Source organism: Diceros bicornis, chromosome 37 (assembly GCF_020826845.1).
Source record: "Diceros bicornis minor isolate mBicDic1 chromosome 37, mDicBic1.mat.cur, whole genome shotgun sequence".
Classification (NCBI taxonomy): Eukaryota; Metazoa; Chordata; class Mammalia; order Perissodactyla; family Rhinocerotidae; genus Diceros; species Diceros bicornis.
The window spans coordinates 27,638,276-27,778,711 of NC_080776.1; the positions used below are offsets into that span (position 1 = coordinate 27,638,276).

A 140,436-nucleotide genomic window follows, 5' to 3' on the forward strand; every position below is an offset into this window, starting at 1 on the left:
TCTCGCTCATCAATGTTTTGTAGTTTTCAGCATAGAGGTTTTGCATGTATTTTGTTAGATTTATACCTATGTAGTTCATATTTTTGGTGCTATTATGAATGGTACTGTTTTCCTAAATCAAATTTCCAATTGTTTACTGCTTGTAGATAGAAGTAATATTGGTGTTTGTATATTGAGCTTGATTCTGCAACCTTGCTAAACTCATTTATTAATTCTAGTAGCTTTCTGTATATTCTTTTGAATTTTCTACTTATACAATTATGCCATCTATGAATAGAGCTTTATTTATTTCATTCTGATAGTAGGCCTTTCCTTTCTTCATTTCGCCTTATTGCACTGCTTAGGCCCTCCAGTACCATGTTGAATAGGGGTGATGATAGAGGGCATCCTTGTTTTGCTCCCAATCTTGAGGGTTAAGCACTCGTTTTTTTGCCATTAAGTATGAAGTTAGCTGTAGCTTTCTTGAGAACACCCTTTATTGGGTTAAGGAAGTTACCGTCTATGTAAAGGTTTGGTTAACAATGGATGTGGGGTTTTGTCAAATGTTTTTTGTGCGTCTATAGAGATGATAATGTGATTTCTCTCTTATTAGGTAACTCTAGTAAATTACATTGATTTATTTTGGAGCCAACCTTGCGTTCCCAGGGTAAACTCCACTCAGTCATGAGGTATTTCCTCTTTACATATTATTGGATTCAATCTGGTAAAATGTTATTGAGGATATTTGTTTCTATGTTGAAGGATATTGATCCGTAGTTTTATTTTCTTGTAATGTCTGTGTCTGGTTTTGGTAGCAGGGTAATGCTGACCACATGTCACTGGGGGCTGCCTGGGCATGAAGCTGGGAGCACAGGGTTGGCGTGCCTGAGGGCACCTGGAGCTGTTCAGACAGGTGCAGCCAGGTACTGAGGGAAGCAGGTGGGCACTCCCATGATGAACACCTGCTTGTAACCTCACCCCTCAAGGCTCTCTCCCTTCCCCGCCTCACCACTGGGGAGGTGGGTGCTGTCTCCGGAAGGTGCAGGACACCTGGTCCCTGTGACCATTTTTGGCCCCTTCTAACAGATCTAATGCACAAATAAAGCCACAGCGGAGACCCACGGTCTGGTGTTGCATGAGGAGCCACATTTATTCTTAATTGGACAGAGCCTTAAGTGCACACACACAGTACAGGAGCCTAGAGCCTAACATTCGGGTTTAGGACGTCAGGGAACTAGAGTCATTACCTCAGGATGGCGGTTACAGTGCAGGGGCCGGAGTGTGCCACACAACCACGTATGTACAAGCCACAAGGGAACTCAGGGGACCACTAGCTACAGCAAGCACAGGCCCGGGAAGAAGCCACAGCCTCTGTCGATCCTGGGGGAATGCTTGCCCCATCTCAGGAATAAAGGAGGGCGCCTCCCGGAGTCCCACGCAGGGGGGCTGACGGAGGACCAGTGCGGCAATCACGCTCGCGCCTGCACCATCAGTGACATTCAGGGACCCTCACCAAGCCCTTTGCCACACCTGCCCCAGAGGTGCTGAGGGGGGATCAGGATTGAGGGGAGACCACCTCACCGCAGTCACCCTGGGTGTGTGTGTGTGTGCATGTTTGTGTGCGTGCATGTGCGCCTGTGCGTGTCAGTGAGTCAAACCTTGATGTCTTATAAGTGATTACTCAGGGCGGGGAGGCCTGGGGACCTTACGAGAGCATCAACACTCACCCCTGTGCACCCGCCGGGTCCCGCTGGAGCTCACTGCCAGTTGGCCTGGAACCCAGCATCCCCTCCCTGGGCCTCTCTCTGGGGTCCCAGCAGAAGGAGCTCACCCTCCCTTGGAGGGGACAGAGAGCCCTCCCCAGGCGAGGATGGCCATCCCTCAAACCAAATAAGGCTGCAGCCTGAGCAGCATCAAACTTTAAAAAAAAAACCATCTGAAAGAGGCTTTCTAGATCTTTCTCTCCTTCCCCATTAAGTGGGAAACAGCAGCCACAGCCAGATCTGACTTTCCTCCCTGCACCCCACGATGTGAGGGCCCTCAGTGGCCCTCCAGATCAGCCCGTCATGTCATAGATGTGAAGACCGAGTGGCAGTTTGTTAAGTAACTTGTCCCCGGCTTGTGTGACCCGTGGGTAGTTTTGGGCATGAGCGTTTCCTGACTCACAGATGGATTTCTCTCCCCAGAAACTCCGGGTTTCTGGACTCCAACCCAGGACCTCCCACTGGAGCAGGTCTGAAAGGAGGAAGCGACAGTGGGGATAGGGCCATCAGGTAGCACACACCTGGCTCCTAGTCAAGGCCAAGACAGCACCAGGTCAAAATGAAACAGTCCCTGGGGCACCTCCACGGGCATGGAGGCTCCTGAACTTGGGGGCCATTTTGGGAAACCCTCGCGTGGGCCCCTCCCCTCAGCCCCGTCCCGCGCAGCAGGTGCTCTGCAGGTTGGCTGGCCCCAGACACCTGCGCCCTGGTGGGGGGGCCTCAGACCCTTCCGAGGCCGCAGCTTCAGGCTGGTTGACCTGAGTGGGCTGCGGCCTGGGCCCCGCACCTCCAATCTCCCTGCAGTGAGGGGGGCTCTCGGGGACCCGACTCATCTTAGAACAACTCACCCCGTCCCTGTTTCTCCTCCTTGCCCTCAAGACCGTCCTAAAAGCCAGAGTAAGTGCTGGTTCCAGACTGTGCTGTCACCTCTGCTCTCTGCATCTCAGTCCGATACCTCCAGGAACGTCTGGAGGGGAGTACGGGCCTCGTGGTTTCTGGACAATGTTTGATGTCAGCCCAGGATAGGAACCCTCATCTGAGGACCTCCACATAAGCTGCTGAGCCCTGCGTTCACAGACGCGCTTTCTCAGGACCTGACTCTTACTGAGGGAGCTGCTCCACCATTAGCACCTCCCAGGCACTGGGGATGACGGCAGCAGGGAGCGAAGGCAGCCACTGCCACGCTGCCCCTGAGCCAGGTTCGAAAAGGCACGCTCAGTCTCAACTCCCCACCGGGCCTGAGCCCATCATCCCGGGTCGCACGTCTGAGGCGAAGCTTATGGGGCCTGAACAACTTTCCCAAAGGAAAACCTCGAACTGGAACCTTCTTACTTGTATGGGAGCCAACACCATACATCCCCAGGGGAGAGACACTGCAGGCACTTCTGGTCTCAGTGCATGGAACTGGGAGAATGCCCACGTGTCATGTCAGTGCCAGGTGGGGACAGCCTGGGATAAAGGGGGGTCTCAGAACCACTGACACCTGAGTGTGTTAGGGTCGTCCAAACCAAGTGGAAAGGTGAGGGGTCAGTGAGCAACACCCAGCAAGGTCTAGCAAGGGAGGTGGAAGGCACCAGAGAATGGCGTGGACCAAGCAAACCTGGGCGTGATCCTGGTCCTGGAATGCCCAGACCCCATGTGAAACCCGCTTTTGGTGGGCCATGGTGGGGACAGGGGTTTTGTGGCTTGGTTGCTGTTTTTCCTAGAGCTAAAAAGAGGCCAAATGTGCCTTTGGGTGTGGGAACGGGTCCCTGAAGACCCCTCAGGCCCGTGGTTTCTCTGACAGGTTTATGGCCTGGGTGACACATGACCAGACTCTCAGCCTGGGGCTCACTCCTATCCTGTCCTGGCAAGCTTCAGGCATGGGGTCTGCAGGTGAATCGAAATGGATGTTGTAACAAGAGGTCGGAACAAGACAAGGGCAACAGCCTCACATGCAGAAGGGGAAAGTCCCCTGATGATGGATGACCCCAACACTGGCCGCCCTCACCTGACCCCTCGGAATCTTCTCGCTGGGACTCACAGAAACTCTCTTCTTTGGGGACGAAGAGAGGAAGCCACAGATTTTCTCCCCAGGAGTGACCCTGAGCTCACCCCATTTCTCACAGCAGCTGGAGAAGCTGCGCCACAAGCCCCTCGCTGACTGGACTATCACCCTGGACCACCTCTAAACCCAGACACCCACGTCCTGCCGGCCTGGACACATGACACAACCCGGTGGGATCCTGACCCTTCTCCCTCCCTGTCCCCGCCAGGACAGCCCCAGACAGCCCAGGCGCCCGTCTGTGTCCTCTCCACACGCTCCAGGGAGAAGCTGCCGGCATTGCCCGTAGAGTCACATCTCAGGTGGGGGCTGTCCAGGTGAGATGTGGATTCTGCCTCCTGCTAGAAGTAACACACGCCACCTTCTGTGCTGCTCAGACTTCAGGCATCAGATCCCCCCTGCCCCGGCACACACACACTCTGGGATGAGGGCCTGCCCCACGCGCAGCTGGGGAGAAGCCTGGCCTGTCCTGATCCCTCCTCACAGTGGTCTTCCGTGGCGGCTGCACCCCCTCCCTGTCTGTCCTAATAGGCTTGGAGAGGCATGTGGGAACAAACAGGGGTGGGGTCCATCTGAATCCTACAGGTCTATGTGAAGGCATTAGAAATAAATACTTATAAATAGAACACAGTCTTATAGTTAATTTCTGAGTGGGCTGTTTCAATGTCACTAACTAATGTATATTAATTATAAGTCTGTCTATGCTTAAAAAAATATTAGAACACAGCGACGCCCCTGTGACTTGTGCCCTCTGGCCTCGCTAGCGTCGCCCAGCTCTCCCCCCAGGGAATGTTCTCAAAGAAGAAACGACAAACGTGGCTCTGCGGGAGCGCAACAGGTCATGTGCTGCAGGTCCCCTGGCCCAGCCCCGCGTGCCCAGGAGGAGGGGCTCGTCGGCTGTCTGGTGGAGGCAGGGCTGGGCGGCGGGTGACATGATGGATGGAGACGAGGACTGGGGAGTGGGGCCGGGCCTGCTGGCTGTCGGGGGGGCTTCAGCTCAGACCCTCATCTGGGCAGACCTCCTTCGGGAGAGCTTGGAGCTGTGGAGAGGGTCAGGGGGAGCAGCGGTCAGCGCGGGCAGCAGGCGTGGGATGCCGGCAGAAGGGGCCCCACAGCAGACCTCCACGCTGGACAGCCCGTGCCCCTCCCGCTCCCTCATCACCCGGAGAGACTTAATCTCTGTTCTCCGTCAATCTGACTTGGGGGAAGCAGCCCACCCTCCTCCTGTAGTCCCCTGCCTGACTGCCAAAGTATTTTCCCTACACAAAGGCCCACCTCAGGTAGAATGTAAATTTTGAATATCTCAGGAATTTATACACTTTGTGAGTTGCAATAACACCAAAACGAGCCTTAACATCCTCAAGAACGTCCTCCCAGCCCAAATGAGCAAGGAAAGCCCTCCCGTTCTCCTCTGCGGGGGTGGGACACCCACCCAGGTCCCGACAGCCCGTACCGGATGGTCCCGGCCAGGAGGGGGTTGAAGGCGTACAGCCAGTCGTGCATGTCCTTGTCGCTGTTGGCCTGCAGCAGGATGCCACGGTGCTCCGTGCACACCGCGAACGTGTTGGGCGTCTGCAAAGGGAGCCCGCCGTGAGGAGACACGAGACCTCCCCCGGGTCAGCACACGGCGGTCACCGCTCCACCAGGGCCTGGCTGGGTGGGCGGGCAGGGAAGGGGCACCACCAGGGAAATCTCAAGGATGAGGAAGCAGGAAAGAAGACCCACAGGAGAGGGCAGAGCTGGAAAGGCTGTGGCTCCCTTCCGGAAGGCTCTGCAGTCCTGGCACCCTGTCCCGTCTCATGCCCCAGGGCTACCTTGCCACTGCTCTGCGTCCCCACGGGATGCGTCCACCCCTCACTGGCCCAGGGTCCTTCCCCTAGGATCCTGGTTCAGCTGCTAAACCAGATGTGTCCCCCAGGCCCCATTAATCCTGGCATCTTCTCAAGCCCCAGGTCTCAGCAGACCCTCATTCACACCCCACCCTCACCACAGGGCATCAGAAATCCTCCAGTGGGCATGGTAGCTGCTGGCAGGAAGGAGTCAGGGCTCCTGGCAGACACCTCGAGGGCCACTGCTTTTCATAGAGGAGCAGGGGCAAAGCCAGGGGGCCAGGGGGCCCGACTCCTGGGGCCATGGTACCAGGGGTGTCCCCAGGAGGAGGGGACCAGGTTGTTGGCCGTTGAGTGGGAAAGGGTTAATGCCTTCTGGCCCCTGGACCAGGGCTCACCACTGCTGGTTGTCACCAAGACTCTGAGCCCCACGGGTGGGCAGAGAGACCCCAGGACATGAGAGGCAGAGGGCCAGAGAGGCTGCCCCATGTCCCCGCCCAGGAGAGACGGGACTGGATGGCCTCGGCCTGGAGGTGAGCAGACGCAGAGCCCTGCTGGGGCTTGCTGGGCCCTGGCCAGCCCGGGGCCCGCCCATCGTGCTTCCGGGCCGCACCTTGAGCATGGCCTGCTGGTCCTCGCTGTACTCCACCTGGGCAGTGGCGAGGTTGAGCACAAACCTCTCCACGGCGTCCTTGTCGCTGTTGTACATGTAGGCGTACGGCCGCCGCACCACCACAAAGCGCTTGGCCCAGCCGGCCGTGTGCGGCTCCAGGAAGTGCAGGTACCCTTTCTTGGAGACGATCGGGCTGCGGGGCGGGGACACTGCTCGCTTGGCCCCACACGGGGTCCACCGTCCACCACCAGAGCCAGGCCCCCGGCAGTGCCGCCACAGCGCAGCTCAGAAAGTGGACCTTCAAGGGGACTAGCCAGGGCCGAGGCTCCCAGGGAAACCTGCCAGAAACCCACCCGGGGGCCGAGACCAGAGCCACCAACCCACCTCTGGGCCTCAGTTTCCTCAGCTGTAAAATGGAGAGACTTTAAAAAAGCTGAAGGTGCTCCTGCCCCATGGCCACAACCCATCAATTATGGTGTTCTCAGGGCGGCCAGGGCCAAGCAGGCACTTAGCATAGTGTCCCAACTGGTAACTGCAGAAACCATCTTTCTGCAGAGCTGCACATGAGGTCCCTGGCCCTGGGCCCTGCTCTAACCCACCCTCTTGCGCTTAACTGTCTGCTCATTCTCCTCCCCTGTCCCAGGTGAGGGGTGGCCTACCCGAGCCCCTAGTACAGAACTGTCCCCTGCCCTAGGTCAGGGGCGGCCTGCCTGTCCTTTCGAGGACAGAGCTGGCCGGGCAGTGCTTTAGAGAGGTCCCTGTTTGGGGCAGGGCTCTCACGCACCTGACCCGGATCTCCTGGATGTCGGGAACCAGCAGGCGCTGCGGCTCCTTGTCGACCTCTGATGCCGGAGCAGGGGAGGGGGGCTTCTTTGAATCCGCCTCCGGCACAGGCTCAGGCTCTGGGCTGGCTGGCCGTGAGCAGGGCTGTGGGGTCCTGGGAAAGCAGAGTGAAGCCCTTGCATTCCTGCCAGGAGGCTCCTCCCTGGGCCTGGGAACCACCTCCACCGGGGCTTCCCCCGATGGCCAGCGTCACCCCCTCAGAGCCGCTGTGGGGCACCTTTTGGGGTCTGCCCAGCCATGCCCAGGTCGGACGGAGCTCTGGGCCCGCCCACCTGATTGCAGGATTGTGCTGGGTGCAGTGGGAGGGACCCGGCTGTGCGGGATTCCACAGCCTTCTCCCGTGGTGCTTTCTGCCTCCCCTGCTCCACCCCCGTACAAGCGGCTGCAGCAGCTCTTCATCTCCAAAACTGCGCTGAAGTTGACACACCATTCTCAGCGCCCATTTGCGTATAGGGAGCCGCTGGCCCATGGGCACCTGCCAAGCCCGGAGTGACTGATGTGGTGGCCAAGGAAGCCTTCTCAGGATGAGGCCCAGAGGGCTCCAAGCCTTTTCTTTCTTTCTTTTTAAGAAAGAAAACTTGGAAACCCTGAGGCATTTTAAAATCTGATGATTAGTCATTCACAGTGTTAGCAATGTTGGGGGTCCCTTCCAACACTCTGCTCGGCAGAGTCAGAGGGTCTTTGTTGACAGCAGTGAGCCTAACTGTTCCCTAAGTTCTGTTTTGTCGCCTTTTTTCCCACTGAGTATTTTATGAGCATTACCTAGTGAAAAGGGTTTTTTGTTTCGTATCGTTTTGACCCGTTCCTGGTTTTATTCATGACTGCACTTTAAATTTATGCTTTAGCAGAAAAGGGCTTGGGACAGAGGGACAGAGAGGTGAGAGGACAGGTGCGGGTGGGGCCCCGGGGGCGGGTCAGTGGGCGGGGCCTCAGGGCAGTGGGCGAGGTCTCCAGGCCGGTTGTAGTGGGGGATCTGGGGCAGGGCCACGGGGGGCCACCCCAGCCAGGCAGGCTTGCAGATCCCCCACCCAGCCCTGCCCTGGACGTGTATAGCCCAAGGTCCTTGGCCACGCATGCCCCGCCTTCTCTGCGCTCTGTGCTCTGTGCCGGAGTCACGGCCAGTATCATCAGTCACTTCCCTGGGAGCCTGGAGCTCACTCACCTCAGGTCAGCGGCTCCGTATCGCCCTTCGACCAGAGAGGGGCAGGTGGAGGAGGGGGTGAGCGTGGCCGCCCCCAGAGGGGACATGGATGGGTCCCGCAGCAGGGTGACAGACATCTCGGAGAGCTGCGGAGGAGAAAGAGCCTTTTGGAGGGGACACAGGGAGGGGACAGTCCAGGCCCTCCGTTGGGGGGACACCCCTGCAGGGCTGATCCCTCCACCTTCACTCCAACTTTACCTCCTGTTTAGGGCACCCCCACGCCAACTGCAGGCCAGACCCTCCTCCCAGCCTCCCCTGGGCCCTCTCCCAGCCCCTCCATGCCCCTGTCCTGCCCCTCCCAGGGCTGCAGGCACTGCCCTGCCTCAGGAGGGATTCACGGCCATAGGGCTCCAAAGAGTCCCAGTGAGGCCCACTGAGTGGCGGTCAGGGAAGGAGTAGCCTGAGCCCAGACTTTAGGATGTGTGGACTGAAGGCTGTGGCAAGAGGCCCATCAGGCAGAGAGAGAAGCCAGTGCAAAGGACGAAGGCTGGACATAGGAGGCTGCAGGCCGAGTGAGGACGCACGACAGGTGGGAGCGTCATCAGGGGAGACTGGGTGTGGAAGGTCCTGAGCCAGGGTGGGGGCTCTGGACTCGGCGCCCACCTTGCTCTCGCTGGCGCTGATGCAGACGTGGCTGTGGATGTACTCTCTGTTGAACGTGTGCGTGAGGAGGCGTAAGCACTGCAGCGAGAACAAATGCCTGGTCAGGAGCCTCCCCGGACCAGCTCTGCCCTGGGCATGGCCCTCCGACACGGGCGACTGGCCGAGGGGCCCAGGCACTGCAGGTCGAGGTGGGCAGCACCTCCACCCCTCCAAGGTGATGGGCCATTCAGGGAAGCCTCCCAGGGCAGAACTGGAGCCTGGGGGAAGACAGGGTGGGGGCCGCATCGTCTGCAGGGCAAGAGACCTGCCCGGCGGCCCGTCCAGCAGCAGAAAGGGCAGCTCTGGATGGAGGCGGTGAGCTCCCCATCAGTGCAGGCATTCAAAAGAGAGCAAGTCATGCTTGGGGGAGGAAGCTGTAAAAGGCCCCCAAATTGCAGTGTGGGTAAGGTGGGGGTGGTGGGCAAGGGGACTCTATGAACCCCGCATTCTCCCAGCTCCCGGCCCTGACAGGAACCATCCATGGACAAGGCTGGGTCACGGGCGCCCTGGAGGGGCCGCGGTCATGGCCACCGGCCCGCCCTACCTTGACAGCCAGCTCCCGCTGCCTCTCGTTGGGAGCCTCCAGGGGCGATGGCCGGCCCTCAACGGAGAGTGGGGAGGAGGCGCTGGACGAGCTGTGGGCCTCCGAGTCCTCACTGGAGACCGGGGACAGCGCCTCAGGGCCAGGCCGCTGGGTGGTCTCCAGCTTCTCCCGCAGCAGCAGATAGTGCCTGGTCTTCTCGACCTGCCCACGGGAGCAGAACATGGCCTCACCTCCTGCCCCCACGCGGGGTGAAGGACGGGCCTGGGCGGCCACACTGAGCACCTGGGGCCCCTGGTCAGACCTCGGGAGAGCCCACCTCTCCCCCGGGCTGTGGCGTGTGAAGTGGAGCCCACCAAGTCATGCAGCTGCCGTCCACTGCAGCCAACACACCGCCCTCCCTCTGTCCATGGCCCCGCGCCCCAGCGTGCGCCCACAGCGAGCAGATGGATGTGCGCATCCCCACACCAGCTTCCTGGGGTGGGGACCATGGGCTCTGCAGCCTTGGGAAGGGGCCAGAGGGTGGGCACGGGCCTCCGCTGTGTGCTTCCCACATGCATCCCCCGGCCTGGGCAGTCAGCACCCGGCCGCTGGACAGTGGCTTTCCTGACTGAGTGACAGAAGGGCCTTGCCCATCCAGATTTTCTTTCCGGGTTTCTTTCTCATCCATCTACATGCCCAACAGTCTTCTGCGGTTAGGTCAAGATTAACCTTCTGCTCTAAGCCAGTCGTTGTTTTTGTTGAGGGTCACAGAGCCCCTTCATGGGCAGTTTGAGTGTCACGTGCTCCATCCTGGGGTGGCCTGGGACTCCCGACCACGGTCCCCTGGCGGGCACGGCACAGGCTTACCTCCTGCAGGAGACTCAGCTTCTCCAGCTCCCACTGGTGGTCCAGGATGAGGCTGTCACTCCGGGGCCTCCAGCCTGCCAGGTTCTCCTCGCCCCGGACATAGGCCACAGACGTATCCAGCACTCGCCGGCGCCGCCGCTGCATCCCTGGGAAGGGGGCACTCGTCCGACCACATCCCTGCCCATGAGCGCCCGGTCCCTCAGGCGCAGGGGCGGAAACTTATCCACCAGAGGCAGGCTAGCCCAGCAGGGTGAAGCTCTACTTCCCCTGACCCCACCTCTCACACTTTGTCCACCCCAGGCCTCACAGAGCCATGCTGGGCCTCGCCCACAGGAAGTTACCCAGCACGGTGTCCCATGGGGGTCACAGCTGTGACCTTCTGGCTGTCCCCCATGCTGCCTCTCCCTGTGCTGGGCCTCTCACCACGCTGTCCTCCAACCTCTGAGAACAACTCTGGAGGTCGCAAGGTGAGCACTTGTGTCTCGCAGGTGAGGGACACCCCCGCCAAAGGCAGCTTAGCTGAGGCCACCAGGCTCCCTGACTCCCAAAAAAGTGCCCCCACCGTCAGCCAGAGAGCGGGGCGCATGCCTACCTGGGCTGCCCGCATCGGCCACGTGGCACAGACTAAGCTCGTACACGCCTGTCACGCGGTTGCTGCAGAAAGCAAAAGGGAACACATTGTCACCAGACACAGTGATGCCCCGGGACTGACTCTCACCACCATCAAATGCACATTGGGCCTGAGTCTTGCCGCACGCCCACGCCAGGCGGCCTCACACGGGGTGGATGGGGTCTCGGGGTCCCCGCACTGCAGCCCCTGTATGCACAGTCCCCATCCCAGACCCCTTTTGCCCCGGGACCACGGATTCCGCCGAGGGCACTCCACCAGCCCTCTCATAGAAGTGAGCCCTGTTGGCCGGTGGCGTCCCACACTCACCATGGAACCTCCTGGAAGATCGGGTCATGGCCAGCCCAAGGCCACAGTCCTGATCCCCACACTCCTTCCCAGCTGTGCCCAGAGTGGCCTGGACACTGGAGTCCATAAGACAGAGCGTGTGGGGAGCCTAAGTGAAGGTGGCCACAGGTGGCCCACACCCTTGGTCCCTGCTGCTGGGGCAGGGCCCCTCCTCACTGCTTGGACACTCTGTCATTCCTCCCTAGTCCCCAAGGATGCAGGGCGTGGCCCTGGTGTCTGATGTCGCACCCCCTCGGGTGCTGCCAGCCTCCGTCCAGAGTCTCCCTGTCCCATCCTAGCCCCCTACATGTATCCAGCTTCTCCTGCCATGTGTGGGCAGGCAGTCCTGATGGCACAGATCCCAGTGGTTCGTGGAGAGAAAGGTCACCTGGCAGGCAGTGCGTTGTGGCCCCAGGCCCACCCAGAGGAGGTCCCAGGGCGGGTACTCAGACCTTCCCCACTACACCCTGCAGGCAGGCCCGGCTCTCTCATGGCCACTTAACATGCCATCGGTGTCCCCACATGTGCCCTGTGACTTCCAATGACCCCAACATCAGGGGTGAGTGAGAGGGACTCGAGAGCAGGGGGCTGGCAAGTCCAGCTTCTCATCAGGGCCAGACTGCGCTGGAGCGCATCACGCGAGCACCAGATTGCTGGGGTACACCTGGCGCCACTTCCTGTGCAGAGTCTGGTCTGGTCCTCACCATGACAGGGCACCAGATGAGGCACCCCCCACCAGTCCCCTCGGCAGGCGCACCTCTCTGAGGCCCGCAGGCTCCCACTGCCAAACAGGTTGCGGATGGAGCGCGAGGCCGGCAGCTTGGCGTCGCGGGAGTAGAAGACCATGCAGAAGTCCTTGGTGATGACCGCCGGCTGGGTGCAGTTCTCCATCTGCAGCGGGCAGGGCAGGGACAGGGGCTCAGCACAAGGATGCCCCAAGACTGCCCTGGCCCCAGGCCCCCTTCCAACCTCCGTGCCACACTGCCCAGCAGCCCCACGCCTTCCGGGGGCCCCCGGCATGGCCCCAGACCCAGGCGGGAGAAGGTCTCTGCTCCCGCCTTGAGCCAATTCCTGCCGGAGAGAGACAGCCAGGGCCCTGCCTCCCTGGGGCTGCCAGAGGGCTGGGTGTCTGTGCAAGGGACCCTGAGGGTCCCAGACACAGGCCTCTCCCTTTCGGGCCTCAGCTGCCTCACCATAAAATTGGGGTGACACACTCCCAGAAATGTGCATGAGAATCAAACCAGATCCTGTCTGTGCACCCACGTTTTAACTCTAAAATGCCACAGAAAATGACTTCATGGCGATCGGGGTGCTGTCTTAAACAGCTGGTTCTTTTGTTTCCTGAAGCTCTTGGTAACTGCTGACAAGGCTGATGTGTCCTGGGAGCTTGTTTGGACAGAGCTCTGCCAGCCAGCATTTTCTCAGCCCAAGCAAACCACCATCCCACTAGGCGGTCCCCACCTTATAGCTGGAGCAATCAGGCTCTGAGGGGAGGCAGATGCCTTCCCCTCCGCTGTCCAGCTGGCTGCCAACCCCAAACCTCCTAATTTGCCACTACTGTGCCCAGCTAGTAACGTCCACACTCCCAGTCCCCTCCTGTGCTTTGAAGCCCAAGAGGCCCAAGACCCTGGGGATGGGGTGGGGGAGGCTTCTGTTTTCGTCCTGCCTGAAACATAGATGCAATGTGTGGTGGTGCCACAGCCATCTTGCAACCACAAGGACAAATCGACACACTAAAGATAGCAGAGTGGGTTAACTGTGAGCACTGCCATTAAAAGTACATGGATTTAACAATGACTTGAGAAGTCCTCTGAGAAAAGACAGGGTTGTCTGGGGCTGTCCAGGGCTAACAAGCGCCCTCACTGCCCCTCGGCAAGCAACTCAGGCTTGTGGGATGGGTGATTTTGGTGGAATGCCCTGGGCATAGGTTTCTTACCTCGATGTAAGCAGAGAGGGTCATGTAGATTTTCTCTCGGTAGGGGGTGACCCGGTTCAGCAGGAGAGAGTTGTGCATGGAGCTGTCCCACGCAGCCTCAAACTGGTAAAAGGTCCTGGAAGGAAGCAGAGATGAGGTAAAAGATAACAGCGTGCAGGCCACTCTCAGCTGGGTTGGGGACATGCAGACGGACAGACAGACAGAGAGAGACGTGTGGGTGACCCGCAGGGAGAGCCGCTAGGGCTGCAGGTCTGAAAGCCCCGGCAGTGTCTGGGAAGGGCAGAACCTCCTTACTCAGGACCACGCTGGGTGGGGGCCTCCAGAGGCCACCACAGGAGCCCCAGAGCTCTCTCAGCTCCACCATGGGTGGATGGGTGAGATGGAAGGATGGGATGTTTTAGCCACAGCTCACCAGCTGCAGCGGGAATGCAAGGATGGGGAAAGACAGGCAGGCGGGGCGGAGAGGAAAGAGGAGGGAGGAGAGGACGAGAAGGGAGAGGGGAGACAGAAGCAGAGAGAGACGAGAGATGGGGGGAGAGCGGGAAGCAGAGGCCTCAGCCTCGGTCTGAGTAAGGAGGAGCCAGGGCCTCTCCCTGGACCCAGGGAACCTGCCGGGTTTGCCAAAACCACCCCCAGCCCGTCTCCTCCACCAACCGACTTGCCCTCGGGAGAGAAGGGCCCCTCAGGGGAGGATGCTTGGAGTGGAAACCAGGGTGGCCCGTGGCAGATGGCGTCGCTCTTGCCCACCGTGGCCAGGCTCCGTGGGAAGGCGGCTCTCCACTTAGCACAGAGCGGGCAGTAGTCTCTTCTCTCTGTCCCTGATCTCTGACCCGGAAAGACACTGAACAGAGCGTGGGCCAGTGGCCCAAAAATCCCTCCCAGGAGGCAGCTCAGGCTATCCTCAGGAGGCCAGGATGTTGGCTCCACTGACACATCAGTGGCCTCCACTCCAGAACAGGGTTCTCTGTTACACGATGGTTTCTGTTTTCAACCGTTGACGGCAGAGCTCCTAAACTCTTGCCTTGGGCCAGGCGCGTGTTCTGAGGCCCTTCATATCTGGGGTGGAGAATTTGCCTCAAGCCACCAGGTGGCTGCACTGTGGGCCCCAGACAGCACTGCCCAGCCCACAGCCTCGCCAAGTTTCCATCCAAGCATCCTCACAAAGAAACAGTTGAGAAACACATCAACACAAACAGCCGGGCAGCGGCACTCGCCCCCCACTGCTGGGCCCCTTCTGAAGCGCCGGCACCACCCAGGAGTGTGGAGGGCGCCCGGGGAGCAAAGCCGCGTCGGGGCACGGACAGCACCACGGCCACCTGTCTCTCCATGGCACAGTCCAGGGGCGTGGGGAGAAGCAGAGGGACGGGGCAGGCTGCTGTCGGACACACGGCACAGAGGATAAAGATCCAGAGGGAGGGACGTGGGACAGCAGGGTAACCAGAGAACGGAAGAGCGGGGGGAAGACGTCAGAGGAGAAAGGAAATTGAAAAGCAGAAGAGGACAGACCAGCGAGTGCGGAAGAGAAAAGTGAGCTGTACCTAGTGTCATTTCCGAATGAAACGCTAAAGGCGGAGGCAGCCAGGACACACATACACACACAGAAGAAATTCACATGTCAGAACAAGCACCGTCGCCCGGCCGGGTACAAGCTAAGTGACTGTGCCACGCGGCCGCGGAGGCTGCTGACCGCCATCTCACGGGTCAAGACATGGCCCATGGGGCATTCACTGTGGGGGGGCCCACTCAGAGCCCCTTCCCCCTGTGTCTGCAGTGAGAGCCTTGGGTCTGTCTCCAGCAGGACCAGGCAGGCACCCTTGGAACAGTAACCAAACCTAAAGGGACGTGCTCCATCCTGGGGGAGCCCCAAACACCCTGGGGTCTGTGGGGCCCGGCTTGCAGGCAGAGCCAGAAGCCTGCTGCCGCCCGACCCAGAACAAATGCCCTCCAGACTGCCTAGCTCCAAAGGCACCTTCACAGCCGTATGACCTTGGGCTCTCAGCGGACGTCTCTGTGTCCTGCTTCCTGGAAGGACAGGCAGTCGCTGTCCCTGCCTCATCAAGTTGTCCTGCAGGTTAAGTGAGCTAACACGCAGGCTGGCTGAGAACAGGGCCCCGGGCACATACGTTAGCGTCACTGTCGTCATTACCAGTCCTCACCTCCAGGAGGCCCTGACGACAAGGCACAAGGCACTGGGAAAGGCCTAGTCTGCGGGCCCCTACCCTGGTAGGCCAGCCTCAAATCTTCCCACTCGACCCAAGGACTCGGCTTAGTGCTGTACCCTCTGTCCACCTGCCTCAAAAGTTGCTAAAGGACGCTGCTGGCTTCTCTTCCACTGCAAGTGCTCTGGTGTGTGGACCCAGCCCACCCCCACCCCGCCCCTTGGCCCCAGGATCAGGGACCAGCATCAGCATGCACTTGCTTCTGTGCGCCCTCGGGAGAGAACTGGCCCCAGCTCCGCCTCAAGCATCAGGAGCCAGGACTCCACCCGTCCTGGGGACCCTCACCCCTGGGTGGGACATGCCAAAGAGCCAACCCAGTCAGGCTAACCGAAGCCCCTAGGGCTCACCCAGGGGCCAACTGTGCCAGAACCCAGGCCTGGGGCTGTAAGGAGAAACAAACTTGCTTCCACATGAGGCCAACCGAGGCCCCCTCTGAGAGGCTCTTGGCTGAGAGCCGGCAGTCAAGTTAGGATATAGCTTTGCCGTGATGGAACTCCAGTGACCTAGAATCTTTCCAGAAACCTGACTCTGGTGGGTCTCACGTGTGGGGCAGGGTGGGGTGGTGGGAGGGGGCAATCCTGGGCTCGTGTCTGCAGCCCCATCACCCAAGTGCCAAGGGTAGCCAATTGGACCAGGGTCCACCTGGCACGGCCATGATGCTGCCCACTGGCCATTTCCAAACCCACGGTCAGCCCCCAGCCCCGTGCAGCTTCCTGCAGACCAACGCTCAGCAGGCAGCCAGCTAGCTGTGGCTCCACAGAGCCACAGGTGCCCGACCCTGGAGCCCTGGGCAGGAAGGGTCCTCAACAACACTCTCGAGCCTCCGTGCCCCTGAAGCCTTTGCAGAGGGAGGTCTCACTCAGACCCCGAGTAAGAATCAGAGCAGCCGACAGTGGGTGTGCTCGGGGTGGGGCAGGGTGGCAGCATACCCATGTGGGACCCAGGCGGCCATGTGGGACCCCCTGAGCTCACAGGACATAGTGTGGGAACCACTGATCGGTGCCCCCTCCATCATGTGGCAGGAAACAAAGACCCAGAGTGGCTGAGAGGGAGGCACGGTGCATGCAGGATGCGACCGGAGGCTGTGGGGACCACACCAGGACCCTCTCAGCATCTGTCTGGGCATCAGGTCGCCCCAGGAAGGGAGCCCCCATTCCACACAGTGCTCCTCACTCTACCCCACGCAACATTCAGCCACCCCCTCAGATACAATTATGAGGGGTGACATGCTGCCCACTGGGGTCCCTGGACCCAAGGCATCAGCATCACGAGGGAACAGTTAGCAACGCAGATTCTCAGGCCCCACTCCAGACCCGCTGAGGTGGAAATGCTGGGGTGAGGCAGTCTCGCGAGCAGAGCATCTGAGCCAACTCTATGGAGCTTCTCCACGGGCTTGGCCACGCCATCATCCCGTGGACCCTCACATTCTGGGGAAACAAGCCCAGAGTGGAGACGGCCAGGACTGAGTGCCCACACTCTTGCCCCCTCCCTCTCTCCAGTGAGGCCGCCCCAGCCTTGCCTGCTGCTCCTCGTTCTCAGCCCTCCAATCTATGTGCCGTGCTCGGGACCTCGTTTTAGAGAGAGGGGAGCAGGCTACCCTGCTCCCCAACCTCCTCCTCAACACCTGAGCGCTCTAGGGGTCGTGTGGGCCTTCTGCCCCAGGCAGGCTGAAGCCTGGGTAAGAGGCAAGAAAGGGGTGGAAGGTTCGAACCAAGTCTCCCTGTCACGAACTCTCCTCCTCGCCGCCCCGCCCCGCCCCCGCTCTGGGTGGCTCTGTGAGTTGTGTGTGTGAGCCACCACTGAGGTATCTTAGCGCGGCCCGGTGGGCAAAATTGGAGTGGTTAGTATAAAAAAACACACTTTTTGCTCAGAGGCTATGCATTTTAAGTTAATTAGGAGTATTTTAAGTTAAATACTAACCAGGTGGTAGTGATAATCACCACACACTCATATTTATAAAGTTACCTGTGCAAAGCCTCGTGCTAAGAGTGTTTCATGTAAAATCTCATTTAATATCATAACAACCTCAGACAGGGGCTAATATTATTCCCATTCTGAGGGGGAAGGAAAATAAGGTTCCAGAACATTCTGCTACTTGTCCACACTCACACAGCCAGCCAAGGGCACAGTCAGGCTGCCCCAGCCCAGTCGGTACAGCCCCAGGTCTCTGTCCCGCTCCAGACGAGACGCTCCCTCCACCACGCCCTCACCCTCTGCTTGTCCCCGGAACCGCCCACCACAGCAGCTCCTGCCCCTAGAACCGGTCCCGTGGAGGAGCCGCAGGCCTGAGTCTTGGGGCCCTGAGCCCCCTTGCCTCTCAGTGCCCTGAGCCTCCTCTTGCAGGTCAAGCCCACCAGGGGCCAATGAACCCACCTCTGGAATCAGGGGGCTGGGCCCTCTGCTCAGGTAGAGGGGTGAGGGCTCCCTGAAGTCCAGAGGCTGGTGAAGGAGGCCTTGCTGAAAAGGAGAATCTGTCCCTCTCCTTCCCTGGTGCCAGGTCCTCCTGGCCACAGAGTCCTGCTTCCACTTCACCCAGAACCTTCCTAAAACCACGATGTGTTTGTATATGGGGATGTCTGGGACCAAAACTCAGCCGGTTGTGGAAATGCAAACTTGAACAAAATATCTACAACACCCCATGCAATCATACTGATGGGCCTGGAAGTTTCCACTCATCAAGAAAACAGCCCCTGGATTGGGTCCACTCTAGAGAATGAAGCCAAGCAGATGGACTCCCAGCCTGGAGCCTTCTGAGAATAGGGAGACTGCCTGGGCAGGCTGCAGCCGCCTCGGCCAGCCCAGCTTGCCTCCAGGATCAGCTAGCAGGCCGCCTCCTCCAGCAAGCCCGCCCGACTGCCTGGGAGAGGCAGGTCTGTCCTCCAGCCCTGCAGGGCTGTGCCTGTTCACCAGCGCAGCCACTACCACCACGGTTTTCCCTTGACAGAGGGACTCTCTCTGCTCACCCAGCTGCATGTCCCAGGGAGGGCCTGCAGCAGTCTTTGGGAAAGATGTGTTCCTGGAATAGGTGTTTACGCGTGCACTCTTGAGGACACACCAACAGGAGCCACAGCCTAGCTCATTGTCCCATGAGGCCTCAGCTACAACTGCCCGGGCACACTCACAGTGACCATCTGTCCTGACCCATCCCAGCTGTGACCTGACAAGGACCCCGCCCTGGGGCTCTGTCCAGAAAACAGGCGGGCACCATCCCTGACCCTGTTCCTTGCAGCTTAAAGGCTCAAACATTCATGCTGAAGCCTTCTAGCTGCCCGCTTCATCTTCCAAAACAGCTGACCCACAGGACCACTGCCAGGGAGCTCACAGTCCATAGGGACCCAAGAGGTGACGGCCTTGACCTTCCACTCAGAACAGACTTGAGTCTCAAGGACAAAGTCTAGATTAGGGACTGTGAGGCTGTCCACCCTGGAGCCTCACTGACCCACACCTGGCCACTGCAGACAGGGCCACACTCAGGTCGGGCGGGGGGAGCTGCGGTCCTCTGCTCAGGAACCCAGGCCTCCAGGGCTTTGGACCTGGGACCACTTGAGTGAGTCCCGAGATTTTGTGGTCCTTCACAACTTCACTCCCCACCTACTACCCAAGAGTGTGTGGTGGCCACACCAGGAATGTGGCTGGAGCCTCCGGTCTGGCCAGACAAGGGCTCACCTCATGCAGTGTGGAAGGTGCACAGTGGGGTCTCCTGGCGGGGCTGGGTCCTCTCTGCCCCGGTCCTGTGCCCACTATGGCCCATCCCTCCGTGCCTCCCCCTTTCACCTGGCGGGAAGTGGGGCTCTGCAGCCAAGGGCAGCCTGGCCGGCGAGCCTACATGCAGGGCGCCTGCTCCCGCTCTCGCAGGGGTGGGGATCTCACGGGCGGGCAAGGCTCAGGGGCGGGAGGAGCAGGAGGCCAGCCAGCAGCTACAGAAGGGCAGGAAACTACCAAAGCAGCCAAAATCAAGAGTGGGGGCAGAAGGAACTCAGCCAAGGTGGGGGGCGGGGGGGGGCGGAGAAGCAATAAAAAAAAATTCAAAAAGTATCCCAAGGAAATAAAACTAAAGAAGAAGATGGGAGAAACAGGAGGGAGAGGTGAGCAAGGGTAGAAGAATCTAAGAAGCCAAAATTAAATTCCAGGGCTGTGGGACTGGGGAAGGAGAAGGGGAAGGAGAGAGGCTGAAATAAACCAGGGGGCACAAATGGTACCTAGGCATGTCCGAATCAAGAAACTGCCTGCAAAACACAAACAATCACAGGTTAGTGAGGGCGTGGGGCCAGCGGGCAGCGGGCAGCGAGCGGGGGCGGGGCAGAGGGGGGAGAAGCTGCCCGTGGCTGGCAGGCCCACTCGGAGCCAGGGGAGGCTGCAAAGCGTGGGGCCTCTGAGCAGAGAGGAGGCTGAGGCGAAGCGCGTGGGCGGCCGCAGGACCCAAGGCCTGAGCCAGGCCTGGGGTCTCTGAGCCTCAGCATCTGTAGGGGGAGAAGGGCCCGGCCCATCACGGGGCCTGAGGATGTCAGCCACAGTCCAGGGAAGAGGAAGGTCCTCTTCCTCTGGAAGAGGAGGGGCCTGCCGGTTGGCCAGCCAAACCTCAGAATGGCACCTGCCTGGGGCCAGAAGAGGAGGGTGCCTGAGATTATTCCGGGGCAGGGCTGGGAGTCGGGGCTGTCCTGGGGCTGTACCAGCACAGGCAGGAGCCAAGCGTGGAGCCAAAGCAGCTATGGGCAAGGTCTATGGCCCTGCCCCGTGGATGGGCCTTCCTCCATGCTGGGACCAGGGCCTAGAGCTCAGGCGTGAGCTGATCAACCCCAGGGCTGCCCGGGGGTCCGCCTCACTTCCCACAGCCCCCAGGGAGCAGGACCAAGCCCATCAGAGATGGGTCCTCGGGCCTCCAGGAACAGGGTGAACCTGTTTAGCCAAAGCCCCGCTAATCTGAGATCCAGCCAGAGCCAGAGCCTCCTAAGCAACCCTGAATTTAGCGCAGGGCCAAGGCCCCCCAGGGGGCCCTCCAGCAGTCAGGCTGGCCGGAGGACGGGAGACCCAGACACATGGTCTTCAAGGCAGGGAGACAGTGCGGGGCGGGAGGCACCCACCCACCCATCCCTTCTCCTTGCCCCCACTTCTTTCTGCCCCAAGGATCTAGGAGTTGCTGGGGCAAGGGAAGGGTCAAAGGTCAGGGGGAATGCTGAGGTCATCCCCAAGGTCCAGAGCGTCACTCAGCATGGCAGACTGACCCCTCCCGGGCCCCACCCTTCTCTCTGGGTCCCACGGGCCAGGCACAGTGGCCCGCATCCCTGCAGGCAGCTCCCGTGTGGGTGGGCACCAGGCCTTCTGGGCCACGACCCCAGGGTGCATTCTCACAGCAACAGGAGAAGCCTGAGCTGCCCCCACCACACTGTCTGCCTCACCTTCCCACTCTCCCCGGTGTGACCCCCAGCCTGCCTGTCATGATGCCAACTCCACATGAGAACAGCCCCCAGCATTCTTCACCCCAACTCCTCCCTCCTCTGGACGTGAGTGGAGGGTGAGTTTCTTCTGGAAGGTTCCAGAGCAGCGCTGGAACCAGAGCCGCATCTGCCCCTGTCTGGGTCTCAACTGCCCACGCTGAGGGATAGTTCCCTTACAGCCTACTCTTCAGGGTGTCTGTGAAGAGACTGAGCTGCTTGGACCCAAGAGTTGGAAGAACAGGAGGTGACTCTCCCAGGACCCTTCATCCTTATGGATCTCAGCTCTTCTACCAAGTGTGAGGTTCCCCCACCCCCTTCCAAGCACACCCAACCCTCACAGATGTTTTTTCCTGCAAACACAGCCACAGGAACCATGGAGACATCTACAGCTCATGCTCCAAGGGTCAGCTCTCAGCTTCCGCCTCGTGGGCCAGGTTGAGCCCTCGGGAGCAGCCAGTCCAGGATATGGAGCACCCTCCTCATTTCCCAAAGCCCCTAGAAAGCAGCATCTCAGACACAGCCAAGCCCGCCGACATCACCCCCTAGAGGGTGGCTCTTGGCAGCCATGAGCTCCCCGCACCCAGCTGGCCCCCAGATGCCTCCCCCTCACATCCCGCCGACCCTGGCAAACCCCGAGAGGGCTGCAGGCTCGCACGCCCCGTCCGCTGCCCCAGATGCGGTCGAGCTGGGAGTGCCCAGGCTGCGACGAGCTTGGCCATCACCCAGGAGCTTGGGAAGAAATAGCCCAGAGACAAGGAGCATGTGCCAAGCAGTGCCCAGTGGGCACGCCTCCACCCGGCCATGCTGGACCGACAACCTAGTGTGCCCCTGAACCACCTCCAGGATCCCCGGCCCGAGGATCCCTGCCAGAGGCAATAGAACCACCCTCAGGAGTATGGTCGGGGAAATTCAGGCCTGCTTGTCTACTCACCGCCCCATGCCACCCACCCACTCACCCACAAAACTCCTGAGAACAGGACCTAGCTCATCTGCCTGCAACTCCCATGCAGCCCCTCTGCCGGGTGACTGAACAAATGGGCTGGATGAATGCAGGAGCCAGTGACGGGACAATGTGCAGACAAAAGTGCCAAGGGACTTTGAGGCCACGAGCCACCCTGCCCTGCACCTGTCCCTTGAGGAGTCAGAGAGGAGGGCCTGGAAAGCTTTGGGGCTGGACACGTCCTGTGTGGCTCGACCCTACACGGCCAGGACAGCCAAGGGAGTGTCGGGCTGAGAACGTACCCTGGGTCCTGACCCAGACCCTGTCTCCAGAGGGTCAGGAACGGACCTGCTGCCGCCCCCACAAGGGGACTCACCGGTCGTCCTGGGCCGGGTGGATGTATCCAGATGAGAGGATGTTGAGAGACAAGATGTTGGGGTCGATCAGGGACTCATCGGTTTCTGGAGTGTTTCGGATGCGACCTACAGGGAAGGCGATGGGCCGTGTGTCACTTCCCAGGAGGGCAGGTGCGGGCGCTGGATCCCTGCTCACCGCCTCTTCCTGGGCAGGAGCTTTGAAACCAGGAGGCCATCAGCTCCCCATGTGGCCACAAGAAGCACATAACAAGAGGGGGCAGCAGGCCCCTCTGCCATCTGTCAGTGGATGGGTCTCCCATCTTTCCTCCCGCAGCCTGAGGTCTGAGTTTCTTAGTTCCTCAGCCATAAATCTCTCTCTCCACCCTCCGCTGCCCACCCCCCACCCCTCGCAACTGACAGATTTCAACCACTCAGCCTGGAACACTCAGGCCCTCTTCAACTATTGGAAAAGGAAATCTTAGCAAGATGAGACGGAGGAAATGTTCCCTCCTCTTTATACTGAAAAAAAGAAAGAAAAGGAACATTGCCCACGCCATAAGTCTCTCCTCATAAGGGGCATTTCCAACAGAGCCCTCTCAGGCACCTGCATGCAGAGTGGGGGCTCTGTGAAAGGCACCAGGACCTCTGTGACTTAGGAATCCTGCCTGGTGGCTTCATTAACCATTTCTTGCCCTGAGAGTGATAGTCAAATTGACTGCTCTGCTTCTTCGAGGAATAAACAAATATGATTTTCTTTGGTAAGCCAGAAAGGAATCACTGAGCCTTCCCTCTCCTCCCCAACGAACGGAGATAAAATAAAACCCAACACTCGGCCAGGTTCCTGTGTCCCCATGCTGCCGCTGCCTGCTCCACATCCTGGAACCTTCCTGCAATGTTTGGGTTCTGGGAGGAGGCAGGTGTGGGGTCCCTGAAAAGTGCCCTCCCGGGCTGGGCAGGGCTCAAGGGGTGTGTCCCGCACGGCTGGAGGCTCAGGCAGGCGGAGTGCCACAGGGCCCATGCTGGGGAGGGCCCAGCTGCAGGAGGAAATCTCCTGGAGTGCCAGTCTCACTCCTCCTCTCCTCTGGGATGGGAGGGGTTCTCAGTAGAGGTTCTCAGCCCGCACAGTCTGACCAGGCGCTCTGCCTGCAAAACTGATGCCCGTGGGGCCCCTGGTCAGGCAGAGACATCCACTCACAGGTCTGCTTGGTTTATGAAGCCCAGAGAGGCAGAGCCCAAACCCCTTCACCTGGAGGGTGGGCCTTGGTGTTCACACCAGCATCTCCCCAAGTCCCTTCCAATAGCACCTCTTATCCCCTCCTCCCCCATAGAGGATCAGTCCTGTTTGCATTTTCAGGAAGGGAGGTGGCCTAGGGGCGAGTGGAAGGTGGGATCTGGGACCAGAGCCTGGCTCCCCAAGGCCAGCGAGGGGGTGGCCTCTCTGCAGAGACCCGGGCACTTGTCATCATTCCAGGATTGAGGGTAACAGGGACAGGAATGGAAGCTCTGTGCCTCTTTCCCAGCCCGAGCCGGGTGCAGCAGGCGGTGCAGACCCTGCTCTCTGGGCAGCAGGCTCTGGGTGAAGGCAGTGAGATGAGGATGACAGCATGTGGGGGGGCAGAACCTGCCCCATCACCCTTCCCCACCCTGTCGGGTGGCAGGGTGAGCCAGCGCGTACTCGCTTCATCTTTTTCTTTAAATTGATTCACTCTTTTCAGACTTGCCCTAAACAACATCTGAAATGAGGGTTTGCGTACTTGTTCTACGCTTTTTCTGATTCCTGAGAAAATAGATACAAAACATTTGTTCTGCAGCCCCCAGAACCTCCTTGCCCACCATCCTGCACTTTGGGACACAGGATGATGGGTCCCACGGTCACACCCCTGCTGCTGCACCCTCAGACTCCCCTCTGCAGGTCCCAAGGACACAGCCCTTGATCTACTGCCCATCGACCACAGAAACGTCTTTCCAGAGGGATCCATCAGCTCCAGGTCTGGGGATGGGGGCGGCCTCATGCTGACCACACACGAGAATGGACAGTTGTCCATGTCCTTGAATGAAAACTAGGAAGAAAAGTTCTTTACAGCACGACAAAGGAAACATTTTGGGTAGACCAAAGAGTTCACAGTGTGGAGTCGTGGAAGAAAAACCTACAAGATCTGGGAGATTGCTCTGAGCTGACCTGTGTCCCCCCAGAAAGATATGTTGAAGTCCTGACCCCCAGCCACTCAGAATGTGACCTTATTTGGGAACGGGGTCTTGGCAGATATAATAGTTGAGATGAGATCACAGTGGGGTCGGCAGGACCCTAACCTAAGTCCTCATAAGAGGCGGCCACGTAAAGACAGAGGATGGGAGTGATGTGTCTACAGGCCAAGGAGCACCAAAGACTCCCCATAAACCACCAGAAGCTAGAGGAGGGGAGGAAGGATCCTCCCCTACAGGCTTCAGAAGGAGCATGGCTACCTGCTGACACCTTTATCTCAGAATTATGTCTCCAGAACTCTGAGAGGATAAATTCTGTTGTTTTAAGCCACGTGGTTCATGGTACTTTGCTACAGCAGCCCTAGTAAGCTCATACAGTGATTAAATAGAAATTTGGAATCATCACCCAGACCAAGCTCTCCTTTTCATGTAAAGGACTGAGGCACACAGAGGTTAAGTGACTTAGTCAAAGTCTCAGCAACAGGGGCAGAGCTCTGGTTAGAACTCAGGCATCTGGCCTGGGGGCGGGACCTCTACGTTCTTCCAATCAACCCAGCCCCAGCCCCCAAGGCAGCCCCCACTGCCTCACTCACCCACGACCAGCTCACGCACTTCCTTCCAGCGGATGTGGCTGCCTGTCTCGTGCAGCAGTGTCACAGTTATCCGTCTCTGGATGCCCTGCCGGATGCCGGGAGAGAGGACACGGTCAGATGGCCTAGAGGCCACATGGGGCCAGGGAGGGGGCACGAGGCAGGCAGGGGCAGGGAGGGCTTCGCACCTGGTGGAGCAGAAAGGTCCCCATGCATGGCATTCCTCCACGGTGGTCCACCACTGCAGGGATGTAACTGGAAGAGAGAGAGAGGGGTGAGAGGTGAGGGGGTGAGGCAAGGGCCCTGCCCCTCCTCCCTGCTCTGCCCACAACACAGGCACATGGCCCCTGAGGAGTGGGAGAGGTGAGAACAGGAAAATATCAGCCCCTTCCCCTGGTGAAGATGGGGTGGCTCAGTCCATGGGGACCAGAGTCAGCCGGGCGAGGAAACCCACCACATGCCACCTCAACCAGTCCCCAGGGTCCTCTCCTCCCCAATCACAACCCTCTGGGGATCTCCAGCCCATCCCCAGGGCCATCTCCTCCCCTACCACAACCCTGTGGGGACCTCCAGGCCATCCCCAGCAGGGGCACCACGGGACACCGGACTCACTCGCCGTTGGCCTCCAGCTCGCAGATCTCGAAGTAGACCAGCAGGTCATACTTGCAATGGCAGGGCCCCGGGCAGGGCCGAGTCAGCGTGCTGAGCTTGGTGGCAGGCACTGGGGGTGACAGAAGAGAAGCACGCACCAATGGGAGACCTGACCCATCACATGCTGGGGGCACGCTCAGGGAGGAGGCCGGAGGTGGGGATGCCTCAAAGGCAGGGACAGCACCTAAGAAAAACAACTAGCAGACTCCCACTCCATGCCCCAGGATATGTCCTGTCCTGGGCACAGTCAGGTCTCAGCAACCGAGAGCTGGCTTTGGGAACAGAGGTGACTGTTCACTTCTACTGCCGAGATAGGAGGAGCACATAGCCACACATACCTGGGCATGGGCCCTTGAAGAGAGGGCAGTGGCTTGAGATCCCACAGAACCAGCAGGGCAGCAGGAGCCATGCTTGCTCAGAGGCCCCACAACCCACCCAGGACTCCTCTGCTGCACCACAGCCTACTGCACCAGTCCAAGCACCTCATTCCAGCACGGTTGGGCCCTGCTCCTCAGCTCCCACTGGCCCTCCACTTGTGTCCAGCTCCTGACAAATAGGCTCTGTGCCCCAATGCGCCCCTCACCCACCTCTGTCCACAGCCCCCTCCTCACAAAGGCCACACCTCTCTCAAGTCCCAGCTGAGCCCGATTGCTTCTCCTATAAATGTGGATCTAAGTGCCTCCCTCGAGGCAGCAAGAAAGACTGAATAGCCCAGGAACACATGTGGCCAAGCATAAGACCACACAGATGCCAGAATTAACATCAACAAATGGGTCAGCAGGCCAGGGGGTGTCCTCCTGAGGGACTCCATCTTACAGGGATGCGGAGGCAGGGGCTAAATCTGCTCCTCCGAGCAGGGCGGGAGTGCGCGGGTCATCGCGCGCACAGCCCAGGTGCGCCAGACGCAGCTCCGGCACAAGCCCCACCCTCTGGGGCACCAGCACCAGGGACCACAGCCCCCACCTCGAGGTGGGCTCCTGGGCCATGAGGGGCCTCGGCCACACCGCCCAGCCCAGCACTAACTCTCTCCAGCCTCCCACTGACCTCCTCCCTGGGCTTCAGCTTTTGTCTTGGCGGCAGGAAGAAATCCTACAACCTCTTTTTAACTAAAATCCGGCAGATCTCAAGAGCTCTTCCACAGTCCACGGAGGCAGGGTCTCCAGGCTCCAGGCAAGGACCCCAAGTGCTCTTCCTCCAGCAGACCCCACATGCTCGCTGCCACCTCCAGCCCCAGCTCCCCATCAACGAGCCTCCTGGATTCCTTTCACCCCAAAACCTGTCCATCTCTCACGGTTCAGCTCAGACGGCCCTGCGGCCTCACTGAAGCCCCCAGCCTCCTCACCTCAGCTCCCACACCTCTGTCACCTGCTCCAGGAAACCCGTGGGCACAGGGCAGGCCCCACCTGACCATCACCCTGCAGCTGTGCGTGCCGAGGGGGAAAGGACATCGAGGTGTCCCTGTGCTGTCACTCCGAGCCCAGGATGGAGACTTTTACTCCACCAGGCCCTTGTGAGGCCCAGCAGTGCAGGGTGGCCCCAGAGAGCCTGAGAGAGCACAGACCCATCCCGAGGACTGGGACCACGCTCAGCTGCGGAGGGCTGGTGCACACTGGCACCCATAGTGGGTGCCTCACTCCCTCAGGGGTGGACTTAGGACAGCCCCACTTACCTGGCTTGGACAGTGGCATGACACGTGGGAAATGGCGGCGCGAAGGCCTCAGGGGGCTGCGGAGAAAGAAGTACCAGCGTGAGGCGACCGGCAGGTGTATCTGCAGGAGCCCGAGCTGGAGTGGGGAGCCGGGGCAGAGGCTGCAGAGGGAGGTCAGCAGCACTGCTGACCCCAAAGCCGTACCTGCCTCCCTCGCTCCTTCCCACCCACAGGGCCTGGGGAAGGCCCTCCACCAGCCCAGGTCAGGGAGGAGCCCCTCAAGACCCCCAGGTCCCGCCTGGGAAGCCCAACGAAGCCACGAGAACGGAGACAAGGTCAGGCTCTGATTCTCAGTCTAGGGGCTTCCAGGACAGAAGCCCCTTCTGCACTCCCAAGGACAGAATGCTCCTGGGGCCCAGTGCCCCTAAACCCACACCTCTCATGGCCCTCCTGTGTCCCCAGCACCCTGGATGGCCCACTTAGCTCTGGGTCCCGCCTGACAGCTGAAAGAGGAGATGAGATGGCAACAGACAGTCCCATAGCCCCCTGACGTCTATCTGCTGTTCTCCACACACTCCAGCGGGAAAGGTGGCTGGGAGGGGTCGGCCTGGCCACAGAAGGGACACCCCGACCCACCTTCATTGCCCCCTGGGAGCCACATGGACTGAGGGAGCCAGACGAATTTTCCCTCATTCAGTCTGGGGGACTAAGGACTCCAGGAGATGGAACAGCTGGGCCCCTCCAGTGGAGTTCTTGGTGGGCAGCAGAAGCCGTCTCCCCCATGGGCCACCCCTGGCCATCCTCCAGCCCTGCGCCTGGCTTCCCTCGGCCCCAGGACACTACCCACGCCCAGCAGAGGTCGAGTTCTGACGGTGATGCTCTTTGAGAAACCCCCTCCTCAGTCCCGAGGGGAAGTCTCTGACTTGCTCGGGGTCCTGCCCACCTTGGGTAATCGGCTGCCCTATAGACAGGGGAGGTGGGTGTCGGGAGGCACGAGGGTCTGCAGCCGCCAGACCAGGCCTGCCTGGGGCGAGGGTCAGTTGCACTGGCTGGGAGGGGGAGCGGGTCCACGCCTCAGAGGGCAGCAGTGGGGCTAGATGAAAAGGTCCGTGAAGGGGCTTTGGGACCGGCAGATCCGGGGCTGCTGACCTGAGCACATCCTTGCAGAGGGGTGGGAATGGGTGCTGCTGGTAGTGGCCGAAGACCTCGAACACAATGGGCTGGCTCTTGATGTACTCGATGAAGGACTTGGTCACCTCCACTGCGATCTGGTGCGCCATGTGGGCAGGCAGGAGGGTGTGGCCATGCCATGGTCAAGAGAGGGAAAGAGAGTCACAGAGGTAAGCGCTCGGCCTCCACGGAGACCCAAGCACTCCAGGCCCAGATCAGAGACCCCCCCACACACACACCCCCGGGCTCGACCTCTGCCCATGTAGGGCAACACTTCTCGCCTAGGTCCTTCCAGCCCCGCCTCTCCTCCAGTCACACACCCCAAAGACACACCACCGGGCAGGCAGTCCTTGGGCCCTCTCCCAGGATGGATGGGGCTGGGGGCTACAGGTCTGACCCTTCTTGGGCCCTCGCCCACTTACCAAGACTTGCAGGTTGAATTGTGTCCCCCCCAATACATATATTGAAGCCCTACCCCCCAGTTCCTGTATTTAGAAACGGGGTCTTTACAGGGGTCTTCAAGTTAGAATGAGGGCCTGAGGGTGGGTCCTAAGGCAATAGGACCAGTGTCCTTATGAAAATGGAAATCTGAACACAGAGACAGGCACAGAGGGAAGCCCACGTGACGACACAGGGAGAGGGGCCTGGGACGGATTCTCAGAAGGAACAGCCCTGCCCACACCTTGATCTCGGCTTCCAGCCTCCAGGACTAAGAGGCGGTGACTTGCTATTGTTGAAGCCGCCCGGTGTGGGGGGCTTTGTTCTCACAGCCCAGGACACCAAGGCTCCAAGAGTGCACGCCTTCAAACTGGCCTCGTTCCCCGGCTTAGAAACCACAGCAAGCTCCCTCTCCCCTGAGAGTCAGGGCAGGCTGCAGTCTCGGGCCCTTCCAAGTGTGGGCCTCTGTGACTGCTTGGGCCACACGCCCACCAGCCCAGTTGCTCAGGGTCAAGGTCACGCTCCCTGGCCTGGCCCTTGAGGCCTTGCCACCTGGCAGTCTCCATTATCGCCAAGTGCAGCACCTCTCTCCCCCAGGGCCGGGTTAGCCCCATGCTCCCGCCTCACAGAGCTGCTGCACGCGAAAGCCCCCCACTCTCCTGACAGCTTAGCTCAAGACACTCCCTTGCCTGAAGCTTTCCTGAGCTCTCCAGATTGTGCCCGGGCCTCCCTCCATGTGCCCCGCCTCTGCCTCTCCCCCAGCACCAGGCCAGGACTGCCTCCCTGGCGCCCCAGCATCTGCACAAACCCCGGCCACCCCAGACACTCTACATCCATGTCTGCCCAAGGCTCGCTGTGGGCTCTTACCTGGCCCCACCCCCAGTCTTAAACCTACCAAGGCCCCCATGGCCCAGCAGTAGCCCAAGGCTACTGGCACCCGAGGGCCCCCTGTCTTCATGCCTGGGCAGTGCCCAGCACCAACTGGTGCTCAGAAGAGAGAGAAGGAAGGATGGACAGCATGGATGAAGCTCAGTTCAGTGTTAGGGAGACTGCACAAAGCCAGACACCCTGGGAGGGACCAACCAGTGGGAGGGGGAGACGGGGGCTCTGAGGACATACATTTTGGACATGGTAGAAGCCGAGTGGTGGGCCCCTCCCCGTGTTCTTCAGGGGCTCTGTAGAGAAGGCCTCGTCATGGCGATGGATGAAGCTGCAAAGCGGGAGGAGACACTTGGTCGGGTGCAAGGACTTGGGATGGGGACCCGCGGCCTCGCAGGGATCACCTGGACTGTGCGGCCCCCAATACAGCCTGTGCCTTGCTAAGAGCCCACCCACATGGCCCGGCTCGGGGTGCCAAGGCTCACTTGAACTGGCAGAAGATGTCAGCATATTCGGCAGAGATGCTGGAAGCCTGCAAGACGGTCACGCGGAAGGTGAAGGTGCTGCCGAGGCGGAGGTGGTCCAGAGTGGCGTCCAGGGGCCCGTCCAGGCCAGCTTTCTCGGGGCTGTCTAGGAGGAGGCCTTCTGTAGGTACAGCTGCTGCGAACAAGGGCAGAGCAACATGGTGGGACTCTTGAGGGGACTAGAGCCCGGGGTCAGCCTCCTCTCGGAAAGGTCTGGCAGCCTCCCTCTAGACCCCAGGAGCAGGGAGGGGCCTGGTCCTTTCCCACTGTGCCGGGCTAAGAGGTGGCAGGACCTCCAGACTACAGCAGGGCAGGGGGCAGTGTCCTAGGGCCCACGCCCTGGGCAGCCCCGGCGACCTACCTGAGCAGGTGTTGTTGTTGACCTCGTCGGCTGAGGGCCCTGCGTCTGCGCCCTGGCCCTGGCCTTCCACGATACGGAGCTCTTCCTGGGAGGTCCCAGAGCGGGACATTGCCACCACGGGGCAGGACTCCGACTGGAACTGTGCAGGGCGGGGGGACTAGAGTCAGAGCCGGCCCGTGATGGGGCCAGTACAGTCTGGTAGAGGACCCCAGAGCTGAGGTGGGGCCTCTATGGACCTGCATTCCAGACCTGCCCCTGCGTGGATGAGCACCCACCTCCCTCAGCCTTAGTTTCCCATGCTGTCGTGGCCTCCGTTGACTCTGTGGTGGGAAAGGTGGGAAAGGTCTCTGGTCTTCAGTTCTGCCCCTCCATGCCCCCAGCCAGAGCCCCTCCTTCAGCTCCTCCTTGTGGGCAGGACACAGGTAAACTGTCCACTTGAATCTCAGGTACCCCATCACCAGGTGCCCACATGGCCTCCCGCTGCCCCCTCTGTGCACCTCATGCTCTCTGTCTAATGCTCTTTGCCCCTCCTGTGCATTCCCAACACTGACGACCCCCTCCAAGAGACGGACAGCGTGGGGCAGACACACCACTCCCAGCTCAAGGCGTCAGGAGTGCTGAGGTTCAGGGCGGGGTAGTGGGTGGCTGGGTGGGGTGAGCTGGGCAAGACTCTAAGAAAGAGAGAGAAGGAGCCGGCCGGCCTGGGGGCCCTGAGAGGGACCCTCCTCCTCCACTCTCTCCTCCACTCCCTCCACTGAGAGCAGGAAGGGGAGCCCTGGGAAGAATGCTGTCCCTTCACGTGAGGACGGAGGTGGGCAGCACCTCGTCTTTTGGTGCTGAACAGGGCCACCCCAGCACCTGCTGTCTGGACTGTGAGGAGGGGCCTCCCTGGGGCCCTTCCGCGTCCTCACTGGGATGTTGGGGGTAGGCAAAGACGGTGGTGGAAACGCAGTGTCCTGTGTGGACCCCCAGGAGAGCGAGCCCGAGAGAGAAGGGGAACTGGGCAGGGCAGAGGCATCTTGGTGTCTGTTCCAGCAGTTCGTGGTGTGCACCTGCTCTGTGCCCCTGCCTGCAGCCAAGGGCCAGGTGAGGAAAGCAGGGACAAGACCCAGGAGAGGCCATGGTGGGTGGACGGTCAGATAATGAGGGACGGGGGACAGCCATGAGGCTCCAGGCTTGGGAAGAGAGGAAAGCACCCCAGGAGGACCCAGGGCCCAAGGGGCAGGCCCAGCGCACTAACGGGTGCACACGACCCCTCCGTGCAGCTATCCCCTTGGGTTGGGTTGGAGGCACGTCAGTTGGCGACGAAGGGCTGGGCTGCAGCTCCACTGCATGCAGACCCATCCTTGCACGGTACCTTTTCGAAATGCTGGTCGTCAAAGGAGATTTTGGCGGTTCCCGACTGGCGGACGCCGGAGCCGTAATCAGGGGCCTCTTCATCAGCTGAAACAGGAACCAAGCAGACAGTCAGGGCCAGCTAGTCCCCCAGCTGGGTGTGGCAGAGCCAGGCCGAGCTGCCAGATTAGGGGAGGGCACGGGAAGCAGGATGGGCTCTGACCCACGCAAGGGGATCCCGACGCTGCCGACTGAGACTCTAGAACAACCAGGGGCACACTGACCCCCAACCTGGGCTGCCCCAGGGCCCAGTGGTGGCCACGTCCTCAGCAAAGCCCACTCTGACAGGGGCCATAAACTCCACATTTCAAAACCAAACTTACGACCCCTGCCCCTCTCCTCAAGTCCTGATCGCCACCTCCATCCTCCCCCAGACTCAGATGCTCCAGCAGACCCCGGACCCTCCCGATCCCTCCTCTACCTCACCGAGCAGAGCCTGCCTCACCACATCCTGCTAGTGTCACCTGTGGAATCATGCCTGTCCTTCTGCACCATGCTTGCAAAGCCACCACCATCACCTGTGTGGACACTCAGCACCCCACACATCCCTTTCTTCACAGCGGTCAGTGGTTTCCCACTATGCTTGGGACAAAACCCAAACCCTTTTCCTGTTGCCTAAAAGACCCCCAGATCTGCCTTCTGCTGGCCTCCTTGACCCCCAGCTCTAACCACTCTGGAGGAGGCCTCACAGACCCCCAGGGTCTCCGACTCTGTCCCAGGGCCTGTGGGAGCACTCACACTGCCGTGCTCTCCAACCCTGCTGCCAGGGGGCCCGTAGCTCTGTCCCGCCATCGCCCAGGACCTGGGCACAGCAGGCTTGGTGCTGAGAGATCGGACAAGCTGACCTCTGCCATGGGCGGGGGCAGGGGCAGGTATGACTTCTGTGACCACTGAAGCAGGGTTCCGTGGCTTTTTAAAGTTCCTTCTCCTCCACCACAGCCTCTAGACAGGGCTTGTTGGGTGTGGCCCAAATACAGGCAGCATCCACCTATAAAGCAGCCCGTTCAACTGGGGCTGAGCTGGTCAGGAAGGGCCGAGGAAAAGCCCCACGGGGACAAAATCCCCCTGAGATTGCGGGACAGGGTTCCCCTTGAGCGATAAGGGTGGCACGAGGCATTCCCAGCCTCCCTGTTGGCTGGACCTTCCCTAGTGTCCCCCTCACTGCCCCCCTCACTGCCTCACTGCTTCTCAGTGGGGTCCCGAAGGATTTCAGCACCACGGTGACATCACTGGAAGGTGCTGCAAAGAACAGCTGGAAATGATGGGCCAGTGAGAATTTGGCAATGGGTCCTGAGGGTGGAATGAAAACCACCAAAGGGGGCCGGGCTGTCAGGGCAGAGGAGGGCTGAGACATGCAGGCTGGGTGACCTGAGACCTCTCAAATGGGGTATAGGTCACCTGGGTTGCTCACACTCTGAGCCCGCCCTTTCTAGGCCAGGAGTCACTCTGCAGCCCATGCTATCTCTCTGTCTGTCTGTCCATCTGCCCCATTCTCTCCCCAAGGTGCCCGAGTTTTCAAGGCCATGGAGAGGAAAGAGAGAGAGTCCGCGGAGGGGGGCCGTGATGGAAGGGCCAGGGGGCCCAAGGGCAGAGAATGGAGTAACGACCATTATAGCAAGAGCACCAGGCCCTCTGGTTTGCAGCTTCCCACTTGGCCAAGCTTGCTCACACCTGTGTTCCGGAATGATCTTTCAACACTCCTAGCAGTAGGAAGCTTCATACGGGATGCCATTTACAGAGGAGCAAACCCAGGCGCAAAGGCACACTGTGGCTGGGCCAGCCTGGGACCTCGGTCTGGTGGGAGGGGGCTGGACAGCGATTGGGCAATGAGAGGGTGACATCTTTGCAGCGAGGGGGCTTGAGTCTCCAGGCCCACATGTGGATAGAGGGTCCACAGCCACCGGGGAGACAGGCCAGTGCCCAAAAGGCCAAGGGGTGCGAGGGAGGTGCATGATGGAGAGTGGGGAGAGAGGCTCTGAGGGCTACTGTGGGCAGGGGTCGGGAGCCAGGGGCTAAGAGACAGCGGTGAAGGGGTGATCTCAGAGAGAGCACTGCTCTGCACCAGGCTGGGGTCAGGAGCCAGGTGGTCTCAGAGATCTGGGGCTACCTGATGGGGCGGAGAGGGCCTCCGAGCCAGAGTGGGCTCAGACAGCCCTGGGCTCGGCCTGCACAGCCCCAGAGGGCCTCAGCTGACCTGGGAGAGTCCAGAAGACCAGAGCCAAGAGCTGGGCAGCAGGGTCTTCTCCCTCAGGCCCCACCTGGGGGGTCAGCAGCCTGGACGCCAGCCGGGGGAGGGGTGGAGAAACACAGGAGGCCAGGGGCCTAGGTGAGGTTGGCCGCACGCCAACCGCTGCATGAGACCCACAGAGGCCTCCCTACCCGGGGCCTCCGTCTGTGAAGGGAAAGAGCCAGCGCTGGGGCTGCCCCGCATGCACCTGAGATGGCCTGGACAGCCACGCGGAGGAAGCCCTTCACTTCGCCCTTCTCGCTGACGATGGCCACGCGGTGCACCAGGGGCACAGGATACAGCAGGTTGCTCAGGTACACGAAGGCCCTGGGAGGAAGTAGAGGTCAAGGTCAAGGCCAGCCCAGTGTGCCCTACGAACAAACGGCGGCGGCACAGCCAGCTCTGCAAAGCAGAGTGAAGCGCGGGGTAGCCAGGGCAGCAAGCAGCTGGGGCGGCGGGCAGGCAGGGGGCTGCACTGAGGGGCGGGGAGGGGAGGGGTCCACGGGCGAGGTGCTCAGAGGAGACAGGAGGCGGCGGAGGGACAGAGAAGGAGGAGGGTGTGTGCTGCGTGAGCAGAGAGGACGTGTGAGTGGGGCTGGGCACAGGGCAAAGCCCGTGGGCCATACCCACTTTCTGAGAAGAGAACAGCTGAGGAAGGAAGGTTTCAGCCTGCTTCAAGGAGGAGGAGGACTTGGGAACCCGGCCACACTGAGCTACAACCCTCACGCTGGCACTAACGTCCCGGGCCTCCCCCAACCTCCCTCCCATTTTCCAGTGGCCTCTGACACTCTCGGGCCCCCAGAGAGGGGTTCAGATGGTAGGAATATGGCTCACCAATTCCTTCCTAGCCCCTCAGAAACACGGCGAGTGCGAGCTCCACGGCGTCAGCTGAGAGAGGGTACTACCCCCCAGCCCAGTGCCCAGGGAGGGCTGGCTGAACGGAGCCCTGAGAACACCACAGACCCCACGGCGCTGCCTGGCATGCCCGGTCAGCCACCCACAGAGCGCCCAGAGCCCTCCCTTTCCCGGGCAGCTCAGCTGTGCACCCGGTAGGAGGCAGGGCAGGCTGGGCAGAGGCCACGTCACCCAGGTGGCAGCCGCACTCCCTGAGCTGGCCAACGTGCGGGGGTCACACGCAGCCAGGAGGACAGAAGGGACCCTGGAACACTCTGTGCTGCCCAGCCAGGCGGGTGGGCTGATGTGGAGCAAAACTCCCCCACTGTTCAGTGCCACACTCGTGGGATGGGGCACCCTCCTCAGGCAGGGCACCCTGGCACAGGAAGGACCATCCTGGTGAGGCCCCCGCAGCTCCACCCGGCGTCAGTGCAGGATGTGCCCCCACCCTGCCCTCCCCTCCAGGACGCTCCTGCTCCAGCCCAGAGGCACAGACGTGAACGGCCCTGGGCTCCCAGGGATCTAGGGGGTTGGGGTCCCGCAGTAGGGGCACAGCTTGGGGTGGGCTGGGCACGATTTGAATACAGGAGGGTGGGAAGTGTGGGGGAAGAGGTGCAGAAGGGGGGGTGAGGGAGGCCCAGGGCCTTAGCCGGGAAGGTGGGATGAGGGGGGATGAGGTGGGAGCAGCAGCAGGGGGTGGGGGTGGGATGGGGAAGGGAAGGAGGAAGTTGGCTGGCCAGGTGCTTGGCCGAGGGTGGAGCCAGGTGGAGCTGGGAGGAGAGGTGCACACCCTGCCCTGTGCTCAGCTTGCTCTGAGGTCAGGTCAGAAGCCACCCAGGCTGAGCCTCTGTCCTCGCCCCCACACTGGGAGCTCCAGGGGGGCCCCCGGCTCCAGACATCCTGATTCTAGCCCCTGGCACCCCCTCTCAAGGGCCTCCTGATTTTGCCCCCACCCTCCACGCCACCGGCCCTCCCTCAGCAGAAGGTCAGAAACCTGAGCACCATCCTGGCTCTTCTCTTTCAAGTCCATCAGTTCAACCTCATAGTCTCTCTGAAGTCCTCTCAGCCGGTCAGCACCACTGGCCACCTCCCGCTTTCCCCACGGCCCCCACAGCAGCCAGAGGGGACTTGGGGTGCCAATCAGACTCCCACGCCTTTGGTGACATCCAAGACCCTGCCTCAACCCCAGCTCCACCGACCAGCCCCTGCTCCGGCCACGTGGGCTCCCGGTCGGTCCCCGGGGATGCTCCAGGCGCTCTATGCTCTTGCCATTGCCCGTGGCCTGGTTCTCACCTCCCACATCACCTCCCCGCTGGGGGGGCGAGCCCCCAAGGCCAACACAGGTCTCCGTCAGGGTGATGGGTGCGCTGTCTCAAGGGGTCAAGCTGCCTGAGTGTCTCCCTGGGCCACCCTCTTGGAGCAGAGGAAGTCCCCAACAGCTCCCGGAGCCCCTCTCTTCCCCATACAGCACCCCTCTGAGCATGCCCCAGAGGAGGGGCCATCCCCCAGCCCCTTCTTCTGGGAATTCACTGGGGAACAGCCGTGTAGATGGATGGGCATGGGCATCTCTGCCTGACTGGTGGGGGGGCTCTGCTGCCCCGACCACCTGCAGAGGGGAAATGCAGAAGCCAGCCCTGGCCCTGGTCACAAGAGGAGACTGAGGCCCAGGGAGCAGAAGACCCTTGCCCTAGTTACATAGGGCGCCCGGCAGGCAGGGACAAGCACCCACCTCGGGATAGGGGGCACAGTGATGGCCTTCCCTCTACAGGCATCTGGGCTCCTGGCCAAGGGCCTTTCCTTCAAATTGGGGATGGGTGAGGGGGCTGCCGTGGTGAGCAATGCCATGAGGTCCAGAGGGAAACAGAGGGAGCCCAGAACCTGGGCTGCAGGAAAAGGCACAGACCCTGCTCTGTCCTCCTTGGCTGGGCCCCCACCTGACTGTCCCACCATGCTGGACAGAGCTAAGGGGACCAGGGAGGACAGCCTCAAGCGGCAGCGTCCTCGAGTCAGCACCTCACCCTCCAGCCTCCGCCTCTTCCCTGCGGCAGTGCCCACTGTTGGGAGGCAGAGAGGCACCGAGGAGGTCCCAGGAGCCCTGGCCACAGATGGAGGGGGCACCAGCCTGCCCACACCCACCTACACTCTGCAAGGAAGAGGACTCTCAGGGAGGGCGGGAACACCTCCCATGTGGGCCAGATGAGGACATGGTGCCTGGCACGAGGGTCCTGAATCAGTACAGCCTCCCGGAAGGAGACGTTAAGGGCCGTCCTGGGCCACCCAGCCAGGAGGGAGAGCCAGGATCAGGGCCACCTCAAAGGCCCCCGCTGGCCCAGGGCTGCGTTCCTAGAAAGCTCGGGGGGCCATTCCACAGGAGCTGACTTCAAGCAAGCAAGGCCCTGGGCTGTGGAGCCACTCAGACCACCACTCACAGCACCCCAGAGGTGACCCACAAATGGCTGAGCTCCCCGGGAACACACCTGAAGGACCTGGAGGAGTTAGGAAAGGGAAGGGTTACCCTTCCCCCTTCCTGAGCTCATAGGGTCCACGCCCACCACTTCCTGACCTTCCTCCCCAGGCCCCACAAAGACCAGGCCAGAGGGAGACGGTGGCACTACACAGAGAGGTAAACTGAGGCAGGGGCAGGCCTAGGTCAGAAGGCGAGGCTGCTGCAGGCAGGCCCTGTCCTGGCCCTCCCCCAAGACCTCACTGCTTGACAAACTCTGCTGGAAACCGACTGTGGTCTCCCAGAGGGGACGCTTTCTGCTGCAGTGCCAAGCCATGGGCTCAGGAACCTGCAGCACTTTGCAGACTCAAGATCCCACAAATCAGATGGGGACTGGGCCCCTCGCGTCCCCAAGGCTCAATCATCCCATTGGCAGCCCATGAAGAAGTCACATAAGCCTGACCCTCTGAGCTCACCAAGGGCCAGCACTGAAACACGGGCTCTTCCACACCGTGGGCACGGGGTGCACCCACATCTCGTCAATTCTAAGATGCCCACTGTTTTCACATCTCAACACTGAAACTGGGGCTGTCCTAATCAATGGCACATCTTAGTTCAACTGGCTGCATCTTTCTTTCTTAGGGGTGCACAAAATACGGGTGTCCTTGAGATCTAAGACAGAGTGCTGGAGCTGATGGAATCTGGCTGTAGTACCCCGTTTCACAGACGAAGAAATGGAAGCACAAAGACATTAAGGAAGTTGCCAGGGGCTGACAGCTAGGGCCTGAGCTGGGATTTGAATCTACAGGGTGGTTCCTATCCAGCTCTCAACCGTGTAGACACCATGCTCCATTGCCCATCCGCTTAATTAACACAGCTAGTTAATTAAGTAGATTAATTCTTTCATGATCTTTCAGGATTTCCTCATGTAAAGGGGAAGAAAAACCCAGACGTGGGTGGCAATGAAAGCCGCAATGCCAAAGTTCAAACCCTTAGACAAGATGCAGCTTAGGTGTGCCCCCAAAGGCGGGGCCCCAGGGGTGGGGCCTCAAGGGACCCCACGGTTGGAGGTCGAGGTTATACAATGAAAAAGACCCCGGGAGTCCATGGCCAAACCCTCCCCCATCTTCTCTGAACTTCAGAACCCAGTCGTGGGTGACTGCAAATTCTCATGCTCACCCCAGGCTCCCAGGTAGGATCCACAGATCTAGCTGCAGCTCTGGTACCAGCTCTGAGAAGAATAAGGAGCACCCGACACCAGATGCTGGCTCCTCTCAAGGGCTTCTCTCTCCTCCCTGCTGCCCCTAATCCCAGTGCACTTGGCAATGGTGACTGGTGCATTCAGCCAGAAGGGGCCTCTGGGGCCCGGCAGCCACTGCCCCCAGTGGCAGCACCAGCCTCCTCCGAGCCACGAGCCATGGCTGGAAGACCCCACCCCCCATGCAGAGCCCACCCCAGCCGACAGCACCTGGGACATGGGGCAACGGGGCCCATAGTGCGGAGGCTGGGCCTCCCCCTCACTGCCCTCCAGGTGCCAGAAATGACCTGACATCAGCCCCCACCACCATGGGGGCCAGAACAGCTCCAGGCCTGCCCAGAGGGCACTCCCGGCCACAGCACACCCACCCGCGCACAGAGTGGCTCGCAGCCTCACTGGCAAAGATTCGGGCTGAGTGGTCCGGCGTATAGAAGGCACCCAGCTGGGAGCTGAGGGATGGGCCTCACCAGCCCAGATGGCACAGAGTGGATACAAATCAGGTCAGCGTTTTCCACCCAGAGTTCTGGACATTTCCCTCGGGCAATCACCTCCTCTCCCTCACCCAGTCCCCCTATTCCTGGGACCCTCCAACCCACAAAGTCAGCCCCGCGCCCTCCTCTCTCTGCAGCTCCCCTTCCCACCCACCTTCTGAAAGCGGTAGTCCAGGCAGGGAGAATTATCGGGGGAAACCAGAGCCCCAGGCCCACTTCCTCTGCCTGGGTCAGCCCACCCTCGCTCCCCGATTCACCTGGGCCCCCAGACTGCTAGATGGAGAGGCCCCTTGTGGGGGCTGACCCTGGACTTGGGTGAGGAGCCCCTGGCCTGGACATGGGAGGCCCACACTGGGGGGCCTTGTCCACAGAGGTGAGCACACCTTGAAGCAGGCTGAAACCCGCCCAGGGAGAGAGGAGGCGGCAGAGGCGGCAGAGCCAGGGCTGAGTGTGGCGGGAGGGGAGGAGGCAGCGCTAACCACGAGATTGGTGAGGTGCAGAGACGCATGCTGGGGCCAGGAAAGCCTTTCCGAAGGGAGACAAGAGTGGGTGCCCCAATTTTGCTTAAGCTTTGGAGAGAGAGCCAGCAGCTATCAGAAGGATAAAAGGAAACCAAAGACAGGGTCCTTCTCAGGGCCGGGCCTGCACAGCTGCTGCGCAGAGAAGCCAATTCTCGCCAAACCAAAAAGATCAGGATGTTTCCAAATGAAGCCCTTCACAGACCGCCCACCGTACGGGGGGCTGGCCTCTCATGGATGACTTTGGTTTGGTTTGGTTGTTGTATAACACCTCAGATCCACAGAAAGGGGAAAAGTGTTGGAAGGACCCAGCTCTTTCCGGCTGAGACTGCAAGAGCCCACACCCCATTTCTCCCCGTGTCCTCACTCCCCTGCCCTGACCCCAGGCCTACCTGACGCCAGAGCGACTCCTGGGCCCAGCAGGCCAGCGGGCCTGGCCCTAGCGGCCCAGAGCTTTCTGAGAGGCCTGCGTGGAGCTGGCCTCTGGGGCTACACCTCCCTCTCGGGCTCAGCAGAGCGGGAAGCCCAGACCCAGGGCGTCTCGGAGGGAGAGAGCCACCGTTTTTATCCAGGAGGCCAGCATATCACACCCATGGAAAACTAATCGGAATAAATCCATGACGTGTGCCCATGGGAACCTGCTTCCTTCTGAAAGGAACTGATGGGGCTTTCACTCCATCATCTGCACCCAAGGCCTCCCAGTGTAAACGAACCCCGTTATCTGGGGGCCAGCCTCAGTCTTTAGCTTTCAGTACTGGTGCTCCAAGATCGAGGCTTCCAACAACTTCCATTGGCCTAGCCCTAGGAAGTAATCTCAAATTCCAAAAAAGGTTGTTCTTAAAACTATCTTACACATTTTTATATATGTAAAATGTGCAAATTCAGCTGTTTCATGAGCTGAACATCCTACTACTACAGTTAGGTTTCTAGATCTTTCCTTTACCTGTCTTGCTTCCATTCCATGATAATAAAAAATACGAATGGCAGCTGTATTTGCCCAATACGCCTGCGGTGGGGGGGGGGGTCCCTGCTCCAGGAGTCTGGGCTTCCCCACCGCCTCCACGCTACCTCCTGACCTTGGCCTCTCTCATCCCTCCAAAAAACACAATATAACTGGCTCCTCTCTACAAAGGGCACTTCCAGTGAAGACACGGGGCCACGTGCCCCCGTGTCTCGCCACAGCAGCCTGGGAGGTCAGGAGGGACGGAACCATCCTCACCTTTAGACGGAGACAGGCTCAGAGAGAGGCAGGGTCGGCCCGGGCCCCACGGCTTCAGAGGAAGGCCCTGCCACTGCCCAAGCACCAGCCCTTCCTTCCCTGCCCTCCCTCTGGGAAGACGTCCTCCAGGTTCTGCTCCTTTTTGCACAGAGAAGAGAACAGCACTGAGAGCAGACCAGGAGCCTCCATCTCTTTTGGAAAGCAGTGGAGAGGGGGGAAGCCACCTCAGCTGGGATGACCTGATCCCCAGGACGACAGGACCTTTCCAAATGTTCCCCATAGGCCCTGCACAAGGACTCTTTCTGGGGTTCCAGCAGCCACTTTTCGGGGTTCTAGGGCCTCTCTGCAGAATAGTCCCACCTGCACGGAGCCGGTGGGACCATTGCTCCAGGGTGCACTGCCTCTTCCGTAACTTGGACCTCGAATCTCCCCTGCTGGGCCAGACACCCATCTCCAGGATGGCCAGGAGCCCTCATGATCCCTCATGCTCTCTCCTCGAGGAGGCCAGCCCCTCAGACTGCCTCGGCCTCGGGGTCCGGGGAGCTGCCCGCACGCCGGGGGTCACGCCCTGACGGCGGTCAAATCGTGCCCGCAGCAGTGCTCCTGTGCAAAAGAGCTGGTTCCTTCCCAGCATGCTGTCCTCAACCTCACCAACCTTCCTACTAAACTGAACAGGGGGGGCCGGTCGTAAAACGGGTCCCGGCCGTCGCACAGCGCGTGCTCCGGAAAGACGTCGTCCTCCAGGTCCTCCTCCTCCTCCTCCTCCTCCTCCTCCTCCTCCTCCCCCACGCTCTGCTCCTCGGCAGGCTCGGTGGCGTCGGAGTCGGGGCTCGAGAAGGTGGGGGAGGGGGTGAGAGCAGCCATGCGCTCGCTCATGCATGTGTTGAGAAGAGGGTAGCTGTTGCAGCCAGAGATGACTGAACTGAGGTTAGTACGACAAGACAGAGAGAAGTTAACACCAGCTACTGGCAGGGATGGACAGGGTCCGGGGTAGGGGGTGGGGGGCTTCTGTCTTAAACCAAAACCAAACACACAGACCATTGAGAATGCTGCTTTAAAAGACAAGAGAACCAAAAATGCACCCCGTCCCCAGGCTTGGAAAGAAACTGCATGTGTGGTCAGTGGAAGGCTCCAGAAGATTCCGGAAGGCACTGGCAGGCATGATCCTGGCCAGGTGTGGCCAAGGTCATGTGAGGGCCTCACGGGCCTGGCCATGTTGAGGCCTCAGAACACCACATCCCGTGGGGTGCAGGGGCTGGGCACAGACCCCAGAGGGGGAGACTAGGGAAAGGAGGCATGGGATGCTGAGGGTCTGGGGTGACATGGCCCTGTCTCCCCACTCACACTCCCACGGCCATCAGGTGGCCTAGAAAGCCTGCCCAAGCCTCACACTTTCACACATGTGGACACGTGTGACCTGGTGGCCACGGCCCTGTCGCAGATGTGGGTGGCAATGCCGAGAACCCCTCCCCGCTCCCCTGAAATAAGAGGGACTGGTATGTGGAGAAAAGTGGCTGGGGGGACCTCAGACCCGGGAAGGACGAGGGTGGAGAAGTCGGGATGGGAAAGGGCATCTCGCTGGCTCCTTCCTCACGTCAGGGCCGGGGCCCACTCCCTGCCCCCGCTGCCTTCTCTCTCTCTCAATCTCTCTCCCTCTCAGCCGGGGAGGGAGGGAGGCGCCCACCTGCCCACCAGCCGGAACCAGGGGAAACGGTCGTAGAAGGGGTCTCCGCCGGTCACCACGTTGTCACAGTCCTCGATGACGCTGGAGGGCACCTCCGCCGCCCGGTCGTACATCTCCCGCATCAGGTCCAGGCGCTGCCTGCAGGGGCACAGAGATCAGCGTGGGCTCAGGCTCCTCCTGGGGACCGTGGGCTCGGCCTGGCTCCGGCCACAGCGTCCTGCTCGGAGTCACACAAGGCTCAAGGTGGTTTGCTGACAGACTCTCCACGGTCTTTGCAATTGGTCAACCACGAGCAACGGACTTCTAGTTAAACATGCAAGTTTCCCACGAATTCCTCCCCACTGAGCCAAGTGACAACAACACGATTAAAGCAGGACGGGCCGGGAACCAGCCACAGGGCTCCCAGGAACCCGGAGAGGCAGGTGGAGCAGGGGAGAGGGACCCCCACCCGGAGCCGGTGTGGGGAAGCTCAGGATGGGGGAGTTGTGTCAGAACCCCGCAAGCTCAAAGAATAAAGGGCAAGTGGGTGACGGGATGTAGAAAACAGAGAAAATACTTTTAAAATTATTATCCCAAGAAAACAAACAAGTTGTGGAAGAAAGGAAACGCAGTCATTTCCCTCCAGGGCTCAGGTGCAACATGAACCACACAGACAGCGGAGAATCCTCCTCCCCAAAGTCAAATGGTAGCCTCTCCAGCCCTGGAGGATGGGGAGGGGCAGTGAGTGCATGTGTGTGTGAGTGGGGGTGTGAGTGGGGATAACATGAGCATGTGAGTGATGACTGTATTGATTATATTTTTTGTTATCTATATTTTACGATGTTTTGACATCTTTGGGGGCCTTGCTGGCTGGGGAGGGACTGCCCCGCCCAGGGAGCGCTTCCTAGAGACAGTAAACAGCTGGTAGGTGAGCCCACCTTTCACATATAGACCACTCCTCACTGGCCCCTACCTGACTCTCACACCCAGCCAGTACTTATCACTAAGGCACCCCAGGGCCGGGTACCACGCAACCAGGGGCAGTTCCTGTGCCCCAAAGCCCGCCAGAATTATTCACACTAGCCTGTCCTAGCTGTCCACCCTGCCCTGCCTCGCCCATGGAGCCTTCCCCTCGCTCCTGCCTCCTCCTGACGGCCCTGTGCCTCCCCCTGTGGCCCTGCATGCGTGCGTGCCTCTCGTTTCTAGGGAACTGTGAGCAACATTCAACTTTTCTTCAATGGCATTGGCCTGTCTGTGCTGTCACTGGGTCACCTTTGTAAATCAACAGCCAGGCACACATCAGAGCATGCATGTGGGGACCGTGGAGGTAGAGTTGTAGGAAAGAGACTACTCACAGGGATGGCTGCCACTCCCCAGCTGCCCTGTCACCCCAGCCCAGCGGCCCCCTCGCCTCCTTTCCCTGGGCTTGGCTGCGGTTCCAAGGTGGAGGAGCTCCCTCCCTGCTTTGCTGAGCTCCTCCAGCCCCAGCTCTGGCAGGCTCTGGTGGCATCCTGTCCCATGTGCTCCGCTGGCCCTGCTGGTGCTGTGGCCCTGCCCCCACCTTCCTCATCTGCCCCTTCCTCCATGAAAACACATTAACCTTGTTAAACTTGACCACTGTGGAGGAGAACACAGATTCTATGATAAGGCTGGAGCTTATTCACTTTTTCCTTCTGATTTTTAAAAGAAATGAAAACAGGAGAAATAGCTGCATCGACTTGTGTGCCCCGTGAAACCTGTACCCACCTCCGTTTCTGTGGCCTCAGCCCAGGGCCCAGGCAGTGACCGGGTCCCTGCCGCCCACCTCAGCTGCCCTCCCCTGCCACACCTGAGTTTCTCCAGCGTCCAGTAGTGGGTAGCCCCATTCTTCTGGTCCTGGACCTCCACTGCCACGATGGTGCGGGGGAAGGGGCGCATCTCTCGGTCTTTGGCGGCCTCTGGGGGCAGCAGGTCTGGCGGCAGCGGGGAGTAGAGTGTGTCCGTGAGGAGGACAAACTGGAACTGGACCTGTGACAGGCGGAAGATGACCCCTTGTCAGCCCCTTGGTGGGCAGGAGCAAGGCCTTGAAAGGGCCTCCTTCCCACCTCCCGGAGACCTTGGCTGCATGCCCCACAACGGTTCACCGGAACCTTCTGGCCAGCTGCTGGAGAGGAAGCTACACCTGCTCACCTGCCTGCTCCCTGAGCAGGGAGGGCACTCAGTCCCAGGGCCTCCCTCGCACTGCCCATACTTCTAGGGGCCCAGGTCAGGAGGGGCTGCTCCACCCCTCCCCTAATTACAACGCTGAGCCCCGGCTGTAATTAGGATGGGATGACGCCCTCCCTCCAAGGTGAGGGGCCAGTGGGTAGTCAGGTGGGAGCCCACCTTCTTCTTGAGCTCAACACTGATGGCATTGGCCTCCTTCAGGAAGATGGCGTTGCCCCACAGCAGGTCCCGCAGGGACGTGAACTGGTACCACTTCCACTTCCGGAAGGCCCAGAGCGCCAGCTCACACTCCCTCTCCGTCCACTGGACTGTGGGGAGAGGGGCATGCAGTCATCCCGGAAATGCCACGACACCCCCACTCTGGGCCTGGGGCAGGGGCTCTGTGCTTGGGTCCCCAATTTCACACTAACTGTCCTGGGCACTCAGAAACAAGGAAACATGAAAAGTCTCCACGTGCTCCAAAGAGGCTGCCAGGTCCTCGAGCATGAGCGTCCTGAGAGTCGGCTGAAGCTCAGCGTGGGCTCATGGGGGCAGCACCAATGACGGCCACACAGCCTTGACCATGTGGGGCAGCGGGGGCGGGGACCCGAGGGAGAGGAGGTAGGAGGGCAGACTGCGGCTGACCCGCACACCCTCTCCCAGCTCACACACCCTCTGTCCACTAGGCCTGTGGGAGAAAGACAAGCAAGGACACAAGGCAGGGCCTGTCCACGCTTCCAGGCTCGGCCCCTCCTCCCAATGACCCCTGCTGGCCAGCACCCTCTCCTCGTGGAAAGGAGCCTTGTTGGGTAGATGAGTCAAGACAAGGGGAGGCCCAGGTCACATCAGCACCAAGGTGCTGCCCAGCTGAGCAGAGGCTGAGCTGGAGGTGAACCCAGTGTCCAACTCCACCCGCCTGCCCTGCTTGCAGGCCACTCTCGGGCCCCAGAGCAGCATAAGGTCAGCGGTCAGCCAGTGGGCCGCCCAAGCTAATGCTCAGAAAGGGGACCCTGAGGGGAGGAGCAGAGTGAGCTCATCCAGGGGTGGGGAGCACCAGCCTCCCATTGGCAGGACGCCTGCACATGAGCCCTCGCCAGCATCATCTGCTCCATGGTCTAGGCCTCTCCTGCCAGAACTCACTTGTGTGTGCACACTCGTGTGTGTGCGTGTGTGTAGGTGCTTTCCTGCCGTAGCACAGCCTCCCCCTGGTGCCTCCATGGGTGCCTCCCAGGGACGAGGAGGCCTCTCCCTGAGGGACAGCCCAGGGACCCCAAGGCAAAGGGGCTGACCAGTTGACCTGGAGGGAGCGACCTGGGGCTGCCTCTTCTCTGAGACCCCTCCCAGCCCGAGGGCCAGGCCCTGCCCACCTCCACATCTGCGAGAGCCCCTCACCTTCGTCCTCCGGCTCCTCCTCCTCCTCGTTCACCTCCGGGAAGTACCTAGAGTCCATCTGTTTCTGTAGAGCTTCCAGCTTGCTCTCGTAGTCCTGGCACAGAAGCAAGCACTGTGGCTCCACGTGAAAACCAGGCCCCTCCACAGCCCTCCCACTGGGGCCTCTTGCGCTGTGGGCACCAGGGCCTGCCCATTGCACCTGGGTGTAGCCCCAGCGTAGTAACCACTGGGGAAGCTAAGAGTAGGCTGGGGAAGCAGGGACTCGGCCCCCAGAGCCCCCATGTGGCATCCTGGCAGGGGACGCCGCCCTCACCAGCCTCTGCTGCTCCAGCAGGTAGGTGGCCTCCTCCCGCTCCCGGCGGTACTGGTCCTCTAGCTCCTGGAGCCTGCAAGAAGGGACGCAGGTGAGCACCATGGGGACAAGTGCGCAGGGGCGGGCGTGGCAGAGGTGGCATGGCAGGGACAAGCACGGCGCGGATGGCCATGGTGGCCTCCAGCCAGGCCTCACCTCTGCTCCATCTCCTGCTTCATGTCGATGCCCTGCTTCTCCAGCAGCTCCCGCTGGGCAAAGGCCCAGTCCACGGGCTCAGCGGGTGTCTCGGCGCAGGGCGTGCGCTCGCGCTCCTGCCTCGCCTGCTCAGGGTGGTTGAAACGGAATACGTGGCTCTTTCCCATGATGATGCGGTTTCCTGGGGGACAGAGGCGAGGCCAGACTTGGGGGACCTGTGGCCTCGGGGTGGCCTCAAGGGATAAGAGAGAGGACAGGAGAAGGAAGAGGGGTGCAGGTTCTTCCTCCCCCTAGGGTCCCAGCGCTGCCCACCCCAAAGAGGCCCCCAGACGCCAGGAGCCCCCCACCTGGTCCTCAGCTCCAGGTCACTCCTCCCACCCGACTGGCCACCTGACCCCTGGCCAGAACCTGGAAGGACCTCCTCATTCTCCCTGCACATCTACCCCCACGGTCTCTCCCCATTCAGCAGCCAGCGATGTATGCAAAACACAGTCCTGGGGCCTCTCCAACGCCCGATCCTTTCCATGGCCCCGCGGTTGCCATTCCCGGGCCAGCCTGGCCTCTCCGGTCCCGGTGCCTTGGCCATAGGCCCTCCCCCACACCAGCCCACATTCCACCCCCGCACACATGGCTGGGGCACTCTTTCCCTCCCGCAGACATCTGGAGTCTGGGGGCCGCATGCACTCCAGGGCTGTGCTTGGGCCCCTCTGGCAGGGTACCTCTGCAGTGTCCTTCCCTTCCCATCCGTCTCCCCATTCGATGGAAGCAGGACAGAGGCGGGTCTGCATGTACCCAGGGCCAGGGCCTACCCCTCTACAGGACACACGCGTCCCCCCAGGGCAGCACCCGCTGCCTTGTCTGTCTTAGAACAGTCCTGCCTGCGGGGGTCTCTGGACGGCCTAGTTTCCCTCCAACCTGGAGCCCGCAGAGCCAGCTCAGACCCTCCTCCCACACGAGCCCCAGTGTTTGTGGATCGGTCCTCCCTGGCCTGCCTCAGTTGGTTAATTCCTCTGTCATTCCCTCCCTCAGGCCCTAATTGCAGCCAGCCCCAGGCACCGGGAGGGAGACCCCAAGCCAAGGCCTCCCCTCCCAGCCTGGGATCTGCCTCCAGCCTGTGGGCCCAGTCCCAAAACAACAGAGGAAGGGGAACAGTTCTGTGTGAGGGGCCCCACCCAGCATGCCCCACAGCCCTGGGAGCAGGAGGGGGTCCACCTGCTGAGGGAGTGGGACACGGGCCTCCCTCCCGCCCTCCCACTTGCCCCTGGTCCCACCCCTGGCCACACCTGACCGCAGGATGCTGGGCTCCGTGACTTTCTTGCCATTGACATAGGTGTCTGCTCCTTCACAGGGCTCCAGGGTCACCACAGCTACAGGACAGATGGGAAGGGTAAGAGAGGACCGTGAGGAGCTGTCGTCCTGGGTGGCCACCAGGGTGTGCTCCCCAGCAGGCCTCTCTCCACCCTGCAAATCCTGGCTGCCCACACCTCCTCCTTTGCCTCAGAGAAGCCGGAGGGGGGGGTCGCACCCCACTGAGTAGATGAGGAAAAACGCCTGGTGGGGAGGCCCACGTGCCCAAAGTCACAGAGCAAGGAGGCCATGCTGGGCTGACCACCAGGGCCTTGTTAGGGTCTCCAGGTGGGCAGGGATGGGAAACAGTGACCGGTGGGTCCCTGGGAGTCTGGAGCCCCTCTGGGCTTTCGGCCCTCCGGCCCAGGGGAAGGTGGGCTTTGGGGACAGAGAATTCTGGGTGAGCCAGTGTCCCCAACACTGCTTAAGGCCACCCTCCTGAGGTGTCCCAGTCACACAGTGGGCTTCGGTCACCAGTCTGCAGCCCAGAGGCTGGCCAGACACCTGCCAGGAGCATGCCCTGAGCTGGGGGCCATGACACTGTGACAGCACACCGACACAGCGGCTGCCTCCCCGAGAGGGCCACACCAAGGACAGGCGATGCGGACGGAGGCCGGGGAAATGGACAGATGGCCACTCCACAGCCAACAGGAAAGCACAATCTAAAAATAGCTCTTCACCCTAGATCTGGGCTCATTCCTCACAGCTCACGTCCTCCCGCCCATGAGCACTCCCAACCTGCCCCCAGCACGGGGAGGGAGGCCCCGTGTCCTCCAGCCCAGTCTTCAAAGCACCTTTCTAATGGGGGTGGTTCCCAGGGACTGACCAAGGAGCTGGGAGGGATGACGGGTCCAGCCCAGGGCTGACCCAGCAAACCTCACTCAGGCCTGACAACCAGCTGCACTGGGGTGGGGGCTGAAGGGCAGCAATACCTTCGCTGCCCCCTCGGGAGTCACTCCGGAAGACGCAGTGCTCATCCTTGATGAAGTGCCCGCTCAGAACGATGTCTTGCCGCTTCTCTGCGTCCTCCCGGCCCACTCTGTGGGGCGGGGCACCATCAGCACCGCCGGGCCCCGCGTACCCATGACACCACCTGCTGGCCCGCCCAGCCCCCCTGCAGCCCCAGGGTTGCCCAGCCAGGCTCATTCAGGAAACACCCAGGGTGGGGACACAGAGGACGCTCCCAAACGCAGCCAGCCTGGGAAAGCCACGAGCCCAGAGTGGCCGGCAGCACCGCCTCCAGCAACAAGCACAGGCAGTGGCGATGTCCAGCAGATGCCCACTCTGGCGGCCACTCTGTGGGTCGAGCCCCCCGCCCCGCCGGCCCCCACCTGGTGATCCCGTCCTTGATGTAGTAGAGGAGGCACTCGGACATCAGCGGGTCCTCATTCAGGTTGACGAGATGCGGCGTCTGTAGAGAGAGGTCACTGATCCTGCGGAGGAGCCCAGCACAGGCCACCGCCTGACCTCTCTCCCCAGGTGCCAGACCACCACCAGCCCTAGGCCTGGCCTCACCTAGACACAGCGTCCTCCTGGCCTTGCAGAGAGGACAGCAGATGTGAAGAAAAAGGCTCCTTGAGGAAAAGCCTTTGACGGGGAGCCCAGAGCTCCTGGGCGGCAGGCTGGGTGGGGGCTTGGCTTTGGCACTCAGGGGGAGCTGGGCTTTGGGAGGGGCTGGGAGCCCAGCTCTCAACACTTGGGGGCTTAGGGGGCCACTTGGAGGCTGTGGAGGGCCCTCGGAATGCAGGGTCCTGGGCACCCAGCTCTAGGCCCTTTCCTCCACCCTAAAATGGGGCTGCAGGACCCCATTCCAAGCAGGGCACCCAGGAGCTGAGGGGTCCAGTGGGATCTGCCAATCAAGAAGGATTAGGATGCTGGCCAGGCAGGGCTGGGGCCCTGTGGGTTGGGGAGCAGAGCGGTTGTGAAAGAAGTCCCTCTGAACCACCCAGGTTGGACCCCCCCGCACCTCTGCTGTCCACGGGTCTACCAAAAGTGACCACTTCCCACCAGCCGCACCTGTCTGAGCACTGCCCTCGGCTCCCTGCCCCACCAGGTCCCCAGGGCAACCACTGCAGGCTCCGCCTACTGGGGCTTCAGACACCCCCATCTTCACTTCCGCCACTGCTCTCACCCCAGGGTCTCTCTGGGCCCCGACACCTCCCGAGCTCAGGAATGCCACCCCACACCATGTCCCAGGCAAGAGTCTTGCAACATGGTGGAAGCTGAAACAGCTTCCTCAGTTTCCCACCTGGCACCTTGGGGCAAGCCGCCCCCACCCCAAGCTAAAATCTCACAATGCCCCACCCATGCCCCTGTGCAAGGTGTGAAGACCTGGTCACCTTCTGGGGACAAACCATCCCCACTGCCCCCTTCCCCCAAGCAGGGAGGGTGTCCAGCCAGGAAGGGCCTGTACTCGCCCTGCTGGGCTGAGTGGGGCGGACCCAGCTGGCCCACGTGCTTCCCAGAGTCCCAGAAACACCAGTGTTCTCAGGAGGAGGTGTCCCCAGTGGTCCCAGGCCTGTCCTCCCACTCCCAGGCTGTGTCCAGACCAGGGCCACCAGCAAATCCCTCTGCCACCAAGGAAGCCAAAGGACTCCAGGTGTCAAGCGTCCCAAGGGAGCCCGCACCCACAGTGCCGCCCGCCAGCCCTGGGACACGCCCCACCCCTCCAGGAAGGGGCAGGGTCTGAACCAGTCTGGGAACCCTCTATTCCAGACGAAAACCGAAAGTCTACCCAGAAGGGATGTGAAGTAAGACCCCATCAGGGCCCCGCCTGCTCCCCTCCCTGCCCAGGTCCTCCCAGGCACCCCTCCCTCCTGCCTCTGGGTCTCAGCACCAGCTGCTCCCCCAGCCGGCAGTGCGCAGGGCAGAAGATGCCCGAGGAGCCTGACCCGTCCCCAGGAGCGGCCCGTTGCACCAGCGCTCTGTGGTCTTCTTCCTTTGGGGTCCCGAATGGCACAACCGGGGACTCCATGTGCTGCTGGCTTTAGGGACTGGCAAACACTGAAATACTTTGCCCCCAACTAAGCTGGGGTCAGAAGCCAGCCCCAGGGGACTACTGCCGCTGCCTCCAGGGAGGCCTCCCAGCTTGAAGCTCAGTTCCTAAGGGCTCTAAGGGTCTAGGAATCTTTGGGGTGCGTGGGGGCTCTGTGTCCTAGAACTCTCAGAAGACTTTTTCCCAAATGCTTATGCTTCATCCCATCTGAGCTACTGAACAGGGGGGTGATGCTCTGCTCCATTTCAGGGCCCTCAGGTGACAGAGCGAGCCAGGCCTGGGTGGGAGAAAAGGGGTCCCTCTGGGACGGCAGAACCCCACTTGAGCTAAGCTCCAAGGGCAGCTGGCTCCCAGCTCCGGGTCCAGCCAAGCCCTGCCCGTGAGCGGCACAGGCTTCAGGGTGGGTTCAACCCCAAGGGTTTCAGGATCCCCAGTCTTGCCCCGACCTCAAAGGGCCCAGTCCACTCCTCAGGCAGCTAAGTGGCCCGTCTAGATGTCCCAAGGCCACAGGCACGTCCACCGTGAGGAGGTGGGGCCGACCCTCCCATACAGGGAAGATCTGGCTGGGCATGAACGTAGCCCCCGCAGCCTGGACCCGCTGCTGCTCCCCCTCCTCCCAGGAGGAGCCCTCCGGCCTCCTAGAAGGGCTGACACCCCACAAAGGGCCACAGCCCTGTCTGAGTCAGACCAGCTCCTACCTTTTTGGGGGAGAACACACCAAGGGTGCCACCGTCCTCCCTCATGGCCACACCCATCTCGGCCAGCAGTGCTTCCCTGGGGGGACAGAGTGGGGTCAGCTCGAGTCCCAAGAGGCCGCAGGACCTGCCTCACCCCCAGCTGACCAACTGGCCCCCCAGGAGCTGGTGCAGCTCTGGCTACAAGGCCTGAGGGCAATGCCCTTGCAGGGTCCCATCTGGTCAGTGAGTTAAGGCGTCCATTTGAGGGGACTGGTCATCTCATCCGGGATCAGGTCAATGGGGCCATCAGTGACACACGGCGGGGGTCACTGGGTGAGAGGGGGTGGGTCTGCCCCCACTGGGACACAGCCACCCCCAGGTGCGGGAGCCCAGGGCTGGCACGCAGGGCTTGGTGCTGGTCCTGCTTCCCCACTGCCCACCTCTCCATCCGGATGGCTTCTGTCCGCCGTAGCTTCTCCTCCCAGGTCTCGTTGAGCTCGGCTATGATCTTCTCCGTCTCCTGGGAGTGAGACAGAGCAGAGTGACAGGGTAGACAGAGGCCTGGGTGCCAGGCAAGGGGTGACGAGACCCCAATTCCCGGGTCCATCAAGGCAGTGCCATGTCTGAAAGGTCAAGGTGAAGGGCTGAGAGGTTAATGTGTTCACAGGCCACGTGTCCTTCCTATGGACACGCCCGGAGGACGGAGGACAAGGCAAAGGAACCTGGAGGGAGAGAAACAGACAAAGGCAGAGATGCCGAGACACTGCTTCTGAGACACAGAGGTCTGTCAGCCGCAGCTGAGGCCGTATACTTCCAACATTGATGCTGCTTTCCCAGCCCACACCTCAAGGGGCCCCCCACGTTCCAAGTGGGTCCCCACCCCAGGTAGACCCCACACACTAAGTGCGTTCCATACACTGGGTGGGTCCTCACACATCAAGTGTGTCCCCTACACCCCAGAGGGTCCCCCACACCCCAAGTGGACGCCACAAATTAGGTGAGTCCCCACACATCAGGTGGGTCCCCTACACCCCAGGTAGACCTCACACACTAAGTGCGTTCCACACACTGGGTGGGTCCTCACACACCGGGTGGGTCCTCACACACCAGGTATGTCTCCACACCCCACGTGGATCCCCCACATCCCAATGGGCCCCCCACACCCCAGGTAGATTCCCCACATCCCAATGGGCCCCCCAAACCCCAGGTAGATTCCCCACATCCCAATGGGCCCCCCACACCCCAGGCAGATCCCCCACATCCCAGGTGGGACCCCCACACCCTAGGTAGATCCCCCACATCCCAATGGGCCCCCCAAACCCCAAGTAGACCCCCCACATCCCAGGTGGGTCCCCCAAACCCCAGTGAGTCCCCCACCCCAGGTGGGCCCTATGCTCTGGGGTCACCCCATGCCCCACTCCCCACACCAGCCCCAGCCCGGTCTCTGTGCCTTTGTCCCCTCAGTCTCCTCAGTCTCCAGGGTCTGGGCTTATCCCCCACCCCACACAGCTCAGCACCCAATAGTCATTCACTGAAGCAAGACGGAACTGAAAACCTGAAAGCAGGCACCCATGGCTGGAGGATGGGTGAATATTCACCAGCTGGTGTAAGCACAGACCACCTGGGAGGGAGCACAGAGCCGCTAGGACACCCGCCGCCCTTCTCTGCAAGTGGGGGTCCCATGGCGCTGGGCAGGGAGACTCACTCTGTGCCATGTGCATGGCTCACTTCGCCTCCAACCCAGCCCCACCTCGTGCCGTTAACGCACCCATTCCCCAAGAAGAGGTCTCGGCCCTGGGCACCTAGGCCCCTGTACAGAGTGATGCCCCAGGAGGGTGAGGCCCTGACACCCACTTCTCTAAGCTCACCCCATCTCCCGGGGCCTGGTGCCCCTGCCTGGCCGTGCCCTCACCTTCAGCCTCTCAATGGCCTCCTCGCTGCCCGGGGCAAACAAGATGCGCTCGTGCAGGCTGGACACTGAGGCCGCGCGGCTGGACAGGGCGGAAAGCGAGGATGAGGGGCTCATGCCCACCAGGGCGTTGGTCACTGTGGAGAGATTGTCAGGGACTTGACTGAGCTCGGCCCCGGCACGGTTACGGTTATTGTTCTCAAGGTCGGACACATCTACAGGAGGAAGGGTGGAGAGGGCGGCAGACAGACGGGGGGGAGAGAAAAGAGAAACCAAGTTGGGAAAAGGCCGGAGGTGGACGAAGAAGGCAGGAAACAGAACCCAGGAGCGGGTGAGGCGCGGCCCGGGCCAGCGCCTGACAAGCGCATGCGAGGCTGCCTGCCACCCCCCCCAACGCCCTGCCCCGCACCCCCAGCCCCCCAGCAGCTCGGCACCACCAGCCCCTCGGCACGCCCTCGCTCCGCCCCGGTCCTAGGCCTGGGGCCTCTCTACTTTCCCTGCCTGGGCGCCAGGCCTAGCAGCCTCCACACCTGAGCTGCCTGGGGCGCCGCCTGGCCTCCCTGATCTCCCTGCCTCTTCAGCAGGTCTACTACCCCCTGCTGTCACCGACTGGTGGCCTCCCTGCACCCAGGGCACCTGATGCTCATCCTCACCCTCTCTGCCGTGGGCCACCCACTGCTAGACCCACCACCCGGCCTGGCCCGCCATGCACCCCCGAACTAACTATTCAGCACCCCTGAGCACCCTGGCGGAGAGGTGAACTGCGGGATCCCCCCAGGGAGCCCCCATTCCTCCACCCCCAGGAGGCTGCTCTGGGCCCGGGGTCTCCTGGCACTGGGACATCCAGAGAGCCCTCACCACCCCAGGGCTCAAGGCCCCTTAAGTCCCTGGAGCTGGGGCTGCGACACCGCCTGGGGTGGGAAGTGCCCAAGCCCCTCCTGGCAGAAGCAGACACATAGCAGAGCGGCAGCAGACACAGGACAGCACGGGCACTGGGGAAACCGAGGTCGCCCTGCAGCCCCTGGGTCGGGAGTCCCCGACCCGCGTCCCCTGGCCCCAGGGAGCCAGGCCCAAGGCTGGCAGGAAACATGGGCTGGGAGGATCTGGCAGCATTCAGACTCCTGGCATTTCAGGGGAAGGGGACTTGAGGCATGTGGGGTCAGCTGGAGGACAGCTCAGTGAGGGGAAGCCGGAGCCAGAAGCCAGTGGACGACCTGGACCTCGGAGGGCCCTCCGGCTCTCTGGGCCTCAGGCGCTGACACTCGGAGCTTCCCAGGCCTCTGGGAGCATGGGGAGGTCAGACAGCCTGACCTCAGCCACTTTGGCCTGAGAAGGCCTTGGCTGCACCCGGCCTCCCTGTTGCCTCAGTTTCTCATATAGACATGGGGATGAACTAGGAACATGGGCTCACAAGGTAGCGTGACCCCGCATCTACAAGCAGTGCAGCTGGGAGCCAGAAGGCTGCTGTCCTCCAGCCCCTGAAAGATGGGAGGCAGAGGAGGGGTCCCCGCCTGCCCCAGGCCGCGACCCCTTGCCCGTGCTGCCCTGCACCTGCTGGGCTGGGACAGAAGCGGGGATGCACAGAGAGCAGAGGGGATACACACATTTGGGTCCTCCGGGCACAGTGTTGGCTAAGGGGGAGGCGTGGAAGAGGGAGGAGACAGAAACAGAAGAACAGGTTTGTCTCTGAAGGGTCCGGGGCGTGCCCGTTGCAGGCCGGGCATCCGGAAGGACGGCCGTGGTCTTCAGCAGGGACACAGGGACCGCCGAAACCCCAGCACTCAGGGCATGCCAATATGGCTTCCAGGAAAACCGTCTTTGGCCTGCTTGGGCCAGCACCAAACCCAAACCATGCGTTCCGCTCAGGCTGAGATCAGAACCTCCGGCCTCCCACCCAGAGGCAGCTCCGCCCGGGAACACGGAGCAGGGACTGGACTCGGGCCAGAGGGGCCAAGAGGACAGCCTGACCCACCCCAGCCTGAGTGGTGGTCCCAGGAGGGAAGCCACACTGGCCTGAGAGGTCCCTGGGGACCTGCAGCCCCCTGCCCTGCCCAGGATAGGTGGGCACAGACACTCACTGTCGGTGATGTCCCCGAGACCCTGGGCGTACAGCAGGTCCCGCAGCCTGGTCACCTCATCCTTCAGCTCGCGGATCAGCTTGTTGTTGGGGTCCTCGTTGATGACGGCGTTACAGCGGATCTGCTTGGCCCGGTCAGCGTACCTGGGCGGCAGAGGGAGCTGTGGGCTGTGCCAGCACCCGGCAGGCCCAAGGGCGCCCAGAGCCATGCCCGGGGCCCAGGACACCTGCCCAGCAGCCAGAGGGACCTTTACAACACACCTGTGCCCCTTTGCTAATTAAAGACCCCCAGTGGCTCCCACGGCCAACAGGTGGGTGGGTGCAAACTGCTCAGCCCATGAGCACTGCTATCCCCGTCTGGTGCCACAGGGACCCTGGGCCACTCGAAGCCCCAAAGTGCACCCTAAAGGGTGGTGGGAATGGAACGGGGCCCATGAGGACCCAGGCACCCCCAAGAGCCACTTCCAGCCTCAAGGAGTCACAGGAGAGATGGCCCCCCAAAGAGGCAGCCCTCTCTTGCTGGTGTTCCTGACTTGGGCACGGAAGGGTCCAATCTCACCTTGAGCCAGGTGAGGGGAACAGGGCCCACCTGCCTCAAGAACACACCTCAGCGTGCTCAGGGTCTCATCGTAGTTGATGTCTGCGGGGCTCAGGGCTGCCACCATCGCTGTCCGCGAGTTCCCGCCTGTGGGAAGGAGACTAGGTTGTGCCCAGTGGAAGGTCAGCCCTGCTGCTGCATCCTCTCCCCTCCGTCCCCTCCTACACTTACAGCTGGGGAGGCTGAGGCCCAGAGAGGTAAACTGAGTCACAGGGCTGACTGGGTGAACACAGACAGCAGGGGGTTCTGGCCTTCGTCACTCACTGCGCACCTCAGTTACTTTTCTTCTACATAGTAGAGTGTTTTTCTCACATTTGGGGTCATTTTACAACAGCCAGACCTCCCCCTCTCCACAATGAAGATGGAAGTTGTGGAGGGTTTTATGGCATTTACTGCAAGATAAGGACCATTTATGTTCAATAATTTTTTCACTTTTATTGTCTCATTTAGAATATTTTTCTCTATATTTAATGGCAGATTCTTGGCCCAGGGCAGTATGGATCCTGGTATGAGGTAATGCACTGTGTGAGAAACGCAACTGCTCAACTTCTCTTCAGATGTCAATCGATCATTCTCCGGCTCCCAACAGAGTGAATCCCAGGCAGTGGGTCATGTTGGGATCAGCGGCAGCGCTTGGGACTGCTGCCTGTCTGTGCTCGGAGTTTGGACAGACAGCCACTCCTGCTTGACCTCAGGGCCCCATGCCCCCACACGGACTATGAGGTAACCATATGAAGGGCTCAGGGTGCAATGCCATGCCGGCCCCAAGAAGGGCTGTAGGGGGCTCCCCCTGCCCCCACCCTAGGGCTGGACCTGGGGTCTGGCCTGTGGGAGGGGCCTCCTTCCCAGCCCTGTGACACTCCTGTCCTCTATCCATGGGGTCCACCTGCCCTGGGAGCTCCCATCTGCCCATTCCTCCACCAGGGAGGCCTGACGTGGCACTCACGCTGGCCCAAGCTGAGGATCAGCCAGGCTGGTTCTGGGGTGCAAGGTCAGCCAGCCAGGGCTCCCACACCTCAACCACACAGCCGAGGAAGGCCGGAGACCCCCAGCTGTCTGTGTTCACGGGGTCAGCTCGAGACTCACCTCCCTGGGTGTCAGCCTCCCCAGCTGTAAATGTAGTCAGGGAGGACCCCTGAGGTCATTTTTGGGTGGGAGCAGATCAGTGCTGGGGGCATTTCCATCTCCCTCTCCCCTTCTGTCTCTCACTGGTTCAGAACTCAGGCGGATAGGAGAAGGGGTGATTTATGGCAGCCCCCAAAACCCAGCAAGCAAGCAGGGCTCCCTACAATCATCGAGTCCCAGGTCTCTGTTACAGACGGGGAAACCGAGTCCCAGAGAGGGGTGGGTACTCAGTCTGGATGTCACAGACCTGAACCAAGAGCATTGACACAGGTGGATGTGTGTTCTGTGGCCCTGAGGGCCATCCTGGTTCCCCACTTGCTTCGTTGACCTATTGCTGGCCACTGGCCCAGGCCCTCCAGGAGGACCCCCCAGGTTCACCTCTCAGCCCAGAGAGGGTGAGAGGCCTCCTGGTGGTTGGGCACCCCTTTCTAGGCAGGAAGACAGGACAGTGGCCCACGGTGGAAGTTGGATCCCCAGGGACAGGCCAACCATGAGTCCTCACCCAGGTTTTCCCGGAGGAGCCAGGTCAGCACGGAATCTCTGTATGGAATGAAATCTGTCTTCTTCTTTTTCTTGTTCTGTAGGGGAGGAACACTCAAGGTCAACCCTGAGCCTACCCAAGGAGACAGAAGGCGGAGGTGCAAGCGCAGGGTGTCCGGCGTGGGCCCCAAAGCCAAAGGCACCACAGGGGACGGTGTGTCCTCCCTCTACTCTGTCAGAAAGACCAATATGAGCCCGTCGTCCCCTCCTCACACATCATCAGCTCTGCTGACTAAAAGGAAAAGCCTCCACCACTAACTGGGGCATTCCAGGCCTCCGCCAGCGCTTGCCCAGCTTCCCTCTCCCCTTCCACACAGAATCCGCCTTCCATCTCCCCCATCAAACCTCCTACCATCCTTCAGAATCCAGCTCACATGCCTCTCCTTTAATAACCCGTTCCTCCCAGCCCTCCCCTCAGAACGAAGCAACCTCCACACTCCGGTTACTCCTGCGACTCTTCATTCCTCTGTTAAGGCAAATAGCGGTCATTCAAAATCTGGACTCCAGCCCATGTAATGGCTGCTGGGAATCGCTTCTTAGGGACACTCCGTGACAGACTTGATTCCACTAATCGTGGATATTCAGTTACTTTCCAATGTCTACTCATTCATGTATATATTTGCTTAAAAAGTACTTGTTGAGCACCTGCAGTGGCCAGCAGACGTGACCCCTGCCCCCCAGAGTCCCCACCCAGGGAGATGCACAAAGGTACCACCTCAAGGGCTGTGCCATTTCTCTGATCACAAACACATTCGTTATCGTTCTTTAGGATGCTCCCCAAGAGGAGCTCCACTAGCTCTCGGGGGACATCAATTGTGTAAGCTCTTGAGACGCCCAGCCAAAGTGCGCTTCAGAAATGCTGTGCTGGCTTCTCTGGGAGTGGAGTTTGAGGATGTCCATCTCCCAACAGCTCGTCGGCACTGAGGGCCTTCTTTTTTTCCCTTTGGAAACTTGGAAGGTGAAAAGCTCTATTTTTACTTCGTTCTTTGATTATTTAATTTCTGAGGCTGAATTCTCTGCCACATTTGTCGCATTCCTTGTTTCTACAGTAAATGACCTATGATCACTCAGTCACTTCAGCAAGGAGTCCAAGAGTCACCTTTGATTCTGCTGCTCCCTCACCGCTGCTAATTCCATCCACCAGCAGCCCCTGTTAAGTGAGGCTCCAGCATCTCCCAGAACGACCCACTGCTCTTCCTCTCCTCTGCCTTCCTAGTCTCCATCACATCACACCTGGATCTTTGCAATACTGACCTTCCGTTCTTCTGACTGTCACACCAGGCCATCCCACTCCCAATCTATTCTTTGCACAGCAGCCTGAGGGACATGTTCTAAACTAAATCAGACTTTGTGAGCCCTGCTGAAAACCCATCTACTGCTTCCCACTAAACCACAACCAACTAGTTTCTGACAATGGACTAAGGATCTCAGATCAGGCCCCTGCCCCTCTCTGGCCTCATTATTTATATGCCTCCATGTTCCCTGTTCCAGGCACTGTTCCTCAACTAGTTCCTCAAAAACTTTCTCACTCAGTTCCTAAAAAAGTTTCTATCACAGCCCCTCACACAGTCCATTAAACGTTTCCTCACAGTCCCTCACACAGCTCATCACACGGTACCTCACACAGTTTCCACACAGTTCTTCACACTTTACCTCACAGTCCCTTACTCACTCCCTCACACAGTTAAACACGTAGTTCCATACACAGTACCCTACAGCTCCTCAAAGTTCCACACAGTTACTCCCAGTTCCCTCACATAGTTCCTCTCACAATTCATCACACAATTCCTCAGTTTCTCACATAGCTTCTTGCACTTCCTCACATGTTTCTCACATTTCCCCAAACAGTCCTCACAGTTCCTTACACACAGTACTCCCAAATAGTTCCTTACACAGTTCCTCACAGTCTCTCACACAGTTCCTCACAATTTGTCACACAGTTCATCACACAGTTCCCCACAAAGTTCCACACACAATCCCCACACAGTTCCTTACACAGCTCCTCTCTCAGTTCTTTATATAGTTCTTTACATAGTTACACCAGATCTCACACAGATCTCGACATAGTTCCTCACACAGTTCCACTCAATTCCTCCCAGTCCCTGACACAGTCCCTCACAGTTCCTCATGCATGTCCCCCCAAAATTTCTCACAGTTCCTTAAACAGTTCCTAACACAGTTCCCCACACAATTTTCCTCAGTTTCTTAGAGTTCCCCACACAGTCCCTCACAGCTCCCTCACACTGTTCCTAACATAGTTCTACACACATACTTCCCATGCAATTTCAATGCAATTCCTTACAGTTCCACACAGTTCCCCACACCATTCCACACAGTTCCTCATAGTTCCCCAAAACTTCTTCAGTTCCTTCACACAGTCCATACACAGTTCTCTCACACCATTTCACATACTTTCTCTCACAGTTCCACTGTTTCTCACAATTCACACTGTTCCACACACAGTTTCTCATCTAGTTCCTCACAGTTCCTCACACAGATCTCTACACAATTCCTCACAATTCTTCACACAATTCCACACACAGTACCCACACAATTCTTCACACAGTTCCACACACAGTTTCTCAAACAGTTCCTCTCACAATTCCTTACCCAGTTCCTCACATTATTGTTCACACCATCCCTAACACGGTTCCACACATACTTCCCACACAGTTTTTCACACAATCCCTCATACGGTTCCTCAGTTTCCTCACATAGTTACTCACTTAGTTCCCCACACCATTCCACACACTTCCTTATACAGTCCACACAGAGTTCCTCACAATTCTTCATACAGTTCCACACCTATTTCCTTATAGTTCCTCACAATTCCTCACAATTCTCCAAGCAATTCCCCAAAGTCCTCTCACAGTTTTCGCCTCAGATCCTCTCACAGTCCCTGAGACAGTTCCTCACACAGCTCCCCACACAGTTCCCCACACAGTTCCTCATAGTTCACCACACAATTTCTCACACTGTTCCCCACCATTTCACATACTTCCTATCACAGTTCCACGGAGTTGCCACACAGTTCTTCACAATTCTTCACACAGTTCCCTCACAGTTCCCCCACAGTACCTCACAATTCCTCATAGTTTCTCACACAATTCCACATCCACTTCCCACACAGTTCCTTACATAGTTCCTCACACAGTTACACACAGTTTCTCATAGTCCTCCACACCATTCCTCATAGTTCTCAGTCGACACAGTGCCACACAGTTCCACACACACACTTCTCACACAGATCCTACAATTTTCCACACACATTCCCTCAAAGTTTCTTCCAATTCTCCGTACAAATCCTCACAGTGTCTGACACAGTCTGTCATACAGTTTTGCATGTATTTCCCCAAAAAGTTTCTCACAGTTCCTCAAACAGTTCCTTACATGGTTCCTCACGTAGTTTTCCACACAATTTCCTCACAGTTTCCACACTTCCTCTTACAGTTCTACATAGTTCCTCACATAGTCCATACACATTTCCTCACAATTCTTTGCATATTTCGCCACACAGTTTGTCACACAGTTTCTGTCACTTCCTCACAGTTCCCCACACAGATCCCCCCATCATTCCACACAGTTCCTCATAGTTCCCCAAAACTTTCCTCACAGTTCTCTCACAAAGTTCTCACACAGTTCTCACACAGTACCCCTAAATCATTTCACACACTTCCTCTTACAGTTACACAAAGTTCCTCACAATTCTTCAGTTACACACACAGTTCCTCTCACAATTCCTTACTTGTTTCCTCACACAGTCCTTCACATAGTTCCTCTTAGGTCCTCCCACAGTTCCTCAGTTCCCTCACACATTTCCACACATAGTTCTACACACAGTTCCACAGTTCCCTCACATAATTCTCACACATTTCCCCATACTTCCTCTCATAGTTCCACACAGTGCACACACAGTTCCTCAGAATTCTTCACATAGTTCCTCATACACTTCCGCAGATAGTTCCTCACAGTTCCCTCATACTGTTCCCACATAGTTCATCTACAGGTCCTCAGAGAATTCTTCTCATTTTCTCTCATGGTTCTTGACACATTTCTTCACACAGTTCCTCACATACTTTGTCACACAGTTCCTCACAGTTCTTCACACAGTTCCTCACACAATTCCACATGGTTCTCTCACACTTCTCCATACAATTCCTCACACAGTTCCTCCCGTAATTCACCACAATTTCTCCCACAGTCCCACACGCAGTTTCTCACAGCTGCCCACAGTTCCTCACAAAGTCCACAGTTCTTCACAAGTTCCACACATACTTTCCACACATTTCCTCACACAGTTCCTCAGAGTTCACAAACACAGCTCACTACATCATCTCACACACTTCCTCTCACACTTCCACAATACCTCACAGTTCCTAACAACTGTGTATACAGTTCCACACAGAGTTCCCACACAGTTCCCCACATAATACCTAACGCTTCCCCACACAGTTCCACATACACTTCCTACATAGTTCCTCATACAATTTCTTATACAGTTCCTCTCACAGGTCCTTACACAGTCCTTCACACAGTTACTCACATTTCTCCACACAGTTTCTCACACAGTTCCCCACACAATTCCTCAGAGTTCCCCATACCATTCCACACTGTTCCTCATACAGTCACAGACAGTTCCTCACAATTCTTCACACAGTTCCTGCCCAGATCTTCACACAGTGCACACAGTTCCTCACAGTACTCTCATAGTGTCTCACACAATACCTCACACTTGCTCATATATTTCCTCACACAGGTTCCCCACACAGTTCCTCAGAGTTTCCTCCCATAGTTCCTCTCAAAGCTCCCAACATAGTTTCTCACAGTTCTCCACACAGTTCCTCAGAGATCCCTCACACAATTCCCACTGTTCTGCACATTGTATCACACACTTCCTCTCAAACTTCCACACAGTCCACACACAGTCCCTCACAATTCTTCACACATTACCACACATAGTTCCCCACACAGTTGGTCAAACTTCCAACACAGTTCCTCACACAGTCTCTCACACAGTTCTGCACACAATTCCTCACACAGTTTCTCACAAATCCCCGTGCAGTTCTTACAGTTCCCACACCATTTCACACACTTTCTCTCACATTTCCGCATAGTTCCTCACAACTCCCATACAGTTCCTCAGTTTCCTCACAGTTATCCATTTAGTTCCCCACACTATTCTACACAGTTCTTCACACAGTCTGCACATTTATTCATAATTCTTCATGTAGTTTCTCATACATTTTCTCACAGTTACTCACAAATCCTCATACAGTTCCACACACAATTCCTCACAATTCTCTCTGTATCACAGTCCCTGATACAGTCCATTACACAGTTCCTCATGCATTTTCCCCAAAAGTTTCTTACGGTTCCTCAAATAGTTCCCCACACAGTTCCTCACAATGCTGCACAATGCTCCACCTAATCTCACAGTTTCACTCATTCTCACACTTCCTCACGTAGTTCCTTACATAATCCTAAACACAATATTTCACAGTTGCCCACACAGTTCCTTACAATTCCCTTATGGAATTCCTAAACTTTCCCTATACCATATCACACACGTCCTCTCACAGTTCCTCACACAGTTCTCACAGTTTCCTAGACAATACCTCACAATTCCTCACATAGTTCTTCACAATTCCATGTACATGTCCCATACTGTTCCTCACACAGTCATTCACACAGTTCCTCACAAATATTCACACAGTTCCTACACAGTTAGTTCCTCTCAGATCCTCATCTAGTTCCTCTCATGTTTTCTTACAGTTCCTAACGCAGTTCCTTATACAGTTCCCCACATAGTTCCACCCATTTCCTCCCACAGTTCCTCACATAAACCAACCTTTTCCCACCTCAGCATCTCACACTGGGCTTTCCAACTACATAGCACAGGTGCTCACCCTCTGCCTGGCTGGCTCCTCCCCATTCCTCAGGTCTTGGCCTTAAAGCCACCTGTCCTGTAATGCTTCCTTGGCCATGCTGACTAAAGACTATCTCACTTGTGGGTCACTCTCACGGCCCATTTTTTTCCTTTACAAGATTCATCCCAAATTGTAATTATATTTTTATTTTCCTGTTTCCGTGTCTCTTATCTACCTCCCCCACTGCACTGTGGCCCCAGAAGGCCTGAGTTGTTCTCCTAGCACAGGGCCTAGCTCAGAGTTGGGCTCAATGTGTTTGTTAAGTGCACAAACGAAGGAGTGAATTTTACTGCCGAGACCTTTACAGTGAGAGCTGGAACTGAGGGCATTCTTTGCTTCTACCCCCTCCCCTGCCAGGGTTGAAGACTCCTGCCCCTAGAATTGAAGAAAGCAGCTTACCTTGTTGGGCCCAGAGTCCTGAAAAGGAAAAGACAGAAAGAGCCTGAGGACCTGGAGTGAGGCTGAGGGCCTAGGACGTGTGGGGAGAGGAACATGGTGGGCTCCAGAGGGCAAAGGAGCAGGAGAGCCCTGAACACGGGTCAGACATCCATCACTCACCACCTGGCCATAGCTGGCCACCCCAAGCTGGTCCAGATAGTCAGGTCAAACAACAGTGTGACCTCTCGGGCTGCTGTCACCCAGCAGCTCTTCTCCAAGTCCCAACAATTTCAGAGGAGGTTAGGGTCTCCTGAGATTCGTCCTTCCCTGGCCAAAGGCCTGGGTGTCTTGGTGAGTGGGCAATACTGCCTGTCCCATGGGGCCCTTCAAGCACAGCCCCTCACCTCTGAGGGCCGTGAGCTCCCTCCTGGAGGATGGCCTGGGTTGGGCCAATCGAGGTTAGAGCTGACCACAGCCCTGCCTCCCAGGAGGAAGCCAGCCAGCACACTCACCGTAGCCCATGGTGACCCTCAGAAGGGCCCTATGAGGAAGGTGGCACATCTCCATTTTACAGGTGGGAAAACTGAGGCTCCAGGGAGTGACAGGGATCACTACTCCATCTCTAGCCTAGTGACACCCCCTCCCCCAACATCTCTGGGCTTTTCCTTGAACCCCATGCACCCCACTAGAGACAGGGCCTAGTGCAGGTATGACAGGCTCCCAGCATCCTCCACGGAGGGCAGGATGGGGAGGCACCTCCACAGTCCATCCCATCAGTCTAGTTCTAGAACCGGCAGCCAGCTCACCATTTCGGCCAGAGCAGAGATGACCTTCCCCAGCGTGGTCAAGGACTTGTTGATGTTGGCTCCCTCCTGGGTGCAGAGAAGATGGTTGGGACATCAGGAAGCCTCCAGAGCCTCTTGCTCCAGCGTGATCCCCTGGGTCCTGCCCCGTGTGGTGTGGGCCTGAGGCTGCCCAGCCCTGACTGCTGACACCTGGGGCTGCTCGGGGCACTGGAGGCTCTGGCAGGAAGCCGGTCAGAGGCCCCTCTGGCTGGGCAGGGAGTGCAGTGTGTCCAATGTCTCTCCTCAGTCCCTTGGATCCTAGTAACATCTCACATGGCCCGCCTGGTACAAATTCCAGAACTCCTTCCCATCCATCAGATAATGGTGGGGACCAAAGGCGGGTCAGGAAAATAAAAACTCTCCGTCCTCACACAAGAGACTGTCCCCTCAGGATGCTGGCCAGCCAGCTCACAGCCCCTCCCACTGCCGCCTCGCAGCCTGTGTTCTTCTGGCGGGAAAGCAGAGACACCAGTGGACGAGATGCTGTGAGGGCCCATGGAGGGCCCGGCTTTCCTACCGGGGTCTCTGTCCTTGTCAACCCCTAGCTGGTGTGTCCAGCACGGCCCTCTGGCTGCTGGCCTCCTCCCGTCTCCTCGCCTCTGCCCCCCACTGTCCCTGCCCAGCCCACCCTGGAGCAAGCCAGGCTTGGAGACAGGCCCCTGACGGTGAGTCGAGGTGCAGAGGGGCCCCTGCTCTCTAGGGGCATGGCGGTGTGGCCCCTACCTTGAGGCGCGTGCCCTTGGCTCCCGTGGAGTCGGCCCGCTCGCTCCCAGCCAGGTCCACCAGGCTAATTTTGCTCACCTGAAATGGCAAATGTGCCAAATGCAGGAGATGCCACAAGGCCGCTCTGAGGGCACCTGCCTCCCCTGGGCAAGGCCTAAAGGGTCCCCTGAGGAGCGTGGCCAAGTCCTCCCCCCGGGGGCCAGTGGCCTCTGACCCTGCAGAGCTTCCTTCTGGGCACACTCTTTCAACGCACCACGGGAGGTGCAAAGCCACCTCCCCCAAGAGGCAGCACACGACCCGCCCCTCGAGCACCTGACATGGCAGCCATGCTGTTCTCTGCGTGCTGGACGCTCTTCACGTGTTCACACAGGACACACATGACACCCCACGGTGCCCTTGAGGTCCTGTCATCATCATCCGTTTCTACAGACGGGGCTCACCGTCTAGAGCACCCCAGCCTCATGAGGGCACAGCTGTGCCTAGAGCTGGCCTGGGCACTGGGCAGGGGGCCCCCCACTGACATTGCCATCACCTGGGGTGGGCAGCTACATGCACCCCGGCCCCAGCCCCTCCTGAGCCACAGCTGCTGTGGGCAGGACTCGCCCAGATGTTAACAGGCACCAACACCAGTAGGACCTCTCAGTGCCCGGAGCCCACTGGGTAGGAACAGCAGGCAGCCTGCAGCCAGGCCGACCCAGTTCCACCTATGCCCTCCCTGCCCTCTCAGGCTCCCCTTGGCCATGGCGTGCCTCCAGGGAGGATGGTGCCAGGCTGGGATGACCAGGCACCATCAGGGACTGAGTGGTCCTAACTTCCCCCAGCCCCTCTGTGGACCCCAGGGTGCTGCCTGAGAGATCGCTGCCCCTCAGGAGGTGGCTGAGGTGCCTCCAGGAGGAGGCCTGGGTGGCAGGGCAGGGAGAGGACACAGTCAGAGGAAACCAGACACCGAGGGTCAGAGCCATGGATGGACCAGAGTAGGCTTGGCGCCTGCCTGGCTCCCCTTCAGGAGCCCACAGACTGTGCGTCTGGATAAAAGCCAGAAGATGACGCCCCTGCCCGGGTCCACTGGGAATGCCAAGGAGCGTGGGAAAGGCATCTGTGGCCGGGGGCGGCGGGCGGGGTGGTGCACGCTCAGCACAGCCGCTCCTTTGTGCTAACAGACGCCGGCGCCCACCCAGAGGCCCTGCTCCCAGCCTGGGCCCCTGCTCTCCTGCCAGCCGGCACCAGGGCCCCCAGTCACCTCTGGGATGGACACTCACTCAATCTGTGACCCCTGGCCTTCACCACCACCCTCTGAGGCCTCCTTGGCCTGTGGGGGCTGCACTGGGGACATCGCTCTGCGACCCCACAGTCTCCACCAAAATCATCTGGCAGGAGGCAGCTTGAGGCAGACCCCAGATCCACAGCCTCAATTCCGAGTCCCTTCCACACCTAGGTGGCACCAAATACCGAGATGAGGTGACCTCGCAGGCCTGGCCCACGCTGGATGGCCATTGTTTGGCTTGACCTCCTGGTCCTGCCTGACCGTGACCGGCCCTCCCCCTGCCCCTGGCAAGGCTGCGCTCACTTTCTCTGTGGTGATGTTGGTCTCCGCATCGTGGCGCTTCTGGGTGAAGATGATGTTGAAGACAGCGTGGGAGCGGCTGCTGGTCTCGTTCATGTTCGTGGCCGCCACGGTCCTGGGGGAACAGAAGCCACACGTGGTTACCCGTTGTCTTGTGGTCGGGCGTGAGGGTCGCTGGTGATGCCAGCTCCCCCAGGCTCCCAGGCTGCTCTGCCTGGCCTGGTGGTGGCCTTGCCTCTTGTCAGAGCGCAAGCAGGGCCCACACTCACTGGTCCACCACGTCCCTCATGGAACCCTCAGCCCCCAGCTCGAGCCTGGCACAACAGGCACTGTGACTGGGGTTATTTCCCGGCTCCCAAGGGCTCAGGAGAGCCCAGATATTGCTCGCTCAACCCCTGGGCAGGAGCCCACGCCAGCCGTGATGCGGCAAGGCCCCGGCCCAGAAGGGAAAAGGGGTGCCACAGTCCATGCCACACTTGGCCCACAGCAGCCACTCTGGGGAGGGCAGCAGCATGGCCTTGAGGGAGAAGGCCCAGGGCTGCCTGAGAGGAGGCCTGAGGTTGGTCCCGATGCCGCCGACGTGCAGAAACCTCAGGGCAATGTCCCCAGGCTCGGCTGCTGTCTGACGGCCCACGGGTACCTCCAGAGGGGCCTTGTCGGAAGAGCATCCCCTGGGACCATGACTGCGGTGTGGGGTGGTGGCGACTGACAAGGGACCCTCACTCTCCCAGAAGTCCTTGGGTGGCAGAGGAGGAACTGTTGCCATGACAACCAGGGCAGACTCTCCCAGGCAGGGTGGCCCAGGGAAGCTCGGCCATGGAGACGGATACCTTACAGCCGCAGTGCCTAGCGGCTGACCCTTCCCCACGTGCTCCTCGCCCCGGGCCCTGTAGAGGGCCGTCTGCCCTCAGAGCAGGCGGGGCCCGTCCTCACAGTCTCCTGACCAGTGGGCCCACACGCCTCACCCCACGCAGCCACCACAGACAGCACTGGCACCCCCACCCAGGGCACACAGCCCGACCCCCAGGGGGAGCAGCCCTGTGTAGGTGACAGCGTCCTGATGTACAGGGGGCAGCCGAGGCCCCTGGCAGGCTGGCATGTGCCCTGAATGGCCTCAGGCACAAAAAGCCCACACCTCCATGGGGCCGCTGGACAGACCCCATGGGGAGACCAACAGGTGCTCGAGAACCGGGCTTTCCTCGGAGACACTCGCAGCCGCACGCTCGGTGGGGAAAGGAGGGCAGGGAGGGTGGGTGAGCACTCCGCACACACCTGGCCTTGTTCCCTGAGTCCATGAGGTCCTGGATGTCATTGTAGGAGGTGACGGCCAGTTTGGAGAGGTCCTCCACGTAGGGCCCCAGCAGTGGGTGCTCCCTCACGCGCAGGTTGCCCTTGTTCTTGGGGTTCAAGAGGTCACGGACGCGCTCGCAGTAAATCTCCATGTAGCTGACCTGCAGGGCAGAGACGCCTTTAGGGACCCCCCGGGTGGGGGTTGTGGGGCTGTCATCACGGCCCCCTGAGGTGGGGGTGTGGGGCTGTCATCTGGGACCCCCGAGGTGGGGGTGCAGGGGCTGTCATCGGGGACCCCCGAGGTGGGGGTGCAGGGGCTGTCGTCAGGGACCCCCGAGGTGGGGGTGTGGGGCTGTCATCAGGGACCCCCGAGGTGGGGGTGTGGGGCTGTCGTCAGGGATCCCCGAGGTGGGGGTGTGGGGCTGTCATCAGGGACCTCTGAGGTGGGGGTGTGGGGAGGTGCAGGGGTCACCATCAGGGACTCTCAAGATGGGGGGGTCTGGGGGCTGTCACCAGGGACCCCTGAAGTAAGGAGTTTGGGGGCACACAAAGGGCTCTGAGCCGCCAGGCAGGCCCATGGCCCCTGTGTGAGTGTGGGAGTTGGGGATGTCAGCCCACCCCTGCCTGCCTGGCCCTCCCCCAGCCACGGCCATCCTGGGGGCTCGTCCAACGCAGTCACACTGGGGCCACCTCGGCCACAGCACAGCCCAGGCCACGCAAGCTCTGAGGCTCCTGTCCCCGCACCCAGCACAAAGTAGCTGCTCAATAAACACCAGCTGAGCGGAGCCCGGCCCCTCGCTCCTCTGCCCTGCGTGGGTTTACTGGCGTGGTTGCCAGATGCAAGAGTGACAAGCTAAGGGCACAGACCAGTGGCAGGGACTCGCTGTAAATCAGTAAAGCATTGCCATCCAGGCCTGGAACCCCCAGCAACAGACGACGGGGGAGCCCTACCTCCACGGAGTAGGACATGTTGTCATTGGTCATTTCGTTGATGCGGGAGAACAGGTCCTCGCAGAGCTGCAGGGACCAAGGACATAGACAGACGATGAGGGCTTGGCTGTTCCTGGAGCCCTGCCCCTCGAGGTGCTGTGGGCAGCCCGTGCCCAGGCCGGCTGCTGCTGTCCCAGGCCCCTCTGGCACCTCAGTCCGTCCTAAAGGCACTGAGAAGCTAAGGAACCTCTGTCTTCTGTGAACTCAGGGAGCCCCCACCGGCTCATGTCTGAGCCCTTCCTGTGGATTGTCTGCTCATACGGGCCTGCCCCTCATCCCATCCTTGTCTGCGTCGGGGAAGAGAGGTGTCCACCACACTACAGACCACCCGGCGTTCTCCTCTGCCCTGACCAGGTCAAGCACTGACCAGCTCAAATCCAGGGACCTGCCCAGGGGGGCTGGGCTGGGGTGGGGCCAGGGTCCCAGCAGTATCTGAGGGATCCATGCCTTAGCCTTCGGTTAACCACCGAAGGCCACCCCTTGTCCCTGCCTCTCCCTGCCTGGACCACTAGCCCTTACAGCCCCCCCAGGGAAGGGTCACCCTCACCAGCGGCTCTCCCAGCCTCCCTGTGTTATAGTGGTGACCATGGTGGGCACTGCCCAGGGCTGGGCACCCCCCGCAGCTCCCCATCCCCAGGCCTGGGTCTCCAGCCTTGTCACAGCAGGTCTGCCCATGCTACCCCTCTCCAGCCCTGACCCCACCCTCCTCCCAGTTTACCTTCCCCCTAGCTCCCTCCTCTCCAGGGCTGCTCTTCTGGGGCGCCCTGCCCGGCTGGGTCTCTCGGCCTCGGCTTGTGCTGCCCTGCCTGTCCTGCCCTCACTGGGTCCTGCGGCACCCCCGCCCCACCCCACATGCCTGGGGGATGATGCCCTGCTGGTCCTTCTCCTGCTTGCCCATCATGGTGTAGGACTTGCCGGCCCCGGTCTGCCCGTAAGCGAAGATGCAGACGTTGTAGCCCTCGAAGGCATGCTGCAGCATCTCCTCGCCGATGTCCCGGTACACCTGCTTCTGCGAGGCGTAGTTGATGTCTTCGGGCTGGAGGACAAGAAGGGCGGCTGCAGGAGGCCAGGCGCGCCGAGGGCTCAGCCTGCTGTGTTCACTGAGCACCCACATTGAGCTCAGGGCCTCGAGGGTACTAAGGGTAGCACAGTGGGGAGGGACACCTGCCCCGCCCGCCCACTCGCAGGCCCGGAGAGAGGGGACTTAATCTTGCCTGGGAGGACAGCTTCCTGAAAAGCAAGGAGGAACTGGCAAGGCCAGAGCAGGGCAGGGTGAAAGGGGGTTTCAGAAGAGGGAACAGCATGTGCAAAAGCTCACAACTGCTGTGGTGCTCAAAACCAAGGCTCAGCATGGCAGCTGTGGGCGTGAGGAGACGTGGTGCTGAGGGGGCCAGGGCCTGAGGCTCGGGGAGCCCATGGGCTGGAATACAGCGTCTGGATGCTGTCCTGAAGACAGAGGCCTGGGGGGTTACCCTGACGATGGAAGGAGGGACTAGAAGGCAGAATGGGGAGCCCTCAGACACGTGACCTAAGGTACGCGCTGGAGTGGGGGAGGGGGGAATGACGCTTTCTAGAGGGACCAGGAGGTGGGGCATGGGCAGGGCTGAGTGTGGACTGGAAGGAGGAGGTGCGAGGGTAGAGAGTCTGGGGGTCTCCCGAGCTCCCCAGGCGAGGCAGGGGCAGAGGTGCTGCCCACGGAGGGCGTGCAGGCACGAGTGCCCGGGATCCAGGGTGACTCTGGACATGATGAATCTGGGATGTCTGGGGAGGTGGAGATGCCAGCAGGCAAATGGACGTACAGCTCAGACGGTGGGAAACTGCCCTCAGTGAGCTGAAGGCCCCTCGTCCCTTCAGCCGGCTAGCCCCTGCCTCAGCAGGGGACAGGGCATGTCACAGCTCAGGGTGACCTTCCACGCACACGGCAACTTAGGAAAGCAGGCCCCTCCCCCAGCCTCACACCTGTCCCCTTCCCCGCCCTGTGCAGCAGCCCTGCAGGGGAGCAGGGAGGTCATCGCCCCATTTAGAGAGGAACGTGCAGCTCAGAGAGGTCGAGGGACCGGCCGAGGGCCACACAGGCAGCGGGGCTGAGCCAGCATCCACACTGCTGTGTCCCCCCTCCCCTGGACCCCCAGCCCTAGGCTTACCGAGGTATGTGACCAGTAGGAGTAGTCAAAGCTGAAGCTCTTGGGTGTCTCCTTGGGCTGTTTGGGGTTAACGATGGCTGCGGGGAAGGGGACAGGCAAGGTGGTTGGTGCTGAGCTGGAGAGGCCAGCTGGCACATCGGACACGCCCACCCACCAGAGAGGGAACCCCAGGCAGGGAGGCGGGGTCCTCAGAGGCCTCTAGTCCTAAACTAGCCAGGCCCCCAATGGGAGGGGCCCAGGGCCCCAATTCCAGGCAGATGAGCCATCTCTGCCCCTCGCCTCGGTCTGGTAGACCTTGCTGCCCACCAGGGCCACCTGAAGGCAGCCCAGAGTAGTCCTTCCTGCAGACACTGGGTTAACCGAGAGCCCACAGCCCACCCCCACCTCCCAGGTCCACACTCTGCTCGACACCCCAGCCCAGGTCTTTAAGCAACTGTTCTGCACACACGTGCCCTAGAAGCATTCAGAAGCCTGGGGCATCCTGTCACGGCTGTGTCCCTGCTTCTTTTGGGCCTGTCGTGCCATGTCTGTGAGCTGCATGTGCTCGGGGCCTGCTGGCCGTCCCTGCTGGGGTATCCCATCTCAGGGACCACCACCGCTTATTCCTTCTCCTTCAAGGCACGTGCAGCTTCCCTCTAGGTTTGCTCTCACGGGCTCTATCTGAGTGTCCTCTGCACAGGTCCCTCCCTCTCTCCTACACCGAGCTGCACCCTTGGCTGGCTGGAGGCAGCGCTCACGGAACATTGGTTCATCCAGTGAGGAACCAAGCCACGAACATGCGATGATGCCCTCATCCACCGCCACGCCTGTCCATGTCCCAGGGGGGCCCCAGTCCCAGGCTGCTTCACCCCAAGCCTGCAAGTGCCCCTGACCCCAGCGTTCCTAGGCTCTGGACCCAGCAGAGGGCGTGTTCTTGGTGGCTGGGCAAGAGGGACCTCAGCCCCCACCTCCGTCAGGGCGCCCTGTCTGCTGCCCGCTGGGACACTGAACTCGAAACATCTGTGTTGATAGAGGCCCCCGAGGCCCCCTGAGGCCCCACCTGGCCAGAGGCAGATTCCTCCCTGGGTTTTCACATCCATCAGGAACTCCGGCCAATCCTGGTCAGAAGGGCTACAGGCACGTGTGGGAGGCCACTCCCCCACTACGTGATCCCATCTGAGGAGCGCAGCCCCTCACATCACGGCCCCCCATGCTCAGGGGTGAAGGCCATGTCTGCCCACCCCTTGGAGTGGCTTTCCTCAGCTGCAGTGGGCTGGGGGCCTCGCCTTCCTGGGCACGGCCTCCAGGACCCCACACCCCTGCCCCCACCAGCACGTGTCCAGGGTGACCTGTCGCCGGCACCAAGAGAACAAGACCCCGTCCCTGTCATCAGTTGAATTATATCCCCTCAAAATCCACATGCTGAGGTCCTAAGCCCAGGACCTGAGAATGTGGCCTCATTTGGAGACTGGGTCCTTGCAGATGTAACTGGTTAAGATGAGGTCACACTGGAGTCAGCTGGGTCCCTAACCCAACATGACTGGCGTCCTTATAAGAAGAGGGAAACCTGACACAGACATGTACACAGGGAGAGGCCATGTGATGATGGAGCAGAGGTGGGGTGATGCTTCTACAAGCCACAGATGCCAAGGACTCTGGCAAATCACTAGAAGCTGGAGAGAGGCAGGGAATGGACTCTCCCTCACGGCCCCCGAGGGAACCAGCCCTGCTGACACCTTGATCTCAGACTCCAGCCTCCAGAACTGTTGTCTAAGCCGCCCAGTCTATGGTACTTGGTTACGGCAGCCCTGGGAGGCTGATACCCCTCATTGGCCTCGCCACACTTCTGCAGCTGCCGCCGGCCTGGTGGCTCCATGGGTGTGGAACCATAGCCATTTGCTCTGGCTGAATGTCCTGCCCACAGCACAGGTGTCACCTGAAGCCCCATCCCCAGGGCCGGCCCAGGTCTGGGCCCCAGAACCCCGGCTTGAGGAGTCCTAGGAGATGACCCGGTGCCCTTGGGAAGCCAGTAGGAGGTAGCAGGTGACTGACCATCACAGCCCTGTCCTTGGGGCCAAGAGGGCATCACGTCCATGCTGCCTCCAGGATGGAGGCCAAGAGGAGAGCAAGCTGTCCTGATTTCAACTCCCACGGCCACGGAACCCCGGGCGCAGATAATGCTGGCGCCGTGCAAACCACAATCGCAGCACCTCCTGAGCGCAAGCAGCCTGGACTAGGCCTCCACAGCTCTGGCCGCCAGGGGCTGGGTCCCCTGGCTCACTCCACCAACGCCCCACCCCTGTCCACCTGGGCTCCGCACCTCCCTGCCTCGTGGCCAGGGCCGCCAGACAGGCCTAGCCCCCATCCCCGTCCCCAACCAACTCACTGGACAGGCCTGTCCCTCCATCTCGCTCCCTATCCAGTCCCAGGCACTGACCTCGCTCTGCGTGTGTCCTGATCTGGGGTGTCTGCCGTACACCCTACATGGACTGTGAGCTCACGGAGGTGTGGACCCTCCCAGCAACAGGGCACAGGTGTGCCCAGGGAACACTGGGCGTGCAGGAAACAGCCAACAGCGTGGGTCGGCTCCGTGGGCGGGCAGTGGGCCACAAGGAGAGTACACCATGGGGGCCACCGGGCAGTGCTGCTCTGGCCCTCAGGACCTGCTTGTCACCTGCCCCCACCCCCTCTCTCAGGTCCATGGGTGTGGCTGGGACCCCCAGCCCTGGTCCCAACCCCCGGGGGTCCTGTGGTGTCTGAGAAACTCCCTCTGTCATTACAGACGGGATCCTGCGCTCCAGAAGGGACACACCACCCCCCCAGTCACATGGCACACAGCCGGACTGGAGCCCAGGGTCCGCCCCAGGCCTGGCCCTCCACCGATGCCTCCAAGCCCTCACCAGGACGACCTGCCAAAACCAGGGCCCGACAGGCACCTCTCCCTCACCAGCCTGCTGTGCACTGAGGAGGAGCGATCTTGCTGGAAAAAGGCTTCCAGGCAGGGTTTCGGGTTTCTTCCTCGTGTCAGTTTGAGGAGGGAGGAGAGAGAACGGGTCCTCCCAGGCTGGGTGAGCGGGGCGACTCGGGCCAGCCCATTGAAACGCTCTCTGCCTCCGCTCCTGCTCTGGGCGAGGGCACAATACCAGGCGGGCTTCCCAGGGCTCAGAGGGGACAAAGACCTGAGTGGTGGGGGCGCCAGCCTGAACAGGGAGGGGAGAGTGAGGAGGAAAGGAACTGAAGGGAAGCCATTTTCTCAGAGTCTGAATGCCCTTGCCGAGCATCGTGCCCACCCCTTCCCACAGCCCCGTGGGCACTGACAAACCCAGCGCCTGCCAGTGTCCACCTCAGGCCACTCTGGAGCCACCTAACACTCGGCCCTGGGATGCCCACCCTGTCCTCCCACCCGGCCACTGGATCTGCAGGAATAAAGCCCATCCCACCCTCTGACTCCATTCCTCAGGCGGGCTTCCATGTGCCGACAGCTGAAAGTCATCCTCCTCTCCTCTGGGTTCCCTCTGCCTTCACCCCAACTTCTGATATGGCTTTTAGCACTTTCTACCAGTACCATCACTCCAAAACTAATATCGCTTCCTTAGGGATTTTTCCTCCTGCTGACACTTTCCCTCACTCTCTCTCTCCATCTCTGTCTCTCTACCTCTCTTTGTCTCTCTCACTGTCTCTGCCTCACTCTCTATCTCTGTCTCTCTATCTTTCTCTCTCTCTGTCTCTGTCTCTGTCTCTCTCCGTCTCTCTCTCTGTCTCTCCGTCTGTCTCTCAGGCCAGGGGCGAGTTAGAGGTTTCACCCAGAGCAGGCCGCCCTCTCCCCAGCTGTTTGCTTCCATGACACCAGCCCCTGTCCTGGGCTGCTCCCCAGTTCCAAGGAAAACACAGGGTCTGACTCTGATGTCTGTTCTTTCTGGTCACTCTGCAGGCTCCCACGGGGTTTGATCACCCGTGGACCCTTCAAGCCAAGTCCCCAGCTACTGTCTCAGGTGGCGACTGTGCTGCTGGGGCCTGGCCTGGGGGTGGACAGGGATCCCCACAGCCACTCCTGATGTCCTCGGTCACTCAACAGTGACGTGGCAGACCCTGTCGGTTCCTCACACAGATGACTTCTGCCCACTCAGGGCCACAGTCCCCCGTGGGGTCACGGTTCCCACCATGAGGCCACAGTTCCCCCCTGGGGGTCACAGTTCCTCACAGGCCCTGCCTTCCCACCTCAAAGTGGTGGGAACTCAAGGCTTGAGTCCTGCCACCTGAGCACTTTCTCTGGCCAAGGCTGGAAGCGCAAGAAGCCCAGGCCACTGGACCGACGCTCAGCCCATGGGGCTGGGGTGCTGCACAAGCACCCCAGCTTCGGGGGAGGACAGCTCAGAGGTGCACTGCACACATCAGAGGGCCCCAGCAAGCTGCGCCCAGACCTCCCACGGTGGCCGCCTGCTCATCAATGCCCCTTCAGAGCTTCCTTCCAGCTTCTGCACTGCCCCTCACTGCGTCCTGGGACCACCTCCCAGATAAACCCTTGGCACCCAAACCCTCATCTCAGGGTCTGCTTCCAGGGACCAAGCAGAGGCAACACCATTCAGAAGAGTCACGATGAACCTCCAGATGCGCATGGGCGCCGTGCCCAACAGGCCCCCACACAAGCTCTGAGCAGGGCCTCCACAACCTGCCCACACAGGAGAAAGGGCCATGGAGGGGCACAGCCTTCTGGAAAGATCACCCCCTGCCCAAACCCCCTTCCACAGAGCCTCAAGGTGCCCCAGAGCCTTCCCAGGGACCCCCGAATCCTCACTCCCTCAATGGGCCTGGGGGGGCAGCTGCCATCAGCTGGGGGGGCCCCTCCCTGCACACCTGCCAGGTAGCAGGCAGAGTGAGATTACACAGGCACAAAGCCCCTGAGACTGGGCAAGGCCCGTCACCACCGCACAACCGGAGGATGAGGAGCCATTGGTGCCGATCACTTGGTACAACCTATGCCACTGGAGCCTGTGGAGACGGCAGCATCTGCACTGCACGAGGGACCCCAAGGGCAAACTGCCCAGCTGAGCCCAGTCAACCGCGTGACTGGGAGAGAGAACCACGAATTCTTTTCTAGGTCACGATCGCTGGGACAGGCTGTTGATCAGCAGGGGATAACCCAAACGCAGTTCCACTTCCATGGGACCCAAAAGAAGCCCCACTAAGCTACGGTGTCAGAGCAAGGATGCTGCCTCCCTTGGTGGGAGTAAGGATGGACAGGGCAGGAGGGGCTCTGGGTGCTGCACAGAGTGCGAGAACTGTCTGAGCTGCACTCTGTGCTCTGTCCACTCTTCTGCATGCCTGTCACAACTCGGTACAAAGTTTGTTATGCTAGAAAGAGCCAAGCAGAGGCTCCAAGGTAAGTCCTCTCTCTCTGCCTCCAGCAGCTGGATCCTGTGTGCTAAAAAGACCTCGTAGGGCACGTCTTTCTGACCTTCTCGAAATTGCCACTTACTATTCTTCATGTTGACTCCAGATCTCCTACTTCTCCAAAAGGTTTGAGATGCTTACAATTAGCAACACAGCAAAAGAACAGACAAAGGAAAAAAGCTTACAAACTCAGGGCAGCTGAAAAGTGTCCCCCCAAATTTATGTCCAGTCTGAACCTCAGAACGTGAACTTACTTGGAAACAGAGTCTTCAAAGATATAATTAGTTGTTAAGATGAGATCATACTGGATTAGGGTGGGCCCTAAATCCAATGATCGGTGTCCCTATAAGAAGGCCACATGAAGACAGACACACAGGGGGAAAGCCGTGTGACGACTTAGGCGGAGACTGGGGTGGTGCAGCCACAGGCCAAGACGGCTGGCAACCACCAGAAGCTGCAGGGGGCAGGGAAGGATGCTCCTCTAGGACCTCCGAGGGAGCACAGCCCTGTCAAAACCTTGATTTTGGACTCTGGCCTCCAGAACTGTAAGAGAATAAATTCCTGTGGTTTTAAGCCCCCTAGTCTGTGGTCATTTGTTACTGTAGCCCCAGGAAACCAATACACCGCGTGGACAAGGAGGACGCTGTGGCCCCGAGGGACCAGCAGCCAACGGCAACCTCGGCACAGCCACTACTCACTGGTGGTGCTCCCGGACATCTGGATGATGCACTTGGATTCTCGGCTCATTTCCCGGGAATTGAAGGGGCGGACGCGCACCGCCACCTTCACAGAGGCCCCGGCCATCTCTGCGACCTTTGTCAGACACTCCTGGCAGGCGTGGGAGACACCTTGGGAAAAAGGAGACATGAATTAGAAACAATATTCAAAGAGGCAGAACTGGTGTTTCTGGGTGGTGATTGAACCCGCTCCCTTCCCAAACCTACTAAATGACACCCACATGGGGTACCAATCCACAGGGACAAGGAACTGGAGAGGGATAGCTAAGGGTGAGAAACATCACAAGTTTTAGAAAAGAAAGCCAACAGGATGAATGGAGCCTGGGAAAGCTGGAACCTAACAAGAAACAAGCCAATTCACTCTGTGGGACCCAGAAAGACTCCAGGTACCTATGAGGGCCAGTGTTTGGGTGGGACTGAAAACGGGCCTTTGTGGAAAGTCAGTGGAAGGAGTGTTAGACCCTGCAATATGTTGAATTACATCCCCTCGAAATTCATATGTTGGAGTCCTAACCCCCAGGACCTTGGAATGTGACCTCATTTGGAGAGAGGGTCTTTGCAGAGGTAACCGGTTAAGATGAGGCCATACTGGAGTCAGGTGGGCCCCTAACCCAATATGACTGGTGTCCTTATAAAAAGGGGACATTTGGACATAGAGACACACACAGGGAGAACGTTATGTGAAGACTAAGGCAGAGATCAGAGATTGCTTCTACAAGCCAAGGAACATCATGGATTGACGGTAAACAAGCACAAGGTAGGAGAGAGGCAGGAAACAGACGCTCCCTCCTGGCCTTAGGAGGAACCAGCCCTGCAGCCACCTGGATGGGGGACTTCTGCCTCCAGACTGTGAGACCATACCTTTCTGTGATCTAAGCCCCCAGGCTGTGGCACTCTGTTACAACAGCCCTGGCAAACTAGTTAAGGCCCATGGGCCCCCATCCCCACCCTGTGAACATCCAGGACCCTGTCCCCACGGCCCCCACCAGGCAGGAGGCCAGGGGCTACTCTCTGGGAGAGTGAGGCTCTGTCCAGCCTGGGGGTGGGGTCCAAGGACCAGCATGAAGCACCTACTAAAAAGGGGGGAGCTGAGCTACACCCGAAATGCCCAGTAGGGACCCCAGCCCTTCCTCCTGCTGCTGGCCCCCAGAGTGCTGGCCGTCAGGAGAGAGTGGAGAGCTCTTTGCTAGGGAAACTGACCAGGACCACAGCCTCTAGCAAGAAATACAGAGACTAAAATAAACAGAAAAGGAACACAACAGAAAGAGACAATGCAGCGAAGAAGAAAATATTTTTAAAATAACTTGTAATTTATATCCTTATAAAGAAAAGTTACTATGCCCATAAATGATGCTATTTTTAAAAGCACCATTAATGAATAAGAAAGAGTCCCTGGAAACTAAAAATATGAAAAGAGAAGCTTTGAAAGTAAATAAAAAGGTTGGAAATACAATAAGTAATTTTCCATTAGAGGAGAGAAATAAAATTTGAGGATCAATGAAAAGAAACTACTAAAGAAATTAGTCAAGAAAACTTCCCAGGACTGAAGGCCCCCAGTTTCCAAATTCAGAGGGTCTACCTGGCCTGCCCACTATAAAAAGTCACATACCAAGGGAAACTGAAATTTCAGAACCTCAGGGATAAAGAAAAGATTCCATAAGCTACCAGGGAGAAAACCCAATCCCAAAGGATAGAGAATCAGAATGCCATGGGCATCTCATCAGCCGCGCAGACACCAGACGAAAATGAGAAACATTTCAAACTGCTGAGGAATGGTGACTTTTAGCCCAGAATTCTAAGCTCAGTCAAACTACCCCTCTAGCGTGAGGGTGGGATGAAGACCCAAGAAGACTCCGGAAGATGCTAGAATCTGTGCTTCAGCAAAAGTAAGGGAGTAAACGGGCAGCAAGCAAGGAAGATGTGGGGTCCAGGCCCAGACGACGGTAAAGGAGGTCCCAGGAGGACACTGGGGCTGCCCCAAGAGGGATGTCCCTGATCGGAAGGTGATGGGAGGGAAGACACTGAGACAGAAGCTGGGGCTGTGGGGCCAGCGGTGGCCTCATCACACGGAGGAGCATCCGCCAGATAGTTTGATGAGAAATTAGGGATGAGCCCATGGAATGCTGTGGGGGAAAGGCCTGCATTAGTTGTCATTTATTCGGATAAAATCTTCTACAAGAAAGAAAATATAAGCATGGTACACTCGAGAGTAGCAGGAGGGCACATTTACTGGTCCTAGTGGTGTAAACACAAAGCACTAACTCAACAACAGAAGCAATGTGGCGGGAAGATGGGGGAGAGAAAGTGTCGCACACAGTGGGAGAGCTGAGCAGGGACCATCGGGGGAGAAGGCACGAGTGGAGTGTCATTTCTCAGGAGCCTCAGAGCCCCTCTGACTTGATCATGTCTACACGTGCTACCTTGGTAAAAATTCAAGAACAAATAAAAGGAGAAATCTCAGGAAGGGGCACTGCTGCTGGAGCCCAGCACTGCTAGGGGCAGAGGTTACGGGCAGTGAACCCAAGCGAATCTGGGGCTGCGGGGAGACCCCCCAGCTGCCCTGGCCACTGCGCGCCCAGCAGCGAGATGCGAGGGCCCGCGTGCGGCTGCCGCAGTCAGCTGCTCCAGCGTGGCCACGACTCCTCAGGGCCTGTGGCGACAAGCTTGGTGTGAGTGTGAAGGTGAAGGTCACTTCACACCCACATCAAGGAAGCAGCTCCCCCTGAGGACACAGGCCTGGGTGGGCTCCGCACCGGGTCAGCGCCAGGCAACGCTGGCTGCAGAGGACCATCCCCAGGTGCTGGAAGCCCACAGGCTAGAGGTGGGTGGACAGAACAGTGCCGCAGCAGGACTCGCGTGAGACTGGCGGGCAGGCAGGAAGGGGGCTGGCGGCCCTGGGGCAGTGTCCCAGGCCAAGGAGGTGAGGAGCCAGGAGGAATGGCAAGCCTACGCTCAGCGAGGGGGGCCCCTGACACCCCACCCCCCCTTGCACAGGGGGCCCCTGGGCATCCACCCACCTGTCCCACACATTGGGCAGCGCCCAGACTGAGCGCCCTGACCCCTCAGGGGTCAGAGAGGAGGGCAGGTCGAGGTGGGCAGGCGCTCCTGTTGGTGGCTGCCCTCCTCCTCCCTCGGGGCAGGACCTGCAGCCCAGGGAACCAGCCCTCTCCCAGCACCTGCTCCCAGCAGGCTTGGATTCCAGTGAGGGTCAAGAGAGCTTCATCTGGCACAGAGGACTGTGGTCAACTCTCCCATGTGCCAACATTGGGGTGTGGGTATGCAGAGGGGAAGCAGCCTGGGGGGCCCTGGAAAGGCCAAGGGAGGAGGGGAGGCGGGGCACTGAGTGTCACCGTGGGCGTAGTGCAGTCACCAGCATGGGGTGGACGGTCCCATGACGCAGGGGCATGCAGAGCCTCAAACCCCCACCTGGCAGAAAGGTAAATCCTCACAGGAATCACAAAGGTACAAAAAATCTTTTCACCAAAACTGCTGCTGCTGAAGACCAGCCCAAGCTTCCATGACCAAGGCTACACCCGCCTTGCCCTGCAGGTGGCCGACAGGCAGGCACAACATGGCCCACGACACAGACTTTTTCCTTCCCACTCCACGGCTGATGTGCAATGACAGCTCTGACGGGTGACTGGGGTGTGCTGAGAGGCACCTCCTGCTTACAAGCCCCCGTCCCTGCAGGGCCAGCATCGGGGCCTTTCCTTTCAAGGCCACGTTTTCAGCACAATGTCCTCCTTCACGCTGAAGGAGCCGGGGGTATTCTTGAAGCCACAGCAGAATCATGCCGAGGAGGAATGCACTACGTCACGGTGAATTCGGTGCAACCCAGGGGTCGGGGACCCGATCCAGGTCCTGCCTTTATCTCAGCTGTGTGACTCAGCCCCCTGGCCTTGGTTTACCCATCTGTGAAATGACAGGGTTGAAGGGGATGACCCCAAAGTGAATTCGCCTCTCGCGTCCTGGGACTCTGAGGAAAACTCCCCACAAAACTGTGATGCTGCTCTGGCAACTTTGAAAAGTCTTTCCCTCTGGGCACTGACAGGGCTGTCGGCCCAAGGCCGCAGCTGTTCACTCAAGGGGGACTTGGGGGGCTGAGCAACTGGGGTCCTGGGAACAGGGAGAGGGACAGGTCAGGGCGGAGAGCTGGTGGTTACAGAAAGGGACAGAAGCTCCAGGAAACAGCATTCAGTTTGAAGTCAAGAGAAACTCTCGGGGCTTCTACCCATTGCTGTCTAAAACGGACTCAGATGCCTGTTAAGTGGTGAGCCCCCATCACTAGAGGCATCCAAGTGGAGCAAAGGCTGGAGAGAGGTCTCTTTGAGACCCTCCCACACTGAGGTTCCATGAAATCCCCCTTTCTGAAGAGGGAATCCTCTGTCTCACCCTCCCCAACTGTAACTGTCACCCTCAGGAGTATCTGGCCCAAAGACGCCCTTCTAGGAGTGTCCCAACCTGCCATCTATGAGGATGTGGCAGGAGCCTCTGGTCATGACCTCTGGGGACCCAGGATCAAGAGCAGGAGGGGCCCATGGAGCACCCTGGGGCCCGGCTCTCTGCAGATGGAGAGAGGAACAGAGCAAGGGCTAGGACCCATGCAGATTTCAGGCTGTCAACTCCCAGAGGCTGCCAGAGCCTGCCAGCTCCTTGACTCCTCAAAACCCCCAAGAACAGGGGACATGAACATGGAGAAGGACTGTCCCCTCAGGCAAATACAACTCTTCCAGAGGCTACAGGGAGAGAGGGAAGCACCAGACCAGCCTCCAAATGAAGACGGACAAGTTCAGGACATGAGCAAAAGCCCAGGTGGGTGGTGAGCAGAATTCAGGGGCTGAGACCATGCCCAGCTACACCCCTCAACCCCTTACAGCCACAGCCTGCACCACCATCTACACACCATGAGTGTTTTCCAACACTGTTTCACCTTCTTACATCCATGAATGACCACCCAGGAGTGGACTGGAGGGACATTCCTCTCTGAGAATCGGGTTTCCTTATGCTGGAAAATCTTTGCACTTTTGAAATTGAGAAAAGTCTTAGGACCTTCCGGCTGGGGTGGGAGGCATAAGAGCAAGCTCGTGAATTCCTGGTGAGAACACAAATTAGAACGAGATTTCTGACAAGCATTTAGCAACATGCCTTCTGCCTTTAAAAAAAAAAAGCCTATAACCTTTGAATAAGTAACCCCAAGTACTGAAATAGGAAATGAAGAAATGAGAAATGAAATTAGAAATGAAGAAAATATTTATGAAAGCAGATGTTCAATTTGATATTGCAAAATTTTCAGTTCTTCCCAAATTTAGCAACATTAATTCAGTGCAATTCCAATAAGCAAAATATTGCAACAGGATTTTCAGTGGCAAATTTGGCAAAAATTTGAAAGAGAGTTTTGAAAAATATGAACAAAGAGGGGGAGCATTCCCTACCAGCTATCATATTTACTGTAAAGCTACAATAATTGCCAAAGCCTAAGAATGACACATGAACAGAGAGATCAATAAAAAGACTAAGCATGACCATAGGCAGACGGACAGACACACGCACAGACAAAACCAACAGATGATAAGGCAGCATCTCGGGTAATTTGGTAAGATTGGTATTGGGACCATTAGCTATCCCATATTGAAAAAGAGAGCTAGAACTTTACCTTTGAAAGCATTACAAGAACATATAGGAGACTCTGCTTATGGCTCTGGGGTAGAGACTATGCATTAACATCTAGCAGTAAAACCAAAGGGGGACTTCTTTCCAGGTGGTGGAATGGCTGGCAGCAGAGCAATGCTCCCTCCCACCATGCAAAACTAGAGGAGCTGGGTAAAATTTTAAAATCTGTTTGCAGAAATCAAAGAGCTACTGAAGCCACACAGACTCCAGGACAAGATTCCAGAGACAGGGAACTGCCAGGACAGGAGACGTCACTCCGCAGCACTTTCTCCCTGAACACATTTGCATTCCTGTCACGGCGCAAGAGACCAGGAATCTGGAGTCTTCCCAGGCAGAGAGCCGTTGCTGAGGGATGGAGAAACCTGCAGAGCTTTTGGTGAAGAGAAACAAACTTGAGAGGCCAGCATCCCAGGAGAAAGAAGAAGTCGAGAACTAAGCCAAACAAACGGCCAGTTCTCCCCTTAAGACATGTGCCAAACTCTGAAGGTATGAGCAACGGAAGTTTAAAAACCCCAGCAGAGAGCCTCTGAAAATCAAAGAGGAGTCTTCCACAGTCTAGAGTGCTAAGGAGATGAAGATCCACTGGGAGGTGGCACCCCCGTGATTACACCAGGGCCTGATTTGAAAGCCCTGGAAGGCACAGAATCTAAAAGCAGGGCAGAACCATACATAAGATAAGCCTTATCAGAACTGCAACTCTGCCCTGACTCAGCTTAGTCTCTGACTGAATTAGGGATGACCCTCCGCCTTATCTGCCTGGGAAGAGAAGATGAACCATCTAAAGCCTCTACAGTGTTTTAACACGCAAAGTCTGACATTAAATCAAAAGTTACAAGGCATGAAAAGAGACAGGACTATATGATTCAAAACAAATTAGAAAAAAAGCAAAGAAAAACACAAAGAGAAAAAAAGGGACATGCCTACACATGATGCAGATCTGGGAGTTATCAAAGAAGCACTTAAAATAATCATGACTTATATGTTCAAAAAGAGAGAGAAGATGATGGGGGAAAATGGAGACTCTTGCAAGAGGATTCAATACTATAAAAAAGAATCAAATAGAAATTCTAGAACTGAAACACAGTAAGTGAACCCAAGAGGTTAGACATAGCCGAAGACAGTGTTCATGAACTGGAGGACAAGTCAATCGGAAGTTAAAGAAAAGAGAAAAAAAAAGAATGGAAAACATAGAAATGAGAGTCAGAGAAATATAGGACACAGTGAAATGGCCTAATATGCATGTAATTGGAATCTAAAAGGAGAAGAAATGGAATGGGAGAGAAGCAATACTTAAAAAGATAACAACCATTAATTGTCTAAAACTGCTGACGTATATCAATCCACAGATTCAAGAAGCTCTGCAAACACAAAACAGGATAAATACAAAGAAAACTACAGCAAGGCACATCACAATAAGACTGAACCAAAGATGAAGAGAAAAATCTTAAAAGCAGCCAGAAAACAAAAAGACATGTAAACTTTAAAGGAACAAAAATGAGATTGACAACTGACTTCTCAACAGAAATCGTGGTAGCCAAAAGACAACATTCTAAGGTTTCAACACTATCATGTAAGTGGAAAAGTAATAATTTACATTAGATTGTCAAGGATACATGTTTCATTTGCTAGGGTAATCATTAACAAAGCAGAAAAAGAATGTATAACTAACAAGTTAACAGTAAGGAAAACGTTTCAGAAAAAAATTCAAAATTTTATTAGTCCAATAGAAGGCAGTAAAGAAGGAAAAACAGAACAAAACAATAGGTCAAATGGAAATTGAAGATTTAAGATTGTAGATAAAAGCCCAACTCAATTAGTATGGACTAAATACTCCAAGCAAAACATTACAATTGTCAGAACATATTTTTTTTTTAAATTATATTCTGTTGACAAGAGACACCTTTAAATGAAAAGACACAGAAAGGTTGAAAATAAAAGGATAAAAATTTTTGGTTTGCTTGTTCTATCAGCTCCTGAGAAGGAAAAATATATATTACACACGTTCTTTTAAAGTGCACCCAGAACATTTACTAAAATTAGCCATATGCTGGTCATAAAGCAACTCTAACAAATTTCAAATTAAAATTAAAATCATAAGGCATATGTTCTCCTGCCACAGTGGAATTAAGCTATACACCAACACAAAAAAATAAATAAACCTAAAAAACCCCCAATTGCTTGGACATTAAGCAATACAATTCTAAATAACCCATGGGTCAAAGAAAAAAAACTCATTGGATATTATATAATATTTTGAACTGAACAGTAATGAAGATACAGCATACCAAAGCTGTGGAATGCAGCTAAAGCGGGACTCACAAGGAAATGTATGCCTTTAAAAGCATGAGGGGTTGGTGGGGGGAGCCTTTCCCATCATTCCCAGGTCGATTCAGACCCCAGCGTCCCTCAGGGGATTTGCCTTGAGAAGGACCCAGTGGATGTGAACCGGCAGCTGAGGCTCTGCCAGAGCAGGGCTGTCATCTTGTTCATCCCCCGACCCCAGCATCAGCAGCGTGGGGGAGCTGGAGATAACGTGGAGACATCAAGGAGGTGGTTGGACATGTGCATTTGAAGAGGGCGCAGGGCGGGAAAAATGAATCAGTCACTTGGGAGCACTGACTCTAAGTCACAGAAATGGGTGAGATCAACGAGTGAGAAGGGTTAGAAAGAGGAAAAAGAGACGGAGGAGGAGCAGAAGCTTTGGGAATCTAACTGCTCTTTAAGCAGACCTTGGACTGGTTCTCTTGACTTTCGCGCCCACAGCCAGGGTCCCACTCAAGGGACCCAGTTCCTGAGCCTTGTGGGGACGTCCACAGCTTCCCAATTTCCCCTCTGCCTCCCTGGCATCCAGCTTTCTTGAATCTGCTGTCAGTTACCACATCGTTCTGCTTTTTATTTTCCAAAATGTGGTTGCTGCTCCTTCTCTTCGGCTCTCTCACCCTTAGGGATGAGTTTAGGTCTTTCTTTCATTTACCTCTACTGTTATATTAGTGCATTTCAGGAGGGAGAGAAGATAAATGGATGAATCTCACAAACATAACACTGAGAAAAGATGAACCAAACACAAAAGGGTACACACGATAATTCTATTGATACAACTTCTAAAACAGGCAAAAACCTAGCAGAATAAGCACATTATTTAGCACATTAGCACAGAATAGCACATTATTTAGCAATAGAGAGCTAAACAGCAACAACAACAAAAAACAGCTAAGAGAGAAGAAAGAGATTGGGGATGGAGAACAAAACCTGCTGATTTTCTAAATAAGTTTTGTAGATATATTTGACTCTTCTAAACTATGCTCATATTTAACCTAAAAAGAATCGTTTTTAAAGTAATTACCAAATGGTTCAGTAAATACATAAATAAAAAGACCTCATTTTGGTTGACAAACACTGGTGTGTGTGAAAACAAGAATCAGTTTGCTCATTAAAACCAATATTGCTCAACCAATAGGAAAAGAAAGGTGAATGAGAGACTTCCACTGCTGACAATATGATAGATGAGATACCCTCCCATTACTAACCACCTAGAAATTTGGGATAAATAACAAACATCAGAATAAAATGACAGAACTTCTGAGGAAGGGGGAAAAAAGAAGAAAGAAGAGCCGAAATCAAAGCATCACACCCCCACCCCACCCCCCGGGAGGAAGCTACAGGTACTTGCTGGTACCAGAAATGCAGAGAACTGGGTTTCACCTGCTGAGTGGGGGATGGGAGGCATGACCACAAACACAGGCAAAGTTGGGATTGGAACCAAATCACCACAAATAGTTGGATCCTCCAAAGTTACAACCCCAGGAAATGGAAGGAAAAGGAAAAGCCATCTGCCATCAAAGGGACACAGGGAAATTAGTCTGAATGACTCTCAGCTCCATGTGGCAAAAATGCCAGTGTTTCTGAGACTCTGAGGCCACAGATCTGTCCTCATGCAGGTTTGGGTTTCAAATTTACAATACCTGCATGATCAGGGAAACCCAAGCTTGAGAAATTAGCTCAGAGTAGGTCTCAGGTGTTTGCACCCAAAGCACCTTGCAAAAGAAAATACAAATCCTCCTTGGATATAGCTGCCTCCCCTCAGGTCCCCAGCGTTCTCACAGATGAAGATCAGTCAAACGTGAGCTCACAATGAAATATTACCAAACACCGGAGAACCAATTCACCATGAGCAAGAGCCAGGAAAAAAAGTTGGGGGTGGGGGGAAGAAAACCAGAATTAGAGCCTCAAGGACTTCAGATATCAGAATTGTCAGATATAGATTATAAAATAAGTACATCAAAATATTTACAGAAATAAGCAGGAATAAAATATGGGGGGGAACTATGTAGAACTTTTAGAAATAAAAGTGTAATCATTTAAATTTCAAACTTAGCAGACATGTTAATCAGCAAATTAAATGGAGTTGAACAGAGAATTAATGAACTGGAAAATATGTCGGAAAAATTACCCAGAATGGTCCCAGAGACAAAATGAAGAAAACATAAAACCAAGGTTAGCAGTCACGCAACATGGAAGAATCCATTGATTTATCACGGCAGGAATTTTAACACACCTCTCACTAATTGACAGATCAAGCAGACGTATCAATAAGGATGTAGAAGATTTGAACAAAATAATAATCATGAACTAATGAAGATATGTGGTCTCTTGTTCTCGAAAATTAGAGAAACGCATTTTTTTCTACCATATACAAAACATTTACAATATTTTACCATGTAGTACGCCATAAAGCAACTCCTAATAAATTTCAAAGACTCTGTACCAAATAGTTCATATAATTCAAACACAATTAAGTTAAAAATCAATACAAGATAATTAAAAACCCACATGTTTAGAAATTTAAAAAATACACTTCTAAATAACTAACACATAAACGAAGAAATCATGATGGAGATATAAATAAACTTACTAATAAATGATAATGAAAATACTACTAGCAAAACTTAAGGCACTTCCATGTTCATCCATGATGGAGTTTACAAGGACCATACCTAACCCCCTGCTGTAAACAACAATTGGTAAACAGGACAAAATTCATGAAAATAACTGTTTTCAGACACTGTACAACAGGCAGTGCAGGACTGTGATCACTGAGAGAAGGGAAACATATGAGGTGAGCCCTACAATCACTCCAGATCTGCCTGGAGGCAATTTACAGACCTCAGGCACTGGGAGGCAGGACCTAAACAGCTCAGCAGCTTTGACGAACTGAGGAGATGGAGGTCAGAGTTTGGGAAGGTTGGGGCAGCTGGAGGCTGTGGGTTAGAGTTCTGGAAAGGAAAGAGCTGCTCATAATAGAGTTCCAGAAATTTGCACAGGGGTACCATCGAGTCTTTGTAGATTGCTAGTCCATGCCCATGTAGACCAGGCAAAGAAGACTGAATAGTTCCCAAAGCTCACACAAGTAGGAAGACATTTGTGCTTCTACCAGCCAGAAGAGAGAGTTCCCTTGATCTCTCCATCCCAGACATTGAGTTGAGACCCCAAAGAAATCATACTTAAGTAGTGGGCTTAACTATCCCTAGAGTAACGTCTACTCCAGAGTAACTCTAGAAAAGCTTAAAATCAGGCCTTGAAGGATTAGATTAGTCCTCAAGTAATTTAACTGCCTGCCTAAACAAAGCCCAACATGCTTTATAGGAGGAAAGCATAATTCAGACTCTCCACAATGTAGAAATGTCTGGAATCCAACAAAAAAATTACTACACATGCAAGAAGCAGGAAAAGATGACCCATAATCAGGAGAAAAATTAGTCAGGAGGAACCTGAATTTTCCTACAACCATTAAAGAAATTGACTCAATAGTTTAAAAATCTACCCACCAAAAAAAGCAGCAGACTCAGACACTTTTTATAAGTGAGTTCTACCAAACATTCAAAAAACCAGGTAATTCTAATCTTATACAAACTCTTTAAGAGAACCAAAAAAGAAAGGGAGAGAGAGTACACCCTCAACTCATTCACTGAGGCCAATATCACCTTGGCATCAAATTAGACAAAGAAAATTTGAGAAATGAAGATCATAGACCAATTTTACTGAGGAACATAGATACAAAAGTCCAAAACATTATCAAGAAAGTCCAGCAGCAAATAAAAAGGATAATGCAGTAGGCTAATTCCAGGAAGACCCATGTGGTAACATAACGTATGGCTTAATATTAGGGTATCTATGAATGTAATTTGCAACATATCAGATTAAAGGAGAAAAAGCCAAATGAGGTACTCAACAGATACTGAAGAAGCATTCAGTAATTTTCAAAACCCATTTATGATAAAACTCTTAGTAATATGAGAATAAAAGAAAACTTCTTTAATCTCATAAAAGGGCTCTACTAAAAGCTTACCCAAACATCACACTTAATGGTGAAATATTAGGAACCTCTCCTTTAAATTCAGGAAGAAGTTAGGGATGCCTGCTATCACCACTTCTATTTAACATTGTAGCGGAGGTTTTAGCCAGAGTGATAAGGCAGGAAAAAGAAATAACAATGAAATGGGTTGGAAAAGAAGAAACCAAATTTCATTATTTGAAGACTATTTGCTTATCTACACAGAAATCAAGAGCATCCACAGACAAATTATTTGAATTCATGGCAAGGTTCAGCAAAGTTACTAGAAATCAACCACGTTGGTATACACTAGAGACAAAGAGTTAAAAAAATATTTTTCAGGTACCATTTAAAAAATAACCAAAATTCTAAAGGAATAAATGTCACAAAAGATTTATAAGAAAATTTTTAAACTTTACAAAAAACTATAGAAAATCTAAATAAATGAAGAACTACAACCTGTTCATGGAAAAGAAATTTCAATATCCTAAAACTGTTTCTTTTCACCGAAATGAATCAAAAAATTCAATATAATTTCAAATGAAATCTCAACCAGGCTTTTTGTAAAACTTGACAAATTGCTTCTAAAATTTATATGGAAGAGTAAGATGCTACGAATGCCAATAACAGGTCTGAAGAAACACAAGGGGGTAGAAGGCAATGTGCCCTACTGATATCAAAACTTAATATAAAGCTATAGTAATTAAGACAGCATGGTTGGGACAAGGTAAGTAACCACCAGTGTAACAGAAAAGACCCCAGAAAGAGATCTACACAGACACAGCCCTTCTGATATCTGACAAAGGTGGCTTTACAGGTCAATGAGAAGAGGAAGGACTATTGAAACAGTGATGCTGAGAAAACTGGTGTTATGGGCTGAATGTTTGTGTCTCCCCAAAATTCCTATGTTGAAACCCTACCCCCCATGTGATGGTATTAGGAGAAGGGGCCTTTGGGAGGTGATAGGATTAAATGAAATCATGAGGGTAGAGCCTTATGAATGGGATTAGTACCCTTATAAAAGTCCCAAGGGAACTTGCTTCCTCTCTCTGCTGTCAGCCATGTAAGAAGACAACGAAGAGTTGGCCATATGCAACGCAGAAGAGGGGCTGATCTCGGACTCACAGCCTCTGAACTGTGAGAAATAAATTTCTGTTGTTTATAAGCCATCCAGTCTGTGATACTCTGTTATAGCAGCCCAGACAGGCTAAGACAACTGCCTAGCCATATGGAAAAATACAAAATTAGATCCCTTTTTTATACCAAAATGAATTCCATGTAGACTGAAGACCTAAATATGAACAACAAAGTTTTGGAAGAAAATGAAGAGTGACATCTCCATGTTATCCTTTGAGAAGGATTTCTTAACCCACAGAAGGCACCAAAAGGAAAAATCTGGTCATCAAGTTACAATTAAACGGGTGAAGAGAAGCCCACCGACGTGGAGATGTCTGAAGCACATATAATCCACAAAGATTCATGCACGGAACATATAAAGAACAGACAAAAATCAAAGAAAAAAGACACAAAAGAAATGGGCAAAAAGATATGAACAGGCAATTTACATGACAAGATACTCAACCACAGCAGTAATTAAGAAAGCATGGCTTACAACCAAACCCATCAGATCAGAACATTAAAGCATCTGACAGTACTCAACGTCATGAGGATAGAGTAACAGGAGCTTACAGACCATCTGGGAGAAGGTCATTGGTACAACCACTTTGAAAACAAGATGGCAATTTCTAGTAAAATTGCAGACCTCGTGACCAGCAGCTGTGCAACTAGAGCTGTTGTACATGATCGCAGGAGAAATGTACCAGAATGCTGCAGTATCTGTAGTAGAAAGGAAGGAGGGAAGGAGGGAGGAAAGGGAGAGAGCCTCAATGTCCACTGCCCGGAGACTGGATAAACAGACTGTGGCCTAGTCATACAGTGGCTGTCCAGACGTGAAAGTGAATGAAGCGGAGCCATGCGTATCCTTGTGAGGACTCTCGCAAACATCATTTAGACAGCACAGCTAGATGCAGACGAATGCACATGGTGAGATACAGCCCATATAAAGTCTCAAACTCAAAAGCAACACTACCGAGAGCCTAGGGGTAAAGAATGGAATTCTGAGAATGCTACGTATCCTCAGAGTGGTGGTGAACCTCCAGGTCAGGGGTCTAACAGACCGGATGCTGCGAGGCCTCATGTGGACCTCCATTAAGTCAGCAATGCAGACGGAACCTTTCACGCCTCTATGGCCCCATCCGGAAAGTGAGGTGATGACACACCCTCCTCCTCCCTCCGTGAGGATTAGGGTAGAGGTCGAGAGAATGGTGAGCACTCTAAATGCCGGGGGTGGGGGAGCATGTTGGAAATGCTTTATTTCTAAAGTTGATGGTGGGTATATGGCTGTTTGTTGAAATATTCTGTCTTCTTTGTGTGTCCTATCACATAACATTTTTTAAATATTTAACTTCTTTCAAGAGGTCTTGCCTTGAAGGGAGCAAGAAATCAGGCTGACCTGGGAGAGGACCAGAGCCCCTCAGTGCTGCCTGTGACAGAGGGCGGGGCTGCAGATGGGGGGGGTCTGAAGGTGGGGGGCTGGGGGGGTCACTGGGTCAGACACACCAATTGCTGGAGGGTGGGAGGAAGGGCGAGCTTCCCCTCTAGCGCTAGGGCAGAAGGGGTGAGAAATCTGAGAAGAACATGAGATGGTCCCTGTGGGGGTGGAGAGTCACGTGGCTGTGGAAGCTGCAGACTGCCTTGCACTGCAGGCGAGGGGGAAGGCCCGTGCCAGGAGTGATGCCGAGGTGGTGACAGGCTCAAGGACCGGCAAGGAGAAAGACAGAGGTGCAGGGATGATGAGGGTCCCCAGGCCCACGAAGAGCCTGAGGAGCTGTTTAAGATGGTTCCTGAGCCAGTGAGGTTGGGGGCGCAGTGTCTGCCTCAGGGACTTCGGAGGTGTGCCATCAGAGCCTGAGGGCGACAAGATCCAGGCTACATCCATGAGAAGAGGAGCAGAGAAGATGGTCAGCGGGGTGGAGAGGAGGACCTGAGGGCCGGGTGACAGTGGCCATGCACATGGGTGAGGAAGTGAGTGACAGTGATGACTACAGGAAAGGGAGACCTGGAGCCGGGAACCTGGGCCCTGGGAAGGAGGGGAGTTGAACCATCACTGGGTAAAAACACATTGAGGACCCACCGTGGATGGGTCACCGCAGACACAGAGGATGGGACCAGCCCCTTAAGGAGCTCACGTCTGCTCCTTAGGGCTCTCAGAGCATTTCGGATTTCTGCATCACCATGGGGATAGGGGGTGTGGACAGGAAGCACAAGGAAAAGCCAAAACCCGACGGCAATGCAAGATGAGAAAGCAGATGGGCAAAGACTGTCTTAGACCCAAGACTGGCTCATTCTACAATGCGCACTGAGCATCGTGGGGGCGACTGGGAGGAGCAGAAACAGACGAGGCTCCAGCTCAGGCATGCCCAGCCACTGGGACAGGTGGACACCCTCCAGAGAATCGCACCAAGGCCTCCCTGATGGGTCTCATCTCAGGTGTCTCTCTGCCCCGTCAGACCACTGGCACATCCTACAACACGGCGCCTCTTCCTGAGACACTGATTTTTCTTGAAGAGTTTGAGAAAAAAACAAAACTGGTTTTTCATAGTATTACAGCAGACCTACATTAGAGTCCGTGCCAGGCCATGCCCCTCGGCACCTCAGCAGGGTGGGGAGGGTCCCTCAGGCTAGATGACCATCAGGCATGCTGGTCAGTCTCAGGACCCCATGAAATAAAGGGCAGAGCATGCTACTGAATCACTCCCAACAGTGAAGGGCATGGGAGAGGCGTCATCCATGACCTCAGGCCCCTAATAACCTTTCTGGAGAGCAGAGAGGGGGCCAGAAATAGCCCAGAGGGGCTGGCTCAACAGCGGGAGCCTTCAGGGGCTCTGAGCCAAAAGGCTGAGTGGAGCCAGTGGAGGGCAGGAGCCAGAAGTAAGGCTGAAACGGGGCCTTGGGTGCAGTCTGTCTGTAGAACAACCACATTGATCCCTGAAACCCTCAGCCCTCTCCCTGCCCCATCCCTCACAGAGGGGAGACAGCTGAAAGTTCTCCACAGAAATGGAAGAAAGTATCTTGCAAGAGCAAACTCTTCAGTGTGCTTGCTGGCACCCCGCATTCTGGTATTGGGCGGACAGCTTGGCAGCCAGCTCCCACCCCTGTGCCTAATGTAAAGCCTGCCAATGGATGCCCCCAATCCACCACACTGAGCTCCAGTGGGAATCCCACTCAGATAGCAGGAAACCAGCAGCAGCACTCTACTACCCAGTGGACCTCCCTAACATGAAGGGACTGACAGGGCCTTCCATGTACATGAGGAGAGGAAAAGGTTTCAAAAGGAAAGACCAGCAGAAAACAAGCCCTGTGGGAAAGAGAGAGAAACCACAGAACAGAAGCAATAGCAAGCAAATGAACAAAAACCTCTACTAACATACTCAATGTTTCAAGAAAATACTATATTTTCAAAACAAGAACAGGATGCTATGAAACGGGAACAGTTAGAGACAAGGAAGATGGAGCTCTTAGAGATGAAAATGTAAATTCTGATACATAAAATTCAAAAAAAACCTTGAAAATGAAGTCTAGAAATTGTCCAGAAAATAGGACATAAACAAGGAGACAGAATATGAGAGAAAAGACAAGAACACAGAAGACCAATGTGTGAATTCAAGGAAGAAAGCAGAAAAAACAAAAGTGTAGAGATGTACGAACAGATGAAAGAAGAGAGCCTGTCTTCAGGTGAAAGGGCCCACTGAGCAGTAATAAAAGCATAAACCCACATCTAGACCCATCCATGTGAATGGTTAGAAAGCCACAGACAGAGAAAGGATCCTGAAAGATTCCAGAGAGGAAAGACGAGCTGCTGACAAAGACTTATGCAGACAACGATGATGACAATGCTTTCAGAGTTCCGAGGAAAACCATTTACCAACAGGAAGCGCCGCCAAACCATCTACCCAGAGTGAGGACAGAGCAGACGCTCTCACACAGCAACAGGGTCATCACTCTTTTTAGGAAGTCACACAAGGATGTGCTCCAACAAAACAAGACAGGAAACCAAGAAAGCAGCAGCTCTGGAGTCCGAGAAACAGAGACTCCAACCCAGGGGATGTGGCAAGCAGCAGGAGGGCAGGAAAGTGGCAGGTTACAGACGGGAGGCAGACAGGAGGGAGGTGGCTCCCAGGGGTGGAGGTGCTAGGAAAGCGGGGACTGGCAGAAGCAAGAGCTTGATTGAGAGCTAGGGAAAGGTGAGCACAAAAGAAACACACTCAATACAAGAAAAAGGCAGCTAAGCTCCAGGGGAAATAGAACACTAATCAAGAACGTCCTGCCCACGAGTGAAGCTAGTGCAGAGAAGGGGGTCCCTAAGCTTTCCCCTCTCGTCTGGGTCTGGCCTTCCACATCACTGCTTATCCTGGAGCTGCTGCCCCCTGGGCACCAGGGACCTGCAGCCATGGTGTGGCCCTGGCCCCAGAAGGAGGCGGAGAGTGAAGCCCGCAGACGCTAAGCAGCTGAGTAGCCCCCCTGCCCCAACCCCACAATGGCCCCTCGGAAGCTTGGTCCCCAATGACGCACGGCCTTGGGCATTGTCAGTCCAGCCCTGCCTCTCACTATCCTGGCTCCAGCTGATGGCAGATGGAGAAGGAAACTGAGGCCCACTTGAGTGTTACTAGCAAGGCTGAGACCCGGGGATGAGGGGCAGGACTCCTGACACCCCTCTAGGGCACTTCTGGACACCACCAGCCTCCCCCTGAGGGCAGGCCAGAGGCTGGGCTCAAGGGAAAAGGGGTCTGCAGGGAGCTGGGCCTGCAGAAGCAGTTGGAGCCATCCCCACCCCTGTCCCTATAGCTGCATTTCAGGAGCCCGACATGAGACCCAGAGGAAAGGGAGACCTGCCCCACAAGCCAGCAGGCGCCAAATGGGAGACATGGAGACAGAGACAACCCCTACCCTTGACAGGGTGGCAGCTGTTCACTCTGGTCCACAGGAATCGGGCTACTTGGGCTAAAGCTACTGGCTCAACACCGAAACAGCATTTACTGAGAGCCCTCTATGTGTGAGAGCCCACTGTGTGTGAGAGCCCTCTGTGTTTGAGTGCCCTCTGTGTGTGAGTCCACTGTGTGTGAGAGCCCACTGTGTGTGAACCCACTGTGTTTGAGCGCCCTCTGTGTGTGAGAGCCCACTGTGTGTGAGCCCATTGTGTTTGAGTATCCTCTGTATGTGAGAGCCACTGTGTGTAAGAGACCTCTGTGTGCAAGTTCCCTCTGTGTGTGAGAACCCTTTGTGTGTGTGTGTCCACTGTGTGTGAGTGTCCACTGTGTGAGAGCCCTCTGTGTGTGAGTGACCCCTGTGCATGAGTACCCACTGTGTGTGAGAGCTACTGTGTATGAGAGCCCTCTGTGTGTGAGTGTACACTGTGTGTGAGTGCCTCTGTGTGTAGAGCCCACTGTGTGTGAGACACCTGTATGTGTGAGAGCCCACGGTGTGTGAGAGCCTACGGTGTGTGAGAACCCACTGTGTGAGAGCCCTCTGTGTGTGAGAGCCCACTATGTGTGAAAGCCCTCTGTGTATGAGACCTCAGTGTACGAGAGCCCACGGTGTGTGACAGGCTACAGTGTGAGAGCCCTCTGTGTGAGAGCCCTGTGTGTGTGAGAGCCCACCGTGTGTTAGTACCCTCTGTGTGAGAGCCCCCTGTGTGTGAGACCTCTGTGTGTGAGAGCCCTCTGTGTGTGAGACCTCTGTGTGTGAGAGCCCTCTGTGTGAGAGCCCTCTGTGTGCGAGAACACTGTGTGTGAGAGCCCATGGTGTATGAGAGCCCACGGTATGTGAGAGCCCACTGTGTGTGAGAGCCCCTTGTGTGTGAGAGCCCACTGTGTGTGAACCCACGGTGTGTGAGAGTCCTCTGTGTGTGAGAGCCCACGGTGTGTGAGAGTCCTCTGTGTGTGAGAGCCCATGGTGCATGCGAGTCCTCTGTGTGGGGGAGCCCACGGTGCGTGAGAGTCCTCTGTGTGGGGGAGCTCTCTGTGTGTGAGAGCCCACGGCGTGTGAGAGCCCACGGTGTGTGAGAGCCCTCTGTGTGAGAGCCCTCTGTGTGTGAGAGCCCACTATGTGTGAGAGCCCTCTGTGTGTGAGAGTACCCGTGTGTGAGAGCCCAATGTGTGTGAGGGCCCACTGTGTGTGAGAGCCCTCTGTGTGTGAGAGCCCCCTGTGTGTGGGAGCTCTCTGTGAGAGCCCACGGTGTGTGAGAGCCCACTGCATGTGAGAGCCCACTGTGTGTGAGAGCCCACTGTGTGTGGGAGCTCTCTGTGTGTGAGAGCCCACTATGTGTGAGAGCCCTCTGTGTGTGAGAGTACCCGTGTGTGAGAGCCCAATGTGTGTGAGAGCCCACTGCATGTGAGAGCCCACTGTGTGTGAGAGCCCACTGTGTGTGGGAGCTCTCTGTGTGTGAGAGCCCACTATGTGTGAGAGCCCTCTGTGTGTGAGAGTACCCGTGTGTGAGAGCCCAATGTGTGTGAGAGCCCACTGCATGTGAGAGCCCACTGTGTGTGAGAGCCCACTGTGTGTGGGAGCTCTCTGTGTGTGAGAGCCCACGGTGTGTGAGAGCCTTCTGCGTGTGAGAGCCCACTGTGTGTGAGAGCCCCCTGTGTGTGCGAGCTCTCTGTGTGTGAGAGCCTATGATGTGTGAGAGCCCTCTGTGTGTGAGACCTCTGTGTGTGAGGCATAGCACTGGCCCGGGTACCAGTGGGGTAGAGGAATAGGGTAGGGTGGGTTGAGCAGATGAGAGGGGTGGAGAGGTGGGCAGAAAGCGCTACAAGAGCATGGGCTGGAGTCACAGGAAGCTGGGCTAGAATCCCAGTCACATGCCTTCTCAGGAGCCTCAGTCTGCACATATGAAAAATGGGAACAACAACGCCTGCCTCCTCGGGGTCTTGGGAGTGTCAGATGAAGGGATGCACGTGAAGTGTACAATGCAGTTTGCGCCCAGTAAACGTTCACTCTCTTCCTCCCCAACCAGTGGAGATGGGGTGACACAGTGGGGGTGCTTACAGCAGGCTTCAAGGTGGTGGTAGCATTTGAGGGGGGCTAGAAGCCTCACGTGGAGGTGGGGTGGAGTGCTCCAGGGAGAAAGAGAACTGGACAGGGATAAAGATGAGTGAGGGCTGCAGAGACTCTGTGTGTGAGCATGTGGGGGTGAGTGTGCGAGAGTCTGTGTAAGAGTATGTGAGTGTGTGCATGTGAGTGTGTGTGTGTGGAGGGGGGGGAGGCTGCTCCAGCCAGCCCAAGGGCTATGTGCGGAAGGGTGAGCAGTAAGAACAGGAGGCCTATGCTGGGTCCTGGATTGCCCTCCCCCACCCCAGGGGGCCCTGACACCTGAGCAAGGTGAGGAGCACGGGGCCCTTCCCTACCCCAGCAGCTTCTGCATCAGGGATCGCGTAGGGGCGGGGAGCCGGGGCTTGGCCAGCGCAGACCACGGGACCAGGATTAGGAGAGTAAATCCAGGCTGACAGGGCTTTAGAGAGGTGGCAGCCCTAAGCCCAGCCACCCCAGCAGTGTATTCTGATCAATCCCGGGGTGGCACTTAGCGGGTTGTGGCTTCCAGCAAGCCAGGGGAAGCTAGGGAGGGAGCCGGTTCCGGTTGGGGGGGTGGGGCTCGGCCTACAGGAGGGGCTGGGGAGGAACCCTGAGGGGTCAGGAGGCTCAGCTTCAGCTGACCCCTGACCTTGACTGTGCCCTCCACCCTTCCAATGCCCCCAATGCAATGACCCCTTCATTGGGTCCCCAAGGCACTAGGCTGGGGGCACTGGGGCAGGGTGGGGGAGGGCCTTGGGGTCAGCCATCGCCCCAGTCCATGGTCGTGCTCAGAAGTTACACAGCAAACCTGCTAGCTCAGGTGGGGAGATGGAGCACATGCCCACGACCCCACCCCCCACTCCCTGCCTTGGGCTGTGCCTGTGAGGGCAGCACCAGGTGGGAGAGGCCCATCAGCTAATGGGACAGAACAGGGTACTGAGCAGGGCCCCCAGCCTGGCTACACCCCTGGGCACCCCAGCCAAGCCCAAGGGTTTCGGGCAGGGCATGGTCCAGCCTCAACAGAGTTCTCAGAGATGTTCCTGGGTATGGATGGCGGGAGGGAGACAGTGGAGGTGGCACACTGGGTTCCCTGCGGCCACCTGGGTTGGGGGAAGAGGTGAGCCTCATCCTTTGGGCCAAAGAACGTTAAATGGAGCAGTGATCTAGGGAGCACTAAGGACTGGGCAGGAAGGTCCAGGGTCATCCTAGGGGTCACCAGCTGCTGAATGACCCCTGGCCAGCCAATCTCCACCCCAAGGGTGGCAGCTCAGGCCCCTCCCAGCTCTCAGAAGTACAGGGTCTCAGGCTGAAGGGCTTGGTGGGCCTGGGCACGTGCCCTGGTCAGTCAGTCCTAAAGGCCAGGGCGTGGTTCCCAATGCTAGTAGCCCTCCACAGCCCCCAATGCGGTGGTACCAGGACCCCATCAGAATATTCCCCCACCCTGCCACACCCAGCTCACCCACCTTGGCTGGCCTATGTGAACTGAGTGGGCATACAAAGACTGCCCCCATCCCTCTGGAAGGCCTTCCCCTGAGGCTGTGCTACCCTCACCTCCACCTCCCACTTATGTCTGCCCCCCACCCCCATCACACCCTCCACAGAGCCCATGGCAGGACTTCCCTGCTCTGCTTCCCAAAGACGTGGTCAGCCCTGGGTCAGCAGTGGTGACACCAAGGAGGACTGAAAGGAGACAAGGCTGGGTGGCTGGGACCCCTCTGCTCAGTGGGTCTGGGTGTGGATCACAGCTCAGCTACCTACCAGCTCAGGGCTTTGGGCAGAGCCTCCATCTCCACCTGGCTGTGGCTTGCCTAGCAGGAGGCCCCAGGAAGGGCAGGCAGTCTGTGGGGCACTCCAGCAGGGGTGGGGGAGAAAGGGGGCACCCAGTGGGGATAATCACCCACTGTGAGAGGCACACAACAGGCATCCAGCAGGTCCTCCTCACATGGCCCCTCCCTGGGAGCCTTGGGGTTGGGGGGCCCTGACTCCATACCTGATCCCAGCCTCTTCTGCCCTGTGGATCACACCCCACAGACACAACATGCCCATCCTCAGATCCGGGCACAACATGAAATGGAGTTGCTTGCCTGGTCCCCGTCTTGGAGCAATACCCTCTCCAGACATCATGCCCAGGTAGAGGATGACTGCCCCCTTCACCTGTCTGGGTCTCTCAGCCAGTGACCTCCCTGCCACCATCAGCCCCAGAGGGTCCCTGGATCTTGACTCCAACCAAGTGCAGAGCTGAGACCCGGCCCTGACAGCACCCCTCACCCTACACTGCAGACACCGCACCCCACTGCAGGTGCCACACCTGCTCCACACCTGACTACCCCCATCCCACAGCACCAGCTAAGGCAGGTGGCCAACCACACCTGCAAAATGGCCGCCGCAGGTACAGCCCCAACCCCCAACTCTGGACCCCAGAGCTTCCCTTCAACCCCGCAGCTGCCTCCTCAGACGGAGAGGGATGGGCATGTTGCCCCTGCAGAGCCTCCTTGGCCAGCTGGAGAGCAGGGCAGAGAGGTGGGTCGGGTGTGACCGTTCTGCAGGAGCGCCCGGTGTCGCTGAGTCCCCAAGGTAAGGATGGGGCAAGCCCTGGGCAGGGGCCTCTCCGCATGTCCTACTCTCCGCAGCCCCAAGATCCAATCCGCTCGCCCTACATGACCTTTAATCCCAGCAATGCGGGCATCCCCTGGAGGCGGCGGCCACCGGGGGAGGGGTCCGCCGGTCTCTGAGGGAAAGTCCCTATTCCTGGGAACGTGGGCGCGCATCGGGTCCGCGCCGGGGCGACGTCGCGCCCGCGCGCAGCAGGCCCCATGACTTGGCATTCCCTCCTTCCCCTCCCCCTCCCGCCCCTGTGGCCCGCTATCCTTCGCCCATCCAGCGCTCTGAAGACTGCGGACCCTCCCTCCCCGGCCGGATGCTGCCCCGGCCCCCTCTCGAGAGCCAGGGCTGCGCCCTTGGTTTTGGGGGAGTTGGGGTGAGAAGTAGCTTACAGGGGGAGTGCAAAGGTCTTCGTGGCAGTGTTCCTCTCTGTCATCCGAGCCCGGTCGCCTGGGGAGCGCCGCCAGCCCAGACGTCGCGGCCCCGCAGCCCCCTCCCCGCCTGCCGCCAGGCCACACCTGTTACTGGGGCGCTGGCTGCGTAGACGCAGGCCTGGTCCGCTGGCGGCCCCTCCCAAGCGTCGGGTCTTTCTAGAAGGGAGCTAGGGTCTCTTGGGAAGAGGACACGGCTGGGGTAGGGGTGGGGGTTGATGAGTAGCCCCCGAGGTGCGCACGAAGCGGGCGGCCAGGCCCTCCCGCCGCAGCCCCCGCCCGCCCGCCCGCCTGTTTTGCTCTCGGCTCCAGCATTTGCCCTCCCCCACCCCGGGGACCAGGGCAGCTGCCCGCGCCCCGCCGCCCTGGGCGCCCTCCTCTCGGGCCGGCCGCTACAGCCGCGCCCCCTCCCCGGTGCCCCCATCCGCGTCTTCTGCCCTTCTCTCCATCCCTCCCCTCCCCCGCCAGTCCAAGCGCAGCCCGGGCCGCATCCCTGCTCCGCGGCTCCTCTCCGGGAGACGGGCATAGCGGGGGAGGGAGGGAGGATGTCTCGAGATGCAGCCCGCGGTGCGCGCCCTCCCGGTAGCGACCCCCGCCCATCCCAGCCGAGAGTCCCGCCGCAGTGAAGGGGCCTATCCGGAGGGCTCTGCCCCGCTGCGAATGAAAGGCAGACTCTCCTGAATTTGCCCCATTGTTCTTCGCGGGGACGGGGGAGAGTCGGGAGAAGGGAAGGGGCCGCGCAGCGCCAGCGCCGGGCATGAGCTCCCCGCCCGGGGCGCATCGATGCGGATGTGGGATACCGGGTGTAGGTGCGGGATGCCAGGCGCAGCGTGGGAGGCCCGGCGCGCGGCGGCCTTACCTCTCCGGCGTCACTGGCGGCGGCCCGGCATGTGCACGGGCATGGGCGCGGGTCCCCGAGCGCAGAGCTGCTGCAGCTCCCGGCTGCTCTCGGCGCTGTGACCGCGGCACCGCGTGACGGGCTGCGCGCCCCCGGCCCGGCCCGCCCCGCGCCCCTCCCGCCGCGCTGGTTGGCTGCGCGCGGCGCCCGAGCCCCAGCCGCCAGCTGGTTTGTCGCGCGGGGAGAGGGACGGGCGTCGCGGCTGCCGGGGGATGGGGCTGGGACCAGAGGGGGCTGGGGCCGGGCTGTGACATCACCTCTGACACCGCGGCGCTCTAGGTAGAGAGGTGGGGGACCGACACCCTGGCTCAGACTCGGCGCCCCCTACCCCGGTGCGGCACCCGCGCACCCGCGCGACCTCGCAGGGGAGAGGGACCCGGCGGCGCCCAGCCCCTCTGCCTTCACCCACCGGAACTTGCCCGCGGACCCCGCGCCGGGCCCTCCCCCACTCACCCCTTTCAAGTGAAATCGTGAAATCTCCACGGACCCCCACCCACGAGGCCAACAGCACAAGGGCGTCGACGTGGAGGGACAAAGCTCAGGTGGGCTCCTCGCACCTAGGAGGGGCTGTCGGGGGCGGTGTGGGGATACTGACTTGGAGGTGTAACAGGTGAGTTTTAAAATCGTGTTTGGCTTCTTGGCCAGAGCGCTATAGAGGGAGACCAGAGTATTGCAGACTCCTCACAGGAATGATGCAACCGGCCGACCTGCCTCCTCTCCTCCCATCATGCCTCGAGTGGAGACCCCCACTTTTCCAAGTCATCAGCCCCCGCTGTCCTCACACCCTGTCTCTCCAGCTTGACTTCCCTGAACCAAGTCACACTCTGCTCTCGATCCACCCTGGCAAACCCCAGCCTTCGTCAACCCCCTCCCCCCAGCCGCTTTCCTGGCCACCAAGGGCTGACTGGCATTTCTGTGTGTGCCACCAACCTCCATCCGCCGCCCAAGGGCTGGGCTACTTTGACAAAGCCTCTGTCCAGCTCACCCACCGGAACTGCGGTGGGTGCGGTGACGTCATGCCACCATGAAACCGGGGCGCCCGCATCCTTTTCCAACCCAGCCCCTGCCATCAGCATCCTCAGCATCCCCGTGGCTAAGGCTCCCTCGGCGCCCAGCAGGTGCCAGGCGCTGCCCTAAGGGTTTTACACTATTAACCATTTAATCCTCACACAACCCAGTGAGGGAGGGGGTGCTTCATCTCAATTTGTAGCATCTGTGTGGCATGTGCCTTGGAAGTAATATTCACTTCTGCAAAGGAGACCATCCTCCTCATCCTCTCCCCTCCAAAACCCCCTAGACAGCTCCTCCTCTTTTGATATTTCTTGGAACCACCTGCGTAAAAGAGAAATTATTTTTCTTCCAAACTGTTGGTAGAAACAATAAAACTATCTGGGTCCCGGGGAGGGGGCAGAGGGGAGGGGGTTGGGGAGTGGTGAGGGGAGGAGTCTTTATCATTTCCATCATACTTATTGTTCTGGTCAAGTTCTCTATTTCTTGAGCCAAATTTGGCATTCTACATGTTTCTAGGAATTAATCCATTTCATTGAGGTTTTTAAATTACTAGCATATTTATTCTTATATCTATTGTTTCTGTACTTATTTCTCCTTTTTATTTTGTATTTTGTCTATTTGCATTTTTCTCTTTTTTAATATTTTTAAATGTTTTCAAAGGACCAACTTTTAGTTTTATTAATCTTCTCATCTTTTCCTTTATTTCATTTATTTCTATCCTTATCTATTATTTGTTTCCTTCTTGGTTCTTTGGATTTGATCTGTTGCTCCATCTTGAGCTAAATGCTTAGCTCATTTATTTTTAAACCTTCTAATTATCTGATAGATCTATTTAAAGCTACAGAATTCCTTCTACAACACTGCCTTAGCTGGATCTCACAAATTTGGACATATAATATTTTCATTATCCTTCAGATCTAAATGTTTCTTGATGTCCCTGATGATCTTCTTTTAAACCCATGGGTTACTTAATAATGTTATTTACTTTCCAATAGTATTTCTTTTATTATAACCTTTTGTTACCAATTTCTAACTTAATTGCATTATTGTTTGAGAACAAAGATCTGTTCAGTCAGGATCCTGGCAGGAAGCAGATGGCACACTCAAATTGGGTAATTTGAGGAGCGTTTGATAAAGGGAATATTTACAAAGGTGTGGGTAGGAGGTAGGGAAATCAGAGGACTGAGTGACAGCATCTGTAGGCTGGCCCTTCTAGCCTCTGTGACTCTGAGGGGGCCTGACTGCCTGGTGGGGTGGAGGGTCTGGTAGGAGCAGTGGCCTTGGTTGAGGGATGCAGCCAGCCTGAAGCACCCATCAGGAAGGATTTGGGCAACAAACCCCTGGACCTCACTCACCCTCCTCCCCCGATTTGGTAGTGCTCCCTTTGGCTGAACCCACGGGACAGCTGGAGGGCAGGGGCACGCACTGACATGGTCCATTTAGGGCGGTCTCTTAGAGCATGAAGCAGAGGGGACTTAGAAGCCCCCTCTGCATGGTATTGCTTCTGGAATTTATTGAGGTTTCTTTAGGTCCTAACACATAGTCTATTTCTGTAAATATTCTACATGTGCTCAGAAAGGTTGTGTTCTCTGTTTGATAGGTATAAAGCTCTATATGTATTTAATAGTTCAAGATTATTCATTGTATTGATGAGGATTAGGAGATTTCTGCTAATTTTTGTCTGCTTGAGCCATTAAATTATTATTTTTTAATTAAAATCTCCAGTTACAGTTGTTGAGACATCTGCTTCTCCCGGCAGTTCTGCCAGACGTTGCTGGATGTGCACTGAAGCTGCGTCCTCAGGCAAAGGACTGATGTTGACGGATGTGCGCTATCGTCCCAAGGCCTCTTGCACACGCCGTGTCCTTCTTTGTTGTTGCATCTTTTTATTCTTATTTTTTGCTCTGAATTTGAATATCATATATTAAGATGTCAACCCAGTTTCCTTTGGGTTCATATTTGCCTGGCATGTCTTTTGCCAACTTTTTTAGTCTAAACTTTTTTATCGTTTTTTTTAAGTGTATCTCTTTTAGGCAATGCATTGTTGGAATTTTTAAATCAAATCTGTTTCTATCTTTTGGTTGGAATTTAATCTGCTTGCATATATGGTAATTACTGCTAAATGGAGACTTAGTTTTGCCATCTTATCAAAAATTTCCATTTACTGTATATATTTTTTTCTATTTCTCTTTGAGTGTAGTGAGTTTTCTTCTGCTGGTTTACCATTATTCATATTTTTATTATTATGGCAATTGCCCTTAACTTAACTTTTTCTTTTTTATTTACCCTGTGTACCCTCTGTAGTTATGTATTCTCCCTAACATTCAAGTACCTTAGCTTGGTCACATATTTCTCACTCCCAGGCACTACTGATGTTGTCTAGAATTATAGTTTGGAGTTATTATGGATATACTTTTTTTCTTCGGTCCTTGCTTCTGATTAAGACAATTAATACAGGTTCCAAGATACCAGGCTATCTTTATTTTCCATACCTTTTGAAGATTCTCCTGCATTTGTGTTACTTACGAAATACAAAGTGTTATTAATGTGGATCTTGGGGTGGAAAACATTCTAAAGCCTTGTATTCCTGAGGATATTTTTATTGTACTTTCAATTTGACTGGATGTAAAATTCTAGGTGGAAAGTTTGTTTCCTTCAATACTTTAAAAATATTAATTTGTGGTCTCCTTGTATGCCATTGAGAAGTCCAGCTTCCACTGGGTTCCTGTTCCATGTTCTTTCTCTTAGGATGCTTCTAGAACTTTCTTATGGTGTGGAGTTTTCTGTCTCTCTCCTGTTTGACAGTTTGTGAGCCATTTCAATCTGAGGTTATTTTTCTTCAATTCTGGAAAATTCATCTCTGTTGTTTTTCAAATATATTCTCTTCTCTGTTGTAATATTTTTCTTCTTTGGGAACTCCCAGCATCTGTATGCTGGCCCTTCTATCCTCTGTGACTCTTACTCTTCCCTTTATACTTTCTAACTCTTCTTCCCGATCGCTTTCTGAGTGACGATGGAATTCAGTACCCCTCGCCCATCAAGATGACGTGACTAACAATCACATCTTTCCCATGTTAGCCCTGCAACAGCACACTCTCCTATGTTCTTCCAACCCACACTCTGTCTCCCTCAAGTGTGTGCTCCACCTCACTCACCGTGACTCCTCAGGTTTGAAAATGTCCACTTGAGTCACATTTCAAATGTATCTTGTGAGTTTGTTAATATGTGAGTCAAGGGCTTCACCCCCCTGTGGACCCCAAACAGCTTCTGGAAAGATGGGTGGGGGTTGAAATTGCGGATAAGAGTCCAGTCAAGGAGCAGCCAGGATCAGAGTCGGGCTTCACTCTCCAACCGCTGTGTGACTCCGGGCAAGTTCATTAGTCCCCTATGGCTGTCATCTCTCCTGCAGATAGCATAAGAACAGCTGTGGTGAGGATTCATGTGTAAACTGCTGAGATGGGGCTGAGGACACGGCAAGCCCCATATCCACGATAGCTGTAATAGTGAAACAGCAAAAGGATTCCCATTACAATGAGGGATGTGCACTGTCACCTCTGTTTTACTTAGAAGTATCAGCTGTTACAATCACAAATGAGAAAAAAAATAAAAGGAAAAAATATTGGAAAGGAAGAAACAAAATTATCATTATTTGTAGATGATATGATCGTCTACCTAGAAAATTTAAAGGATGAGTGAAAAGCTATGGGGAACAGTAAGTTAGGGGCAGGTAAGAAAAATTATCACTGAGAAGGCAACAGTTTCCATAAAAACAGGCAATAACTAGTTAGAGCCTATTATGGAGGAGTCCAATCACAACAGCACTAAAAAAGGTAAAATGCCCAGAAATAACAAGAAATGTACAGCTTTCTCATTTATGAAGACATTACATATAAAAATTGAAAATCCACTGAAAAGAGGTAAATTAATGGAAAAGCATAGCACACTCCTGGAAAAGAAGAGGCAAAGTTGTAAAAGGACCAATTTTCCCTAAAATTACACATTTGATGCCATCTCAATTAAAACAGCAACAGAAGTTCACATGGAAAAACAAACCTGCAAGGCTAATCAGGAAATATGTTATAAAAGAGAGGAATGAGGAAGATCTGCCCTGTTAGAAATTAAACATATTATGAAATTTTAATAATTAAAAAGATGCCAGTACTGAAAAAGAAATAGATCAAAAGTTTATGATACAGGTATCATTTCAAATAATTCGGGGAAAATAGATGACTTGATAACTGGTGTTGGATGCTGTGGGAAATATACAAGTTGGACCCCAACTGACATGACATCAGGATAAATTTCTGATGGAGTAAACATTTATTTGTAAAAATTAAAACTTTAGGAAACTAGAATGAAGTGTGAGTGGTGCACTCAATATCTTGGTGTGGAGAAATCAGGATACACATCCTGAGAGCACTAAAGAAGACCAATGGACCACATAAAAACTAAACATCTGTATGACCCAAACATCGTAAACAAAATTGAAAGACTAACTCTACACTGGAAAAAATATTTCAAAACATATAAAGATGAAGGGAATTTCCTAAAAGTATAAAAAAGTTATGCAAACGAACAGTAAAAAATATAAGTAACCACCAGAGAAATGGCCGGAGACTATGCAGGGACACTTAACAGAAAGAAAATGAGTCAGTAAGTAAAGGTGGTCAGAGTTAAAGAAATGCAGATCATTTTCCTGACCTATCAGATTGTCCAAAATTTAAACGTCTGGTGATATCCAGAGAGTCCTGGGTCTGGAGAAATGTGCCCCTCTACGATGTGGCAGTGGCCACAGCAAGTAGCACAATTTTTCTGAAGGGCAGTTTGTCAAAATGTGTCTGCATTTAATGTGTTCCTACCCTTGATTCAGTCATCCATGCTAGAAATTTGCCTGTGGTGCCTACATACAAAAATTTACCCAAAAAAATGGAGATAATCAAGGTGTTCACCCCTGGGCACTGGTTAAATGAATTTGGGTATATACAGGAGAGATTTCTCTGAAGCTACTAAAAGAATGAGTCTCAAAAGTTATGTGCTGATGTGGAAAGATGACCAGGATGTTTGTTAAATTATTTAAAAGGGGCACAGAAGAGTGTGCATAATATACTCCTTCTTTTTTCTCCTGAAAGGAGTCACAAGAAGCTGTTGACAGTGTTGGCCATGGCTGGGGGCTGCTGTTGGGGGAGGAGGCTGAGGACGCATTCACTCTTTTTTTTAATATATGTGATCTTTTTGTATATATAGTTTGAATTTTCTAATTTTATTCAGGTATATATTTTTTATGTCAATGACACTATCTAAGAGTAGAGATTAAGACCCACTTTCACTTTTGCTTTCTTTTTGTATCATTCTGAATTTCCAACACTAATAAATACTGCATTAAAATTTTTTTAAGTTTAAAAAATCCTATCAGAGCTGTAGACTTCTATAAGGCTGAACAATGTAGGAAGATGCCCAGCCACCTTAAATATTAGGTTAAGTTATATAAAATTGCTGATGTTCAACTATTTTTGACCTACAAAAAATGGTAATTTCAAATGGTTTAACCTAATAAAAATAAACGGTAGAAAAATATATCACAAAATTCAAAATACACAGACCATCTTGCAAACAGAAAAGAAAGACAACCCAAGTGCCACAAACCAAGAGGAAACTCAAACCGATCGTAGTGCCTGCAGCCAAGCGGAGCTGCTCAGGATGAGCAGGGATGGAAACGTCTGCACAGCATCTGGCAGGTGCGGAGGGCACCAGGGGAACAAGATGGGTAAAGGGTCACGGCCAGTTGGGGGAGCTCGTGGGCAGGATGGCAGGTCCAGGTCAGGAAAACGACTGTCCCACACAGGTCACCCTTGGGGCCTGGATCTGCTGGAGCTGTCTGAGCAAAGCTGCGAGGAAAAGGAGGCCACGGAGTTCCCGGGGGGTAGTGCCTGCAGTCAGCGCTCCGCAGAAACACCAAGGAGGGTGGTGGGGTCAGGGTGAAAGCCCGGAGCCAGGCGGAAGCCCGTAACCTGTGCTTGAGAAAGATTCTTGAAATTCCAGGAGGAGGACTAGAGAGACATTGAAACAATATTGGAAGAAATATTGGCTTAGAATTTTCCAGAATTGCAGATAGACAAAAATGCCAGAGAGGAATCAACATGATCCCAAATGGGAAAAATAAAACCAAATCTGCACAACACCAGAGACAATCAATCAATCAATCAATCAATCAATAAAAGGTGGAGTGAAAACACAGGTTACCTGAAAAGAAGTGACAATTGACAGTCAGGGGAGTGGCAGGATGTGAGGCTGGGCTGCCGCCTGCCCAAATTATAGTTCCTGGCTACAGAGCTGGGTGGGAGCCCTGGGGAGTCTGAGCGGAAGGACGCGGGATTTGGAAGATGCTGCACTGCCTGGACCCCGGCCCACTAGATGGACCCCGCCCACATCCCTCCGCTGACGCCTGCGGCCAGCGGGGACCACCGCGCGTTTGCTGCCGGCGCGTGTGCTGGACACGGGGCCCCACCCACCAGAGGGCCCCGCCCACTGAAGGCCCAGTCCCAACGAGGCCCCGCTTGGTTGCGGTGGCAACCCCCCCACCCCCACCCCGGGTAGCCAAGTTCTGGGCTCAGCGCGCCGCCTGGGAACGCCGCTGCCATAGCAACAGCGGGGCGTGTCCAGCTTGGCCACGCATCCCCGGGGACACAGGCGCTGGTGCAGAGCCGTCAGGCCTGCGCTGGGCTCTTCCGCCGCGGGGAGAACGGCTGCTGAAGTGGGGCCCAGCCGCGGGGGCCTCTGTGGACTCGAGCAGCGTCGCAGTGGGGTTCCAGATCCAATGCTGGAAGGCCCTTAGCTGCGTTTCACAGATGGGGAAACTGAGGCCAAGGTGGGAAAAGGAGAGGAAGGACTTGCTCCAAGACAACGGATTGGTGTCCAGACAGAATCCTGCTGGCGCGGCCAGGACCCTTGTCTTCCCAACTTTGCTCAGGCAGCTCAAGCAGGTCCAGGCCCCAAGAGTGACCTATGTGGGACAGTTTCCTTGATCTAGACTCTGGATCCTGTGCCCCCAGAGTTCCCCTGTCTGGCTGAGGCCCACTTGCCCACCTGGTGCCCACTGATCCCCACTAGGCACGGCCACTAGCTGCACCATTGTAGGACTTGCCCACCACATAGGCACACTTTCTCTTCAGCTTCTGCAGCCTTTCCCTAAAACTGAGAATTCCCATCATCCAAAGCCCTGTTAGGATGCCTCCTCCATGAAGCCTTCCTGCCTTCACCACTGGATGGAATGTTCCCATCCTCTGAGTTCTCATTTGTTCCATCCTCTGAAAGTCTCAGGTCATTGTGTTTAAGGTAGGGACAATGCCCTCCTTAGAGTTTGAGAAAGAGTAAAACAAATGAGCCAACAGGCTGTATGTAAATTGTCTGGGACCAGGCTGTCTGGATGCAGTCCTGGGCAGGAGGACGAGGCACAGACTCCCCACGCTGATAGGCCAACACGTGTGCAGGGCGTTCAGGAACCTCAGCAATAGTGTGGACAGGTTTCCTGCGCAACATGGGGCTGCTGAGGTGGGGTGGAGATGGGACACCAGCTACTGGTGTGGGATCAGGGGAAGGAGACCCAGCAGAGCCCTGGTCACTGGCCTGGCATAGGCAGTGGGGCTGGGGCCCAGGAGCTGGCCAGAGACTCAGGTCCCAGGGCTGGGACTCTCCACCAGGCTGACCTGAGGGCAACCTGAGGCTGGCACAGGGGAGCACAGAGGGGCAGCCAGGCAGTGAGCCTCAGGCCCAGCCTACAGATCCCTGCTCTGGTTCCCACTGGTAACCTGGGCCTGCTCCAGCATTTGCGTTGTGGTGCAGAATCTGCAAAGTGCTGACTTGTGAATAACTGAGCTCAGTTTACTCACACCCTCTTGCACGGGTATGACCCCCCATTGTGTGGAGGAAGAAACCAAGGCTGAGAGACTTGAAAAGGCCTCTGAGGGACTGAGCGTGCCTGAGGTTAGTCCGAGCCAGACCCCTGGGTGAACACTCATTCCAGGACTCCAGTGTCTTCTCAGGGGCCAGAGCCACGGGGCAGGGTGGAGTGGGGTGGGGCTGGGGGGAGGGTAAGGCAGTCCCTGAGGGATGGTAGGAAGCAGGTTCCAGGGTGGCTGGCCCATCCCAGGCTTTAATTAATAGAGGCTCAGGTTAGCCACAACTCCAGCCCCTCCCCTGGAGAGTCAGCAGGGCTGGAATGACCCTAGGGTCTGTATTTGTAGGAACACACTCTGTCCCTGTACAATTCCTAATATGGCTTCACCGCGGAAGCACCCAGGAGGGAGAACCAATGTTATAAAATTTTATGGAGTGAAATAACCTGCAGGAGAGAGGCATTGCTGGGTCCCAGACTCGGAAACCTGGAGCCATGAGTGGGAGAGCAGAGCTGGGAGACCCCCACCCAGTTGAGGTCGGGAGGTTGGCGAGGCCCCACGTGAATGGGTCCCCAGGCTGTGGCTTGGGAGGCCCTGAGGAGATCTGCACTGCGTGTGGACGGTTCTGCTGGGCTCTGCTCGCCGTGCTCTGAATGGTCAGCTGCTGACTCAGTGTCTGGCCAACGGTAGCTGGCTGCCAGGGGGCTGGGCTGGGCCCAGAGCCCGTTGTGGGGGACCATGTCTGCAAAGCAGCTGGGTCCAGTAGCTTGCTCACTGACCCGGAACAGAAGGAAGTGCTGACACTTTACAGGTCAATCTAAGTCCCCAACACACGCCCCTCTCCTCTCCCGGTCCTGGCCCCTCCACGGCTGTTCTTCCTCTGCACATCCACAAAGACCCTACAAGCTCTGAGCTGTGTCTTGGCTTGTAGGGTGGGGGGACAGGAATGTTGTCTCTCTCTGTATTATGAATATGTTCTTTGTTAGGTGGGGCTAATAAATCAGGACACTCCCACCGCCCACCCTGAGCTGGGTCTAGAGAGGGAGCAGGTTGCAGGCTCCCCAGTGACTCAGCATGGATTCTGTTGTCAGCCTGCACAGAAAGCCGGGGAGGGGCCTGGAGACCAGAGAAGGTGTTCTGGGGTTCAGCACTCAGAAGATGTGGAGCATACTGCTAGGGTTTATGGACTGAGTAGGACACAGTCCTGCCCAGCGCCACTTTGCAGTCTTACTGAAGACAGACACGTCCATAAGAACTTACAGCAAATTGGAAGAAGTGGTGCCATGGCAGTGCCCGGGGGTGTGCAGGGCAGGACCCCCTCCAGACCTGACTCCTCCACTTCCCCAGTCAGCCTCTGCCCACTCTGTCCCTGGAGTCTGAGCGCTCTGGGTTCTGGTTTGGTTTCAGCCAGTAGGAGGGTCCAGCAGGAGGTTAGAGGGCAAGAGGAGAGGGTGAGGTGGAGGTAGGGGCAGGTTCCCTTAGTTTTCCCTTTCCAGATCACCCCGGGTGGGCTGCCGCCCTTGTGGAGGGCTTTGGCTCCTGCATGGCCTTCTCCAGGTTCTAGTATGGCTCCCTCCCTGTGCCTCCAGGACTGGCAAACAGTCCTACTGCCACTAACTCCTGGGGCTCACTCTCCCTCGGAGGGTCCTCAGCCCTGCCCATCTTGAGGAAACTGCCCTTCATGGAAGTCTCTGCAGCTACCCTACTTGAATGTGCCAACGAGTTTCCTGCTGGAATCCTCACCATACATGCCGGCCCCTCTCAAAAGCCCGTGAACATTGACATCATTTAAATGAGGCCTAGAGCCCCCCAAAATACCAGTAAATTATTCAGAGAAGAAATGGTACCTGTCACCTTTCTCTTAGCCCAAGGTAATAAAATAGGAAGTGAATAAGAAAAGCATAGCCCAGGAAAAAAAGTCAAACACCTTGGAAGTTAAAAAGCTTATTGGTTCAAATGAGGAAATAGAACTGAAATTACGCTAGTCAAAAATGAATGAGAATGAGAATGCTCTTTATCAAAACCAATGGGATGTGGCCGTTGTGTCAAAAGAGGCAAATTCAAGCCTTAAATGTTTTGATAAGAATTCAAGAAAGACTGAAAATGATTGACCTATACATGCAACTCCAGGATTCAGATAATGAGTGACAACGACAAAATTCAACAGAGAGTGGAAGAAAGACGTTACGGTGAAAGCTGAAGTCATGAGACAGAAAATAAACAAAATTAGACTTAGAGGAAAAAGGGATTGGTTCTTTGAAAATGAGAGGAGAATATAACTACAGAAACAAATATTTTAAATTATTTCTATTAAAAATGAAAATCCAAATAAAACTGATAATTTTCTAGGAAAATATCAATGACCAAGATTTTCTCACACGGTGCTATAGGCTGAATGTTTGTGTCCACCTAAAATTCATTTGTGGAAATCTGAATTCTCACTGTGATGATTATAAAGGGGGGCCTTGAGGAGGTGATTAGGTCATGAGGGTGGCGCCCTCATGAATGGGGTTAATGTCCTTAAAAAAGAGACCCCAGAGAGGTCCTTCACCCTGTCTGCCATGTGAGGACACAGCGAGAAGGTGCTGTCTATGATCCAGGCAGGTGGCCCTCCAGACGCTGAATGGGCTGGCGTCTTGATCTTGGACTTCCAGCCTCCAGAACTGTGAGAAATAAGTTTCTACTGTTTATAAGCTCCCCAGTCCATGGTATTCTATTATAGCAGCCCAAACAGGCTAAGACACAAGGAGAGAGAAAACCTGAATAGTTCAATGACACAGGGGAAAAAAATGGAAGAGTTGGTAAATGATCTGGTTCTGACTTCTCTCACAAATGCTCAGGGCATTAGGCCCAGATTATTATTATTTTTTGTGTGTGTGAGGAGGACTAGCCCTCAGCTCACATCCTATGCCAATCCTCCCCTTTTTTCTTGAGGGGAAACCTCAAGAAAGGGCCCTGGACTAACATCCGTGCCCATCTTCCTCTACTTTTTATATGGGACACCGCCACAGCATGGCTTAACAAGCGGTGCATTGGTGCGCACCCAGGATCCAAACCTGCGAACTCTGGGCCGCCGAAGCGGAGTGTGTGCGTTTAACTGCTTGTGCCACCACGCCGGCCCTAGGCCCAGATTATTTTATGGACAAGTTCTCCCAACTCCTCAAGGAACGTAATGTCTGTTACTTAAAGTGTCCTAAAGTAGGAAAAAAAAAATGGCAAGATCTCTAATTTGTTCTCTGAAGGTAACATGATCCTGATATCAACACCACAATAGCACAAGCTGAAGACTAATATCTAACTTTCTAACATAAATGCAAAAATCCTAAGTGGAACTGAATAGTATAGTACAAGAATGACATCTCATGACCAGCAGAATTTGTTCCAAGAATGAAAGGAAGTTTCGCCATTAGGAAATCTTAAAATTTATTACACTAGTAATGTAGGATGGGGAAAACCATGTTATATTAACTGAAACTAAAAATATGGTTGATAAAATTTAACAATTATTCCTTATACAAATTCTGAAACACATGAATCTTCCTAACTTTAAAAAGATATCTATCAAAACCCAACATCTGACGCAGCCTCCATCACTCTCAAACATGGTACCTTACTCTATTTTCAATTCATTATTCACATATCTCTGGAAATATTTTATTTATTTTCTTGTTTGTGTCCTCTCTTCTTCCAGGGAGCAAGGATCTTGTCTGCCTTGATCATAGCTGTGTACTCAGAATCAAGAACAGTGCCTGGCACAGAAATACAAGCCAAGAAAAATTTGATGAATGAATGAATAAACAAACAAACAAACAAATAAATCATGGGGTGAATAACTCAACATATTTTTACTCAGGTTAAAAACAAGAAAGGCAGTCACCGTTGTTGTTCAAGTTCATTGTTGTTATGGTATTTCTACCCAATGTGAAGACTAGAAAGACAAATGCCAAATCTAAGTGTTGGAAAGGAAGAAACATTACTATTTTCAGATGAAATATTTGTACTACTTAGAAAATTTAAGAGAACAAATAAGAAAGATGAGTAAGGTGGTGACATACCAAATCAACCAGAAAAAATACCAGCAGTAAACATGAGAAAATGCAATGGGAATTCACAGAGATAAAACCCAAATGACCAATAAACACAGCAAACACTTGAAAAGATGCTCAACAAATTAAGGTAATGATGAGATCCCACCTCCTGGCCTTCAGACCTGTGAGTACTCACGTCTGAGTCCCCCCAGGTGGGTGGGCTGCTGGCCTATGGTGTAAATGCATGGTGTAAATCCACCCCCCGACCCCCGGCCCTTAGGGACTATGGTGTGGAAGATGAGTGATGACACCTCAGGGTGTTACCTAGCACAAGACCAGAGGAGACACGCTCAAGGATTTTCATCGAAGTATTCTCTAACACCCCCAAATTAGAACCCTCCTAAGATCTATCAGCAGAAGAGTGGATGAATCAAGCGCGATGTGTGCCTGTAATAAGTGCTATGGCAGTAGGACGAACGGACCAGATCTATGTACAGTTGCATGGATAAGCCCCAGAACCATGAGGTTGGGTGAGAAGGGCAGACGGCCAGTGTCTACCATATATATTTTACTACACAAGACATTTCTACTTATTGTTTATGGATCCACAGAAATATAGTAAAATTCTGAAGGCATGAATTTAATTTCACCAGCCTTGGAGTTGAGTTTATCTGGGGAGGGAGGAGAAGAATGAGATGGGGGAGGCTATGTAAAAAGCTTCAGCTCCATGTGTGAGATATCCTTGGCTTTAGTCTTTATTGAGGTATAATTTACACACAGTGAAATGCTCAGATGTGTACCATCTAATCAGTTTTGACAAATGTGTAGCAAGATGAGGCATCTTCTGTCACCCCAGAAAATTCTCATGCCCGTTCTTCACCCCCAGAGGCAACCTCAGATCTGATTTCCATCACCAAGGGTTATTTCACCTACTCTGGAATCTCAAATAAGTGGAATCATACAGCACATACTCTCTTGTGTATGGATTCTTTCACTTAGCATAATATTTTTGAGGTTCATCCATGCTGTTTCACATACCAGTAGTTTCTTCCTTTTTACAGCTGAATAGTAATCCATTTTATAGCTATGACACAGTTGGTTCTTCTGTGGATGAACATCTGCGTTGTTTTCAGTCTTTGACCATTATGAATAAGGCTTGAACATTCTTGTACAAGGCTTCGGGGGATGTGTATTTTCAGTTTCTTTTGAATAGATACCTAGAAGGGGAGCTGCTGGGTCATAATACATATATAGTGAACTTTTTAAGAAACTGCAGCACAGTTTTACGAAGCAGTTGTAGTGTTTTCCACTCCCATCAGCAGAGTAAGAGGTTCCACTTGCCGCACATTCTTGGCAACATTTGGTATTGTCAGTCTTCTTTTTTTTCTTTTGGTGAGGAAGATTGGCCCTGAGCTAACATCTGTGCCAATCTTCCTCTATTTTGTATGCAGGACGCCACCACAGCATGGCTTGATGAGCAGAGTGCAGGTCCGCGCCTGGGACCCGAATCCGCAAACCCTGGGCTGCTGAAGCAAAGCTCTCGAACTTAACCATTGCACCACCAGGCCAGCCTCTTGTCTGTCTTTTTTACATTAGTCATCCTAGAAGGTATACTTCCCTGATGATTAATGATGTTAAGAACTTTTTCAGGTACTTATTGACCATTTGTATATCTTTTTTTGGGGAAGTATCTGTTCAAGTGTTTGCCCATTAAATAAAAGGTTGGATATTTGTCTCTTTATTACTAAGATACAAGATTCTTTATATTCTGAATACAATTCATTTGTTAATTAATATGTGCTGTGAATATTTTCTGCCAGTTGGTAGTTTGCCTATTCATTTTCTTGATGGTTTTTTTTTTTTTTTTGCTGAGGAAGATTCACCCTGAGCTAACATCTATTACCAATCTTCCTCTTTTTGTATGTGAGCCACAGCCACAGCATGGCCACTGATGAGTGGTGTAGGTCCTCGCCTGAACCCAGTCCGCTGAAGCAGAGCGTGCCAAGCTTAACTACTAGGCCACTGGGGCTGGCTCTTCTTGATGATATTTTCAATGAGCAGAAGAGTTTAATTTTGCTGAAGTCCAATTTATCATTTTTTTCCTTTTGTGGTTAGTGCTCTTTGTGTCCTGAGAAATCTTTGCCTACCCTAAGGCTGCAAAGACAGTCTCCTGTAGTATTTCTTCTAGTAGTTTTCTCATTTTAGCTTTTACTTTTAGGTCTCTGATTACAGCTTGAATTGCTATCCAGTTGTCAGCACCACTCATCAAAGAGGCTTCCTTTCCTGCTCAGTCACACTGGCCCCTGACAAAAGCTACTGATCTTATGTATTGAGTCCATTTTTAGACTCTGTTCTGTTACATTGATCAATTGGCCTTTCCTATTTCCAATACCACGTTGTCTGGATTCCTGTAGCCATCAATAATATTTTTTTTTTTTTGAAAACAAGATCTGAAGCAAAAGTAGGAAAATGTTAACATTTGTTAAATCTAGTGGTGGGTCCATTGATTTTGAAACCTTTCAAAATATTTTAAAACATAAATATGTAACGGAAGACAGATTCCAATCACAACAGCAATAAAAACTTACAAGTACCTAGGAATAAATTCAACAATAAATAGATAAGTTCTTTATAAAAAAAAAGAACTATAAAAGGTTATTGAAGACATAGAATTAGTCCGAATAATTGAGAGATGAAATACTTTCCTGGAAGGGAAGACAAGTATTATAAATTTAATGCAATTTCTATAGAAATCATAAGAGAGTATTTTGGGAACTTCAGGTCATTCTCAAGTTAGTCTAGGCAAAACAAATAAGAGTGGATAGCAAGAAAAAATTGAAACAAATAAAAGAAAAATTACTAAAGGGAAATTTATCTTATGGCAAATCAACCTTAAAGCTATAGTAATTATAATTCACAACTGGCAAAAGATAAATGAAACAAAACAGATATAAATTAATTTGGCTTATGATAAATGTGGCATTTCAAACCAATAGGGAGAAGTCAGTCAATTTTCTGAACCACAATTATTGGGTAAAGGATCCACCGGGGGCAGAAAAAATAAGATGACTTCCTCATTCCACACACACAAAATATTCCAGATGGATTCAAATCTAAGATAAAAAATAAAACTTCTGGTTATTTTTCTCCTACCAAAAAAATACAAATCCTGTTTTTCATTTCCTTGGGCTGTGGAAGACCTTTCTGGAGCATAAGGAATCCAGAAGCCGGAAAGGACGAGCTCGACAGATGTGGCCACATCGAAATCTAGAACTTGAATATGACAAAATCACCAGAGACAGAGTTAAATGACCAAAAAATCCAATGGAAGAAAATGTTTATGACATACACAAAAGACCGTGTATCCGTATCTATAAGATTTAAATATCTCTAAATATTAAATCAATGTTTCAGTGCTTATAAAAGAAGGTATTAACTTTGACATGTTTTGAGAAATAACCAAAATTTGAAAAACTACAAAAAAGTGTGAGGCTATGAAAAAGTGCCATGAGAACTCAGAAGATTGAGAGCAGCCTCTACTTGGGTGACTCCCTCAGAAGTCCCACAAGACCCACTCAGAAATCAGGAAGAGGGGGATTCCAGGGGTGAGGGATAGGGAGGAGCCTGGGGTCCAGGCCAGTTTTGGCTCATGCCTCATTTTGACTTGAGTCTATGCGTGTATGTGTCCGTCATTACAGATGACTTCTCTTTAACCATGTGTGTTTGTTTCCTGTGGCTGCTGTGACAACTTACCACAAACGTGGTGGCTTAAAACAATAGAAATTTAGGTGTCAGCAGGGTCCCTCTGGAGGCTCCAGGAGAGAATCTGTTCCTTGCCTCTCTCAGCTGCCGGAGCCACATTCCCTGGCCCGTGGCCCCTTTCTCCATCTTCAAAGCCAGCAGCACAGCATCTTCAAACCTCTGCTTCCGTCCTCACATCATCTTCTGCCTTCTCTGTGTGTCTAATCTCCTTCTGTTTCTCTCTTATAAGGATCCTTGTGATGGCATTTAGGGACCACCTGGATAATCCAGAGTAATATACCCATCTCAAGATCTTTAGCTTAATCACACCTGCAAAAACTTTACTTTTTAAGGTAACATTCACAGGTTCCAGGGTTGAGATCCTGATACCTTTGGGGCCTGCGTTCAGCCTAGTCCACCGTGTTACTCTGTCTTTTATACCTGATGTTGAAATAGATGAACGCATGGATACTGCACATTGGCTGTTCCAACCTATGTGCTTTCCTGTCCTGTGGAGGCTGGGAAGCTAGAACCACTATTTCCCAGATGCCCTTGCTGCGATATAGGTTCTGCCAACCCCATGAACTCACAGGGGTTTTGAAGGCACAGGGCTGTTGTGGTTGGCGGCCACTCCTGGTAGGGCAGGGCAATAGGGTTCTTGGTGGCCCAGGTCAGTGCCTGGCTTTGGGTCATTCCTGGAAGGCTGAGAAGGTCTTCGTTTTCAGTCCTCCCAATGATCCAAGATAGTGATCAGCACCTGGCAGTAAACCCCTTTCTGCTCAAACTAGCCGAAGTGAATTTTCCACTGAGCCCTGACTGCATGGTCCACAGGAAGCAGCCTAGTGACATGTGACACGTTGTGACACCCTGAAATCATGGATCTCACCCATGGCTGTAATTAGAACTCCAGGGGAACTTTGAGAAATGCCCGCCCTGAGCCTCGCTGAACCAACTGGACCAGGATCGCTGTGGAGGCGTCTGGCCTGGGCACTTTTAAAGGCTCCTCAGGTCGATCCCTATGGGCAGCAGGGCTGCGAGCCACTGCTTGGGGCGACTGCGTTGCAAAGGCATTTGGTTTCTATTCCACTGAAGTGTGAACAACTTTCTTCTCATTTTCTGTGATTTTACTATATCAGACTCATGGCTGCAGCACTCCAACGCATGAACATCCCATAATTAATCCAATCGACGTCCTGTTATTGGTCGTGCAATTGTCCATCACTGCTACTCACAGGCTGCCAGGAGCCCCCCCCACCCCCAATTAGGCACTTCTGTGGGCCCCCTTAGGTTAAGTTCCCAGACACAGAATTCTTGCACTCAGAGGTCATTCACCTCCACGTGTTTTGGTATCGGTATCTTCCTGTCTGTGTTTTTCCCCCCCAAATCTGTGTTTCTTTCTGCATGTTGATGTGCTTGCTATTTTGCTAAGGAATCAGTCAATCATGCAGGATCCCTTTCATACAGACGAAACTGAGTGAAATTCCTCTGACTCTACGGCGAGGTTGATCTCTGGCCAGCAGAAGGAGCTCCATCAGAGGGTCTTCAGTTCTCCTTCAGTCCAAGAAAACGCAGTACATGTGGGTTTAATTGAGACTCGGAGGTCAGATGACGCTGCAAAAACAAAATTGGCAGCAAAAGTGGCTGAAATTAAATCTTTTCTTAGATCTTGGCAGAAGAGAGGCTGACCTTGGAGGAAGGAGTTTGGGGATCGATTCCTTTCTCATCTGTTATTCAGGAGGACGGGTGAGGGAGCCAGGAGGCCAGTCCAAGCCCCGATGATGGTGCTGTTTTCTAAGCTTTCACCAGGAGCAGGTGTGGGGCTAAGAGTCCCCAGAGCCGGCCACACTGAGCATCACTTTCCCCAGGCAGATTCAGGCCTCCTCCTAAAGTGTCTATGGGCCACATGCAAGTGGGGAGCCTGACTGCCCCCCACCAGGTGCAATCGCTGGGGCACAAACAGGTGAAATGGAGGATGCCAAGTGGAGGGGCATCCCAGGCAATGGTGGAGCAGAGGCAGGGGGCGCCAAGGGAAGCCAGAGACGGAGGCGTGGCCTGTGCGCCCCACTGGAGGATAGCAAGCTCCCTCAGCCCCGTAGGTGGGACGAGATCCCAGTGACCCTGTGGTCTGTGCCACACTGGGAACAAGGGGGAAAAGAAGTAGAACCCAAGACTCATCTACAAATGATAGGAAGGGTTATCAGAGCGCTCCTGAGGGGTACGTGTTCTGCATGAGGCGCAAGCCACACCAGGCCCATCAGCCTGGGGGAGCCGCCCTTGCCTGGCCCAGGCTCCCTCCCCCGAGGACCAGGGTCCTGGCCATCTCCCAAGGAGATCCCGGCTGGGGCCCTGATGGCGAGCATAGGCCCCCTTCTCCTCCAGGCCAGCCCGGCCAGGCTCCCCCCTCCCTACGCTCTTCCCCACTGTACATGGAGGTGCCCTTGGGTAGGTCCTCTTCTATGCCTCAGTTACCCCATCTGTCAACAGGGAATAAAAAAGCCTACTGTCCTGGAGGGGTGCAAGGATTGGCTGAGTATGTTCTGTAAGGTGCGAGGGCCCACTCACTACACCCTGCGCTTCTAGAACATTCCAGCCTGGACTTTGGTTTCAATGCTTCACAGATGGATCCAGCAGAGGAGGGGTCCACAGTTCCCCCATGACCCCCCGTGACCTGTGCTCCTGGCCAGGCAGTGAGAACGAGCTTGCTCTCAGGGTCCCGACGTCTCCTCTGGCGTCTCCCCTGGCCTCATCTGCAGCCTCCTGGGTCATGTCTGGAATCTGGGGAGCTCAGCAGCCCCACTGGTGATGGCTTCCTGGAGGGGTGGGCGGGTGCGCAGGGAGAGGTCAACGGGAGGCTTGTGACCTCAGACAACCATTCACCCACACACAGCAGGTCTGGGGGGGCGGGGGCAGCACAGAAGGGGTGTGAGGACATTTCCAGGACTCCCAGCAGGGCTGGGCAGAGGCAAGGGGGTGACGAGGGCTTGGAGCTGACCCCCCGGGGTTCCCAGCACGACTAGGTCAAGGTCTGAGCTGGGAACTTGGGAAAGGCAGCTGGGAGGAGGGGTCTGTCCTGAGGAAGGGGACGCCTCCTGACCTGGGATGACCCTTCCTGCAACACATTCGCCTTTCCCACCAGAAAATCAGGTGCCAGACCTGGGGAAGTGACTCTCTTGCCCTGCCCCCTCGTCCACTGTCCCCTCTGCCCAGAGGCTCCTGGGACAGGACGTGTGCCCCCGGGAGTGGGGAGGAGAGAGATTCAGGGAGAGGAGGCCAGCCAGGTGGCCCAGGGCAAGGGGCAGCCAGCAAAGTCCTGCAGACCCAGAGCTTTCCATGATGTGGGGGCTTCTTATAAATGCAGAGTCTCGGGCTCCACCCTGGCCTCCTGAGTCAGAATTTGATTTTAGACGAGCTTCAAGTTGAGGTGTGTTTCCACTAAAGCCTAAGAAGTTCTATTACCCCTTAAAAGAGACTTGACCCAACAACATATGATGCTGGGACCTAGTTTGAATCTCAAATCTAACAAAGCACCTTTGGAAAGACATTTTTTAGACAATTGGGAAAATGTGTCTCTGGATAGACTATTAGATGATAACAAGGAATTCATTATAGTTTTAAGTATGATGATGGCGTCGAAGCTCGATAAGAAAAGGTCCATTTTTTTAAGATGCACACTGAAAGATTTGTGTGAAATAACATAATGTCTGGGCTTCACTTTAAAACTCTCCAGCAAAATTAGACAAGTGAAAGCGGGGGGCCGGGGAGCTTGGTCAGAGACACGAGGTTGATGAGACATGGGTGGCCATTGAGACTGGTGGTGGGAACAAGATTTGTGCTCAACTTTTGTGTCTGTTTGGAGAACTTCCATCAAGACTCACACTGAAGGGGCTGGCCCGGTGGCTTAGCAGTTAAGTGCGTGCGCTCCGCTGCTGGCGGCCCGGGTTCGGATCCCGGGCGCGCACCAAGGCACCGCTTCTCCAGCCATGCTGAGGCCGCGTCCCACATACAGCAACTAGAAGGATGTGCAGCTATGACATACAACTATCTACTGGGGCTTTGGTGGAAAAATAAATAAATAAGTAAAATTATAAAAAAAAAGACTCACACTGAAGACGTTTTAAATTGTGATTGGCCCATGTGAGGCTCTCCCACTCGGTCCTTCCCTTAAAAGCCCGTGTCACCTGTCATTGCCTCTGCATGTCCCCACAGACTCCGGCCACAGGAAGTCACTGTCGCGTTGCTCACACCCGGACCCATGCGGTGCTCAACATCCCTCATGCTGCAAGGTGGTATCCAGCTACCTCCTGGAGCCGACGTGCACCCACCCAGAGTGCCTGCAGTTTGCACCCTCGCCAGCCGACCCCTTACCCTCACTCTGGGCAGGACTGTGGGTGAGGGGCGCGGTCCTCTTTAGACCTTCCTGTAGTCCTGTCCCCCACCTCTACCCCCGCGACCTGGAATAACTGGCCTGTGTTGCTTTTGCCATCAGGAAGAACAGGAAAGCTGCGTTTTGAGCAAAGAAAACATGAAGCTTCCAGTGAGGCCTCAGTCTGGCCGCTGGGTGTCGCTGTTCCCCATGGGGCCAGCATGTGGTCCCCTCATCTCCTCTGTCCAGTCCCCAGTCTGGCATCTTCCTGGGCAGGGTGGAGCCCAAGCCCAGGCTTTTGGAGTCAGATGACCTCGGACCCCAGACCCACCCTCTCTGAGCCTCCCTGTCCTGTGGGTCCGCTGGGAATCCCAGCCTCCTCAGGCTCCCTGCTGATTATAACCTGCCAGAAATGCAGATTCTTGGGCCCACTCCAGTCCTGCCAAACCAGAAAGTCTGGGGATTCTGATACTGGCTCAAGTCTGGAACCCTCTGCCCTCTAAACACAGGAGGTCACCCAGGAGGCACCTCCCTTTGACTCTCAAAGAACATTCCTTGCTATGATCTGTCATTGCTGAAGATAACACATGTGATTCCGTGGGGCTCTCGGGATAAATCACAAATGGGCCTTCCTCTGTTTCTGATTGTGCCCGGCTCCATGGGCTTGGCCCACTCTGCACCGCGTCATCACGCTCCTGGTTAACCTTTCTGCCCTGTCAGATCTTGGCTCAGATGTTGCTTAGGAAACCTTCCCCACCCGCCTGCCCCCACCTTGGGTGTGCCGGCTGCTGCCTGTGCTTCTCCAAGGCCGCAGCTTGCGGCTGCAGCTGTCGTCTCCTGGGCCGGCTCGTCGGAGCAGTGAGTTTGCGCACTTTCTCACTGTCTTATTCATAGTCATTTATCCTCACGTGGCTGACACAGAGAAGACTATCAATAAATGGTGGTTAATAAACAAAAATATGAATTAACGAAGCAAAACGTCAGAACCTCTCCCAGGATGGGGAAGATGTGAGGCTGAAGTTTGTGGCCCAGAGAACAGAAATGTGGATCTAATCACGGAGCTGTCCGTGCTAAGGGAAGACATTCAATTTCCTGAGTTTCAGAAACTCAGTTCTGCATATTTGCTGGGGTCCCCAAGACCACCCCAGGTTTGCCAGGGGCCTCTCAGAACTCAGCAGAGGCGGCACTCACAGCTGGGATTCACGACAGAGACATGGTACAAAGCACAGTGAGGGGAAAGGCACACAGGGAGAAGGGGGGCCAGGCGTGAGCTTCCAGAGCCCTCTCCCCGAGGAGTCACACAGGACACACTTAATCCTCACCACCGGTTGTGGGGACACGTGTGAGTTGCCCCTTAGAGACCCAGCGCCCAGGGTTTTTACTGGGGACTGGTCACGGGGTGCCCATTGCCTGGTGAAGATTCCAGACTCCCAGGGGAAGTGGGTGCTCAGCATGAACCACACTTTATACAAACGTTTAGGCCCTGCGAGGCCCTCTTATCCATGAGGGGGCTGGGAACTCTCCCAGGAATGCCAGCCGAGGGCCACCTTGCAGGCGGGCCTCTCCGAGGAGGGCAGGCGGACTGCTTGTTGACCTTTTCTGCACAGCAGGTGAAAAACAGGTCCCTGGACGTCAGACAGAGACGATGAAAAGAAATCCACTCTAGAAACACCGTGGTAAATGTTTGATTTAAGCTGCAGCTAATCAAATAGACCTGCTCACAGGATAAGCTGATGGAAGAAAGTAGAACTTTCTGCATCTTTAAGGTCAATCAAATGACTTAAGAAATATTTCTTTTCCTGTTCGTTAAAAAAAATGTGGAATGGGAGAGGCTGACAAAGTCTGAGTGACCAAGAGCACTTAGAGGAGAAGTAAGAGAGAGCATATGGCTCTGATTTGTTCCGTGTTCTTCCACGAGGGACCCCAGAATGCTCTGGCGTTAAGTCCACTCAAATATCAGTATACATGGAATGATTTCAGCGATAGAGACAAAAACCTGGCAAAACGAACGTGAGAACGTGACCCTCTCCCTTTATACGTGTGGCCTAGTGTAAATAGAGCCTTTCCAGGCATTTAATTTTTTCTAATTTATTTTAGTCTTTTTCAAAATTATCTACAGTGAGCACATATGACTGTTATATTTAAAAAAATGTCATTAACAAAAGTGGATCTCAAGTAGACATTGAATTACTTTCCTGGGAAAATTCCTGAGACCAGCAGAGCCCACCGCGTCTTCACCAGCATCTCACTCAGCGGGTTCACAGCAATGGTTTGCAGTGTCTTCTCACATGTTATGTCTGTGCCCCAAGAAGAATCTGATGCTCTCAGACCACCCCATTCCCTGGACAGCGTCCACACCTGGCCTCTAAAACAACTGAGTTTAGAGAAACAGATGTTTATGAAGCGCTCACCGCGGGTCAGACACAGGAGGGCCGCAGGAGCAAGACAAGAGTCTAGGGGACATGGGCCAAGTCCTCGCAGCCACGAGGGTGTTTCTAAACCTCTTTCCACAGGAGCTGGGATGTGTTTCTGAGGCACAGCTGGGTATGGCGGCCCGCAGGGATGGAGGTGCCCTTGGCGGGGCACTTGGCTGCGTTTCTACGCGCTTCCACAGCCTCCGCCAACCAGGCTGAGAGATGCAGCATCCTGTGGTCTAACCTTGGGTGTAGTCAGAGAACTGCTTCCACTTCTGTGCTGAATCTAAGTTTCAAAAATCTTTGGGGGTGTCAGAATGGAAAAAACAGTGGGAGGTTGTGGGAGAAACGCCAGTGGACCCTCACAGGGGCCATCTGCCAGGTGGTGGGACCAAAATGGAGCTGGAGGACCCTGAAGAAAGAGGGCGACCGGGCGTGGGCCTGGCACGGCTGGCAGCCGGTAGCTGGGGCGCCTGGCTGTGAGCACAGCGGCCAGCAGCCCCCTCCCACTTACAGGTGTGAGGACAAAACACGTAGTGACTCCCAGGTGTCAGGAGTTCCCTGACGGATTAGTGTCCCGGGGCTGTGGGCACGAATGACCACAAACTGGGAGGCTTAAACACAATGGAAGTTTATTCTCTCTCAGTTCTGGAGGCCAGAATTCCAAAATCAAGGAGTGGGCAGGGCCAGGCTCCTCCGAAGCCTCTAGGGGAGGATCCTGCCTGCCTCTTCCAGCTTCTGGTGGTGGCCGGCATCCTTGGCTTGTGGCCGCACCACTCTACTCTCTGCCTCTGTCATGACATGGCCTCTCCTGTGTGTCTCTGTCCAGATTTCCCTCTCCTTAGAAGGACGCCAGTCATTGGATTGGGGCCCACCCTCCTCCAGTGTGACCTCATCTTAACTTGATCATGTCTGCAACGTCCCTTTCATAATGTCACATTCACAGATGCCAGGGGTTAGGACTAGAGTATATATTTTGGGGGGTACCATCCAACCCATAACACCCAGAAACCCCTGAGATCTGTGTGGATGGTGCCTGTTTCCCTGGCACCACGGCACCTGCGTGCCTGTCAGCCCCGGTCTCCCCTGGTCACCACGGCCCTTGATGCGCACATGCACGTCCCCACTTTACGGACAAGGACACAGGGTCCAAGCAGGGCAACTGCCCAGGCCACATGGCTGAGGTGACTCTAGATGCCCCGCTCTGGGCTGCCGTCTCCAGGAAGGAGGCCAGCCCCGCCTCTCCTGGCCCCACTTGGAGTCTGCTCACAGCCCCTGTGGTGGGGCCCCCCTGGAGTCCTGAGGACGGGGCCGGGGGGATTTCTCTCTGCTGGGAACCCAGAGTGGACTCCGGGAGGGGGGTGTGGGACTCCATCCCTGCCTTCCCACCCTCACCCCCACTCAACACTGAGGAAAACTCACTTCAGCCTGAAATTCTGACTCCCAAGGCCTTCCAGAGTTTAGGGGCTGTGCCCAGTCTCCGGGGAGGCCTCATTCAGAGGTACCCCGATGCATACCCCTCCTCGCCCCGGCACCCTCAGGCTGGCTGGGGACAGTAGGAGGAGTGGGCAGTGCACTGGGGAGAATCAGGGCCTAGACGGGATAGTCTGCGGCCTCCCTTTGAACCCAGGTTGCCATGGGGCCCAGACACCCCTTTGCTTCCCGGCCTCAGTAGGTACAGTGCCCTTGGCCCATGGGCAGCCCTGGAAGTACAGACAGAAGAGAATGGGAAGGCGACCTGGGATAGCCGGGTGCTCAGAAAAGCGCAGGGCCCTAGGTAAGGAGGCTGCAGGCCTAATCGCAGTGCAGTCCCTGAGGACATAGGATCAACCCTCTGAGATGAGAGGAGGGAGGTGGCCCCAGGCCTCCACCTCAAGAGAAGTCAATAGCCCCAGGGACCCCTAACATGGAGAACTCTCCAGGGCGGGGTGACCTTTCACCTTTCAGCACGCATTCAAAACACAACTTCTAGTTTATAGGACAAGGGTCAGAGAGAGTTCAGTGTTAGTGACCCCTGAGTGATGAGGGTGGGGACATCAGGCGTGCGCATCAAACTTTTCCAGAAAACCTGTGTCCTGGGGTTTGACCATCCTCATGCCGAATTTTATTTTATTTTTTATTTATTTATTTATTTTGTGAGGAAGATCAGTCCTGAGCTAACATCCATGCCAACCCTCTTCTTTTTGCTGAGGAAGACCGGCCCTGAGCTAACATCCACGTCCATCTTCCTCCACTTTATGTGGGACGCCGCCACAGCATCGCCTGACAAGTGGTGCGTCCGTGCGCGTCTGGGATATCTGAACCCGGGCCGCCAGCAGCGGAGCGCGCGCACTTAACCGCTAAACCACGGGGCCGGCCCCACATGCTGAATTTTAAATTGAAGTTAGTTGATGCTAAATCTATCCAATTCCGACTCACAGTAAAACCTGGGTTTCTTAGTTCTACATTTGTGAAGCCAGCATGTTGGGACACATGGATGGGAAATGCGACCAACCACTTCACTGGGTTTTGCAGTGTGAGAGGGTGGGGTGCCCTGGGCGATCCTGGACCAGGTTCTGCTGTGTTAAAAGCAGTATTTTAAGTCCAAATGTCAGCGAAAAATACCCCCAAACATGAAATTATGAAAGCTGCTCAAACGTATCTCTTCACTTCTTGGTAAATTTGGCCAAGTCGGTGCCCAGCTGCGCCCCAAGGCCGCAGGAGTGGAATGGAGCTTCAGATACGTCTGGCCAAAGATCCCGCCCAAGGGGCAGTACGAGGCTCTGTGACGCTGCGCGGGGACCATCGGCACAGCCCACATCCTCTCTGGTTTCTCACGACTGTCACATTATGAACGACACAGCACCCCAGAGACCCCAAATGGGAACGGGCAGAGCACCCCAAGAGGCCCTGAGAATCACGACACACGGAGCGAGCACTGGGGAGCTCCAGGAATGCACGTCACTCTTGCGGGGCTGCTCAGTTCCTGGAGAGCACTATTGTGACTGCTCGGTCATGGGTCACACGCCGGGCCAGGGGCTGGTCCCCCTCCTGCCTGCTGCCTGCTTGGTGCCAGGGACCAGGCAGGAGTGAGCAGGGGAGAAGTAGCTGTCCCCGACTTTGCCAGCCACCATTATCATTGGGGTGACAAAGTGCGTGAGCCGTACCTGTGACAGCGGTCCTGGGATCCACTCGGCCCTGTGTTCCCCGAGCAGAGCTGGGCTGTGCCTTCTTCACCGCTGCGCCTCTGCACCTGACTATGCATGAGTGCAGGCATTTCATACTTTGTGTCCTGAGCCCCGGGGCGCCCTGCACCCCAAGGAAGCAGCACCTAGCTCAGCAGGGGGGAGGGGCAGTTGTTAATAGATGGTGTCCTGAAAATCGGCCTTGTGGTACCTCTTACCTCACAGCTAAATAAATACCCAAGGACACGGTGTCCCAGCAGGGGCCACTCAGTGGGACAGGTTCCACACGGCCCTCACCCACTCAGACCATGACCTGGACGGGTGCCTTGGGCCTGGAGCACCCCCTGAGGCAAAACTGCATTTCACACCAGGCAGCCACAGGGGGTCCTGCCCTCCGACTGAGGCTGCGGGATTCAGGCCAGTGCCTCTCCATCTGGGACCTGGCGACCTGTGTGTGAAAAGATGGCCTCCTCCAGCCCGGGCGTCATGACAGGCTGGCTTTAGCCTTAGATTTAAAACAGAGCACACGTGTAGACGCCCAGCAGGAACAGGCACTTGGCAGAAGGGGCGAGAAGGGCTGCGGTACCAGCAGGTGAGGTGGTTGTCTGCCCAGAGCACCGAGGGAGCCAATGGCACACACCCTGCCTTCACAACAGCGCTCTGCAGGGCGGCAGGTTCCAGACCCTTGGGCAAAAGCGATCGTTTGCGCTTTTCCTATCAATTATGAAAAACCAGAAGTTAAATTTAGAAAACAGACTTGGTTTGTCGAATGGTGTGGCAGGCGGTGGCCCGCGGGTTCTACCACTGAGTCCCTCTGGAGAACTAAGACACCCCCAGGTCCATGGGGAGCTGGGCCTGGGGGAGCTGCCTGTGGGGAAGGGGGAGACAAGGTGGGCTCCAGGTCCTGGTCTGCACTTCACAGCCCCCCAGGCCCCCATGGCTGCTGGCCCAGGGCCCTGGCAAGCCAAGGTGGGGTGGGCTGGCAGATCCTCACACGGCTACGAGACGCTGCTCCCAGTGGGCCCTGGGAACTGCCTGGCCCACCTGGCCAGGTGGCCCTTATCTCCGGGCCTCCTGGGAGACAGAGATCGGTTACCTGCCTGGCTGTTTACTGTCGACAGTGGCTCTGCAGCTCCCAATCGGCTTGTGGCCTGAGGAAACGCCTCCCTCCAGTTGCAACATCTCCCCCATGTCATGTTAACACAGGACACCACTCTGTTTGGGAACAAAGCCCACACATCTGGTTTCCCTGGGCTACACTGCCAGGACCAGTCTGCCAGCCCTGGGCCCAGGCTTCTCTTGCCCTCCCACCTGCCACACAGCACTCAGCACTGCATGAACGGGGGTCCCACCCGACGAGGGTACAGACCGTAAACAGACAGTGTGACCCGTGTGGCATGTCGCATGACAGAAGGGCGTCCAAGGACATGCGGACAGTTGAGGTGACTCCCTGGATGAGAGGCTAGGCCAGCTCTGAGAGAAGAGCAAGAGGGACTGAGCAAAAAAAGGGACAAGCATTTGAGGCAGAGGAACAGCACGTGCAAAGGCTCAGAAGCATTGGTTAGACTGGAGTGAAGTGGAGAGTGTGCCTGGGGGTGGTCGTGAGAGCTGGTCCAGGTGTGCAGCTCCCCAGGTGGGAGGGAAGGTGGGCCCCTGAGGGAAAGAGCCCACACCAGTGGAGCTGCAGACAAGAAGGCTGGGGCCAGAGCCGAGCTGGGAGCGGGGTGTGCCATCCCTTGGGGAGGGTGGGGTGTGTCGCCCCCAGCCTAGGGCAAAGCCACAGGACTAAGAGCCGCTCAGGGAAGAGGAAAGGTTTACTGGGGGCTGTGGCAGGTATTAAAAAAACAAAATTCAATTGAGTAAGTTTTAAAGATCCTATTGGCTTTACCCAGCAATCCTGAATCAGGCGGCACCCCATCCAGCAGATGGAAAGGAGCTGCGAGCAGCTGGACAAAATGAAAGACTTTCATAGGCAGAAGGGAGCGGGACGAAGAAGTTCTAGCAAAGAGTGGGTTGTTAGTGGCAAGGTCACCTCCCTTTAGGGGATGGCAGGGGTCTATCTGGCAGATGACCTCACCAGTGCTAACCTGGTGACTCCTGGATTTAAGACTCCACTCCTGGGAGAGGTTGAAACCATCATTAAGTTAGGTATGAAGTCTTGATTCCGTGACGTGGGGTTTAGCACAAGTGAATCCATTTTGGGCCTGTTGTCTCTTTTTTAACACAGGTCACCACCAATGCTGACTCTGGAGGCCCCGTGCTGCCCAGACGGCACTAGGCCCCAGATGACACGGTGGGGCAGTGCCTGAGGCCGCCAGCTCTGTCTGGAGTCTGCACAGGCCCTCCTCACACAGGCCTCAAGGATGTGCAGACCTCTTGCCTTTGTGCCCCTGCCCCTGCAGTTCCCTGGGCCTGGCAGGCCCTCACCACCCCACCCGACCCTCCAGTGGGCACGCCACTCCACTCTCCAAGGCTCAGCTCCCATGACCCCCACTTCCCCTAGACCTTTTCCTGGCAGCCCCCTGGGGTTCTCGCCTCCTCCAGGCTCTCAGCCCCTTTCGGCCTCTCCTCTCAGCTCCCAGGAGGCTGTTGCAGACCCTGAGCCTCCTCTGCCCTCCCCTGCTCCCCCACCTGCCTGCTGCCTGAGAGGGCTTCTGCTTCTTGCTGACACTGCATCAGTGGGGGCAGCCAGACTGGGGCCTGGTCCAGAGTGAGTGTTGGGTAAGGAAGCAGAGAGGGGAGAGTGGGGAGAAGGAGGCGAAAGGAGCGAGAAGGGGGGAGGAGGGAGGAAAGATGGAGGAGGGAGGGGAAGAGGGAGAAAAGAAGGAAAGAAGAAAGGAAGGCAGAAAGGAAGGAAGGAAAAAGAAGGGAGGAAGGAAGGAAGGAAGGAGGGAGGGAGGGAGGGAGGGAGGAGGTGGGAGGCAGATGCTCACACCGGGCCTCCCTGTGCCGGGGAAAGCTAGGTAGGCTAAGGAGCATCTTGGCATGCCTGTGCCAGGGACCACGTCCTGGTCACCTTCCCCGGGGCCCAGGACTGGGGCACAGAGCTGCCCTGGTTGCCCTCTGCCCAGAATGTAAGGCTTGTTCCCTCTGCCAATGTCTTCACTCACCAGATGCACAGAGCGCCACCACCCCTGCAGGGCTGTGAAGGTCCTCAGGTGCTCAGGCCACAACTGTCCAATTTGGCTAAAGCTCGTGGGGTCCCCACACCCCCAGGATGCCAGACAAACCCCAGCCCCAGCAATGAGTGCTGAATGGAGGGGCTCTGCTGAGCTGGGGAGCAAGTCCCCATGGGAGAGAGGTCAGGCGCCAGAGGTCAGGGGTACCGTCTCTTTGGTCACTGTGAAGGCTCCTGTGCGGAAGTCCTAACGCTTCCCGGGTTACTAAGGCCAGGGCGCCAGCCCTGACACAGGGCAGGAAGTCCCCGCATGCTCCAGGCAGGCTCCTGGAGAACAGCTGAGAAGTTTCTAAGCTGCTCAGAGAGCTCCGGTCCACAGCCTCCTTCACCTGGTCCCCAGGGGTGCAGGGGCTGCTTTGATTTCCCAGGACACCCACCTGTTGACTCAGCAAGCAGAGGAGGCTCCCCAAGCGAGCACCCTTTGGTTACACTTGTGAAGGCCAAACCTCAGGGACCTCGGGCATGAAGTGGCAGAGAAAATACTTATTTCCAAAAGAATCAGGAATGAGCATGTCCTTGGTGTGTGCACCTGTGTGCGTGGGAGTGCGTGTCTATACACACAGGGCATATATATTTTCTAAATTGAGCCTCTCCATCAGCTAAGCCAGGGTCAGCAAACTATGGCCCATGGGCCAAATCTGGCCCACCACTTCTTTTATGAATAAAGCTTTATTAGCAAATGGCCACACCATTGTAGCTGCTTTTGCACCACAACAACAGGGTTGAGTAGTTGCAATAAGCCTGTAAGGCCTGCCAAGTCTGAAATATTTGCTCTCTGGTCCATTAAGCAAAACTCTGGAATCCAGAGAAAAAACCCTCCTGAACCCAGCAGAATGCACTGGGCTGGGCATCCTCCCGGGACAGCTGAGAGGAGCGGGGAGGGGCTGAGGGGCAGCTCACCACACTGTTTTTCATTGATTGGACTCTGAAGTCTCCTCCTCCCCCAGCTGAAGGTTCAACACCCTGGCTGTCAGGCCCCCGACATGCAGGCTAAGCATGGATAAGGGGTCAGGTAACAACGACAAACAACGAAAGGCTGCCTTGTAGCAGGAGCACATCGATCAGGCCTTACCTCTGGACGCCTGCCTGTGCCCACACGTGTACCACTGTCCAGCACGGGGCCAGCTGGGAAATGCTCCGGGTGCTGGCAGTGGCCAGTGTGGCCCTGGGGCCCCAGGCGGCAGGTTGGGTGCGGACCATGGCCTCCCACCAGCTGCTGGTGGGCCCGCCAGAGGCCCTGCGCAAGCCCCTGTCCATCCCCAGCCGGCTCCTGCTTGGGCCCGGCCCCGCTAACTTGGCTCCGCGCGTCCGGGCAGCCGGGGGGCTGCAGGTGATCGGGCACATGCACAAGGAGATGCACCAGGTAGGTCATTTAGAGGGCGGTGGGCAGTCCCCTGAGGCTCACTCTGAAGACGAGGTCTGACCTGCATGCCCACTGCCCCCAGATAATGGACGAGATCAAGCAAGGCATCCAGTACGTGTTCCAGACCAGGAACCCCCTCACGCTGGCCATCAGCGGCTCTGGGCATTGCGCCCTGGAGGCCGCCTTGTTCAATCTCCTGGAGCCGGGGGACTCCTTCCTGGTCGGGGTCAACGGCATCTGGGGGCAGCGGGCCGCGGACATCGGGGAGCGCATCGGTAAGAGGCAGGGCAGATGGTGAGGTGTGGCCCCTCGCTCCATCCTTCCCGAAGGCGTCTCGCCTCTCGCATGAAGCCTGGCAGCCCCTCCAACCCTCCAGGCACCAACCTTGGCCCCTCCCTAGGTGGACCTTAGCCCCTTTGTTGTCCCTTCGTGCATCCACCTCCCTACCAGCCTGCTGCCTCCTCCAAGTAGGTGTCGGGGTGCTCGTGGTGCCCCCATCCCCTGTCTCCCAGAGTTTGGGGTCAGCTGTTTCTGAGCACATGGGGGGAGGCACTGCAGGGAATCCTCTGATCTCAACACAAACCCCTAAAGCTCCCGCAGCTCTCCAGGGTCCCCAGTTGTCGCCTCTGATCTTCTTTGATGAGACAGGGTTTCAGAGGCTGAAATCCCCCCTCAAAATCTCAGAAACAGCGTTCTTTCTGTAGCACAGAATATGGAGGTATAGACAAGATTTTCATTTCCGGAGTAAAATGTTCTAAGGAGAGAGACACGGATCAAAAGCAGGCGTGTGCACTGGGTTTAATGATTGATTGTGGCATTTGGAAACGTCTCGCAGCTCCTGCACGGTCAGCTCCACACATGGCCACACTCGGTCCTGGTTAATGGACAACCCCCGATGGCCCAAGAGGGTTGAGGCCCTCACCCGGTCCTCTTGAAAACCAGTGTGCAGACGGAAGGCAGGGCCCCAAGTGGACCTCGGGCACACACGCTCCAGTGGCTCTGACTGCCAACTGCGAGGTCCGGGCAAGCCCCTCCCTGATTCCCACCCCACAGCCCGGCCTCGGGCTTTCCCCTGAGGCATGGACAGTCTTGGGGTCTCCTCCTCTCCTACATGCAACTCTGGACGCCGGCTGTGCACGAGGATGTGGGGGTCTGAGAGAGGAAGCAGGACCAGGGCCTGCTGTCCTGGACCCCCAGTCCCCAAAGAGGGCAAATGCCCTTACTCATCCTTTCATTTCTTTCCATTCATTCATCTGTTCATTCCTTCATTCAGTCATTCATCAAATGTGGTGGGCCCCTCGGGAGCGACCCTCTGCTGAGAAGGCACTGGTCCAAGTGGCCTTGCACAAATGCTCATTTATTTCCCTTGTGAATGGTGCTGCAAAGGACCCCGGGACAGCCTCTGCCTGGCTGGGCTCAGGGAAGGCGGTCTGAGGAAGGGACAGCGAGCTGAGCCTGACCTGCTCCCGTCCAGAGCACCCCAGAAGCCTCAGTTCACCAAGAGCACCTCACTGAGCACACCCCACCTTCCTCTTCTGTACAATGGCCAGGGGCTGGGGTGGGCAGGTCCCCATCCTCACAGGACGGGGGTGAGCACTGCCTGCTCAGGCCAGTGGTCCCCAACACTGGCCCCTGCTGTGTGTGTGTTTCTGCTGGGCAGCTCACCGCTCACTCTGCCCCTGTTCCCAGGAGCCCGCGTGCACCTGATGATCAAGGAGCTGGGAGGCCACCACACGCTGCAGGAGGTGGAAGAGGTACAGTGGGGTGTGCAGCCCCAGGGAGGGGAGGGAGCCAGCCAGCAGGGTGGGCTCAGGGCTGCGAGGTTGGGGTCCACGGCTGGGCCTCAGCTCTTCCCAGCACCAGGTGACCAGGCACAGGAGGAGCATTCTAATATGTGGGAGCAGGTGGGAAGTCTGTGAGGGTTCTGTCTGGCAGGGAAACTGAGTCTGGGACCTAGTCCTCTGGGCAGGGCCAGAGGGGCTGGAGGAAGGAGGTGGCAAGCAGGACATTCCCTGACACTTGGGGTGCCAGCCTCTCCCCTTCAGGCGAGGTCAGACCCCGGGGACACAGCTGACCTCATGGCGGTCTCAATAGGACCGGATGGGAGGCTGGGGCCACTCTTCCTTGGTCTCTGGGAGAAAGTCCTTCTCTTCCTGGAACAAGCCCTCCTCCCAGAGCCAAGGTGCCCGGGCTCCCCCTCAGCACACACTCAGACCAAGAAGGGGTGTGGCACCACCAGCTCCAGCTGCCAGATCTGCACCGGCAGTGGGGAGGGAGGGGTGTTTGGGAGAGATCCTGCCCTCACCAGGAAAAGTCCTTCAAGGATGGGCTGGCCAGCCCCCTCCCTCCACTGGCTCTGCCACAGCTGTCACCTCTGTCCCCCTCAGGGCCTGGTCCAGCACAAGCCAGTGTTGCTGTTCCTGACCCAGGGGGAGTCATCCAGCGGTGTGCTGCAGCCCCTCGATGGCTATGGGAGGCTCTGCCACAGGTGAGCCTGTCCCAGGGTGGCAGTGCTGGGGGTGGGCTGGGCGTGGGGTGGTGGTGCTGGCAGGTCCCTCCCTCCCAGGAGGTAGCAAGTGAGACCCAGCTCCCCATCCCACCCTTCTCACCCCCCAGCCTCTGTCACACGGCATGGGGTGCAGGCACCTCTCAGGGTGCTCATTGCTCTGGGCTGAGTCTGGGGGGCTCCTCCCATCTGAGAGCAGGATCAGGTGCTCTGTGGCTGAGTGCCCCCACAGTGCCCACTGGCCTCCAGTCCCCACAGCTGGGGAGGTCTCAGTGCTGATCCTGCTGTCCAGGTCCCAGGGCCTGCCCCCACCTCGCCTCAAGATCCCCAGAGCCCCAAAGCGGCCTCCTGCCCTCTACTTGCCTCCACTAGCCTCCTTGCCCCCACACGGAACACACAGGGCCTTGGGTGAGGTCGGGTGGGATTTCCTCCTGTGAGTCCTGCTCTGGAGAGCTGACCGCAGGACGGAAGGAGAGAAAGTCTTCAGCCAGGCAGGATCATCCTGGCAGGGCCACCGTCCACCACAGGGGACCCAGCTGGGGTAGTTTGCCTGCCGGAGTCCAGCCTGTGAGATCCTTGTCCAGTGAATCAAGCTCGCAAATGTCATCTGGGCTACGGCTTCCACGGGAACAGCCTGCCCTCTGTGCCAGTGTGGGATACTCTTTGTGCCTTTTTTCTAAGAAAACATGGAGGCAGAGGAGAGTCAAAGCTCTCGGCTCAGACTGTTTCTGGACTCTGTCTTCCCTGGGCTCTGGACTTCTGGCCAGCAGGCTGGGTGGAGTGGCTGTTGGCAGGAGGAGGCCCAGCTCTGTGTGGCCCTGCTCCCTGGATCCCACACAGGCCCTCGGGCCTGAGCTCGCAGAGCCCCCAGCCGGCCCGCGGGACTACAGGCTGCCTGGGCTGACCTTCATGTGGGGTTCTGTGGCCCGGCTGGCCCAGACTTTGACACCCCTCGAGGTCCCTGTGTTGACGCCTGGTCTGCCCTGCTGCTTGCCCTGGTTCTAGAACCAGAAAGCTGGTCCTGAGGCTCTGAGGGTCCAGGAGGAGGCACCAAGTGGGAGACAGAAGGCTCCCCCGCTTCCGTGCCAGCCTTCTACAGGTTCTCAAGGCCCCTCCAGAAACCTCATCCCTGCAGAGTCTGAAGCCCCCTCCTGCTTCTCTCTGCTGCCCCTCCCCCCAGGTACAAGTGCCTGCTCCTGGTGGACTCGGTGGCCTCTCTGGGCGCGGTCCCCATCTACATGGATCAGCAAGGTAAGGGCGTGCCCCCCACAGCCCCAGCCAGTCCACTGCTCACCCCAGGGGCCCTGAGGGTGCAGAAGGCCCCCGACAGAGAGGTTTCGTCTGACACTGCCTGCAAGTCCAACACCAGCCCACATGTCGGGTTAGGACCCTGTCTCCACAAGGCCCAGAAGAGCCAGGTCCTCCCTGGGGCAGGACAGGCTCCATGTTGATTAGTTAATCAACAGCCGGTGTTTCTGCTGGGCTGTCAGGCCGGGTGTCAGGGGCAGGCGGGAGGGAGGAGCATCTCCAGGGGTAGATTTGGAGAGGTCTCAGAGCCTCTGCAGGACCAGGACGGGCAGAAGAAGGGCCGGGGCCCCTGTCAATCAGGTGCAGGGGGCTGGGCTGCCTCTGGTCCCAGCTGGGCCTCAGTTTCCATCTGCTCCACACCCCACCAGCCTGTCACACAGTGGTGGGCATCGTTGTGAAGGTCGCCTTGCAGGCCACCCCAAGAAGTCTTCCATAGTCCCCTATCTCCAGTGCAGTGAGGGGAGAGCTTTCTGAGCTGACGCTCAGACCACTGCTCTGAAAGGAAGGGCCCAGAGAGGGGTCCTGGGGATGCTGTGCGGAGTGGCAGGCTGTCCCTAGGGTGTCCACACTGCACCTCCCGGGCTGGCTGCCCTCTGCCATGAGGGAGAAGCTGTGCTAAGAGGCTTGAGCCTGAGCTCCCAGGCTGCAATGCAGCAGTGCAAGACTCGAACCCAGGATGCCCTACCCACTTTAACCCTCCTGGCCGCCAAGTATCACTAGTGGAGTCCATAGACCGGGGCCTGGCCTAGGTGCCCCCCACTGGAATAATCCTGCCCCTGCGTGGCACTCCGCCCCCGTGAGCACGTGCAACTTCCCTCCACAGGCATCGATGTCTTGTACTCGGGCTCCCAGAAGGTCCTGAACGCCCCTCCGGGCACCTCGCTCCTCTCCTTCAGTGACAAGGCCAAGTGAGTGACCCTGGGCACTGGCCCCCACCCTGGGCTGGACATGCAGCAAGGCGGATTAGGAGGGAGGGAAGGGCTCCTCAGAGATGCCTCTGGAATGCTCACCACCTACCCTGGACAGGTGCCCGCCTTGGACAGGTACGCCCAAGCTCTGGCTTCACAGGGGCACAGTGAGGGCCATGTGTGTGGGGGGAGTGGCCTGGCCAGGCTGGCCTCCAGAAGATGCTCTTCGTGAGAACCTGGGCTTGTGTGTGGGACGCAGGGCTTCACATTCTGGAAATTCCTGGCTTCAAGTCAAGGAGTGAGCCAGCAAGGACTGGGGACAGTGCCAGCCCCCTGCTCTCTCCACCCCAGGTCAGCGTCTAGGTGCTGATAAAGGAGCTACTCCATGGGGTGACACAGGCCACCTTCATCCTGCTGCAGTCCCCACACTCCCATGTCCCCAGTTTCTAGACCCTGAGCCAGGCCTGGAGGGGGTGGGGGAGGGGATGCAGGGCCAGCCTCAGCAGGCCACTACCATCAACTACACCCTGTGACAGGTGGTGCCATTTACGAGAACAGAGACAATTTGGGGTGAGATCAGGAATCCTCTGTGGACGTGGGAAGCCTGAGATGCCTGTGGGAGGGTCAAGGAGGCAGCTGGGTCTGAGTCCGGAGTCAAGGAGAGGCCCGGGCTGGACATGTCAGTCTGGAGTTGATGGAGAACAGATGTATTTAAAGTTTTGAGACCAGCCGGCAGTGTCCAGGTCTTGAGCGCAGAGGACCCCGGGTCCCCGCTGAGGCCCCAGCCCACCAGGGTGCAGGGAGTGGGGAGCCAAGCAAGAGAGGCCAGGTGAGCAGGGGAGAAGACAGCCAGGGGAGCCTGGGGTCACCCAGCCTGGGGAAGTAGGGTCACCTGAGAGCCACCTCAGTTACGCCCCAGCTTCACTGCTTATATTCAAGGGTGTGGTAGCCTCCAGGAGAGGTGAGGCCTCACCCCGAGGCCCTAAGCCTTAGTTTCCCCCTATCATTTTGGTGGGTTGGACTCACCAACGCAGCAGACCCTCCTGTCTTTAAGTGACTGGTCACTTTTTGGTGACCTCAGGAAAGAGGCAGGACAACTCCATGGGAGGGGCCTGGGGAGGGGGAAAGACCAGCCGGGGTCCCCACATGACAGGGTCACACGCACGTGGCAGAGGCACAGGCTGGGCCCAAGGGCCAGCAGGGCTGGTCAGTCTGAGGGCCCACACCAGCCCCTGAACATAAACACAGGGGCCCCGGAGTCCCCACCCCTCTGGCTCACTTCTTTGAAACAGGAGCACCTGACAAAACAGGCCCACAGGCGCTCCAGCCTGGATGAGCAGGCGCTCAGCCCAGTTCTTCTTCCCCAGAAACAAGATCTACACCCGGAAGACGAAGCCCGTCTCCTTCTACCTGGACATCAAGTGGCTGGCCAACTTCTGGGGCTGCGATGACAAGCCCAGGATGTGAGGGCCGTAGGGCTAGCGGTGGGTTGGGGGTGGCTGAGGGGCATGGGGGAAGGGCCGTGACCTCTTGCTACCCCCGGCCTCTCATGAGTTTCACACACTGGGTTCTGAGCCCCCCTCAGGCCCCCACACCCCAGCTGGAGCCCCGGGATTCACCTGAGCCAGGCCATCGAAGCTCCTCCCAGTCTCCTCATTCCTCCCTGGCCTGGGGGCTCAGGTCCAGTAACATGGCCCCACAGCCCTGTCCGCGGGGCCCTCTCCTCCCAGAAGTCCCAGCGCACCTTCAGGCACTTTGGACTTGGCACTGTCACATCTTCCCACCCCTGGGCCTCAGTTTACCCATCTCTCAAAAGGGGATAGTGAACTAGGGGCTCTCTGTGGGGTGGCTTTGGCTATAACCCAAGACCCCTTATGTCACACATGGGGAGAGGGACACCAGGAATAGTACCCTACCCAGTGGGCACAGTAGGTTCAGTGTGGGCTTCATGGTCCACTGGGGCTACAGGGGCCTCAGCGGGGAGATGGGAACCAGCACCAAGTCTGCCCCCGTTAGCCTTCCACTGCGATCCGGCCAGTGCCTCCACTCTGAGCCTTGCTCTCTCCGGATCTAGCTGCCCTTCCAGCTGAGTCTGTAATTCCCAAACTGGACATCGCTCCCCTGGGAAGGGAGCTAGCCCCGTCGTCAGAGAGCCCGACCCTAGTGGGGCTGGGATAGACCGAGCTACTGCCCTGTCCCCCACCCAGTGACGCTGGACCGAGCCCCCTCCTGTCTTCCAGATACCATCACACCACCCCCATCACCGGCTTGTACACCCTGCGGGAGAGCCTGGCCCTCATAGTGGAACAGGTGAGGGGAGGGAGGGGGCCGAGAGCAGCAGCAGCCTGGGGCAGGGACGTGGCAGGTGCAGTCACCCCAATAGAGCCCCATCCCCCCACCCTCGTGGGCCTGGCCTGCAGAGAAGGAAAAGTCGGTGGTATAGCAGAGAGAAGGGGCATTGCTGGT

The 140,436-nt window shown here is 56.2% G+C and overlaps 2 protein-coding genes across 12 annotated transcripts in view; one reads left to right on the forward strand and one right to left on the reverse strand.

The window, feature by feature from the left end:
* Positions 1-1,108: 1,108 nt before the first annotated feature.
* Positions 1,109-102,129, reverse strand: KIF1A (kinesin family member 1A). 11 transcript variants are annotated; one of them, XM_058533348.1, is made up of 50 exons: positions 102,056-102,129; positions 77,998-78,147; positions 71,930-72,006; positions 70,642-70,821; positions 69,747-69,812; positions 68,778-68,956; positions 67,509-67,620; positions 65,942-66,019; positions 65,180-65,245; positions 64,395-64,412; positions 58,031-58,106; positions 56,412-56,490; positions 55,807-55,949; positions 53,732-53,865; positions 52,260-52,339; positions 51,841-51,916; positions 49,479-49,558; positions 49,080-49,186; positions 48,084-48,167; positions 46,801-46,981; positions 46,606-46,678; positions 46,293-46,386; positions 45,081-45,229; positions 44,545-44,723; positions 42,738-42,875; positions 41,709-41,975; positions 34,439-34,557; positions 31,966-32,051; positions 30,884-30,928; positions 30,609-30,747; positions 30,209-30,380; positions 29,964-30,054; positions 28,386-28,504; positions 27,258-27,313; positions 25,550-25,658; positions 25,126-25,192; positions 24,941-25,025; positions 22,166-22,271; positions 19,614-19,640; positions 13,196-13,310; positions 12,017-12,150; positions 10,897-10,958; positions 10,305-10,450; positions 9,459-9,659; positions 8,876-8,953; positions 8,234-8,358; positions 7,013-7,165; positions 6,229-6,421; positions 5,240-5,358; positions 1,109-4,826 (listed from the first exon to the last, which is right to left on the reverse strand). In XM_058533348.1, the coding sequence occupies exons 2-50, from the start codon at positions 78,101-78,103 to the stop codon at positions 4,784-4,786; spliced, it is 5,412 nt and encodes a 1,803-aa protein (XP_058389331.1). In that variant the 5' UTR covers positions 78,104-78,147; positions 102,056-102,129; the 3' UTR covers positions 1,109-4,783. The 11 variants fall into 11 exon arrangements, with proteins under 11 accessions (XP_058389331.1, XP_058389329.1, XP_058389330.1 ...); XM_058533346.1 differs by having other exon boundaries at positions 30,209-30,383; XM_058533347.1 differs by lacking the exon at positions 102,056-102,129 and adding an exon at positions 101,284-101,350 and having other exon boundaries at positions 30,209-30,383.
* A 30,888-nt stretch (positions 102,130-133,017) lies between these two features.
* AGXT (alanine--glyoxylate aminotransferase) overlaps positions 133,018-140,436 on the forward strand; it is a 10,221-nt gene continuing 2,802 nt past the window's right edge. Inside the window, exons 1-8 of the mRNA XM_058533499.1 lie at positions 133,018-133,248; positions 133,331-133,523; positions 134,938-135,002; positions 135,636-135,736; positions 136,935-137,005; positions 137,886-137,970; positions 139,338-139,433; positions 140,211-140,280. Coding sequence (XP_058389482.1) covers positions 133,018-133,248; positions 133,331-133,523; positions 134,938-135,002; positions 135,636-135,736; positions 136,935-137,005; positions 137,886-137,970; positions 139,338-139,433; positions 140,211-140,280 — 912 coding nt within the window. The remainder of the gene's footprint in view (positions 133,249-133,330; positions 133,524-134,937; positions 135,003-135,635; positions 135,737-136,934; positions 137,006-137,885; positions 137,971-139,337; positions 139,434-140,210; positions 140,281-140,436) is intronic.

Coding starts and splice junctions, on each gene's coding strand:
- KIF1A (XM_058533346.1), bottom strand. CDS start 78,103: ATGGCCGGGGCCTCTGTGAAGGTGGCGGTGCGCGTCCGCCCCTTCAAT. Junction 65,246..65,941: donor CCAAGGGCACGCGCCTCAAG/GTAGGGGCCACA, acceptor CTCTGCACCCAG/GAGGGAGCCAACATCAACAA. Junction 30,929..31,965: donor ACGACCAGCATTTCGAAAAG/GTACCGTGCAAG, acceptor TTCCCACCACAG/AGTCAACGGAGGCCACGACA.